The 144,179-nt window shown below is 35.9% G+C and overlaps 1 protein-coding gene across 2 annotated transcripts; it reads left to right on the top strand.

The window, feature by feature from the left end:
• Window positions 1–23,640: 23,640 nt before the first annotated feature.
• On the top strand, window positions 23,641–134,773 carry CABCOCO1 (ciliary associated calcium binding coiled-coil 1). 2 transcript variants are annotated; one of them, XM_040624344.1, is made up of 8 exons: window positions 23,641–23,892; window positions 36,847–36,950; window positions 41,963–42,132; window positions 53,174–53,318; window positions 57,546–57,618; window positions 128,556–128,678; window positions 129,084–129,224; window positions 134,382–134,773. In XM_040624344.1, exons 1-8 carry the CDS (start codon window positions 23,818–23,820, stop codon window positions 134,454–134,456), a joined length of 906 nt encoding a protein of 301 aa, XP_040480278.1. In that variant the 5' UTR covers window positions 23,641–23,817; the 3' UTR covers window positions 134,457–134,773. The 2 variants fall into 2 exon arrangements, with proteins under 2 accessions (XP_040480278.1, XP_040480276.1); XM_040624342.1 differs by lacking the exon at window positions 23,641–23,892 and adding an exon at window positions 29,242–29,316.
• Window positions 134,774–144,179: the final 9,406 nt, after the last annotated feature.

The raw sequence follows: 144,179 nt of genomic DNA, 5'->3' as shown, positions 1-144,179 counted from the left end.
CAGAAAAGAATTTCCAACTTGATTAGTATTTTGTTAAATAATATGTGTGAAAATAAGAAGGATTACATGTTGATAACATTATGAATTGCTAAAAGTGGAAATTATGATTGTGGTCAAAATGATTCAAATGAATTCATTCCAATCTCATTTCTATCTTGCTTAATAATACTTTTTTCTAAAGAAGAAAATTTGGTTATGTTATAACACAAAATAAGACAACCACTCTGTTTTTGAGTTCAAAGCTTTAAATACCACACTGCAGAGATTCTGCAGTGTCCTATAGTTAATATAATTGATCTAGACCTCTTGTCCAATGATAGTAAACTTTCCATATGCTACTGATTTGGGAGGAGATTGAGAAAATTTGAATAGAAGTAAGTAATTATTTAAATATCTTCATGATGACATGCTTGTGTCCATAATAATGACTAATCCGTGAAAAAGCAAAGAATTTGATGATAAATAAAATAAAGAACTGAGGTTACATCTAACATTTGATCTCAAACTTGGGATACGCCACTAGCTTTGGGGAGACATAGCAGACGTTTTGGTTTACTTGTTATCCATTGTCTTTTTCTCTTAGTAAGCATACTCTAATTTCCTTTTGAGCATCTTTTTCTCCCAAGAAAGCATGTTTAGTGATGGAAAGCTGACTTATCCCCAACACCAGAGATCGATTCAGACTGGCTGAAACAAGTCAGTAAATCCACTCTCCGACGTAATGACCAGAGCCCACTGAGGGTCAATGAAACACAAGATCTTTGCTGAGAGTTTCCTAAAAACTAAGCTTATACCCTCTTCTCTGAGAGCTACTACAGGAGATTGTCTCTCTTTTCCTGCTTAATGTGAATTAAGACGCATTTAGTTCCCCAAAACTGAGCCTTTCTTGGATGAACCAGATACTTTGCCGACAGAGAGGATAGTCAAAAGAAAATGCGATCTTTGACGATATGGTTTAATTTCTTTTTAAGATTTTTTTATTGAGGTATAATTGACATATAACATTATATTAACTTTAGGTGTACAACATAATGATTCCATATTTGTATATATTGAAAATGATCACTACAATGAATCTAATTAACATTCATCACCATACATAGTTGCAAAATTGTTTTTCTTGTGATGACAACTTTTAAGATCTACTATCAAATATACTATGCAGTATTATTAGCTGTAGTCACCGTGCTACACATTACATCTTGTGACTAATTTATTTTGCCTTTTTGTGTCTGACTTATTTCATTTAACATAATGCTCTAAAGGTCCATCCATATTTTTGCAAATGGTGAGATTTCCTTTTATATGGTTGAGTAATATTCCATTGCATATATAGTCCACATTTTCCTTATCTGTTCATTCACGATGGACATTTAGGTTGTTTCTGTATCTTGCCCATTGTCCATACGCTGGGATGAATATGGGCGTGTATGTATTCTTTGAGTTACTGTTCCCATTTTCTTTGGATAAATATACAGAAGTGGAACTGCTGGATCATATGGTAGTTCTATTTTTAATTTTTTGAGGAACCTCCATACTCCATCCTTCATTAATTTCTGAATCAAACCTTGCTTGAACTCTGACTTACCTTTGACTCACCAGCTGGTCAATAAGTTAATTTTGAGTTGTTTTTTCTGCATCATGTAGATGAGGTTGTAAAGTCTACAAATCTAGAAATACTAACAAATCTAGAAATATCAACAAGATGAACACATCTGCAAATTTTGTCTCTCAATACTATCACTATCACTTTTTTTATAACATGGAATGAGAAATATTTTTAGACATAGTAATGAAGCCTCAGAAATATTTCCTAGATTCAAGTGATGAATAAGCATTTATTGAATGATAATGAGAGCAATATTTACTGACTACATTCTATGTTCATAATAATAAACAAAAACCTTTTTTTTTAAAGATTTTATTTATTTATGTGACAGAGAGATAGCCAGCGAGAGAGGGAACACAGCAGGGAGTGGGAGAGGAAGAAGCAGGCTCTTAGTGGAGGAGCCTGATGTGGGACTTGATCCCTGAACGCCGGGATCACGCCCTGAGCCGAAGGCAGACGCTTAATGACTGCGCTACCCAGGCGCCCCCCCAAAAACTATTTTTTTTATGAGGAAACTGAAGCTTAGTTTAAGTAACTTGTCAAAAGTCACCAAGTAAGTGGCAGAGCCAGGACTTGAATCCATGTCTGTCAGCAAAGCTCATGCTCTGAACACCCACCATGTATCCAAACCTCAATAGACTAAACATAGTTATTGCTAAAAACTAGTCGGCATCCTCATGGAGATATGTGCTTTACTCACAAGAACAATACTCAAAAAGTCAAGTGATACAAAACACAACAAAATGATGGACCTGTAGAATCTTAGAGAATTTTCAGAACCCCATGCCCTCAAGCAAGTGGCAGAGGGGTACCAGAAAGAGGGGTACCACATCAAATGACCTACTTACAGGAAGTTGAGTAATGCAGGAATGTAATGAGGAAACCCACACTCTGGGTTTCAGGCTCCTCATCTTGCAAATGACCCAGTGAACGGAGTAAATTTTAAATTCCCTTCTAGTTCATACCATCATGTAAGCCTGGTCAGAAGAAGATTTAAGAGCAACCTCATGTGAAGTTTCAGTTTTAGTCTTTAAATATGGAGCTTACTTCATCTTTTGGGTGATATTAGATATTCCTTTTATAACCTCATTAAAAGGATTCTGAAACATGGCTAGACAATTTCAATCCCCGGATAAGTTAGTCCATGAAATAACACAACCAGGAAAAATAAGATTCTGTTCAAAGAAATATGGCTGATGTTCTTCCATGCATATAACCCTGTTTGGTCTAGCTTGGATTTTTCTGATCCATTGTTAGCTGATTCTGTTATATTACATTACATAGATCTTTAAAATATGTTACCTATAACACTAGGAGTTTTCCTGCCAATAACTTCATGATTTTGAATTTCCAACTGGAAAATCAGGAAGAAGATGAATATTTGTTGTTGAGTCTTGTGTTTCTCATCTTAACACAGTTTTCCAAGTTGGCTCAAGAGCTCGAGGTCAAATTCAGATGTTAAAGGAAAACTCTACTTTGATTGCCTTCCAAGGATCGGGGTTGGATAAATGTGTCATACTGTTCCTTTGACAATGATGTTTTAGATGAAAAGCTTGTATCAAGTCATTGAATTAAGACCTGATTCCATGTTTTCAATGGAATCTTTGTCAGACATCTACCAGTTTGCGTACAAACCAGGAAACCTGTCTGCACCATCCACCCCCAGAGCTCTAGCCCTCACCCCATCACTTCTTAAAATTACTAATGCATGTGTATTGCACAGAAGCTCCTTAGAGGAACACAGTCTTTCAGAAGAGGAAAAAAAATCAGAAATATTTTGCAACATTACACAGAATGACCCAATTTGACAAACTGGCATATAGTGTATCAGTATAATATTGCCACAGAGTAATAAATAAGCACAAGAAGTCTGTGGATGACTGGAAGCCACATGAACAATTTCAGGTCTCCTGGGTCCTAGCCAGCGCACAGAAGAAGTCATTTATTAAATGGACCTCCATCCATGTGAAATCTTTTTTTTTTCAGCCATGTAAAATCTTTTTTTTTTTTTTCCAGATTTTATTTATTTATTTGACAGAGAGAGAGACAGCCAGCGAGAGAGGGAACACAAGCCCCGGGAGTGGGGGAGGAAGAAGCAGGCTCCCAGTGGAGCAGGGAGCCCGATGTGGGGCTCGATCCCAGGACCCTGGGATCATGACCTGAGCTGAAGTCAGATGCTTAATAACTTAGCCACCCAGGTGCCCTGTAAAATCCTTATTTTTTTCTTTTCAGCCATGTAAAATCTTATATGGCCTTGAAGAGTAAGTTACATCCTGAGAAAGTTAGGCTAATTGAACCCCTTTATAAAGGGAGGTCTCATTCTTATCAATGAACTTTGTGGAATTTGAAAATCACCCCGGGCCTGTGCGATTGCTAGTAATTTATAAATTTGGTATAATTCCTCCCTAAATTTGCCCCATAGTGTACCATGTAACACAGAGATTTATTAAGGCGATTAATAGTAAAAATTCAGTTGACACAAATAACATTCAAATCTTTATTAAAATAACATCCAAGAGGCCCACAACACTCAGCATTCATTATTAACACATCAAATGGCAGGTGCACACATCAAATGATAGATCATTTAGGCCTGAAAGAGTTAATGCAATTGCCTCATTCACACTAAGGTAAGACTGAAGACTCTGAGAATCTGATTCTTCAACATTCATTCATTGATGAGAGGGCCAGTTGTCATTATTTCTAGAAGAACCAGGCACAGTAGTCCTTATGTCCTCCCCCTTTCCAGGAACATATTTGTCCAATGAAGTGCACATTGAGTAATATTTTTGCATTGACTTGCACTATTCTCCCATAAAAGTGTTCTTTCCTAGACAGATTGTTCCTCGCTATCTACCAAACACATTTTACCTTTTTCCACCACTAACCTGGTATTCTGCACCTGGAACTCTATCTCCTCAACCTTGCTACATTCCACCAAGCCTTTTGACCCCACACCAATGTTGCTACCAACACCCTTCCCCCATCACCACCCAACTAATGTCCTTTCTTTCATTCTGTGATCTTTCTATGCATGTGATCCTCTCTACAATGAGTTCATAGGCAGCTAGGAGATAGAAATCATGCCTTACCTCTCTGGGCATCCCCCACGTATATAAGACAATTTCTTTCTTACAGTCTAGGCTTACAGTGTAGATACTGGGAGGCTGACTTAGAAAGAGGCAGCATCTTCTTTCTCTGATTGACACTCAATTTGCGATTGATCCTGGAGATGCTGGACACACAACCATATCTTTGTATTCATTCCTCTATGCCCATCGTTGTTTTTCAAATTATGTGACATCAAGGAGATGGCTCTTTTAAGAAGTCTGGCTATGAAGGAAAGAATAAAATTAAGTCAATTGCATAAAGAAAACATGGGATCAGCGAAGGTATTGTTTTATGAACAGGGCTTGGAGGGAGACTGAGAGTGTCCATAGGTTGCAGGAAAGAGTATGGCAGAGCAAGAGAGCCTGAAGTGATGGCTGATGGTGCAACGTCTCAGAAATGGTGAGAGAGGATGGGGTCGGTTGGAAGAGTTCCACGTACTTAAAAGAAAAAAAATAGGGGTGCCTGGGTGGCTCAGTCAGTTAAGCATCTGACTCTTGATTTCAGTTCAGGTCATGATCTCAGGGTTGTAGGATTGAGCCCCACATTGAGCTCCATGCTGAGCGTGAAGCCTGCTCGAGATTCTCTTATTCTCCCTCTGATCCTCCCATCCCCACCCTGGCTCACTCTCTCTCTCTCTCTCTCTAAAAAATAAACAAATACATAAAATAAAATTTGAAAATACGCAGTGGTCTGTGATGGGAAATAAAGGAAGGCATATCCAAGTTTTCAAACATGACAGTTTAGGTGGATGCCCATTTGAAACTCAATACAAGATGTGAACACGGTCAATAGCCGGCATTCCTGCTGGATATTAGCACGTGCTGAGTGTTCATCACCTACCAGGCACAGTACCAAAGCTCTCGCATACGTTAGTCCATTCACTTGCCACCCTGGCAATTTAGCATGCTAACACCATGAAATTGTTAAATGCATTAGAAACTTCCACCAGGAAAGTTTATCAAAAGGGTCGTTTTGCTTTTTAACTGAGTGGTAGCAGAATGTCTTGGTGCCATTTACAGGAATCGAAGGAATATATTTGCATAGTGACTACTTCCAGAATAACTCCCTCCACGAAAGTTCCCACGAGGCAGTTACAGTGCTGTTCTGGAGTTGTAATAAAGCAAATGATTCAGTAAGTTGAATCCTTCCATTGTGTGATTAACAAAGACACAGAACATTACACATATCACCAAACTGCGGCGTGCTCAGAGTGAAACAGCCTTAGTCTGAGAGCCTTGACGACCGGATATGTACTGGATGGAAACCGTTGTCCAGAGGAAAACCAGCCTTATCTGTAAAAATGCTTAGTTAGAGCAAAGTCCAGAAACAGGGTTTTCTTATTGTTTGTTTGGTTTCATTTATTTACTTTTTTTTTTTAATTGCACAGGTAAACCAGACATCATTTTAAGACGATTTTTTAAAAAAACGAGGTGCACATTTTTCAGAAACCCTTTTATATTTTTCAACAATATTATGGAAGAATATTGCTGAGAAATACACAAAAATATGAACTACTTGGATATCATTCACTTGTGACTCTCAATCATCATAAGGACTTTTTATGTTCTGAAATCATGAGTTAATTTTTTTTTCCTAATCACTGGGATGAGTTAATATATGGAAATACAGCAAAGTGGAAAATGTTACTACTACTAATAAGGCTAGGGAAGCTACGGAATATTTCAGAGCACACAGAAAGTAGAAACAAATTAAATTAAAATTTAAAAGATAGCCTAAAGCCAAGAAAGCAGGCTTAAGAAGCACAGCGTCTCATCAAGATTGCTTCACTCATGACATCAATGTCCAAGCAAACTTTCCTATATTCCCCTAGATTCTCCCAGAGAGCCTGGAGTTACAAAGAACGAACCTTAAACTCAGGAGGACAGTCTCACCTCACCGCCAGCATACCACTTCTCTAATCAGTGCACAGGGATTCTTGAAACATCATCAAAACAGGGCAACTGAGACATTAAAACACAAGGAATGAGGGGCGCCTGGGTGGCACAGAGGTTAAGCGTCTGCCTCCGGCTCAGGGCGTGATCCCGGCGTTACAGGATCGAGCCCCACGTCAGGCTCCTCCGCTATGAGCCTGCTTCTTCCTCTCCCACTCCCCCTGCTTGCGTTCCCTCTCTCGCTGGCTGTCTCTATCTCTGTCAAATAAATAAAATAAAATCTTTAAAAAAAAAAAAACACAAGGAACGAAATAGGGATGAATAGTCTTGAAAATACTATGGCATTCCAAAATGCAAAAGAAAAAAAGATTACATTGTGATGGGACTGATGAAAAAAAGAATATATATACTTATTTGTTGCTTTAACTCATACAGGAGAAAGATTATATTACAGCCAGATTTTATTATTCTATTCAACACGCATAGATTTTTGAGGTACTATATCTACCTCATATCAATAAATAACATTAAATGAAGTAGGACTGATTCATGGCTAGCATAAATTTTTTCTGTATTACTACTTTTCGCGGACATTGCTGCTTTAGTGTTTGCTCTCTGATACCAGCAGACACACACCGCAATCATAACCATAAACTAAATGACTACATACTCAGAATAGATGGCTGTTAGAAAATACTCACACTAATTGATAATGACATCATGCTGGTATGCACATTACAATGTAAATGAGGCTTCCAGACTCATTTATGGCTCTTTTATTCAAAGTTTAGTACTTAGTACTTTTTTCTCATGGTTTAGAAGGTTCTTCTTAAGGCTGTGGGATTACTTATTCCTGCTGATTTTGCCCCTTGGAATTGGACCAAGAGTACCAATTTTTAACTGTATTTTAAAACAGATGCTTACCAGCAATGAAACAGAATTGAAATGTCTAATGGAAACCACATTACTGAAAGAAAACAAGCAAAGAGAAAAACTGATTAACAGATTTATCCAGGCAGCCATTTGGCTTTATTAAAAATTTGAGTTATTCTCTGCATCAAAATATAATAGCAGTTTCCATGCTTCTGTCTGAGTGCCTGTGAAGAGAAAGCGTCCAAATGAATACCCTTTGCTACTGAGACGTTTTGAAAGCTGGTTTAAAATTCATCTCAAACACATCCGTACGCTTACGTGACTTCTCAGGGTCATAGGAAAGATCAAGGAGCAAGATGCAGAACTCTAACCTTCCCCTGAAGTGTTTGTAAAACTTAGCCAGATTTAGCAAAACCTGGAAAGAAAACAATGCTGATATAAGGCCCAGCTTTCCTTTGGCTCTCATTTGTGATGATTCACAGTGAGACCACATGGTCTCCCTATGTCTCAAGTCCTTCTTTTTCGAAGAATTCTTGTTTTTAGAAGCCTCCCCTATCCTCAACACTAGGAAGTAGAAAGGAATATTGGAGGAACGCAGAGTTGGAGTCCTGATGGAAATGTAGAAAATATATTTTTTTTCTTTATGTTGTGGAAAGCAAATCAATCAGATCTTTTGGTAGTAAATTCTTAAGTGCGAGTAGGCTTATGTTTAATCCACTTATAAGAACATTCCTCGGTGTTTAAAATAATTGCACTTGACGTATATAAATCATAGCTTGTAACTCCTTGCCTAGATATTTTTTACCAATTACGTTCTTCATAACGAAGGTGGGAGAAAACTTCCTGTGTTCTCATTTTCAAAGAGCTGAATGAATTTTTGGTTTTTGTTTTAATTAAAATAAACTCTACCAAAGTGAAGGGGGATCAAACACTTCATTACCAAAAATAAATCACCGAGACGTAAATTGGGATCAGAGATGATGGAAACATTAAGAGAAGTAGATTGTGATGATCTCACCAAGTGATATCACTGCAGTCATTCTTCAGAGCAGTAGTCACTTGGCAGAGGGATGGTCTGACAGTAGCTCTGCATTTCGCTTAGCTGAGAGCTTCCCTTGTAGCATAATATATCACAGAATTGAAAGCATTCAGCTTTGTTTTGCAATTCACAATTCAGCCCAGGTGGGCCACTATTACACAATAACCGTGCAGCTGTTAGCATCATTGCCTAAATTGCCCTTCCTTTTTAAAATTTACAGTATAATCTGCTCAACCAATAGATACTAATGTCCAAAAACTCAGCTCTTATTTACCATTTACTCCCTATAAAGGTCCAAAATAACTAACAAATCATTCTCAAAGGAATTCCAATTATGCTGCTTGTTCCCTTAAAGAGTATAAAGGAGTAAAATGTCAGCATTGTGTGTAAGAAATAAAGTGCTCGCAGCACCTGCTAACAATACATACTGTATAAAGCACTTTGCCTGTAATGCGTTTCTGGAAATCATTTCAGAAATTTACAAACATAATTTTTGGCCTATCTTCCCACCATTGTAAAGACTCTACCATATGCTACGATTTTTATCTGAATTGCCTGATTCTCCATTCCTGATGTCAACATGGAGGGAGTGTTTTACAGATAGATAGGTTACGTCAAATACATAGATTTTTGTCAGTTAATGCTCATAAAAATTAATAGCTTCTGCCAAAACGTCCTGATCCCAATGAAGTTCATTTTTTAACTGATCGTATTTGTCTTCAGCCAAGAACTGTTGAGCACATCCAAAGAGCTTTGTTCAGTCTGACAAAATGATAAGTAGAGCATGTGTTTACTCATTTGTTTTCAAGGCTTTAAAAACATTTTTTTTTAATGTTCTAAGTGCCTTCCGAAAGGATAATAAATTAAACAAATTAGCAGGCTGAGGACTGAAGGGTCAAGCTCAGGTATAATCTGTAACATGTCAAGAGACGGTAGCTAGAATAACAGGCTAATAGTCTACATTTTACTAGTGATACTGACTACAGGCTAAAGAAGCTTTTAGACAGTTTGGGCAAATTTTGTGAGATTTATCAGAAGGGGAAGATTTTTTTCATCAATTTCTGCAACATCATGTTTAAAATGCAAACTTACTCAGCCTCTTGCCCTATATAAGCATCTGGCTTTATTGTTCACACAGTCCTTGTGGGCTTAGTATCTATTTTCTGGAGTAATGTTTCCCTCTGACATGGGTATTTCTACTCCAAAGTATTTTATTAACAAGCATGTGAATGAATACACTTGACACAGTTGATGACTACAATCTCCGCGAGCAATTTCTCAGTTTGTGTCGTTAGAAAGTTATCTGATCCTCATTCTGTTGTTTTCTGCTTCTCCAAAATAGCTTCTATTCATTAATTATTTATTTTATATATATGAAATGTTTTCAATGCCCAAGGACTTCTGGGCTTGTGCATAAAATTTAAACTGAATCCAGCAGCTAAAGTCCCTCTTAAACTATAATGAAATTACCAAGTTCATGGAGGGGTGTAATCAAACCAGAGTTAATAAATATGGTGTGGCCTTAATAGATGCCAGAAGAACAAATGTCAATAGATATTGACAATTTGCCATGTGAAGACATGACATTTATTATGTTTACACTCATGTTGTCACACATTTATTATTTTTATGGTCCAGTTATACTGACTGCATTGGAACCACAGTATTGGGACTTATGGAAATAAAAGAAACAATCTTCTACTATCCCAAAGTAAGTTATCCAGGATTTTTAAAAAATACTGCACATTAAAGTCCATCGAAATGCACATACTCCTGCTTACACACAGTGTGAAAAGGTGTCTTTAAAGCCTGGTACAAAATCAAGAGTCTGGAGAAAGGTTTTTAGTTGTAAACATATTGGATGGTGGTTGATGCACCTCTTTGTGTCTTTTACTCTTTGGTGGGGAAAATATTTCAACTCGTGGGAGTCTGTTTTTTGCATGTAAGCACATACTCCTTTGGAGCAAACATGCTCTTCGCTTCTCCTAGAAACCCTGGTAAACATCTGCTTGCACGGCACGTTCTGTATTTCAGCTTCTGAATTCAAGATCGAAAGTGAGCCCAAAACTGATTGCAGAGTATAGAGACTCTGACTTAAATGTGCTTTACCAAATTTTGCCTCATCCCTAACCTAGAAGAAGAAAGACACGGCAAGGACCACACACAATTGGCCACATCACCTCTCGAATCTCATTGTTCACGGGCTGCTTGTTTATATATTCAAAGCAGCAATGATTAACTGCCAGAAGACAGAGGTGTGTTTTTTATTTTGATTAAAAAAATAAGAAATTGCATTATCGATTTACTATTTTTGTTAACAACACTGAAATGCTTTTAGCTTTCCTTTACAAAAAAAAATTTGGAGACTAAGCCAATGTTTTGGAAACAGGATTTGGACTGTGGAAACAAGTTATTTTTCAAGGGACGATGTGAGAAATTCTTTATGAAGAATCATAATTAATAAGTAGCTCCAGAAGGTTTGAACACAATGGTTTGTGGGTAATTAAACTTAAAAAAATTGTTTTAAAAGGACTTTGGTTGATAGTTGTTGAAATGGAGTAACTAGATACATCTAGGTTCATTATACTACTCTTTCCACTCTTGTGTAAGTTTGAAATTTTCCATCAAAAAATGGAAAATGATATTGCTTATTTACTATAGAAAATTTACAAAGTACAAATAAGCAAAAAAAATCACCAAAAGACACTAAATATTTTAATGAGCATTTCTCCAGTTCTTGTACTAAATATATATGTATAGATTTTACATGATTATTATGCTGTATTTCTTACTTTGTACTATACTCTCTTTTAAATTACCATGAATAATTTCTGAAACATGATACTTCATAACCATATAAAATTTCATGTTATGGATTTAACTAGATTTATTTTATCTTTTCCCCATTATTAGACATTACATTATTTCTCCCCTCTACCCCCAGATTATAAACAACGTTACATCAAAAAGTACAGATGGGATTTGTAGCATTTATGTTTATGTCCTTAGAATACATTTATGGAAATGTAATTTACAAGTCAAGGAGTATGCAAACTCTTATATTTTTATGTATATTGTCATATGGACTTCCAGAAATTATATTAATTCACATGTCCATAAGAAGTATGGTATTTCTCCCCTTATCGATGAAGGATACGTTCCAAGACCTCCAGTGGATGCCTGAGAGCAGGGATAGTACCAAACCCTATATACACGATGTTTTCCCTATATGTACATACTTATGATAAAGTTTAATTTATAAATTAGGATCAGTAAGAGGTTAACAATAACATAAGAAAATAGAACAATTATAACAATATACTGTAATAAAAGTTATGTGAAGTGGTTTCTCTCTGTCTCTCTCAAAATAACCTTATACTGTACCCACCCTTCTTGTGATGATGTGAGATGATAAATGCCTGTGTGATAAGACGAAGTAAAGTGAGGGATGTAGGCATTGTGAGTGACATAACATCAAGCTACTAATGACCTTGTGATGATATGTCAGGAGGCGGATCATCTGCTTCCAGACCACGGTTGATGGAGGATAAATGAAACCACAGAAAATGAAACCATGGGTAAGGGAGGACCACTGCACCTGAGAGTGTGTGCTGCCCCACACATCTGTGAATCTTGATAAGCAATACATGCTACGATTGTTTTAATTGGGATTTCTCTCATCACTAGTGACGTTGAACACATTTCATGTGTTTCCTTTCATTAATATTTCTTCTTTTGAGATGTGCCTGTATACACCCTTATCTAGTTTTCTCCTGGGGGTGGGGGGAGGTGCATTTTTCTTTTTCTTACTATTTCACATCCATTTCAATGATTCCACTAGTTCAAAACAAAAGAAGTTTGGGGTTCATATTGTATGTCTTGATTTTTCCACATTAAAGCATGGTTTCCACATTAATGAAGCCATCTTCAACTTATTAATCAACCACTGAAGTCAATTCACTCTAGCGACCAAAGTAATAATTATGAAAATGACATTATTAATGCCTACATCTCATGTTACTGGCAATAAACAGCTTACATTCCACCTAGATAAGAAGGTGAACTTTAGGTGTAAGTCTGCAAGTGAGTTGAGGGGTTATGAGGTGAAATTATAGGGGTCTGTTGACATAGCAGTGGCAATCCTAAATTCAAGTGAATTATCTCTTTGTCCCCAACATCCCAACAGTGATGTCCCTCCAAGTTCCATCACCTAATGTCAATGACCGAGTAATGAAATTATGAAGGTATTTACACTATTCTATTTCCTTAATGCTATAATTATATAGATTAATAGGTGAGAGAGAATAAAACTGTTTTGATCATTGAACTATTTATATTCACAAAAGGAGCAATATTTCCTAGTTCCATTTGGGCAACTATGGGAACAATCTGTGCTATATCCTAATCTCTTAGGTAGCTGCCATTTTAGAATAATTTCCATGTTTACATCAATGGATTTCGACCTATATATGCTCCTTCCCCTTATATTTTTAAAATTATGCTTCAAAACATAAATAGATGAAAGTGTTATATTGTTTATATAAATATACTGCCTATAGTCTATTTTAATATATGATTATAACTATAAACATTTATTTGCTGATTATAACATGTATTTGTTTATAACTATAAAAAATTAGCATAATGAGACTATTCAAGCCGTGTCAGCCTCAATATTAAATTTATTCCAATATTCTGACTTGGTTTCATAGTGTTAAAAACAAAACCTTGATCTACATAAGTAATTTTAAATGGCAGGTTTAGAAAGCAAACAAACAGAAACCAAACTTCCCCATCGTCTCAGGATATTCCTCAATTAAGTAATTCAGAACCTAAGATAAAATCAAGGTTTAGTCACTAATTATATCTCAGCTTTTCTCAAATATAAGTCAGGCAAAAAGCATCTAAACCTAACAAAGAGTACTAAATTACCTTTCGCATCGCATAATATAAACATGTTATGGGTTCCCTTGTTAATGAATTGTCAACAATTCCATAATGGTGAGAACACGTACCCAGCAGACATTTCTGGTCCTACCCTGTGCTGCACATGAGCTTCTTTACAGTTTTATGGTGAACAGACTTGCCAAGACCTGATTTTTTTAAAGATCATACAAAATTTAAACATGCCTAACCAATGAAACATTTATATGGCATTCAAATGTATGCACAGAGGTCGAAAAAAGTTTGCATGCAGGCAGGCAAGAAGTTCCTAACTCAGTGTTAAGAGGTCAAGGATCCTCCAATACGTTAACATGTGGATTACAATATTGCGAATACACGTTTTAAAACACAGTTTTAAAGATGTGGCTAGTAATAGATGTTTTGAAAAACTAATGTCACATCAAGTTTCGGTGCAAGCTCCAAACACAGTTTGTGAACCACTGCCTGGAGACACAACACTGCGCTGTGTCACTTGGGCTCTTAATAGAGAGCCCTGAGTTTAAATTCTACCACCTTTACTAAATAGCTGTGTAATCTGGAGTAAATAATTAACTTCTTTAAGCTTCAGTGACCCCATCTGTGGTGAGATTTAAATAAGATAATGTGCAGAATGCAGTTAGCCGGAACACTAGTTATGTTAACGGTGATGAAAAGCTTTGCTCAGGGGTGTCTTTTCTGTACGGCTCATCCTGACCGTCCTACGTCAAACTGCAACATGCCCAAATTCTTCCAGCCCCACCCTTTGGATCCCCCTTCACTCTGCTCTGTTTTTTCTCACAGCACTTACCACTTTCTAACAAACCATTAACCATCAACCAGTAGGATATGATTTCCAGTTCAAGAAACATCACCTGTATCAGGCTCTTTGAAGATCTTAACTTCTCAGACTCACATAGACAAAAAGCCTTCCAAAATACTAAGTAGTGGGTTCTTAATATTTGAAATAGAATCTAGATTATTAACTCGCTAGAGTGGAACTTGAGAGGAAAGAAGGCTTTTGTTCACCAAATGCTTATAATAGTGCCTGCCCCTAGTCTGTAGTCAATAAACATCTGTTGAACAAATGGATGAATGAATGGAAAGAAAATGCCTCAGGCCACATTATCAGCAGTTTAAAACTATCTTAAATTGTGGAGAAAATTCCTTTTACTCTATTTTCAGTTCTTACAACTCAGTATAATCATATAATTAAGCACTAATACTAGATGTGGAGTTAGAAGCAGGACTGTAGCATTGTGTTTGTCTTTCCATGAATGGATACAACCCAAGCCAGTTTCATGGGCACCCCCATCGAGGTTTCGGTAGGGAAGAAAGGGAAGCTTCCCTAGACAAAGAGGTAAGTTAAAGTTTATGTGGCTCACCACTCCAGGAAGAGCCTAGCACCTGATGCTGGAGAGGAGTAGATAGTATTTTTCCAGTAGCTTATTGAAAAACAGGACCTCTTCTGTCAAGAGAGAACTGTAATTCTGCCAATGGGTTCCAGAGGACACAACAACAACAAGAAACTAGAAGCATGTCCTGCCCTGTTGTCTTAGGGTGTTTTTACACCCCGGACCTATGACCATTGGACACTACCACTTATGAAACCAGGGAGTAGTCCAGCTCTTCTTGAGTGTGGCCAGGCTTCAGTGAGAAGGCTGTCTCATAGAGGATGGCTAGGCATTCAGGACCTGGTTGCTTAGGCAAGAGTAGCCCACTGGCCCTTTCAAAATCTACATTTCAAACATACTTCTAATACTTGAGCTGCTGAACTTTAACCAAATACTTAGTATCTATGTCCATGGTGGCAACTATTTTAAGAGAGGGTCTAATGATAGAAAGAAAAAAAACTGTCTCATTTGCTTAGAGGATCTAGGTCCCAAAGAGGGGATTGTCCTAGCAACACTTCTATCAGGGGAGGGTAATTCCAGAGAAAGCAGAACCTATCAGAAGACTCTGGCTAAATCTCCTATGAGCTTACTCTTTAAAACAGTGTGGTTCCATGTTGTTGTGGTTTCAAATAAAAACATTTTTTTTTTTTAATTTGACTTCACTTTCTCTCTCCAAAGTCTGAAGATTACTCTACCATCCACCTTGAGTTTGGGAACTACCACATATAGTCTTCTCATACTCCTTACAGAACAAGCTTCCCAGCACATATAGACAATCAGCTCTTTCAAAAAAAGTTAATAACTTCTGTTATAAAATAAAATAGAAAATGGCATAGAAAATTCTGTCATATCATGAATGCCTCTAGTGTAAATGTGTAACCCATCTTTGAGGCACACAAAAATGCATTTCATCTGAAAGGACACACGAGCTTTTTGGTGAAATAGAAAAATAATGTTTAAAATTATACCATTTACTGTATTAGAATCAAGCATAACCATAGCTACAAGAATATTTTTTATTGATTTGTTTACATTTTCACCATCCTGCTCTACCTATTAATTGGATGCTTGCCAGAGCACTGTGATAGCCGCTGTGGAGTATAGAAGAAATCACGGTATCTTATGACTCTAGTAAATGGAATTAAGCTATCTCTAGGTGAGGTCTAAGAAGACACCAGAGGAGACCTTCTGTTTCCAAAATATAAACTTCACAATTCGGCAATCCTTTATTAAAACCTCATGCATTTGAGCTACAAAAGAATTTTCCATCTTTAAGGAGTCTCCCAGTAAAATACAAATATACTTTAATAGGTGCTAAGTCATATCACCTCACACTTTAGTTATGACTGTATACGTTGGTTAATAACCTGCCAAGAGTAAAACACTAAATGAATGGTGAGGGCACGGGGAAGCGGGGCAGGGATGAGAGGAGAACATGGAAGGGAGTGGAAAGTTTCCAGTGAGGAACCTCATCAAATCACCCAGGCTTTTGAGTGCACAGCACAGCTGAGGAAGTGTGATGCAGGGAGCAGAGTGGGCCATGCGATCACAGGAGCTAGTTCATACTTAGGCCTGCCTGCTGTATACTTAGCTACAGACATTAGGTCAGTTGGCTCTCTGAGCTTCCATGTCCTCATCTGTAAAACAAAATACCATTGTATTAGGGTTCTCCAGAGAAAGAGGACTGGTGGGCTATGTATACATACACTAAGAGAGAGGAAGAGATTTGTTATAAAGAATCAGCTCACATGACTATGAAGACCAAGCTGTCTGTCTTCTGCAAGCTGAAGGCCTAGGAAAGCCATGGTGGAGTCCAAGTTCAAAGGCCTGACAACCAGGGAAGCCAATGGCATAACTCCTACTCTGAGTCCAAGGTCAAAAGAAGACTGCTTCAGCTCAACAGCCAGGCAGAGAAAGCACATTCTTTCCTATTCAGGCCCTCATGGGATTGGATGATGCCACCCACGTTAGGGACAGCAATCCACTTTCGTTTCAGTCTACTGACTGAAATGCTAATCTTATTCAGAAACACCCTCACAGACACACTCAGAAATAATGTTCAGCCGAATATCTGGGTACCCTGTGGCCTTGTCAAGCTGTCACATAAAATTAACCTGCGGCGCCTGGGTGGCTTTGTTGGTTGTGTCCAATTCTTGGTTTTGGCTCAGGTTATGATCTCAGGGTTGTGAGAAGAATCTCTCTCTTCCTCTCCCACTGCTCCTCCTTCCCGCCCCACACTCATGTTCACTCTCTCTCTCTCTCAAGTAAATAAATAAATAAATAAGTAAATAAATAAGTAAATAAATAAATAAATAAAAATTAGGTGTCAAAAGTCTATACCTTGTCAGCTTGGCACCTGTGTGCATCTCCTTAAACCATACTTAATCTCCAAATAAAGAAAATAACATGGTTGTAATTCTGCTTAACATGATACAAGTAACCTCTGTATGACTGAAAATGCACCAACCTATTCCCCAGAAAAGAAGGTAAAGTCCTAGAGTGAGGTTTAGTCTTCTCCTCAATTTCCTGTAACTTGAATACCATGATGTAAAATTAATAATACATAAATACTACGATGTAAAGTCAATACATCTCATGTTACATGAGAGAGAAAGAGAGGAAAGAAAACATATATACACAAACATATTCATAACAAATATGGAGAAAATACCCATAACATTTACAGTCTTTGTTTCTCTAACTGAACTTTAGTCATACCTAGCATTTATAACTACCTTCTTCAACTAACTCATTACATATACCCTTTGCCTTCAGCAAGTAACTTAGCTGGGTCATGGTTCTTTACCTGGTGGGATGACCTGAACCTTCATTCCTGAAAAGCCTTGACCATTAGTAGTCCTGCCTGGATAGGGTGGTTGTAGTTTTCCACTGACCTTAATCATGGGGCATGGTAATACTAAGAGAGGACTTAGGGGTCTCCTGTATCCTGTATACCTGGTATACTCTTCTTTACCTCCACTATTGGGGAGAAGCCCAATTTCCCCTTGGTGTTAAGGATCAGTCACCCCAGCCAACACTGTAACTCCCTTCTTTGCCTGTTGACTCAGGGACATGAGAAACCCAAAATGGTCAGGTGGCAGTTTTAACTTCCAGTTCAATGGGCTCATTGCTCTGTCTCCTGGTAGAAGCATTCCTCCCTTTGGAGCTAATACCTCTAGGCCAGCAGGGGGAAGGTCATGGGAACAAGAAGGTCATGGGAACAGGGAGCAAAAATTTTGCCAGTGGCTTACTAGGGTAGTAAGAGTGAATGTTGCCCCTACCACTTCCATGCCTTGATTCCCAAACCCATGAATCCTAGCTATGGAAGAAGTAACACCATATATTGGATGCTTATTCAGAGCCTAGACAGCCTTTTGGAGAAACTTGCCTTAGCCCTGCCAGGCAAGTTCCACTGTTCCATTACATGCTTCTCTTCAGGATGAGGGGGAACATTGTTAAGACCAACAAGCGTGGGCCCATTGCCATGCTTCTTTTGCTGTGAAATAATTTCCTTGATCAAAAGCAATGCTATGTGGAATACTTTTAACAGTGGATTCAGATGATTAAATGACATAATGTATGTTATTTTACTTTCTTAGAATCATAAGCATGCATATACACCAGAAGTGTTTAATAACAGTAATATTGTCTATTTGCCAAAGTGAACATTCTAGACAATGAATGCTTTGGGAAATTATGTTGTAATAGCATTTCCAGAGATGAAGATTCCTTAGAGATTATCTAGTAGCTTTCAAACTTTTCAAGCTCACAATCCTTCCTTCTAACAAAATTTATAAGAAAGCTATTATGTAAAACAGGTAAAATTAGACTTGCTATATTTAAAAGTAGAATGGGGTGGGAGGTAGTGCAGAGAAGGAGGCAACGCTCACCCATCCAGTCAAGGCACTTCCCAGAATCCCCCAGGATAAGCTTTCTCAAAAATACATTGAGAGAGTAATGGAGTCTCTGCCATTAATGAAGTGGCACCCAGTCGCTTGTGGGCAGTTTCAGAAGGGGAACACATCAATGCAACTATTTGGATCATACATATTTCACAAATGTAAAATATGGGATGAATTTTGATTTTTACAAACATTCTTTACGCCTAACTCAAATCGTGTGTTTAAAGATTCTGCTTGCACTTTAGGAATTTGGGTCAGGCTGCCTTGGCTAATATTCTGGAAACAGAGTCCAGTTTTCATCAGCTGAAGCATTTCACCTAATATGTATGCCATTGCCTAGGTTTAACTTGGTTTTTGGCATTAAATTACCAGTCCACAAATATGAATCAACGATTCAAAAGTAGTTCACTGAAGCATAAAAGGAATGATGAAACTATTAACATAAATACTTCAATAAGGAACAATTTGTAAATGAAAATAATTAGTAGGACTTGTGTGCAAATACAGATTATAAATCTAAATGTGCTGGGACAAGTGAAGCTGTGAACCACATGCATTCTCACAAGCCACTCCCCTGCCGTTGTGACCCTCCTGGTTTCCAGATTCCATACCACATGGCATGGGAGGTTTTACTGGGAAAGGTCAAACCTTCAGGGCCAGGATAGGCATGAAGAGAAGGCATTGCTCCTCCCCCACACTTCCCATCATTCATGGAGAGAGCAGGATCTGGGCCGAGGCCCAGGTGATCTGTTATTTTGTGTTTTTATAGGACATATTTTAAAGAAGTTTTGTCAACAAGGGGACTGTATAGGCTGCTAGGCGTACAAAGGTTAGAATGTGGGGAGCCAGGAGTTTATATGAGCTGTGTGAGACAGGCAGCTGCTTAGGACATGGATGACACAGGTCCCAAGAGTAGTTACAGTACTCCCCTGCTTGCCGTCAATCCTGAGGGTAGCGGAACTTGGGCGCAGCTCCTCCAGGTAGAGAATGAGGGAGGGTGGGATGCGGTCCTACCTACATAATTGTTCAAGATTTCTTCTGGACGATATTGCTCATTGCAAAACAGCTAAATGGTGGACAAAAATGGTGTTGAGCAAGCAGGCTTAGTCTTTTGTGTTAAATGTTCTGGAGTTAATTTTTGCTGATATCAGTCAAGATACCAGCAGGAAACAGATGGCAAAAGGTGGGAACTGAGGAAAATATAGTAGAGGAGTTATTTATAAACATGTGGGAAGACATAAGGGAAACCAGCAAGGGATGGGGAACCATCCTGGGGCTAGCAGCAGGAGGGAAGCATTACCGCTCCTAGGTCTGAAGGGGAAAGGGGAGAGGGTTACCAAAACCCCGAGAGCTATAGCTCTGGAGAAGCTCAGGGATGGGCTGTGGCCTTGAAGGCCTCTGGTGTAGAAACCCAGTACTTCCAGCCTACTATCCTGCAGGGAGGAAACAAGGGAGAATAAATGACCCTCACCTCACTCTTCCCCCTTCCGAACTCCTGCTGGTGTTTCCATTGGCCAAAATGAACCACAAGTCAGAAGGCAAGAAATGTAGTAAACCCAGCTGTTGGAGTCCATATGGTCAAACTTCCAGGTCACGAGGCTGAGTGGAGAAGGAAAGGAGTGGATAGGAAGGGCAAACAGAGAATGTCCACACACCAAGGAAAACAGAGCCTAGTGGCAGCTCTTGAGGGGGGATGGCTTGAGGAGAGCAAAGGAAGTAAGGGCATAGAGTGGTTTAAAGAGAGATGAGGAGTAAGATCCCACTTTTTCAATAAATTGATCAGGAAGAAAAAGAACAAGTTATAAAACTATCTTAATGTGGTCTCTGGATTAGGAAAATATTTTCTGATTGGGAAAGAGACTTGGAGTTTTCATTTGAAGAGCATAAGGATCCACTGTGAAGGGAGTAACTGGAGAAAGAGAGAATAACAGATAAACCCACGATGGAGAGTAAAGAGTTCTGAAGACCAGCTGCAAGTAACGAACAATGTCAAAATTGCACCAACTATTTACTGAAAATCTATTTTCAGTAAAAGCCTCCATAGTCAGTCTTAGAATTACTTAAAACTACTACAATAGGTTTACTATGCCATCTCCTAAACATGTTTTATTAGGCTTTAAAATGTGCTCACATATGACTTGAACAGATTAAGGCACTTGACTGAAATAAGGTGGCCAGATTTGAGGATTAGGTAAAGGCTAAGAAAACGGAATAGATTTCAGAATTGATTAGCTATTGGAATACTTTCTTGGCTAAAATTAAATATGTAACAGAGAATGAAGGCAATTACTCACAAATTAAATGCTTTTTATATTTTTTTTTCTTTCTACATCTAACAATTTTAACGCATTTCAAGGCTAAGGTACAACGTGTTATCTGCATTCCATCTTCAGAACGTTGTCGTGTCTCAGAATCGCTTAAAGACCAAATTGGAATATTTCCAGCTTGATCCACTCAAGATCATCATGAGCGTTAAAAGTTTGATGACCTCAGGAATCACATTGTTTGAACTACTAGTATGTCATTAATCGCATTAGCGACATTATGTCATTTGTTGTTAAGGAACTTCATTCATACTTAAAAGGAGCCAGGAACACAGGCACCAGGAAATGTTTCCCTCCCCTAAGGAGTGAGCTGACATCTCGCTGTCTGAGCTCATTGCCATCTATTGCCGTACTACACCGACAACATCCATCATAGCATTGTCTAGCTCTTTCCTAAATGTTTCTCAGGTATTTACAAGTCGGGTTTACTTTAAACATCCAATCCTTGAACTGGCAGAATTGTGAAAAGGCCTCTTTTCCAGAAAATCTGATTCTATTTGTAAAAAGCATAGGTGTACAGGTATATGGATGGAAGTACTTTCATGAGCACAGGGGCCAATCCGATGGATCAAAATAACAGTACCGAGCTATCCCATATTTCTCTGTGATGTGGTAAAAGTCAAAGGTCTTTTCAAACAATAATTGTAAACTACAAGACCCATGTTTCCTTTTCTCTTCCATCCTACAACAATAAGATAAAAAATGGAATGTTACAGCCTTTGGTTAGAAGCCTTTATCTTCAAAAGAGACCTGAGAAGGAAGACTTAACTGACCTTTCCATGTAAGAAAGCACATCACCTACTGAGATTTGTCTTCCTTGTTGGCACCTCCCTACAAAAGAAGTGGGAGGCTAAAATCAGCTTCAACTTGTGCAAATTAAAAGTAACCTTCAGGCTAATGGGCTTTCAACACCACTCCTTACTGGGCAAAAAATTTTGTGTCCCATAAAATTAAATTACCTCCTCGAAAATGACTTCTCCAATAAATGACACCATTAAATACAGTAAAACTGGAATTCCTACAAAACAATTCTCCCCTCTCTGAGGCAACTCTCCCATCACTGTGAAAATTGATTCCATCTTTAATGGAGTATCCTTCTAGTCCAAAAAAGGGGCGCAGAAAACCTAAAAACTGTTAAAGAAATAGCAGGACAATTAAAGGCCAGAAAAATACATCAGAACTTTGAGGAAGCTAGAACTGCAGTTTAGAGAGATCAATGCTTGAGCACTTTACCAAATGCTAAATTTAAAGAATGAGGAGAGCTGTCACCTAGCAGAAGGTGACTTGTTATTTTCAATTTCTTTGAAGTAGCTATCAGAAGGAAACAATCAAATCATTAAGCATTGTAATGAGTTTGTGAGGTGGTAGCTCTTGTCTTAACTTTGGCATTCACTATAAATCGACTATATTTTCACTAATTGAGGAAGTTCTAATGCAGTTCTTTTTAAATGGGGTTGGAAGTCATAAACACATTGTTGAATGACTGCTCTGTATTAGGAACTAAACCAGTTTCTTTAAGAGTGAAGGTATCAAGGAAAGGATACTACAATCCACTTGAAACATTGATCAAACATACACAAAATAGGAGAATGCATGAACATAAGTTGACAGTAGAAATTGTGTGCATAATTGAACTGCGAAGCAATCGGGCACAATTATCACGAGGTTATGTAAAGCTAAAGTGTTCAATTTGACCTGAAAGGCTTTGGGCAAAAGAAGAGGTCCACGATGAAATGTTATCCTGGCAGCTATGTACAGGGTGGATTAACGTCAGGAGAAGCATAATACAAACTAATACTAATTCTAATAACATCTAACACTTATACGGGCCACACACTGTTCTATACATTCTCATATACTAACATGTTAAATCCTCACATGTAAAATCCTCCTATATTCACATGTTAAATCCTCGATGCTATGACGCAGGCGCTGTTACCATCCCATTTCACAGATGAGGAAACCGAAGCACTTACATAAAGTCTGATTTTTACAGTAAACTTTCTGCACAGCAACCCCCACGCAGGTAAATACAGGTGAATTTTCAAAGCGGGTGTTGTCATCCAGAGAAGAATACTAATACAGCCACTAGATATATTATTTTTAAATGCTTTATTATGGAAAATTTCAAACATAGCTAAAATAGAGTGTAATGACCCTGCTCCCTCCACGTACCCAATCTTGATTCACCTACCCTAACTCCACTCAATGATCCAAGCCCCTCCCCTCATTATTTTGGAGTAAATGCAAACATTCTATCACTTCATCATCATTAAATCTTTCATAGGTATCTCGAAGGGGACACTTTTTTCTTCTAAACATGACAATAATATCATATCGCTTTAAAATTACAGTAACTCCTTAATATTAAAAGTCAATCAGTGATCAAGTTCCAAGAATATCTCACTTTAATATTTACTGAGAACTTGCTGTGTTAGCATTAGACACTTCCCCACATACTAATTCATTTAAATTGCTGTTATTTAAATTGCCTTTTTTCCCTTTTTGCTTTCATTCTTACTAAAAGGAACAAGTCTGTTTCTACCGGATGATTCAAAGCCCCGCGGCGGGGGTCTTGCCCGCGGAGCAGCCCCGCAGCGGCCCGGGTCCCGCCCCTGCCCTCTCCCGGAGGGGCCCAAGTTCCGACCCGGAAGCTTCTTCGCGGAGGGATCCGTTCCCCAGACTCGCGCCCCCGGCCCCGCCCCGGTTGCCTAGGCGACGAAGGGCCGCACCTCCGGGGCGAGATCCTGACGATGTCCGTGGGGACCACTCCCGGGGGAACGACCCCCGCGGCGACGACCCCGGCGGGAACCACGCCCGAGTCGGAGGTATGCGGCCCCTTCCCGGCACCCGACACTCTCGAGCGCCCGCCCCAGGCCCACGGTGCCCGCGGCTGAAGCCCGTCCCCAGGGAGGCGCCCCGCGCCCGCGTTGGGAGCGCGGCCCGGAGAGACGTCGGGGTCCGGGAGGCGGGCGGGGGTCGCTGAGGCAGCGCCCGGCGCTCCCCGAGCCCTGTCGCCGGCCGCGTCCCCGCCCCGGCGCGCCGCGCGAGGTGCCCTGGAGTAGAAACTAGAAATTCCCTCTTGGTCGGTTCCAGGTCCCAGCGACCTCACAACGTCCGTGCTTCTCTCGGATTCTCTGCACTCGAAAGGGGGTCTTGGAATCGGAAATGGGCCAGCTAATTTTTTGCAGTGATCATAGTTCCTATATTACTCAAAGGTGTCGTGGAATAATAACTCTTCATTGTTAGTAGATTGATCAATATTTGAAGGCCAGGGCTTGGTGTCACCCTGATTCTTTTACCGCTTCTCTAAATAAAGAGATACATGATAGGACAAAGGAGGGGCCCTGGAAAATCGGCCTTATGGTTATGGCTTAGTTGCTCATTGTCACCTTGTCTTTAGGAAAGTTATTTAACTTCCTTGGGCCCCAGTGGTTTCCTGTATGTGGGGGGGAAAAAAAGAAAGAAGGATTTATCTTTAGGCTCTACCCAACACCAGCTCTCAATAATAAATGGGTTTTAGGTAACTTTAATTACTCAGAAGCTTAGTATCCTGAGATTTTAATTAAGAACATATCTGCTATTCCAGATATTGCTAAAAGAAAATGTTTAAATCTTCACAGAGTCCATCATGTTGTTCTATGAAGTTTTGTCTTCAGTTTTTTTTAAGACCGGAGGTGAATAATGATGTTATAATTAACATTTCTTTGCTCAACTCCTTTATTAGTCTAAATAACATTTTTTTTTTTTGGTGCAGAATCTAAGTATTAGCTGCTATTTTCTAAATGTAGAAACACACAGCCAATTATCTAGTGCCTTGCCGCAGAGATGTATATACAAGTCGTTCCCAATCGAGATTCTTCCCAATACTGCAGACCGCTAAAGCATGCTGACTGTCCTATGAGCCTTTTGAAATTAGCATACATTAAAAATACATTTTAATGTGATAAGCTGGTTACTAAGCTAGTTACTCCCTTGTGATCTCTAATGTAAGTAATACAAATTTCAAAAGTGGCAGAGAAAATTTCCCAATTAAGTCATGTTATTTAAAAATATACAAAAACATACTTACGAAAATGCTCAATTGTCAGTGTACATTTGCATATACTTACTTATCCATGTAGATATAGATATGTCCTTTCCAAGATGACTCTGATAATTTGGGGCTAGTGAATCTGCACTTCAAAAAAAAAAAAAAAAACCAAAAAAACAAACAAGGAAGAAAAGAAAAAGAAATACCCTCATAATTTTTTTTTTTTTTTTTGAAGATGCAAAGAAGTGCCATGTCCCAGGGGAAAAGAAAATCACTTCTGTATTTCGGATGGGTCAGATGAATTGAGTTAGTTACAGACCTTAGGTGATTATCTGCCATCTTGGCACTGTCAGTGGGCACATTTGTTAACTTCTTGGAGGAGCAGGTATTCCCTGTGACGAGCAATTCAGAAAATGCTCAGTCTTTTAGTTAGTAACAAACAAGAAATCGAGATGGAATTTGGACTCAGTGAGCCGTACTCACTTAGCTTGTATTGAGATGAACAGGCTGCTACACCGTGGGAAAAACACCGTTTTCCATTCTAATGAAAGCAGAGTTCCTGTAGGTCACAGAGAAGCCAGTGGATCTCTAGAGCCTGCATTCGTTAGAGTGATCAGGCCTGCCGGCTGCCCGTTGGTGCCCACAATGTGTTTTAGGGGTTACATGGAAAAGATGGCAAAGACCCCTCTCTCAGAATCTACGTTCCCAAGGCTACTGATTTTCAGTTAGATACTGAAATGTTCTTCTCAGGTCAGATTCTTTCCAGAGTTGATCCCCCAAGACCTAGTCCCTTATGGTGTCATTTCTAATAAATTCTGTTTCCAAATTGACTTAGCCAGTAGACCATCTAGTCATCCTAGCCAAGCAGTAGTGAAATATTTTTTTTTCTTGCCAAGTCAATCAGAAATAAAGCATAAGCTTCCAGTAGTCTGAGGTTTCCAGACTTATTTGTTGCCAGTACCTAGAACAAAAACAACCAACTATTCCAATCACTTAGTAGGCACTCAATAAAATATAACTAGTTAAAATCACAGGTGGTCTGATGTATGCCAGGAAAGATCGTTATCATAGACCAAAATCTATTGAGAAACTGTAAACAAGCAGACATGAGATGCAGGTCCAGGAAGATTTTTTTTCTGTAGCCTTGCAGAAACTCTTTTTGCCAACTTTCTGAATTTAACATTCCAGTTTCTTTAGTAACATGGGAGTTAATGCCTCCCTCTAAGAGGTAATACTCAATGTTTGGGAGATATCTGTATAAGAATGCATAAGACCAGGTTCGCCTGGGTGGGTCAGTCCTTAAGCGTCTGCTTTCAGCTCAGGCTCAGAGTGTGATCTCAGGGTCCTGGAATCGAGCCCCACATCGGGCTCCCTGCTCCACTGAGAGCCTGCTTCTTCCTCTCCCACTCTCCCAGCTTGTGTTCCCTCTCCCTCTGGCTGTCTCTCTCGCTGACAAATAAATGAATAAAATCTTTAAAAACAAAATGCATAAGACCAGACAAAAACGACAAAAATCTGAAACTATTTGCTATGTATAGATCTGTAAATGAAAGGAATTTATAAATGTTTATAAATTAAATCGTAAATGAATTTATAAATGAATACTTAGAATTTAGGCATCAGTCTTTTATCAGTAGTTGGTTCTTAAACTGACTTCCTTAGTGTCTTAAAAAATATTATTTGGGAAATATCATTTAAGTAGCATACATGAAAGGACTATACTTCAACTCACATCAGAGACCTAAAAGAAAATGTAAATGATTGTTGCCCATTTGCTTATTCTGAATAATGTCTCCAAGTGTTACTATATTCCATAATAGACAATATTTAAAAAGTCACCATGTCTCAGTACCTTTGAGACTTTATCAGGATAAGAGGACACTTACATAATCTTGAGTGGAAGGATGGTGTCTTGCCTTGGAGATCTTCAACATGTCTAGGAGGAGTTCACAGACAATTCTCTCTACGTTAGGTGATCTCCCTACAGACCTTGAAAACAGCTTCCACCCCATCATCAGCTGGTTGGAGAGAAACACTTGGGGCTCAACTTGAGCAGCAAGCTGATCAGGGTCCTGCAATTTCTATGTCACTCAAGAGATTTATTGAAGCCATTTTCAGCACATACTGTAGGAAAACCTGAGTAGGACCGCGGGGAGGATGCCAAAAGTGTTAATTAAAATATTGTTGAGAAGACAGTACTAATATTCCTCGAAATGTTAATATACAGTAGTATTATTTATAAAACATTTAGAACCTCTGAAAGTAGTGGCTGTGGGTGTGGAGAATTTGACAAAAATTTAGGCTTGTCTTTCTTTTTACTAGTGGTCTTAGGGTTTCCTGTCTTACTTTAAAAGTCCTGCTTCTCCTCTCTTCAGCCTCCCTTTCAGATTATGCAAGTAATCTTTACTCTTTTTCTAATATTTAAAGTATTATTACTAAAATTAGGTCTTTAACATGGCTAAAATTAATTTTGATAGATATATTTGGTATATTTGAAATGATTTAATTTTATTTTCTTCTAGACATGAACCATCAGTTATGACAGCTTCATTTACTAAATAAACTGTCCTCTCTCTTCCCATTGAGAATGGACTGACTGCCACTATCACATTATGTGTATATACATGTGAATGAACACAAGGATGGGCAGAATAGTGGAACAGAAGAGAGACTACAAACATTTATATACACACACACATACACACACACACATATATATATATACACACACATATAAATTTGTATACATGTATATGTATTTTTGAATTTCCGAAAATTTATATATATTATTACAAATATATTTTTGGGGGCGCCTGGGTGGCACAGCAGTTAAGCGTCTGCCTTCGGCTCAGGGCGTGATCCCGGCGTTATGGGATCAAGCCCCACATCAGGCTCCTCCGCTATGAGCCTGCTTCTTCCTCTCCCACTCCCCCTGCTTGTGTTCCCTCTCTCGCTGGCTGTCTCTATCTCTGTCAAATAAATAAATAAAATCTTTAAAAAAAAAAAACAAATATATTTTTGAATATCCTGTTCTTTTCACTGACCAGTTTGCCTATTCTTATGTCAATGCCATACTATTTTATATTTAGCTTTAATATCTAATTTGGAAAGGTTCCTTTCGCTATTTTTCTTTTAGAAAATATATGTATTCTTCCATAAGAATTTTTAAAAATTATTTTACAAAGTGCCAGAATGATACAGTTGAGATTTAAAATTGTCATCACATTACATTTATAACGTGGGAAGGATTTAATTTTTTTAATTTGAAGGTTTCCAATAAATCTCCTTTATTAAGTTTTTGATTAAACTTTTGATAAAGTTTTTAATTTCTGTAGGCCCTATACCTTTCTTATTATATTTATAACCAAGTATAGTTTAATCAAGTTTCTGCCATTTCCATTTCTAATTTGTTTCTAATATAGAGAAAAGCAGTTAGCCTTCATATATTTGTGTTATGTAACCATCTTATCAAATTTCTTATTAACTGAAACCATGTTAGTACAATGTCAGGTGTCTTAGGTATGCAACCATGTAATCTTCAAATAAAGATTTCTTTATTTCTTCATTTTTAATATTTAAGCCACATATTTCGTTTTCTTATTATATTAGTTGGAATCTCTATAGAGTGTTGAATTACAATAATGTTACTAGCCAGAATCCGTTTTTAGTTTCTGGTTTCATGAGAATGACTTCAGTTCTTCACCATTCAATCTGATGTTTTGGCAAATAATCTTTTTTGTGTTTAAGCTATTTTTTTTCTATTCATATTTTACTAAGAGTTTTGCTGCTGAATTCTAGCAAATGCCTGCTTATTATGTCATTATTGTATCATTTTTTTTTACCATTTAATTTGACATAAAAAGTATGTTGTTGTTAATGATGATCCATCCTTGCATTTCTGAAATTAACCTTATTTGGTCATAATGATAGCTTCTTTTTCTTTTAGTACACTGTTGGATTCAACTTTCTAAGATAATATTTTAATTCAAATTTTTACATCTGAATTCATGAATGACTTGGTTTATAATTTCCATTTTGTGCTAGTTTAGGTTTTTGTGTGTAGACTCTGCCGGCTTCTTAAAAATGAATTGTTTACAGTCTGTAATTATTACACTAACAGAATTTATGTGTTCTTCATTGTTAGGTAGAACTTCAAGTGTACAACTGTCTGGGCATGGTGACTTTTTAAAAAGTAGACTTCCAGTTTGGTTTATGTTTGGTCAGTCCCGTTCTCTTTCTTACCCCTGTTCAAATTTGATGATTTTTACGTTGTCTTGTAATTTTCAAATGTATCTCTACAGAATGTGGCTTATGTTTATTTTTTCTTTTAATTGCATTTGCCGAATATTTTTGCCTGTTTCATTCATTACTTTAAAGAACTAGTTCTCGTTTTCACATATCCTTCTTTAATCTGTTACTTTTTTAAAAAATATTTTTCTTTTTCTTAAATTGGCTCTTTAGCATGGCCCAGACTGTAGTGAGGCAAGTAAGGAAGTCTCCTTGGGCATAAAATTTAAGGGATGCCAGAAGTTCGGTTGTCAAGATAAACGGCAGTTGAAGGCATTTTTTTTTTAATTGAAAGTTAATACAAAAAGCTCATAATGTATCAAAATTTGAAATAAAGACAGAATCAGTAGTCCTGATTTTTCCTTTTGCCTCAGGCTCTGACATGGCTCAACACAGTCCTGCTCCTTAACATTTATTTTCATGCTTGAAGAGACCCTTTCTAAGTGTGGAAATTGTAGACTGGTCTATGTTCTCTGTGACTGTGAAACCCCTCTTAGTCATCTTTGATGAACTGTGTTATCTTTCTTTTAAAGAACATTTATTAAGAATCTTTTGAGATACTACCAGGGATGGATAGAATGATAACCCAAAAGCTTAAATTCTAGAAGGAAGACATACACAATGTGGAAAGCTTAGGTGAATAAGAGAAAAAATTTCAGAGAAAAGATTATCTGGCAAATAATATTAGGCTTACAATTTTATTGCTTCTGGAATAATTGCTAAAATCTACCAGGTGGTGGAGTAAAATGAGTTACAGTGAAGTTTAGCTTACATATTTTTCTAGTCAGAGATGGAATTTTACAGAGAAAACCAAATTACGTATCACATTTTTAGTGGCCTTTTCATGAATTTTGTATTGTATCTTTAATTTTTATAAGTCAGAATATATGTGTTGAAAGATTAAAGACTTTTTACCACCTTATGTCCTTTCAAGTGCAAGGCAGTATATAAACAAACAAAAGAGCACTAGTTCAAAATAGGTTCAGGAATTCAATTTAAGACAAAAGAAAACAAACAAAAGAGGCAAACCCTCTTACAAGATGATTATCTTAAACTATCAAGTTTTAGTAAAAAAATGAGGCACTAATATTAGGCATCTTAACTAGAATTACTGTTGTACAAAAGGTTTAAGATTATTGTGTTCCCTTTCATACGGTTCTTGTGTGACCTATTTTCTTCTATCCAGAAAATGTTCACATCAAATAAAATTGATCTGAATGTCTGTGCAATGTACTTTCCATGCATATTTTTGTTAATAATGACAGCAATCTCGTGTATGAAAACATTTCAAAATGATTTTTTAACATGAATTCAACTTAGGTTCAAATGACTTGCTAGTAGTCAAACCCTCTGAGCCCTGCAAATCCAAGTCCAACTATTCATCATTCTCCATCATCTAATAATGTCATCAGATGATAGAGATGAATCCAGACAGTCGATTAACAACCTATGTTGACATAACTAGGATCTGCAGAATTCTAAAAAGAAGGAAAAGATTGAGTGACTGTTCCTGAGGAATTTACAGTCTAATGGAGTTGACAGTACAGGAATAATTTTACTTTACTGCTAATAATAAAAAACATCACCAACAAACATTTAACAAATATATAGTCATATGTTATGGACTAAAATACCATCTTGTATAAAAACTGAGTGCTTATAATTCAATTTACAAGTATTTGGGTGCCTAGTATGTGCAAGGTATTCTATTAGGTACTAAAACATTTTTTTCTTATTGAGTTTATAAACTAATTGAATGACCTAGGTTAGGTTACTTTGCTAACCCTAGGTTACAAAAAGATAGCTAATAACGTAGCACATTTTATGTCTAAATTCGATTTTTAAAAATAAAAATATAATAACCTAATATTAAATACAAACATTAAGTTGATTACTATTACCAATAACTGTTAGCTTTGAGAATTTTCTAGTCTTGGAAAAAAAAATAAGGAAAACGTGGAACGTGATCTTGTTAGCTATAGCAAAACATTTTGTTGCTCTTCTTATTCACTGGAACCCATTCACATGGAAGGATAAATAACTATTTGTTGAATTGAAAACATTTGTCCCCTCCCTCCCCCAAAATCTCACAGTTCTTGATTTTTGTGGAAATGCTGCTGCTTACCTCTGCTTCTGAATCTCCTCTTCCATCCCCCATTCACAGCTATTCTCCCCATGTGCTGGCTCTGGGCATTTTCATCCATTCTCACACTTGGAGGGACTCCTAAACAACATTTTTAAACTGGACCTTTCTGAGTCTAGCATTTCTAATTACCTTCTAAACACTTCTTCCTTGATATGCATATTCCACCTTAAACTCAACCACTGAAATCGAACTTGTTATGTTTTCTTAAAATGAGCATCGTCTTCCAATGCTTCTGTTTTTATTGTCCTAACGAGAGTGCCACATATGATTTATTAAGAACAAACTCTTAAGCCTATTTTCTTTGACCAGCCAAGGGTCTGAAATATGTGTGATCTCTTGTGCAGTATCTTGCATTTAGTAATCACTCAGTAAATATTTGTTCAATTCTTAAATTTGAGATCTCCCACAACATGTTCCCAATGCCCACTTCCCACTTAGGTCCAACTAGTCCCTGACTTGTACCCAAGGCACCACTGTGTGAATTACTTGATATTTACAGAACCACTCCCCACGTGTCCTGTTGCTGATTCATTCCATGATTCTTGCCCAATCTCACCAGGTCCACTTCTGGACCTCCTCTCTATAGACTTACTTTCTCCTATCTCTATTCTTGTCCCTTTATTATGACTCACTTATCATTTTATTTTCTTGTTTTAAAGTCACCCTTGGTTTGTTCCTTCCACTAGATGTTAAGTTATTGAGGCTAACGAGTTTTTTTTTCTTGTCTTTGCCTCCTCTTGAGCACCAAGCTCAATGAGGAATAGGTAGGGTTTTTTTTTAAAGTTCGTAAATTGACTCATTCTTGTTTGATCAGTTCCTGGATACCTAAGAGGACACATACAACCAGACCACTGTCCTCCATAAAAATTCCAGATGCCCAAACAAAGATGAGACTCATGCTCTTTTCCTTTCTGAGTCTTCAGATGCTTCGTCTGTATCCACTCTTTTTACATCTTCTGATAAACTCTGCTCTTACTTCATCTTGGCTTGCATTTGATTTCCATCCTGTATGAAGCCAAGGACCCACTTGTCTGGTCCTGTGGGACCCACTCTGCGTCCTCAGATGTGGGCTGCCTGCATCATCTTGGTGATTATGAAGTGACCCTCAGAGGAACAATGGTACCCCAAAATTAAGTCTGCACAGCACAATTTGACATTTGGGGATTGATAAGTTCCTCCTCTGTGAAACAGAGTTGGTTTAATGCTGATGTAATTTCTGTCTCTGTGCTCCTCTGTGTAACTGGTCTATTCTCTGGGGAAAAGGAAAACCGGGAGAACTGATGTGGGATCTGTTCTCATTCCCTATTCTTACTCCCTATTCATTCCGTTAGCTCTGAAGTGCTTTAGCTGGCTCTGAAACTTTACTCTCACTTTAACTGTAAGACTCTCTGGTTCAGTTCTTAGACAGTTTTTCTTAAGGCTATTAGCTGGCATAACAGACTGAATCACTCAGCTCCAGAGAAAAGGGACACTTGTTCCTTCCCATCAGAAAGTGTTTTTAGGGGCGCCTGGGTAGCGCAGTCGTTAAAGCGTCTGCCTTCGGCTCAGGGCGTGATCCTGGCGATCCGGGATCGAGTCCCACATCAGGCTCTTCCGCTATGAGCCTGCTTCTTCCTCTCCCACTCCCCCTGCTGTGTTCCCTCTCTCGCTGGCTGTCTCTCTGTCACATAAATAAATAAAATCTTTAAAAAAAAAAAAAAAAAAAAAGAAAGTGTTTTTAGGTGACTAAGAACCCAGGGAAATGTCAGAGGTTATTCCTCATGTAGGAGTCCCCATAGAGAAAATATTCCCCATGATAATTTATTTGTGGCTTGCTGGGAACACACACATAAGACTGATCATCCCGTTCTCCAAGCCCCCACAGTGGTTTTAGACTGTTGCTGGGAGAAACCAAGACACATTTGGAGAATATCATCACATTGGTGACTCCCTGGGAAGCTCTCTGTGTAAGCAGCACATTTGATCTACCACATGCTTTCCCTAGAATAGAGTCCAGACTTCTAAATCTTTCTTTCTTTTTCATTGCTGGGTGGATGTCTCCTCATCGTAATTATGGGATGCTGGTATTGCGTTGAGGATTGGTGGCCAATCCTGTTGAGGACCCAAACTCTTAGGATAAAAAAGTGGTCCTGCTATACCCCCAGTTGCACTGGGTTTTTAGCTTCTAGTGGTGAGACATGTCGCAGGGTGGTCACTGCTAGGTGCATGTTGCCTCCTTGAATGAGACACAGTGGATGTCTCAGTGAGACAGGCAGCAGGCTGGTCACTGCTGAATGGTTGTCTCAGTGAGACACAGGGCAGACTGGTCACTGCTGTGTGGATGTCTCCTTGTTGGATTTCCTAGAGACATGTAACCTCCAAAACTAAAGCAGGAAAAAAAAAAAGAAAAGAAAATTTGAACAAACCAGTTACTAGCAATGAAATTTACACGGTAACCAAAAAACTCCCAAAAAACAAAAGTCCAGGACCAGATGGCTTCACAGGCAAATTTTAGCAAATATTTAAAGAAGTGTTAATACCTATTCTCAAACTATACCAAAAAAATACAAGAGGAAGGAAAACTTTCAAATTCATTCCATGAGACTAGTACCACCTTGATACCAAAACCAGATAAAAAAGAGAACTACAAACCAGTCTCTCTCATGAATAAAGATGCAAAAATCCTTAACAAAATATTAGCAAACCGAATCCAACGATACAGTAAAAAAATCACACACCACAATCAAGTAGGATATATTCCCAGGACACAAGGATAGTTCAGTATTCAGAACACAATCAATGTGATACAACACATCAATAAGAGAAAGGATTAAAAACCATATGATCACTTCAATAGACATAGAAAAAGCATTTGACAAAGTACAGCATCTATTCAAGATAAAAACTTTCAACAAAGTAGGTCTAGAGGGAGGATTTCTAACATAATAAAGGCCTTATACGAAAAACCAACAGCCAACATCATACTTAATGGTGAAACACTGAGAGCTTTTTCCCTAAGGGCAGGAACAAGACAAGGATGTCCACTCACCACTTTTATTCAACATAGTACTAGAAGTCTTAGTCACAGCAATTAGACAACATAAAGAAATAAAAGGCATCCAAATTAGTAAGGAAGAAGTAAAATTCACTGTTTGCAGATGACATGATGCTATATATAGAAAACCCAAAAGACCACCAAAAAACTACAATGACTCACAAATGAATTCAGTAAAGTTGCAAGATACAAAATCCATGTACAGAAATCTGTTGCATTCCAATACACGAATAATGAAGGAGTGGAAAGTGAAATAAAGAAAATGGTCTCATATACAATTGTACCAAAAACAATAAAATATCTAGGAATAAACTTTACAAAAGAGGCGAAAGACCTGTACTCTGAAAACTATAAAACACTGATGAAAGATGACAGAAAGAAACGGAGATATTCCATGCTCATGGATTGGAAGAACAAATACTGTTAAAACATCTACACTACCCAAAGCAATCTGCACATTTAATGCAATCCCTATCAAAGTACCAACAGCATTTTTCATGGAACTAGAACAAACAATCCTAAAATTTGTATGGAACCACAAAAGACCTTGCATAGCCAAAGCAATTTTGAAAGCAAAGCAAAACTGGAGGTATCACAATTCCAGATTTCAAATTATATTGCAAAGCAGTAGTAATTAAAACAGTATAGTACTGGTGTACCATAGACACATAGACCAATGGAATAGAACAGAAAATCCAGAAATAAACCCACAATTATACGGTCAATTAATCTCTGACAAAGGAGGAATGAATGCATAATGGGAGAAATTCTCTTCAACGGATGGTGTTGGAAAAACTGGACAGCCACATACAAAAAAATAAAACTGGACCACTTTCTTTCACCACACACAGAAATAAATTCAAAATGAATTAAAGATGTAAATATGAGACCTGAAACTATAACAATCCTTGAAGAGAGCACAGGCAGTCATCTCTCTGACATCAGCCATAGCAACGTTTTTCTAGATATGTGTGTTGAGGCAAGAGAAATAAAAGCAAAAATAAACTATTGGGACTACATCAAAATAAAAAGTTTCTGCACAGTGAAGGAAACAATCAACAAAACTAAAAGGCAACCTACTGAATGGGAGATATTTGCAAATGACATACCTGATAAAGGGTTAGTATCTAAGATAGATAAAAAAACTGATACAACTCAATATCCAAAAAACAAATAAAAAATGGACAGATGAGATGAACAGACATTTCTCCAAAGAAGACATCCAGATGGCCCACAGACACATGAAAGGATGCGCAACATCACTCATCATCAGGGAAATGCAAATCAAAACTACAATGAGCTATCACCTCACACCTGGCAGAATGGGTAAAATAAAAAACACAAGAAACAATAAGTGGTGGTGAGGATATAGAGAAAAAGGAAACCTCGTGCACTGTCTGTGGGAATGCAAACTGGTGCAGCCACTGTGGAAAACAGTATGGAAGTTCCTCAAAAAATTAGAATTACCCTATGATCCATAATCGCACTACTGGGTATTTACCTAAAAAATACAAAAAAAAAACCCAAAAAACAAAAAACAACCCACGAATTCAAAAGGATACACGCACTCCTATGCTTATTGCAGCATTATTTACAATAGCCTAACTATGGGAGCAGCCCAAGCGTCCATTGATAGATGAATGGATAAAGAAGGTGTGGGATATATATGTATCTATAATATCTGTATCTATAGCTATATATATATGTAAATATTTATATATAAATATATAAATATTATTCAGCCATGAAAAGAATAAAATTTTGCCATTCACAACAACATGGATAGAGCTAGATAATACCAAGTGAAATAAATCAATAGAGAAAGACAAATACCAGATGATTTCACTTGTATGGGTAATTTAAGAAACAAAGCAAATGAACAAAGGTTAAAAAAGAGAGACAAACTAAGGCACAGACTCCTAACTACAGAGAATAAACTGATAGTTACTGGAGGGGAGGTGGGGGGGAGGGGATTAAAGAGTACACTATCATGATGAAAAAAATAAAGACCAAAAAAGAGTTTGTTAATTGAAAGCTATCACCCAGTTTTAAGTATGCATAACAGACAGATTAACTAGACATTCAACTTTTGAGAGGTACCATTACTTGAAAACAGAAGAGAAAAATGATTATCTAGAAGACGGTTGTGTTTAAAATTTATTTCTAATAGCAACTAGAACACAGTAAACAAATTTTGATATCATTGGATTAACATGTAAATCATGACTGAGATAACTCATTCGGTTGTTGTTTTGTTTTTGTTTTTGTTTTTGTTTTGGTAGAGAGATGCTGAATTCCAGGAGCATGAAAAGATTCTGTCTCCAGATTTTCTTTCGGTTGCTCAAATTACTGAAATGCTAGCAGAGGACGTAGATGGAGTTCAACAGTAAGCACTTCAATATTACAACCAAATATAGAACAGTTCTAGTTCTGCATCTATAAATGATCATGATATGCTATTATATAATTTAAATTTTTTCCCAATGAATTGTTATATCATGCAAATACATATATATCCAAATACATATAATATGCAGAGTCTGGAACACCAAAATTCTCAAACAACTGACTTTTACACTGCTCAGCTGTCTTCTTTATGGGAGAAATGCATTTCATACCAACATGCAAATGTTAACAGAGAATAGGAATTTATTGTTAAAAGCAGTCTTTAACATATGCTGTCTTCTACTTCTTTTTTCTTTCATTCATAAAACTGTCAACTATGCAAAATAACCTTTAGGTCATCTGTCTCATCATGACAAGAATAAGTTGTATATTCTGTAATATTAAGAATTAATACATTTTAATATTTTGGAAATCCTGAATATTAGCCATCCACCTGTGATTTTTATTGGATATGAAGCTATACTAAATATTCTGATTTCATGTATTTTGCCTAAAAATGTGAATATAACTGAATTTATGGGAACAATTCTAATATATGTACATCTCATTCTTAAGGCCATTGATTTCTACAGCAAACCATTTACTTAGAACTCTAGTCAGATATATCTAACACAAATTCCTAAAATGTGTTTTGAGTAATCAGTCATCTTAAAAGTTATCTTGCTCTAATAATGGAAGCCTGATTGACTATAATGTGTAGAGAGCCCACTCTGCACATGATGTGATGCTCTGAACTGTAATGTCTCTTCTGCCGGCCAGTCATCCGTATGTTAGGAGGATATTGTGGACCATAATGGACAAATAGAAAATGACTCTGTCAGTGGCTATCATTTGCAAATCTTTCAAATATTGTAGAATAGAGGTGATTTACTACTGAGAAGGAAATATGACAGATGTACTGGCTGGAAGAGAAATCTGAGAAGGGAAGACATATTTAGAGCAGGCAAGTAACACTGACAGGCCTTTTCCCAGGATGCTCTTCACTTTCAGGGCCTGCAAATCTTGCTAGAAATCCTGGTGATCGGTGATTTGGCCATACTGCTTACCATCTATATAAGTATTAGTCAGTCAATTAAAAACTTCACAGGTTTTTAAACAAGTATATCATGGTAATTTTAACATTTTTATAGAAATTAATGCCCATTGGAAATTCCAATTTTTAGTATCAGAATTGATTAGTAAAATGCATTCATTGTATTAGTATCACTCATTATTTATGCTTTAAGTAAAATATTTTGCATTTCTAGATAATCCCAAATATTGTTGATCATTAAAGTGCAAAAAATAGGTATTTCATGCTAGGCAAAATAATATGATGCAAAGGACAGATATTTAATATAGTTTACAATTTATTTGTAATAAATATCAAAGATGTTATATTACATGCAATTAATATTAAATAAAAGGTATTGCAAGCATAATTTTTTTTAGACTTCTTTATTTCTTACCACATCTTAAGTTGTACTGTATACCAAAGCTTGTGTGGCAATCTTTTTTTCTTCCCCACTTATTGGCTCTCTTTGTTGTCAAATATTTAAATTCTCAAAGTATTTTTAATCTTTAAAGATTAAAGTAGTTACTATAGAGAATACCATATACTGAATGCCTAGGTGACATCTAGGATAAAGGAAAGGGTACAGAGGGTGATACAGAAGTTAACTGTATAGAAACAACCAGGTTCAATGTAGGATGACCTATTAGACTGTCTCATTAATAGAATTTACCTGAAGTAATCTCAGATTTTAGGGTATCAATTTTGGATAAATGACAGTATTATGTCAGGAGCCATTTCTTTGCAAAGTAATTTTCTTGAGGTTCTGTATATGATTTTTGTAACAGTAATCCTGAAATATTTGCAATCAATCATTCGCTTTCCATTTAAAATAGTATTATTATAAATGGGGATTATATACTTCTCAAATGACAGAAATATAATTTAGGTATCCTGTCACCAAGTGACAGAAGTATGCCAAAATCATGTAGTCTACAAAGCTATAAACCTATTTAAATAAATTATAGGAAATCAGCACATTTCCCTACCTTTTAAAATTAAAAATTGTGTTTCATGAAAGCAGCCAACCAAATGAAACATTATAGTATCATTAAAACATATTTCGAGAGTACACTTTGAGTAAAGTTAAATGTCTGAGTACATTTCTCATGATCTCCTATTATCAATCATTCATGCTTTTAATGTAACCCTGATTTTTTACAGATACACCCAAATCCTTTTTGAAAAAAGGTTAAGGACTAAATTGAAAAGAACTATTTAAACACAGAAATAACCCTAAGAGATCTTTTAATAGCCTTCCATAACTGGGCCTCCATGAGCTGTTCAGCTCTTGCCTTAAGGCTTATTTCTGAATGTCATCATATTTAAAAAATAAGATGCCTCCAATTTCAAGAGCAAGTAGGAATAATGTGGTACCTTTACTGGAATTCTTGGTGAGACAAAATAGATAGTTACATCACCTATCACTATAACACAACTCCCTAAATCCCTGTTAAGCATCTTTCTCTTTCCCCGTGGTCTCTAATGCCACAGCTGTAGCCATCTCTCCTCTCCCCTGTCCCATCTTCCCTTTTCCCCAGAGGAAATACTTACAAATTTGCCAATAAAATGCATGGAAACTTTGCATTCAAATTGCAGCAGCATCTTGCTCCAAATGCTTCCCTGCATAACCTCCTTTGGGGTGAAATATCTGAACAAAGAATAGAAATGGTAAATACTTAGCCCTGCAATTCTAGTTGAAGGTTAAGATTCAAATGGTATTAGGGGAAGTGGTGGAGGAAGGATGGGGGAGAGCAAAAATAGAGGGATGTCAAAGAAGTTTCACTAAAATACTCTTAGACAAATAGTTCATTTACGTATAATCAGACTCTGGAAAAAAAAGAAAATAAAAAGCAAAGAACACATGCAACTATTTAGGTCAAATATTTAATTTTTTAAAAGAACAGCATGGAGATGGCAGATGAAGAGTACAGTTAGAAGGAAGACTAACTGCTGGGAACAGAACGTTCAGGTAGGTTGACTCCAGAGTTGATTGACTCAAGGCCTCAATAGTATCATCAAGAAATGATTATAATTTTAAGGGGTGCCTGGGTGGCACAGCGGTTAAGCGTCTGCCTTCAGCTCAGGGTGTGATCCTGGTGTTATGGGATCGAGCCCCACATCAGGCTCCTCTGCTATGAGCCTGCTTCTTCCTCTCCCACTCCCCCTGCTTGTGTTCCCTCTCTTGCTGGCTGTCTCTATCTCTGTCAAATAAATAAATAAAATCTTTAAAAAAAATGATTATAATTTTAGAACTGATTTTTTTTATAATTATAAGATGGCTGCCAGTAGCAATCAAGTCTACTTATTTACTCTTCTGTATTTTTCTTCCACAGAAGAAAATAAACCTCACCCTTAGTTAGGAATTAGAACAGTTTAAGAGAGTGCCCACCATAGACCAGTAGTTACTATAGAGAATACCATATACTGAATGCCATTATATGGCTTTATGGGAAGAGCAGGAGATTATCATAATTGGTTTAGAGGAATCAGTACTTTCTTTTGGGGTTGAGGTGTCTACCTTGATGCCATTGTAGATGAGATGGAAGTTAGAGAGTTAAATACAACATCAGCTTTATTTGTTCCCAAACTTGTTTAATCTTGCTGTATTTATTATTCTGATTATAGAATCTATTTCAATATTATGAATAATAAGGACTTCCTTTTTTGAAAATGGCAGTATGAAGTTGTCACACACCCACACATAGTCCCTCAGAAATCACATATAAGCAATAAGGAAATACCGATAACTTCTTTATCCAAACAAGGAGAATGCTGTAAGCCCAAACCACAAAATAGAGGATGACTGCCAGAAGCATTATAGACCAAGCAGAAGTGGAGGAGAAAGAACAAGAAAGATACACATAGTTGAAGATCTTAGAGTGAGCTAAAAAATATAATTATTCTCCTAGGTGAGAAGAAAACCCTGAAGTGTCATTTTAAGAACCCTTCTTTGCAACAGTAGGACCAAAGAGTTACAGGCTTGGAACAGATAATTCCCGTATTTACAAGAAATAGATTATTTGTGTGATGGTAATGAGAACATATCCTACTTTTTTTTTCTTTTTCCCCACTAATTGAAAAAAAGTAAAATACTGGAATATATTACATGAACTTATTCAAGCCAAGTCTGAGTACAAAACACAGAATATGCATACAAAGCCATCTTAAGGAAAAAAAAAAATTGAAGAATTGGGGGGGGGAAACCTGGCAGGCAAAGAAAACAACCAAATGAATATAGCCATGAGCATAAAAATATACTGTCAGACATTTATCGTGAATTAAAAAAAAAACTTAGGAAGCAATCACAACAAGAGCATAAAACAGATATAAAAACTCAAGGAAGAGATAACGAGAAATAAAAGGTGATAAAACATGTAAAAAAGCAAAGAGTAGAAAAGATCTTACAGCGGTGAGCTCTGTAAGCAACCCAAGGGAGAATTAACACTGCTGAAAACACTAAGGGACCTAGAAGACAGTATTGAGAAAAGCATATAAAATGAAAAGGAAATTTTTTGAAAAAAAATTTGAAAGTTAGTAGAAAATTATAGCTATATACAAAATGAGTAAAATATACATAATTTGAATGCTTTGAAAAAGAAAACAGAACAAATATTTAACAATATAGTTCCAGAACATAGTGCTGGAAGAAGGAAGAAGAGGAGCGAGGTGAGGAAGAGAATTATAAGAATAGAAGAAGTGAGGAAGAAGACCAACAAGAGTGCTCACGCTTGCTCTCTTTATCTTTTCCTCCTCTTCCCTTTCTCTGTTTCCCTTTTGAAGGTCATTTTGGACTTAGGATTTTGATATAACTATGGGTATTTTTAGATTAAGGGCATTATAGAATTTTCATCCAAGAAAAATATCTGCAATTTCAAAACTTAGAAAAAGAACTGTTCACTAATATGATCTTAATGTCTGGATTTTTCTTTTTGTTACAGAAAACTGAAAAAGTTTTTGAATTTCAAAAACCTTCACACCTGTTTAAAGGAAGACATTCTACTAGATTTTTACGTATCTGGATTTTTGTGGGCTAGAGGAATGGACTTTTCTGTTATTCAATATTCAAAATTTATGACCTTACTAGATATGTTACTTCATAATCTTAGAAGTAAGTACGTTTTTTTCTTTTTTTTTTAAGAAAAGAAAATTTAGTCCACTGTTGAAATTAGTGTTCTTAAGCAAAAGTTCCTAATTTTAGTGTAATTCCTTCAATGAAAATTATGGGATTTTTTCTGGATAGAGCAAAGATATATAGTTCATACCTTCATTAAGTTGTAAAATTTCAAACAGTACTTAACAGGCTAAAGTTCTCTTAATTAACTTCCCTAAGATGTTAACTTCATTTAAAAATCTTATCCATCCCCAAAATGTCATGTAGTTCACATTTATTTAGGTATTTTTTTATTGTATGAACTGTTTCATTTCATCTTACCTGCAAGTTTTACTGGGATATCTCAGAAATGACTAATGAGAGGAGGTACTTTAGTCAATTTCTAAACCCCATTAAATAGACATTACTCCCATACACTTAGATTTTGTGACTTTTTTCTTCTATAACATCAGAATGAGTTACTATAGGAAATTTGGAAATTCTTCCTTAGAGCAATTTTCAGTGTGATAAATTTTGTTTGAGAATAAATACAATTGCTTCTTGGAAAAAAGAAAAGAAAGAAATCTATCACGGATATATTGCCAGTTCTGTGTGCTAGGCACTGTGTTTGGTTCTAATCTTCAACATGCATTATTGAACCTCGGAGCAACTCCCACATGGGAGGTATTATAACCACTATCTCAGAGCTGAGCAAGGAGTCCAGAGAACAAGACTGCAAGCTGGAAACCCGCACAACTAGAACTTGAATCTCAAAGTATATAATCAAAAGGCCAGAAGGGAGGGGAGGTGGGGGGATGGGGTAACTGGGTGATGGGTATTAAGGAGGGCATGTGTTGTGGTGAGCACTAATGAATCGTTGAACACTACATCAAAAACTTACGATATACTATATGCTGGCTAACTAAACATAATAAAAAAAAATAAAATTCCAACCCCCCCACATAAAAATAAATAATAAAAAATAAAGCTCCATGAAAATTTTTTTAAAAAGGCCATGAGCACTATAAACACAAAGGTATTTGTGTCTCAATTGAAAGATATACTTATGTCAGTTGAGAGCTCCTTCTTTCCTTCCTTCCTTCCTTCCTTCCTTCCTTCCTTCCTTCCTTCCTTCCTTCTTCCCCCTCCCCACTCCCTCCCTTCCTTCCTTCTTTCCTTTTCTTCATTCCTTACTTTTTTAAAACTATTCTTTGCTTTTGGGTCATTTGCTTGTTTTTAGTTTCTTTTCTTCTTTTTTTTTTGAATGAGCAGGTAGAAGACCTTGCTCCCCCTAAAGAATTGACACCAGAATTGTCAGAATATGTGGGTGCCTATTTGCAGCCACACAAAGCCTATTCTGTTCTGTGTATCAGTTTCTAGCAGGAGAAATTTAAAGTGAACTAGCAAAACTAATAGAGAAGCCACTCAGGCCTTATGCACCCTTCCTACTCCTAGTCATCCTTACAAGGGACAAATTCGTAGTTCTTGTATGAGAGGAGAAGAAAGCATTATTTTCCTTCTTTGCAAGTGGGAGAATTTTATCTTTGCTTATATGTAAGTATGTAGTGCCATGTTAAAGATAAATAATGGGGCGCTTGGGTATTACAAAAGTGCTTAAATGAACAATTGTGAACATCCTTGAAATAAATGTTAAAAAGAATCATGAAAAAAAAAAGGAAGGTATAGAGAAGAAACAAATGGAAATTTTAAAACAAAATTATACAATAACCAAAATTAAAATCTTATTAGATAGAAATTATAGCAAAATGGAGAGGAGACAAAGGAAAAATCAGTGAACTTGAACATGTAGTGATAGCAATGATCCAATCTGAACAACACAGAGAAAAAGACTGGCAAACAAATGAACAAAACCTCAGGGACTTGTGGGACAATCAAAGTTCTAATATGCATATTGTTAGAGTCTCAGAAAGACAAGAAAAAAGGTATGGTGCTAAACAAACATTTGAAGAAATAATGGCTGAAAACTTCCCAAATTTGGTAAAAGGTATAAATTTATAAATTCAGGAGGCTGACTGGACTACAAACAGACTAAACCAAAAGAAAAACACCATCAACCACCTGGGTCTAATTGACATTTACACAACAGTCCACCCCAAACAGAATAGACATTGTTTACAAATGCACATAGAATATTCATCAAGGTGGGCCATCTTCTGGGTCATAAAACAACCTTAAATTTAAAATAATTGAAATCATACAAATATATTCTCTGATCATATAGGTATTGAACAAGAAATTAATAACAGAAATATGTCAGGAAAATCTTCAAACACATATTAAACAACACAGTTCTAAATAGTATGTGGGTCATATATCTCAATAGATATTAGAAAAGATTTTTAAGTAAGTGAAAATAAAACATGAAAATTTCAATATTTGAAAATCTCATCAATGTAAATAATCTGAAGAAGAAAAGCCATATGATCATATAAATAGATGCAGAGAAGCATTTGACTAATAGAACACCCATTCGTTGTTTTAGAAAAGTCAGAAAAAAACGAAGAAAAAAAGTGATATTCCTCAATGTCATAAAAGGCATCTACAAAAAACGTAAATCTATTGTTATAATTAGTGGTGAAAGACCAGGTGCTTTCCCCATAAGATCAGGGTCAAGGCAAGAAGATCTACTCTCAGAACTCCTATTAGACATAGGACTGAAAGAAAGTCTTAGCAATAAGTGCAATAGAGTAAGAAAAAGAAAAAAAGGGGAAGGAGGAAATAAAACAGTTCCTGTTCTCAGATGAATTAAAAAAAAAATTCTAGAACTTGTAAGTTAAGCAACATTGCAGTAATAAGGTCAAAACACAAAAGTCAATTGTATTTCAATGTACTAACAATATACATTGTATCCCAAAATTTTAATAAATACCATTGTTTACAATAGCTCAAAAAATAAAAGAAATGCTTAAGTATATTTCAATGTACTAACAATATACATTGTATCCCAAAATTTTAATAAATACCATTGTTTACAATAGCTCAAAAAATAAAAGAAATGCTTAAGTATATTTCAATGTACTAACAATATACATTGTATCCCAAAATTTTAATAAATACCATTGTTTACAATAGCTCAAAAAATAAAAGAAATGCTTAAGTATAAATCTAACAAAAAATCTAACAAGATCTGTATGCTAAAAACTACAAAATGATGACAAAAGAAATGAAAGAAAACTTAATAAATGAAAAACATACTGTGTTGTTGTATTAGAAGATTCCACATGGTAAAGATGTCAATTCTTCCCAAATTGATCTGTAGATTTAATACAATATCAATCTAAATCCTAGCAGGATTTTTTTCTAGACATACCCAAGCTGATTTTTAAATTTATATGGAATGGCTAAGGAATTAGAATAGCTAAAATAACTTTGAAAAATAAGAATATAGCTGCAAAAATCATACACTCAAATTTAAGACATACTATAAGTTACAATAATAAAGGCAATGTTATGTTAGTGAGGGAATAAATGCATAGATCAATGGAACAGAAGCAGGAATTCAAAAATACACTGATGCAAAATGGTCATCTGAATTTTTGATAAATATGCAAAAGCAATTCAACAGAACAATGTAGCCTTTTCAACAAATGTTGGAACAACTTCTACCTATATTGAAAAAAATGTACCTCAGCCTAAATCTTTTATTTGATATAATTAGCTCTAATTAGATCATAGATATAAAATTAGAATGTAAAATTATAAATTTTTTAGAAGAAAACTGGAACAAAAATCTTCATGACCTGGGGTTTTACAAGAAGTTCTTAGACATGACCCCCAAAACATAATGCATATAGGGAAAAAATGATAAATTAGACATCATAAAATTGTAAAACTTTTGTTTTATGAAAAGTCACTGTTAGAAGAATGAAGCGATAAGCTACAGACAAGGAAAAAATATCTGTAAATCACATATTTGACCAAAGACTTGTCTCTATAACATATAAAGAGCTCTCAAAACAATAAGAAAACAGACAATCCCATTAAAAATAGGCAAAGCTATCAAAACCCATAATTCCTGTCAACCATGAGGAAAACATTAGACAAACCCAAATTAAGGTACATTGTACAAACTATCTGACTGATACCTCCCAAAGTGACCAGGTTATCAAAAACGAGAAAAGATTGAGAAATGATCACTCTAGGGGAACCTCAGGAGACAGGACTACTAAATATAATGTAGCATATAAATGGGAGCCTTGAACAGAAAAAGAATATTAGGGGCACCTGGGTGGCACAGCGGTTAAGAATCTGCCTTTGGCTCAGGGTATGATCCCAGCATTATCGGATTGAGCCCCACATCAGGCTCCTCCGCTATGAGCCTGCTTCTTCTTCTCCCACTCCCCCTGCTTGTGTTCCCTCTCTCGTTGGCTGTCTCTCTGTCAAATAAATAAATAAAATCTTAAAAAAAAAAAAGAAAAAAAGAGTATTAAGTAAAAATTGAAGAAATCTAATAATACTTTTAAAATATATATTTATGTAGAAAAACAAAGGGATTTAATGAAAGAAAAAAATATATGCTCTAACAAAACAACAACAACAACAACAAAAAACTAAGAATAAACCTTAAAAAGAAATGTACAAGTTATGAAAAAAAACTTCAGAGCACTTTTAAAGGTTACAAGGAAGTTTTCAACATTTGGAAAAATCCTACAACATTCTTGGAAACACTCCACATCATAAAGATGCTAAATCTCTTTAAGTTAATGTATAATATTAGTATTGCAAAGAAATACCAAGAGCTTTTTTTTGTTGTTGGTGGTGCTTTTGCCTAGGGGTGACTTACTAGGCAAGGTGATTCTAACAAAAATATGGAAAATAAGCAAATACAAATTGTCTTTAAAAAGTGTAATAAGCTATAGCATATCTTGTTATTAGCAGTAGTAGTACTAGTAGTGTTATAAAATCCCAAATATTTGAACACAGTGGTTAATGACTAAACAGACCAAAAGAACAGAAGGGAAAGTTTAGAAATAGACCCAAGCATTGGAATTCAGTATTTGATAAAATGACATCTCAAATCTATGATGAAACTATGTACTATTCAATAAATAATATTGTGTCCATCTAGAAAAAATAGGATCCAACCCTCTTTCTGTCCATAAACCCGAATATATTCCAAGTGGATCACTTTTTTATTTAAATGTAAAATAATTGAAACTATAAAAATGTTGTAGGAAAACATAACAGCCTTGAATGGGGAAGACCTTTATAACTATGCCTCAATTCCAAAGCCATAAAGACAAAGATAATTAAAGTTGGTATATAAAAGTCAAAAGTCGACAAAGAAAAAATACCAAAAAAAAAAAATATCAAAAGAAGAGTAAGAACTGGGAAAATTATTCCATCTCAGACACCAGCAAGCTGTTAAGTTCTATAATATAAAAAGAGTATGCAGAAGCAAGAAGAAAAAGAGCAGTAATTCAATAGAAGAGTAAGCCAAGGATATGGCTAAATAAATACAGGTGATTCTTTTTTTCAAGATTTGATTTATTTGTTTGAGAGAGGGAGAGCACAAGCACGAGGGGGGAGGGGCACAGGGAGAGGGAGAAAGAATCTGAAGCAGACTCCCCACTGAGTGCAAAGCCTGATCTCACAACCCTGAGACCTGAGCTCATGACCTGAGCTGAAACTAAGAGTCTGACGCTTAACCGACCAAGCCGCCCAGGTGCCCCAGTATAAGTGTTTCTTAAACAAATGAAAAGTTTAGTATTAAAGATAATAAGGAAAATGCTAATTAAAACTACACAGAAATATCATTTGTTATATATCAGATTGACAAAACTATAAAATTTTGGTAGCATTTTGAGTTGTCAAAGCTATAAGAAAATAGGTACTATCCTGTATTTCTAATGGAAGAATATATTCAAAACGCCTCTGTGAAGTTTAGGTTAGCAAATTTACAAAGGTACTGTCCCCTTTGACCCAGCACTTCCACATTTGGGAATTTATCCTGCATATCCACTTATAGACATGTACCTAAAGTCATCAGTTGCAGTAATGTTTGTAAAAGCAAAAAAATAGATATATCACCTGGCGACATTAGCATGAACTCATGTTTAACTTAATGTACATGTTTAGTGTATGTCAGGTTTACACACATATACTTCTCAGCTCTGTCCACAGAGAGGGCCTAGAAGCAATGACATCCAGTATTAGTGAGCATACCCAGGAACCAGGTCTTGGTTTATAATTTAATTCTCCAATAAAAGGAACCAGGGCTCCTTAGAGAAATGGCTGATTGTAGACCTGGAGCAGGGAACATAGAAATGAACCTGGGGCATATTGTAGTGGCTAAGAGTAAGTACTCAAAAAATCAAAATGATGGTGGTATGTCAATGGAATAGAGAAGCCAAATGAAAAGTTTCCAATGTCCAGAGTTGGAACAATTTGAACAAAATAACATAGTAGTATTGAATTATAGTCCAAAGTATAAAATTAACATCCACAAATCCATACTGATACAAATTAATGATTTATATAAATAATCAACTGGGTAAATTACAAATCTCCCATACAGAATTCCTAATAATTTATGTAGATGATTCACTCTCAAGAAGCTAAAGCACAACTCTTCACCCCTTGAATATGGGCTACACAGTGACTTCTTTCCAAAGAGGACAGTATGGGAAGGGGGGAAAACTGGAGCTTTACAGTAGAGAAGGCAAATAAACACTGTCTCAGCCAGGTGACTAAGGCTGGCACCATTAACAACGCACCACATTGAATATCGTATGCCTTTGATATAATGTGATAAGAATTGTCACTGTGGTCTTCCTCCCCAAAATCCTTAACCCCTGTCTAATCATGAGAAAAATATTAGACAAACCAAAATTGAAGGACTTATCACAAAATGCCCAAATCGTACCTCTCAAAACTGTCAAGGCTATCAAAACCAGGGCAAGTCTGAGAAACTGTAGAGTCTAAAGGGACATGATGACTGAATGTAATGTGGTATCCTGGATGGGATCTTAGGACAGTAAAAAAGACTTTAATAAAAACTAAAAACTAAAGAAATCCAAAGAAAGTATGAATTTAGACAATAATGAAGTATCAATATTTGTTCATTAGTTGTGCCAAATGTACCACAGTAATGTTAGCAATATGGGAAACTGTATGGGGTATATGGGAACTCTCTGTGATACTACTGAAACTTTTCTGTTTTAGCTAAACCCATTGCAGCAATCATTTCACAATAAATCATGCTGCGTGCCTTAAACTTACACAGTGACATATGTCAATTATTTCTCAATAACACTGGGGAAAAATTTTCCATAGGGAAGGCTGTAGGAACTGGGCATGTGTACAACAAAGGTTGAGGAAGCCTTTTCACAATATATGTTCACATATGGTTTTTGAACCATGTGATTATATCACCTATGCAAAAATTAAATTGTAAAAAAGAATACATGACATGAACAGTCCTATGCTTTGCAACCTTTTAGCTGAGTGTTCACAACTAGAAACAGAATAAAGAAAAGTAAAACATTTTCATAAATCTCACATTCCAAATTTGACAAGATATTTCCATTTTAATTTTTTCCATAACTTACAACTGACTCGAAAATATTTTTTATGTGAAATTTTATATCATTGATATCAGTTCAAAAATGAATTTTAAAAACTTGAGCAGGATCCATCCAGCTACTCATAAACTAGGAGACAGTGAAAGTACATATGTAAAACCTAACCAGAAAAAAAATCTAGGGATCTAGTTTTTCCTTTTGGCAGGAAAAAAAAAAAATCTCAAACCTTTAAACCTAACAAGGTTATAACTATCATCAGGAAATAATATAATTTTAGCCAAACATGCCAGAAAAGGAGGTAAAGTCTGTTTATACTTAAACGAGGAGGTGGTAGAGTCCTGAGCCCACAGTGAACATTCCCATCCAACAACATTTTAACAGAAAAAGCACTGAAGAACATAGGTGGGGCTGTTAGCTGAAGCATGGTTGCCCGTTAATAAAACTCTAGTGAGGGAACTGCATTTTCTACTGACTCAATTTCTGATCTGTTCTTTGTCTCAAACTTGTGCTACAGGGCATACTGAAGACAACCCACCAGGAATCAGAGTGGATTCAAACTAAAATATTATGCAACATAGGATTTGTACAGTTCTCTTAATAATACGCATTTTGGGGAGTCTGCATGGCACAGTTGGTCGAGCAACTGACTCTTGGTTTCCGCTTAGGTCCTGATCTCAGTATCCTGAGATCAAGCCCCCGGTCAGCCTCCGAGCTCAGCATGGAGTCTGCTTGAAAATTCTTCTCTCCCACTCCCTCTGACCTTCCTGCTCCCGTTCTCTCTCTATCTCGCTTTCACTCTCAAATAAATAAATAAATCTTCAAACAAACAAACAGTATACATTTTTGGGTCTAGTTTTTCCAGAGCCTGACCAAGGACAAGCTGTCAAGTATTAGACTGGGTATTTGACTTCTGTCCGGGTCTATGGGCCTAGATTTATTCGCCTGTATATAGCATGAATATTAGCAAATAACCATAGAATACTTTTTAGTTCTATGAAATTGAACTATTTTCCACTAAATAGGAATGATAATAATAGGTAACATTTGGGTAGGATTAACTTGTGCCAGTCAGTGCATTTGCTTTCCAAATTCTGTCTCATTTAATTCACACATAATCTTGAAATAGTTCTATTATTCTCCCCATTTTAAAAATGAGGAAAATAAATGAGATTTAGAAAGATTAAATAACTCCTTAAAGTCACAAGCATTAGCCCCAGTGAGTGAGAACACACCCTCCCTACTACTATATCAAACGTTGCCAGCTTTAGGCTGATTCTAGAAAGCGCTCTACATATGTAATATACTAGTGTACATATCATTTCAGTTTCCCAAGTATTTGGCATGCATATCTTATTTGATCCTCACAACAACAGTATAATCTTGAAAATTGGTCTTATTCTCATTTATAGATCTAGAAAATGAAACTCAGATCACCTAGCTAGTAAGTAGCAGTTATATGGTGCCATCTTAAGTCTTCCAACTAGCGTGTTCTTTCATTACCCTAAATTTTCAAAGATAAATTTTATTTCTAACAGCTCTTACTATTTAAATGGTTTAATCTTTCATATTTTAATCACATCACTAAATGCGATTTTTAAAAGAGCAAATATTTCAGTTAGATAAGTGAAATGATAACTTTCCTAATTTTTAAAGCCATTATCTATAGAAAGACATTAGACATAGAAAAACAGTTTTAAAGTGTCAATTATATTTCAACATAAGGAAATAGTCATATAAATGTGTTTTTGTGCTTGATAAGTGTAATTACATCTAGAATTATAATCAATTATCTAAGAATTTCTTTTTTCTCTGCATCTCTAATTAATACCATTTTAGTAATAAAATGATTCAGATTTTCAATCCATTCATTTTGAATTGCTTTTATCCAACAGATATTTCATTTCTGAAGTTATCCCAAGAAAGTTTCAAAAGAAGTTTATCATAGGAAAGAAATGTACAATAATAATTGAGCTCCCCTTAGAATGATATAGGAAAGCCCAGTTAACCAGCAATAATTCATGTATCTGACATTTATAAAAGACGATCTGGAGGAAGGCTATGAGAAAGGGACCAATTACCATTCATTAAACCAGTTTTTAATTGTTACATAGTTTGCTTCATTCTAATTCCTACAGGTAGAAAACAATCTAAATGAAACAAATTGCAAGTTAGTGTTTATAGTGTCTTCCTAAAATTTTTAATTGCTTTACTGTTATTTTATCAGTAATCTGGGGTCATAACACATCCCAGAGTGAAAGAGTAGCTGTGTAACCTAAGTGGCTGTGTCCAACAATCAGCTTATGTTCTCATAAATCCTGTGCATTACCCCCTCTTGCTGCCCTGAAAAACTCACTCCATTAGCAAGAAGTGGAAAGTTAACTGATGGATTCCTGAGAGAGACAGAGGTTTGGCTGGGACTGACTGGGAGGGTGGGGCTCACATGGAACAGCACAGTGCTCCCCAGAGCCTTCCTCCTGGCCCCCAGCTAACATGGCCCCCAAGAAGCTGGTCCAACCTCGTCTTTGCTAGAGACTTTCAGCTCTCCACCTCCAGACTCTTCAGTTTTACATCTATGCTCATCACTTGTCAGCGTGTGTCTGTGTATGTGTGTGTGATGTAACAATATTTTGTCTGTCACAGTAAAAATGAGCATAATTAAACAGGGAAAGATAATGGAAGTTCCTATTTGTATTTTAAACACTATAAATGTTAAGTCTAAGGCTTTTGACATTTATCTGCTTTTTTTTTTTTCAACTGGACACATGCCATAGAAGATACTTTTGCTTTTTTGTTTGTTTTCAGTTGCAAGAGACCACAATCATTGACTTGTTTATTTTTGGTAATGGTGGCAAAGTGGTGTCAGCGTCACTCGGCGCTGTCATCTGGCTCTCACCACCACCACCAGGCATACATTTGAGAAACAGCTTACATAAGTTATAAGTCTGTAGCTTGGAAAAGAAAAAAAATCTCTTAATGTTTTGTATAAAAATACATATTTCTGGCATCCTATTGAAAATCTTCAGTCCCAAATTCCCACATGTTAACAATCAGCCAAAGCCAAGTGTTGGTTGACTCTGTTCATTTACATTTTCAGTTCTGAGTTCAGCTCTCCTGTCTACAGTAACTGAATCTACCATGTAGGTCTTCCTCACCAGCTAATCCAAAAAACTTTTGTGTCATTTCCATATATGCTCTTATTCTAAGATCATTAAAAAGTATATTTTCCATTTTAAAGTAATTTTTAGGTAGATTTTAAATTATCTTTGCATCTTAAAATGGAAGCAAAATCTTTAAACAATTGTGTAGTGTTACAGTACACAGCAATTATTGGGTGTGTCAGCTGCTCTTCTTTTATACAAAATGTAATTATTAACTTATTAAAAAACACTGTTATTACAATTGGCCTCACAAATATTGAAAAAGTAAATATTTGCACGTTAAGGACATCTTGGATTATTTTGTTCCCAAAACATCTATCAAAATAATGCTTAAGACTTCTCTGGGTCTTATTTTAGCACTGCATATGTCCTTGGAAGACAGCATAAAATGGCTTGGAGAAGTTATGGCTGAAATAGGACCATCCCATTCACAGAAAAATGAGGAATGGAATGTCTTTAATATAAAACAAGCCAATGCTGTCATCGATTACTTAAAAATCAGGTATGGATTTTTTTTTTCAGTAGCATTTATTTTTTCATTTCATTATCTTTTACAAAATGTCTATTAAATAGAAATGAATTTGATTTTTAGACATTTACAGAATTTATGCTGTAATTAACCCAGTCAATGATGAGAGAATATTAAAATCTTCCATCCAATAAATAAAATTCAGGACATTAAGTTTTTGGCTAACCTTCCATTCTTAAAAAGGTTTGTGTTTATAGGTATAATTTCATCTAGAATTATAATAAATTATCCAAAAATTTCTTTTTTTCTCTGAATCTCTAATTAATATTTTATTAACAAAATTATTATTTTAGATTAATCAGACTTGATTACAACAGACTCTATATTTTAGTAGTTGGCCTTGACATCAAAATTTCATATTTTAGAATAACATTCATTTCCATTTAAACATTTATTTTAATGTTTTATATTAGAAATTAAAGAGATTTATGTGCAAGCTTCCTCAAGTTTATTATGTGCCCTGAAATATTCTATAGTATTGACCAATTAAACTCATTAAGTTTTTCTTTATGCTTAGAAAATGATGGTGAATGGAGAGAAGGTATTTTTATTACAGTGATTCTTCATTGGTGAACTAAGAAATCTGTCTTTTTATATAATTGTCACAAGGTCTGCCTTAGAGGCATGCATCTCTCCCAAGGGACATTTTTAGAGTTTGCAAATATTTAAACAAGAGTTGGTAAAAATCTTTCTTTCGCCTAACTAAAAGCTTCTGCAGAATATCTTTTTTTCCTCCATTACTATATACTGCAGTGTTTTCCAATTTTAAATTTTAAAATTTCAAAATAAAGGTTGCTGCATGATGTCCTAGACATGCTCGTGGTTTGCTTGGCAAGGATCCTAGCTGTAGTCTGGAAGCTTTTTAAATATTAATATGTTTAATTTGATAATGCTTATATACTGTTTTCTGTCATGAATTAATAACAGTATATGATATAATATGTTTTTATATGATAGCATTTGATATATTTGATTTCTTAATATAAAACATATACCTCCTAATGTGTGTCTCTCACTAAAAGCTACAGTACTCTTCAAATCAATTAAAGTAAAGCAAGGTCCTTGGGTGGGAGGAAGGAAGGGTGTTGAAATCCAGAATTGGAGAACCTGTTCCCCGAGGTCTTTCAGTCCATCAGCATCGCTGGGTGAGGGGAATTCTCTGCACATTTGTATAGCATCCTTCTTTCCTTTTTTTATTTATTTTTTATTTATTTTTTTAATCTATTTGATACCACCAGGTCTCTCTTTGAAGAACACATTATTACATCTGAGCTCTAAGCCCTGGAAGTTTATAATGGGCACCGGGACTGGTAGTTAACCGTAACAGCTAAACTCATGCAGGCGTTCTAAGGACACCTTCTAGGTTGTGAAAGATGGCACCTCTTTTCTCTTTCATCTTGTCTCTCTGGACAGACACTCATCAGTGAACTTCTTGACATTTCATTTCAGAAAATGGTTACGTTAGGAAGGGATGTCAGTATTAGTCACTATTAAATGTTTACCAGGGTAACTTTACTTACCAAAAATTTCTACTCTTATTTCTAAAAACAACAACAAAAAAGTAATATTTGAGAGATTAGTCATGTAAAGTAAATCAGAACTATTTTTGATGCTATTAAATCTTCATATTGTGATTTCAAAGAAATTGTACATTTTAAATGCATCCGTTACAGAAAATAAAATATCAGTTAGTATAATATCTAGAATTGATTCTGATGTTGTGTAAAAAGAAATGTCCTTTTCTACAATTCCTATTTAGAATGACTTATAGGTCCACAAATATAAATTTAATGGCAATTAAACCATGTAATATTTTTCATTTTAATGACTACAAAGAAGTTTTATAAATATGAAGCTAACTCAATTATTGAAAGTATAAGCATGTTTCAATTTAATCTGATATTAAATTTACTCAACCAGTGAAAGCTCTCATCAATTTAGGGAGAGTAGTTTTTAGAACATGACCTATAACACGTGAAACTTAACTGGCAATAAAATTGAAATTTTATTTGATACTGTTAATAGAATCTAAATTGTATATTCTATCATGTGTCTGTGACTTGAAAAAAACTAATACCAAAATTCTCTAACATTAAGTACTGACCGATCTACTCATGCAATATATACATTGATATATTTTATGTAATATATACAAATATAAATGCTACTGCAGCTTTTCAATATAAGGCATCATTTAGATATATCTAGTCCAAGTATCCATCTGTCATTGTGTATTCTACCTATTCCTTGGGAATTAGGTGAAGGTAATGTGCCCAGGCATTTACTCAATATAAGAAAATCAACACTGCCCCTCTGTGCACAACAGGGTATCCTACTTCCTGGCATGGAGCCCAGATGTCTTGACCCATTTTATTCCTCCCTTTGATTTAGGACTAAGACAAGATGTTTGACAAAATAGTCTAGGGGCTTGAGTCAGCTGGAAGTCTTCCTTCTAAAGGAAGAAGGAGGAAATGTATTCCCATAGCAGAGGTGTCACTTTGGACCAGAGTGAGGCAATGGAGGCAACTTGACCTGGCTCTGAAAAGTGCCTCCTCCCTAGGTGACCCCCTCCCCTCATCTGTCTTACCCTAGTCCTGGCCTTGCCCCAACTTGCATCTTTGACCACTGCATCCAAGTCATGAATTTTATTTTCATTGTAAGAACTGAACTTCCCTTTTGGCATAAGACAATCTAATTCCTATACACAATGAGGAGAATAAGGCTGAAAGATTATAAAATTGCAGGAAGGAAGATTTATGAATTAACTTCTTTGTGTAATATGAGATGGAAGGAAAATTTTACACTAATTCACTGACAGGAAGCCAAGTTATTTCCAAATACTCTACAGTCTTTAATTTTTCTGCTCAAAATCAGTTATTGCCAGTGTAATATTTTTAACCTTAAAGCTTTCTCTAGCTAAGCAATGTAAGGGAAGGAGAATTTGAATTTATTTTGCTTCATTGAATCATCAAACTTCACTAATCTTGATGTATTTTCTAGCCAACAAATCAAAGTAATGTCAAAAGCTAAGTTAGTTTTCTGAGTGTTGATGACTAATTTGAACATACGAGGGTTTTTTAAAAAAAAAAATGACTGAGTTTGCATACCCATCATTTTTTAATGGTTTGTGTTAGTAGTGAAATCAACTGCTGATATAACTCAGAGAGACCCAGCTGCCTGAGGATTTCTTCATTGATTTCAAATGAATTGAAACTTTGATCCATTACAGCATTCAGGAGAAGCCATTATTATACATGCTCTGTAGCTACATTTTGCAAATGTTAATTTCTCAGTTATATTAAAATCAATTTTCTTAAATAGCAAAAGGCACCAGAGTGAAAGAGAAACCACTAAGACAATTTTTTTTGTTCTTGGGCATTTTGCTGTATTATGAGTCTATTAATTTTCCCAACCAGCAGGAAGAGAATTAGAAAAATTCAAATATTATCATAAACAGGATATTAGAAATCAGCCCTTCAGTAAATTTTTAACTCTCAATAATACATTGCTGAGATTTTTTAAACTTACTAGAAAAACTTGTTTTAAGACTCCTATCTTTTAGCTCTTCACAGTTTTTATACACTGACCACCTAGTCTTTGGGTAGAAACTGAAGAAGTTATCTTTCTTAAATTAATTCCTCATTTTGACGTGTGATCAAATATTCTACAAGAAAACCAGACAACTTCTAAATGGATTTCAGTTCATGTTGCCTCATTTTCAGGTGTTATCAGAGATTAATTTAATCTTGAAACAGTTTGAGAATATGAGAATTGATACAGAGGTAGATTATAGAATTCAGTGCCATTCAGTCCCGAGGAAATTGACTCTAGTCTGAAGCAGAACATAAAAAATAATGTGAAATTTGGTGTTATTTAAGGACAGTGCATTATTTGGTTGTCAACCAAGAAAAGTCAAGATGCAATCTAATTGCTCCCTTATCCCAAATCTATCCATTCATCACAGATTAATTTACTGATCTTATATTAGGTACTGCGTTATACTGTCAAGGTCTCAAAAAAGTAAATCATTGGTTTCTCACCATTTCTGGACAATTCATTTGGAATAAAAGATGTAGCTAACTCCATATTAGTGTTTAATGCCTTTTGCTTGGTCACTATGAACAACCTTCCTTTAATAAATACTCTCACATATTTATTTTCTTTCCTAAAATAAACTTGCAAATTTATTTTGTATTTCAGCTTATTTCAACACTACAAGCTATATGAGTTTCTATTCTATTCTACCAGGGAAGAAATTGTGATAGGAACTGAGGTAAGTAATTTATCTAGATGGAACCAATTAAGCTGAATCACTTAATGCATGCTGATCAGCATCTGGATCTTTAACTGCTTAAAGCAACTTCTTGTCAGGATTACTCAAGTGTTAATATCACCAACTAGTAGTTTGCAAAAAGAATAATTACATAAAGTGAGCTTTGGATTAAGAAAATAAGCTGTCTTGCGGCATTAAAAGCATTGTTAATCACATATACTTTATGTATTTATGGATTATTTGACAAAGCAAAATTGAATGGGTTATGTATGTCTTCATACAAAGAAAATTGGGAAAAGTGAGATAAATTAATTCAGTTAAATCTCTTCTAATTTCACATTTTTTTTCAATCTACTCATTTTTTAAGGTCTAATTCAAATCCCACTTCCTCACTGGAGCAAATCTTCCTTAATTGCATTGCATCTCAAAGGAAGGGTTTAGACAAAGTCTTTAATCACATTCTATTATTTTATTCTAGTTGATCTCTTTCTGCTGAATACTGGTTACTCTTACTACACCAATAAGCACATAAATATGCACTATGCTATATGGTTTTCTAATTATTTTTCGTGGATTAATATAGTCAACACAATTCAACTGTAATTTCCTTGACGGCAAGGATGAGGCGCTGTTTTTCTACCAAAGCACAGAGTATAATGCCCCAGAGTGGCCCTCAATTAATACATAAGTGATTCCGTGACATTGAATACAATAGCATTTCTATGAAAAATGATGTACTTGAAGATACTTTAGAACAGCTTTACGTATTCATAATTGCAATAAATTAATCCTGGGCAAGAAAACATCTTAAGGAGGGTAAAGATTCCATAAAAAGTGCTCCTTAAGTTCTCAACTACTGGAGGAGGCTACGTTGCCCAGAAGTATCAGACGTAGGAGTGGCCATGGTCACAAATAAACAGTACATAAGTGATATTTATGTGATCTTTATAATTTTCTTGATATTAAGCACCAGGTGGAATGTGCCAACCGTTCTGTCTGCCAGAGTGTTGTTATTCTGGAGTTTATAAAGCACTTACTTCATAAACACCTCAGTCACTGTTACTCATCCTCCATGTGGGTACTTGTTCTAATGCTGGCCTTTTAAGTGAATTGAAGGAAAACAAGGAGCCCTTTTTGCCTTTGACTTTCCTTAAAATTTCTTCTTTGTGATCTCATCATACTATGTCTTAAATTAGGTGTCTCTTGACAAAGTTTTACTGAAAACATTTCCATTGGAGAATTACATCATGTAGGGCACAGTGTTGCAATAATGATCGGTTTGGAATACAACCCTATCTCATCTATTCAGCAAAACTTTGGGGAAATGATAATGGCTTCAACAGCATAAGCAGATATTTAGAATCATCAAGAAAAAATTTCATAAAGAACTCCCTTTTCCCTTTGTTAGTGGCACAATCATGCCTTTCTTCTTTGGTGTAAGGATATATTTAGGTGACATTTATGCTTATGGAAAGATAAAATGGAGAAAGTAGACTGGGATTGGCGCCTTTATTTTCCTTTGTCTTTTGTATTTTCTCCAAGCTGACCAGAGCTATAAAAAAATCTTTAATGAAGGGATATTGGGTCTTCAAGAATTAGACCACTCATGGTATTTTAAAGGATTAACCAAAGCAAGTATTATACTACAATATTTAATGGCATTGTGGAAGTGTGTGATAACCCTTGGTGCAAATATGTTTTTTAATTAACAACCTTTATAGAGGAGGCAGAGGTCTGCCCCGCTAATGTGATTATTCATGCTGACCTCAGTTCTCTGGAACCAAGTAAGGTCCACACAACAATTGCATAAATGTTCCAAATTTAACTCTCAGGCTAGCATGCAAATTAAAGAACACTGACAAAATTTAGTTTCTTTCCTAATTGTGGATCGGCGATTATAACAAAGCACATAAATTCCCTCCAAGGATAATTACTAAATGTTAACTTCTGTTAAGAAAAGAACATAAATAAACCATACTCATACTTCTCTTGGGTTTTAACATGCAGTTCATTCAGTGGTTCACAGATTGTATATGTTGAAAGGCAGTAAACAACCAGAATAAGCTAGGAGAATGACAGAATGAAAGCAGCAAATTTCCATAGTTGTAGCCACTAGAGAGGATGAAGTATATGAGTTTCACTCACGATTTAAAGAGATGAGTCACTGAATTCTACTCCTGAAACCAACATTGCACTGTGTTAACTAAAATTTAAATATACATAAATAAATAAATAAATAAAATGGAAACTAACTAAATAAATACAGAGATGAAGACTCCTTTTTAGTCACTTAAGCCAGGAACTCTCCATGTCTTGTTTTGACAATGCAATTAGCCCACAGATCCTCTAACACAAGAATTGTAAGGGAATCAGATTCTCCTTTGGGGATATGTATCTTCCTTGGCCTAAGGCCGCACCCAGAAAGAAACCTGGAAACTGCTATGTTCTTTGTTTTTGTTACCTAAAAACTACACGAAACACTTAATAATTGCACACAAAGAACACCATAAGATATTAGCAATGGTGATGATCAAACTCATAGCAGATACCCGAAGTCATGGCTCTAGTCAGGTGTCTACCACCAGGCATCTATTAAAGTGAGATGATATAGCTATAAAATTACTTATTTATTCATTCAACATATGTTACCAGGTCCCTATTACCTTGAAGGGTTTGTTAATTTCCAGGGACACACAATGATAAGCAACAATTCTTTTCCTCAAGGAGTTAACTGTCTAATGAGAGGAGAAAGTTGATTAAATAATTAATTATAGTGGGTCACCTGGGTGGCTCCGTCGTTAAGCATCTGCCTTCAGCTCAGGGTGTGATCCTGGATCCCTGGGATCCAGCACCCATCAGGCTCTTCTGCTGGGAGCTTGCTTCTTCTCCTCCCACTACCCCTGCTTGTGTTCCCTCTCTCATTGGCTTGCTTTCTCTCTGTCAAATAAATAAATAAAATCTTTTTAAAAAAATTAATTATAGTGAAGGACCCAAAATGTTGTGATCCTATGAGAACAAATAGAAGACAAAGAGGAATATCTAACCTGTAGAGTTAAGGATTATAGAGGTTTCTAAGAACAAGTGAAATCTAAGCGGAAATCCAAAGGTTGTGAATGAGTTAGGCAGTGTACTGTAATTTTTTTTTTTTTTAGTGTCATGAAAGAAATCCTACTCAAAATAGTTCAAGCAATTAAAAAAAAAAAAAAAAGGAAGGGTATATTACTTGATCACCAACTGGTAAATAGAAAGTGAGCTGGACTAAGGTTAACTGGCTCTAACTAGTCAAACAATGTGAACATGTGAATGTGCATATGCAAGGATATATCCAATTCTCATCTCTCTTAGACCTTTTTAATCTCTTTCCTCTGATTCCTTTTGTTTTGGTCTCATTGCCTTCTGCTGCACAGTCCTTCCTCCCGCTGGTGGGAGACATGACAGAGGGAGCTGCAGTTTAGTAACTCCAGGAGAAAGGGACATTCCTCCTCACATTGTTAACATTATTGGCTAGGCTTGTGCTACGTGTCCACTCTCTATTAATCACCATGGCCAGAGGAGTGGAGTAATGCTACTAGAAGATCCAAGTAAGCCATTTTGAATGGGTGACAGTGGATGAATAGATCCCCCAAAGAAACAGAAAGAGCCTTTGCAAAAGGGAAGAATGACTTTACCAAAAGAGTGAACTAAGCGGGCATGTATGACTCTTCCATCCCAAATTCCACGAGAGGCCAAAAATTTCAAAAGTCTATAATGCTATGGATAAAAGATTTTATAACATGTAAAATTATAGATTGCTGTTTAGATGAAACCACAGCCTCATACATACAAAGAAGATGCAACCGAGTTAATGAACTTTCTGTAGACATCCGTGACTGATAAGGAAAGGGGAGAAAGTTTTAGAAGGAAAAAAGCATGTAGGGGACTGCTTACAGAGCAACTACACTATTCAGCCCCTTCACCCTCTGCTGCTTGTGCAGAGCACAGGGACTCCATAGTATTTGCTCCTAAACTAAAGAAGCTAGTATGGACATTGACACCAAAGAGGAGAGCAGTTCTGAAGTTTCCAGGAGAAATGACGAATATACCCTGAGTATAAGGTACTGGCACATCTAACTGCCACTATTATTTGCCCCTCTCCTATAGTCTCTGGCGACAAACTTCAGCAAACAAACATCTCCAGGCAAGTAAAACAAGACCATCTAATGTAAAGATAAGCTGGCAGTCCAAAAACACCAAGCAGTTGAGTAAAATAAAATCACAGATAGACATGAAACTCTATTAACAAATCAAAGAAGAGCTGAGGAACAGAGTTGATAGAGCAAATGGTAGAAGATTTAAGTATGATTAATATTCTCAACAAAGTTTGAAAGTTTAGTGTATTCTTGAAAAAGGAACTAATAGAGATCCTGGAAATTTAAAATAAGATTTGAAAACTTTCAATAAAGTATCAGGTATAATTTTATGTTGATAGGTTTGAAAATCTAGAAAAAACCATAGTTGGAACTGTAAATTACCAATATTTACTTGAGGGGATTTAGAAAATCTTAACAGAATGATAATTACATAAGACATTGAAAAGTCCAAACGTAAAAATGGCTTCAGACCTAGAAGATTTTACAGGCTAGTTTCACCAACATTTCTAAAGTAGATAATTCCCTTTTATATAAAAATTATGATAGAGGATAGAAGGAGTTCGTGAGCTTTCAACTCATTCTTTGAAGTTAGTATAATTCTGAGAATGCTTTCAACTTATTCTATGAATTGATAATGAATTATAACCAAAAGTGAAAAAGAATAACACAAAGTTATGGGCAATCTCAGGTATGAAAATAGATGCAACAATCTTAAATAAAATATTAGGAAGTGAAATATAGCAGAAGATTGAATGTTCAAATAGGATTTATTCCATATGTGGAAGGTTGGTTTAACTGTGGGATATCTGTTAATGCAACTCAGTACATTATCAGCTTATGGGGAGAAAAACCAAGTGACCATCTCAATAGATACAATATAAAGTATTTGATAAAATTAGACACCCATTTTTCACTTGAAAAAAACTTCAGTTTATCAGTAATATATAACTATATTCCTAACTGACAATATACCAACATAAGAAACTCTCTAAAAATATCTTAATGAAAACATTAAAATAACCATAAGGAATACAACAAAGCTGATTATTATTACCAACATTGCTTTTTAGTTCCTAGCCAATGGAATAAAGCAAAAAAGAAGTCAAAAGTAGAAGAAAAAGAAAAATATTGAAAATAAGACACAAAGCTTTCATTGTTTGCAGATGGTATTATATGAAACCATCAATTAGAATATAATATTTTCTTATTTATTAGTAACAACCCAATAGAAAAGGATCACTCCGATAATAATAAAAACTATAACATTTTTACAAATGACCAAAACATGCAAGGGTAATACAAAAAAATTAAGTCGTTTTAGTAAAGATAATTGTTTTTAATTCTGAGTAAATGGAAAGTAAAAGATGCTCCCAGTTGAGAAGACTCAATTTATGAAGATATCATGTCATTCCAAATTAACCTGTAAACTCAGCATAATCACAAAGTGCCATGATTATTGTGGCAATTTACCAAGTAATTTTTTTAAAATTTTTATTGTCGAACATTTCAATCAAATACAAAGTAGAAGGAATAGGATATTAACCCTCATTTACCGACTAACTATTCAACAGTTATGATCTTATGGCCATAATGGTTAAGCATTTTAATATGTGATTCTAAAATATAATGAATTTAAAGTAACTCTTCAATATCATCACATACACAGCTATTGTTTAAAAGCCCCTGATTATCTTATAAGTTGCCTGTATTTGTGTTTTATTTATGTATCCATGTGTTTGTATGTTTGTTTGAAGTAGCACCCAAATAAAATATCCATGTTGCAATTAAATTCTTATGTCATTTTAAATTTATAGGTTCACTATTTGTATTTTTTTATTTCCTTATAATTTCTTTGTTGAAAAATCCACATCTTCTGTCCTATAGAATTCTCCACAGCCTAGTTTGCCAATTGCGTTCCTGTGCTATTCTTAACATTTCTCTATCTTCCATATTTCTAGTGAATGGGTAGTTAAATGTTGGAAGACTGACTGGATTTCAGTTCAAATGCTTTGAAAGAAGAATTTATAGGTGGTTCTGTACAATTATATTAGGAGGCAAATAGGTCTGGTTTTCTTTTTTGTGATGTTAGCAACCTCTGATCACCATTACTTAGATCTATTATTCCATTAAGGGTTAAAAATGATGATATTCTACTTCGTCATTCTTTTTTCATTTATGAGCTGGATACTTCTATAAAAAGAAACTTCCACCCTTTAATTATTTGGTTAAACTGAGGTACAGTTTATATAGAAAAGACAGGATAATTGCTAGATTCTTCTTCTTTCTTTAATAGTTTTCAAAACAATAAGTTGGATTTTTAGTATCCTCCAAAAGTGACTGTGATAGACTGAATGATTCCCCCCACCCAGCTCAAGATGCTTGAATACTAATTCCTGGAACCTCTGAATGTGTAGTCTTACATGGCAAAAGGGGCTTTGCAGATGTGACTAAATTAAAGGATTTGAAATGGGGAGATTATCATGGATTATCTAAGTGGGCTCAATGTAATCATAAGGTTCCTTATAAAAGAAAAAGGAAGAAAGGAGAGTCAGAGTCAGAGACAGGGAGAGAAATTTAAAGATGCTGTTACTAGCCTTAAAAATGGAGGAAGAAACCAGGAGCGAAGGAATTAAGGTAGCCTCTAGGGGGATAGATAAGGCAAGAAACAGATTCTCCTAGACAGGCTCTAGGATGGATGCAGCCCTGTCAACATGTTAAGTTGAGAACTTCTGACATCCATAACTGTAAGATAAATCTGTGTTGTTTTAAGCCACTCAGTTTGTGGTAATTTGCTATAGCATGAATAGGAAACTAATATAGACTTTGATTTAATAGCACACATTTGTTGCATTTTGATCTATTTTAATTACTATTCTTATTAATGCTCAAGTTGTCTCCTCTTTGACCAATGACCCCACTAGTCTGTTTGTCAATCCCTGTCTGAATACCATATTGTTTTAACTACCGTAGCTTTACAGACTGTTTTGGTATCTGATATGGCAATGCCTTTTCCTCTTCCTCCTCTTCCATTACTCTTCCTCCCATCTCCTCTTCCTCCTCCTCCTTTGTCATTATCATCATCATCATCATCATCATCATCATCACCATCATCACCATTATCAGTATACAGTTGATTATATAGTTCAGATATGATAGTTTATTTTTCCTTCAATATAAAATTTAGAATTAAATTCATGTGTGTGTTTCTAGTATGTAACATATACAAGTATTCAGAAAAGTGGCATTTAAAACCAGTCAGGATAATGTGCTATGTGTTTGATTTAAAAAGTTAGATTTCTACCTCACCCCAAACTTGAAAATGAGCCTAACCTATTAAGAGATCTATTTCCTATAACAGCAGACATATCCCATAATGAGAAATTATAATTTGGCCCCACACTTCTCCTAAAAACAACTAGAAAATCTGGACAAGTCTTTTTTTTAAAGACTTAAATGTTTGAAAGTATTGGAACTAGAAAAGTTAAAAAAAAAAAATGGAGGCCAAAGAAGTGAGTCTGCATTTGGAAATGGTTTGGTAGACACATGGTACTAGGAGAACAAAAACTAGAGGAGAAGGAAACAGTAAATCTGACAAGTTGCATGTTGGGACTCCAAAGGACCATACATGAAGAAATGAGCCCTGTCATAAACTGAACTTCAGCTTCAAATTATCTCAGATTTTTGTAGATTTAAGAGTATCCATGTGTAGTTCCATTAACCTCCTCTGTAGAGTAAAACAAACTCAACAGTTTTTTTTTATAACCAGTGTCTGTCACTCACTAAAATTGTGAGGCACACAAAAAATAGAAATAGACCCATAAGTATTTCAGATGCTGGAGTTATTAGTCATGCACTATAAAATAATTATGCTTAAGAAATAAGAAATATTCTGGAAAGTCAAATACAAGATAGTGAATTTCAGCAGAAAATTAGAAACTATTAAAAATACTAAATGGATATTCTGGAATTAGAAAATATAATAATTGAAATTAATAACCAAATGGATGTGTTTAACAACAGGTAGCAATGACTACAGAGAAAATTGGTAAATTGGAAGGTAAATCAAAAGAAAATACCAAAGATGAAGCATGGCTATGCAAAAGCATAATAAACACAGTAAAATGTATAGGAGAATACTGATAGAGTGAAAAAGGCATGCCATAGAGCAACTGAAGTCAATTCCACAATGAAAAGGTAGACACAACATTTGAAGAATTAATTTTCTAGAAATAATAAACTTCACACCACTTTAGCTTTGATTTACCTCTAAACATACCATATAGTAAAATTCACATCTAAGCATACAATAGTAAAATCTCTAAAAACCTTAGTACTGGTTTCCAGATCTGCACGTACGGAGTTTGAATTCTCCACTTGATCCTAACAAAGACTAAAAAGCTGAAGAGACTGAAAATCAACAACTCTTCTTGGATATATATGAGAGGGAGGGACACAGGGCAAATGGTTGCCCCCAAGATTGGGGAGATGGACAGGCAAATTCAGGTCACTGTGGCTTCTTGTAACAGACTTATGAGTAGAAACTGCCATGGGAACCAGTGCCAGGGTAAGAAAACCTGAAATGCAGTTGATGAATTGCTGGAGGCTCAGTGCTAACAACTCTTGAGAGTTAAAAACTCCAAATGGGCCCAGTCATGAGGGGCCCCACTACATTGTGAGATTTACCTCCCAGAGCTTGATCAGAAGTCCACAGTAAATATTGAGAAAAATGCCATTGTATTTCTGGCAGGGAGAGAGGAAAAAGAACCACTTTGAAATATGCCAGACCACTTAGTTATTCTTAACAAGACCTGCACTCAAGGGAAATGAGTTAACCAGAGCCTAACCTGCTGAGGTATTATCACAATCTGATCAAGCTGCGTAAATGGAAACACCCAACTCCAGCCCACTCTAGCCATCCTGTCCCATCTAAGAAGGGAGAAAAAAGCAGAAACTCTTGTGAAGTTTGCAGTCCAGAGGCACAGGCTCCCCAAAGACCAATATGTTTTCATAGAACCATAGAGCATGTTCTCTACCCTCATGCCTTACCACTGCATTACTAAAGGCCTACATCCAGTAGTTTCTTTTGCCACTTTACCATTTACATTAGCTCCAAAACCTGAAATACTTAGGTATAAGTTTAAATAAATAAGTACAACATTTGTATGAGGAGAACTTCAAAACTCTGATGAATAAAATCAAGAACTAAATAAATGGAGAGATACAGTCCATGATCATGGATAGGAAGACTCAATATTGTTATGCTGTCAGTTCTTCCCAATGTGATGTATAGATTAAATGCATTCACAATCAAAGTCCCAAAAAATTATCTTATGAAAATCAAAAAACTCATTTTAAAGTTTATATGGAGAGGCAAAAGGCCCAGAATAGCCAATACAATGTTGAAGAAGAACAAAGTTGGAGAACTGACACTACCTGACTTCAAGACTTACATAAAGCTAAAGTAATCAAGACAGTGTGGTACTGGTAAAGAATGGACAAATAGATTAATAGAATAGAATAGAGAACACAGAAATAGACCTTTATAAATATATTCAATTGATCTTTGACAAAGGAGAAAAGCAATACAATGGAACAAAGATAACTTTTTGAACAAATGGTGCTGGAAGAACTTGATATCCACACGCAAAGAAATGAATCTAGACACAGAACTTATACCTTCTACAAAAATTAACTCAAATGGATCACAGATCTAAATGTAAAACACAACTATAAAACTCCTAGAAGATGATGTAGGAGAAAACCTAGATGATCTTGGGTATGGCGATGACGTTAAAATACAACATTAAGGCACAATTCATGAAAGAAATAATTGATTTAGCTGGACTTCATTAAAATAAAAAACTTCTGCTCTGGGGAAGTCAGTATCATGAGAATGTGAAGATAAGCCACGGACTGGAGTAAATATTCGCAAAAAAATACATTTGATCCAGAATATACAAAGAACTCTTAAAACTCAACAATAAGAGAACAAACAATCTGATTATAAAATGGTCCAAAGATCTTAACAGACCACACCAAAGAAGATATACAGATGGCAAATAAGCATATGAAAAGATGCTCCACATCATATTTCATCAGGGAAATGCAAATTAAAACAACGATGGGGTACCACTACACACCTATTAGAATGGCCAACTGGAACGCTGACAACAGCCAATGCTAATATGGTTGTAGAGCTCCCTAGTGCATTCCCAAGAAATATTGAGGCACATTTTGTAAATTAAGTGCAGGCATAAAAACATGTTTCCATACTAATATATTGACAGAGAGAGATCATCTGGGTGTTTACAAAATAAAAGACTGAATAGGAAAAATAGGTGAACTCTCAATCCATAAAATTAAATACTTTGCAAGTGTGTTGCTGCCACATTTTAAGTATAAATTAGGTTTAGCTGAAAAGTCATTTATAGAGTAAAAATCTGGTGTTGTGCTATAGCATCCCAAATTTTTCCTAAGAAAATAAAATTGATATCATGAATTATGTATGCATAGTACATTTTAAAAATATTTATTCATTTTAATTTTACCAAAGTGACAACACATCAAATCTTGGATCATTTGTACTTTCAAAGGTTATATATATATATATACACACACACACACGCACACACACACACACACACGCACATATATTTAAACACATACATACGTATTTGTGTTTGAATATAAAAACCTCATAAGATTGCTTTGATAGTTCTCTAATTTACAAAATGTAATAAATAGATATAGTTTTATTTTTGGCTGCTTAAGCTAGCATACTTGATATATTTCAGAATTGTACTTTATAACGTGGACATCTTCACATAGACCCCCTCTGTCCAACTCCAGGAGGCACCTTTCACATTGTCGTCTATGTGATCAATGGACTGGTGCATTGTACAACTACAGCTGCTAGTGGAGGCCCTGTTTTCACAAGTGGTACTGTAGTAGAATCTGATTATTATAAATATGGTATACTTAGAAAGATATTTAAAGAGAATGATAAATATACCTAAGTGGTTACCTTGCCTAGAGTCATGTTTTGGCAGCCTTTCATAACCTAAGATAATACCACTTAACGTCAGCAAATGTAGAAAATTCAGACCTCTCTAAAATCAGTGAATGTCAATTGTATATAATTTCATGTTCTGAGCACTTATTCCTAAAGCAAAAACAAAATAAACACTTTTTTCTTCCGTATTTCAAAACCCACACAGACTATGGGTGTTAATGACACTGTACTTAAAAATTGTTAGCTTTGTGGGAAAAAATAACCAGATAGGAACATAAATTTTATTTTCTTTGTTTGAACTATAAAGTTACGGTGTCCTGAATAAACAAAATATGAGACTTATGTAAACACTCACCCTTTTAAGGAAAAAAAAAAAGGCAGCAAAAACAACATTGCCTGTCTGATCATATTTTGAAAAGGGGAAAGGCAACTGAAGCGTAGCTGTAAAGATATCTTTTTTCTATTCAGTTTACCCTTGAGATGTACCTATCAAAATAATCTAAACTTAACCAGATGATATTTTTAATCTTGAAAAAGCCTTTTTTTTTTTTTTCTTGTTGGATGATCCTATTAGCAAACTGCTGGAAGGGAAAATCATACAAGACATAATTTGTAGTTTGACCTACTCACATTGGGTGTTGCTAAAGAAAATCAATCAGAAATTGTTGTGTTAAAATAACTCTATCTGCTCTACCTGGCATGTGTGACTGACTTTAGAATCTATCATTTAAAGAAAATGGTTGACGTTTGGGTATACAATTTATCAAACTTCACTCCAGTCCTTTTTCTCCGAAGCACAGAAAAATAATCATCCCTCCCTAAATATAAATCTTTTAAGAGAAATTCAGGGATCTGTCTTCAGTAAAATAATTGATAAATGGCAGAGCATAATTTAAAGATGGTTTCCATCACAGATCACATGGCGCCTAAACTCTTGAACCTGTCACTCAAGTCTTTTCATCAGTTGGCCCTCTAGCATTAATCTCAGCTCCTCTGTGACCAGTTTTCTGATTGGTCTTTTCATAATTACAGGTTTCCTACTTACTGCTGCCATGAAGTAAACTCTTCCTACCACCTGAAATGCTCCCCAACCTCTCTTCTGCTAATCCAAAGCTATTATTCCCTTACAGCTCAGTTTGAGGACACTTTTCTTAAGGAATCAAAGATAGAAAAAGAAAGGAAGAAAAGAGAAAGAGAGGGAGGGAAAGTAGAATGGGCAGAAGGAAGGGAAGGAGGGAAGAGTACTCTCTTTAACATTACTTTCGTATTTCCTCATTAAATGCCTTCCATAGGTAGTGCTACATCTTGGGAACTCATTACATATCTCTGTAGATCAGGGCAACTGACATTATTTTCTCTCTTGTTTTTCTCAGTATAGGAACTATATACATTCACCTAGTGTGTGATAATTGTTTACTGAATCAATTAATGTAAAAGAAGGAATATTTTATTTCATTGACTAAACCCAAAACATTTGGAGAATATTATTTTAGTGTGTAATTTAAAAAATCTGAATCAACCCTTTTAAATATCAGTCATTAAACCCATTACCAGAAATTTAAAAGTCGATATAGAAGAAATATGCTTACAATACTCATTTTTAATTATGAAGATTCTGCTTTATATGGATCACCTTGGGATTGTTTGTTGTATAATAGGAATGCTCATTATAAATTGAGACTCTAAGACACCAAAAGCCATTAATATATTGACCACATCAAAATGTATAGCTTCTATTTTAGGGGAGGGGAATACCACAAACAGAAATCGAACAAACTCTAAAAAAATAAAATTTACACTACGAATGACAGAAAGATATAATACTCTTAATATTACATGTAATTTCTTATAAATCAATGACAAAAAGGTGACCACACTAATGGAAAAATTAACAAAGCATATTTAGAAGAGAAGATATATAAAAAGCCAATGAACATATATAAAGATTTTCACACTAGTACTCAAAGAAATACAAATTGAACTAAAATGATCAGTTTTCAAAAATCTACAATGGTAACAAACTGTCTTGTGAGAGTGTGGTGAGCTCTGACACTCTCATATACTGACAGGAGGAGTGTAAAATGGTAAACTCTCCAGAGAGCAGTTTGGCAAGATACATCCAACTTTAAAATGTGTTTACCTTTGAGCCAACAATTTGAGATTGAGTTTATCCCAAAGAGGTAATCAGACGATGGGCAGAACTATGGATGCATTTATTTGTATACAGTAGAAAAAAGATATAAAACCCAAACTGTGAAGTACCTAAATGTCTATCATTAGAAAGCAGTTTTTAAAATGTGTGGTGCCTCCATATACTAGAATGCTGTCATTACTAAGAGTACTCACATAGCATTGTGTTTGTAATGGAAAATTATTCACAGTATGTTAAGTAAAAAAAAAAAAAACCAGACTACTAAATGTGTTTATTGTGATTGCAGTTTATAATTTTATATCCATATATATGCATACAGTCATAGAGAATAGGCCCTGAAGGACAGACATCAAATCATTAGCTATAGTCATTTGATGTTGACAGTATACCACATAATCTCTGCTTTCCCTTTATACTTGTCTGTATGTCCTGAGATTTTTTTCAGTCAGCATGTATTACAGCATATAGCTGTTTTTCCAGAGTAAAGACTGAAACTATATAAGTTTTATCTCATTTCCTTTTGTTTTCCTTATTCAGCATTATTTCTTTTTTTCTTGCTTATTTAACTTTAAAAGATTGCATAACATTATGAAAATGTCTGCTTTATTTTGCAGAGATGCATTTCATGTTTATGTGATTAGGCAGTGTTCTTTTTCCCTAAAGCAAAAGGTTCTATTGCAAATGAAGATTTAATTGTTACTCGAGGATGAGCATCTTATTATTCATGAGTTATATAAATCACCAAAACGTCCACAGCGATCACAACAAGACCTGGAAAACAAGGACACTAGCTACAGGGGTTTACTCTATTCTTTAAGATACTATCTGGCCAACAGATGGCAAGAAGTGGCAGGATGAACGGAGTCTAAGGAAAATCAATATGTCTCTATTCTGTGATTACATACTCAGCAGAATCCATTAGTAGTCCTAGCTTCTGGTTTAAAGAAAAAGTGATCTTCTCATTCTTCTCTAAGGTGTCCAGACATGTCTAAAATAGATTATATAATGTTCAGAGCCCACATGTGAAAAGGAGCATACAAATCACAATGTGTTCAGAGAAAAATAACCTGGATTTTCCACGACCAGAGGACTGACTCTGAAGAAGAGAAAGTTCAGAGAAGATATAATAACTACCTTCAGATCTAAAGTTCTGGCAAGATCAAAAAGAGATTTGTCTTGTCTGTATAACTCCCAGATGGCAGACCAAAGACAAGTGACTGGCTATTCTGAAAGAAGATTTTGACTAGGTAGATGCAATCACTCTCTAAATAATAGACAGATCCAAAAATGGAAGGGATAAGATGTGGGAAGGCAGGGGCTTATGCCTTCCACATTTTGATAATAGCAACACTTAGCACAGGTCCTGGCAAACAAAAGCCACATACTAACTTTTATTGAGTGAATTGAGAGACAAAAATTATATCTTCATTGAGTATATTCTGACTCAGCTACATGATTTTGGTGGAAAGGTATTTTGTAAACTAGTATAAAGCTTCAGATGGGAGATTAAGTCAGATCATCTATAAGTGTGTGGGCCATCCATCCCAGATTTTTCTAGGATTTTCTAGTACAGCTCCAATTTAAACGATTTTGCCCTGTTCTTCCCTTGAGTATACTTCCAAATGTTGTTCTCGTTAGTCAAGTCCAAAATTTATGATGAGCCAGTCTCACTCTAGGTAGCATAACTAATAGAATGACAAAACATATTCCTTTCTACAGGCTGGAAATCACGCTGGACTGCTGTAGTTGGTGTGGATAGAGAACTACAGTTGTTTATAACTAGGAAGTCATTTGTTATAAATGGATAGCTAGCTCTATCTTGGTGAATGCAGACTTAACTGTTATAAATTTCTGTAATCAAATGAAGTCAACCAAGGTTGTATGTAAAATAACATATTTTTATTGATTATTTTCTTTAAGAGAGAGATTTTGGTCACAGTTCTATACTATTGGGCCCTACATATACCAGAGTTTCCATAGCATTCAAGTTTGATTACGAGGCCAGACTTAAGTCTTGGTAAGTGTTTGACAGATGGCTGGGAATATGCAAGTAAGTGTGCATTGTGCAGAAAAGCATGCAAGTGAAGAGTCAATCAAGAGAGAATAAACATGCTTAGAAAGAGACCACCTTATTGGTATTCTGACTGCAGAATCAAGCAACTTTCTATGCAAATTATGCAGCTGCATCAGCACCATTGACACTATAGGAGTAAAGAGGATAAAAACCCCAAAGTTTTCTGTGGCAAACTAGCTCTGTGCTTAATCAAGGAAATAATATAAGGGTAGGTGAGGTAGAGTGTTTTTTGTTGGTTGGTGGTGGCTTGTTTTTTTTTTTTTTTAATTTCTTATTTCTTTTGTTTGCTTGAAACACTAATGACCATAGCAAACGTGGCAAGTTTAACTGATGAATATAGAGTTTCATAGCTCCCAAAGCATGGCTTTTGGACTAATAAGAATTTAGATGGGAACAGCAACCTACTTTCCCTTATTTCAGGATTTGCATGCCTGCTGGTACACACAGAATCCTGCCAATGTTTGTGGGTGGAGTCTCTCTCTCTCTCTCTCTCTTTCTGTCTGTCTGTCTTTCTTTTTCTGTCTCTCTCAAAAGAAGAACGAAATTATCATTATTCGGAGAATGTTTTTCAGTCCTTATTCAATACTCAGTAACTTAAAGAATTAGGGCCTTTCAACTAAAGAGATTAAGAATTTTAGATGGGAAAAGACACATACAACTAACAAATGAACAGATATTTTTGCTCCATTTAAACAGCAAGAAATCTAACTTGTATTATCTTTTCTTCAATAAAAAGCAAAATATGTAAACATCTATCACATATTAATATTTACAATTTGAAGCTACTCATGTGTCTTCTATGAAGCCATTCCTGACTTCCATAAGCCATGCTGAATCCTCCCTTCCTACTGACAGCTGTTGGGATTTAAGGCATTGAGCCTCACAGTGTTAGTTTGTATGTCACCTGACTATAGGGGGGTTCCTCTCAGGCCTGCCCCTGCCTTTTGAAACACACACATACACACACACCCATATACACATGTACAGATACACAAACACAGTTGATTCCTAGGAGCTGGAGGGAAATAGTTAATCTTACTTTATATTGTAAGCTTTCATTAAAAAAGGTCAGCCCAAACATTATGTATAAGGTACCGCATCTGGATATTTCCCTGTCCCTTCTTGTTTCCTCTGTCATTCTTAAATATATGTGCACAAGTTCCTTAACTCTTCTCCATTCAGGAGGTGGAGCTTAATTTCTCTTTCTTTAATGCAGGCCGGATTTAGTGACTTTCTTTTAGAGAATAGAATATGGCAGAACTGATGGGATGTCACTTCTAAAATTAGGCTAAAAAACCTGTGGCTTCCATCTTGTGATTACCATAACGTTTGCTTGCACTTTCTTGCTATTTGTCTCTTGAATCATTTGCGCTGGTATAAGCCAATTGCTGTGTCATAAGGACACTCAGGAAGCTTCGGGAGAGGCCCACTTGGCAAGGACCTAAGGCCTGCCAATAGCCATATGAGTGACATAGGAAGAAGATCCTTCCCAAGGTGAGATGATTACAGCCTTTATCAACAGTCTGATTGGTGAGAGCCCCTGAGCCAGAACCATCCAGCTGAGTCAGCAGCAGATCCTGACCCACAGAATGGTTGACTTTAAATATTTTTTTGAGCCACACATTTGGGGAATTTACATAGCAACAGATAAGTAATATATTTCCCATTTATAGCAATAGCTGAAATCTCTCTCTTTTACCCCCTATTTCTTACTCCCTATTTCAGTCACCCTGCAGTGCTCACTTCATCTTCTTTTCTTTTTCTCCTCCCCTCTGTCAGGCTGCTCTTGCACAACTTGCTCGGCCTACCCTGATGGCTCTTCACTCTCAGAAGGCCTCCTAGAATTGTAACAAATCAAATTCTCCACCATGAATGGCTCATATCCCAAACTGGATTGCACATAATAGGTGCTTAATAAATATCTCTTCATAGTATGAAGCAAATTTCAATTTCTCCTGATTTGTGCAAACAAAAATCATTCATTTGAAAAATAATATAAGAAAATTGGTTCAGACAAAAATTATAGAAAGAAGTGTTTAAGTGTTTGAAACTAAGCCTTTCATAAGCCAGGCTTACTACTGGTAACTATACAAGCTCACCCGGTACCTGAGCCAAGCAGGTATTGGACTCAGTACACTCTTTGGCTTCAGGAACCAGGGATAGTGCGCGTTTAAGTTCCACATACGCAAAGCTCAATGTGTACTTTACCCTGAGGAACAATTGTAGGTTCAAGATCACTGTCTTGTAAATGCATTTCCAGTTCTAGAAATTTTCAGATTTGTGTCTATTGCCACCTGTAATAATCGAGATAATTATTAAACACTTGTGGTATGCCTGCCATACTAAGTTCTCTTAGTTTGTTTCCAGATACTTTTTTCACTATCAGTTTGTGACATGGGTTAGCAAAACAAACATAGTTATTCATAATGCTATATAGTCAGGCAAGAGAAATGGACAGTGATTTAATGAACCCACAGGCATGTAATTATAAGCCAAATACTGTGAAGGAAAAATACAGATTACCGTAAAGACCTGTATTAGAAAGCTTTCTCTAATCTGGGGCATAGCGAATCACAGAAAGCTCCTCCGAGCTAATTAACTTTGGGTGGAGATGTAGGATAACAGGATGCCAGGAACGTTCTAAGCACTTCAGGTATCAACATAGGTAATCTTCACCATAGGAGATGGGTTCCAACTTAACCACATTTTAAAGATATGAAACCTGAGGACTAATGTCCACAGGCTCATTGCTGTTCCAGACTTTCTCTGCAAAGGCTTTGATTTAATCTCTAGGGGCACCAAGTAAAACCATGAATGAAAGAGATTGTTCAGACCAGTTTCAAGCTAAGTAGCATGTCATAATATTGATTACCTATAAAAGTTTAAAACAATTGAAATACTAACAAATAGGACATAGTTTAACTTTACTACCTTTCAAATATGTACTCTAAAAAAATAAGATATAAATAATAATACAAAAATTTTGTTTTAAATTATTAATCACTTTTATAGTTTTCTTGATTTCTTTATGCTTTCTACAAAACATCCCCATGATATTCTTTTTGATATAATAAATACTGCTAACCAAATATATATACTCAGCTTATAAATAGTTTATAAAAATGGACACTGTTACTGTATATTTAGTTACAACCAACATTGAGAAAAGAGAAGGGAAAGTACTTAATTATTTTTTGTTAAGTAATGAATGTTTTGGAGTAATGTGATCATTAAATGCAAATGAGCCTACTCTGATATAAATGTAAATTTTTTGAAATGTTCCTTAAGATAAACTCTTTGACTGAAGTTCTGAATATGGAATTGTTTCATTTTCACAAAATGAGTGCAGTCACCTATTCAACATAATTAGATACTAGGTAAAAACAATTATAACTGAACGTAGCTGTTTCCTAAATACATTTTAAATAACATAGATAAGCCTACATTAAATATTTGGCTTATTTTTTGGATAGATTTTTTTTGCCCCTCCAAGAGCCACTCTCCCTTTTTCTACCCTATCCTGTGCTTCAGAAGGCCAACATTTCTGGAAATTATCAGTAGGCTCCTTTAGCCTTTGACTTCTAGCTGGGCCAGTGGGGGAGGCGGGCCCTAAGTGGGAGGAGAGAGGCTGAACTGGTTTTCCTCTCAGCTCCCCCCCAATTGGGTCACTGCATATTGGGTATGTCCTCTACAGAAGGATAAGGTTCCTTCTGTAGGTCATGTCTATACAGCCCTTCTGTCTGTATTCTGGAAACTGTTCCATCCCCTTCCCCATTAGGCCCAAGGACAAGAACAGATAGAGTGCTGAAACATCCTTGTTAGTTTCTCCCAAACCAGTCTGCATCTTTGTCAATAGTCCCGTTATTAAGCCCTCCTCAGGGCCAGTGACCTGTTTATTTGTAGAAGCCTGACCGTATAGTAATTGACAATAGGATTGGCCTCAGAAATTAGCCTTCATGGAATTCTGAACTGGGTTGATCACGTATGTATGTGGTATCCAGATAATTTACTGGACAGGAGTAGGGAGAAGTGGGAAGGCAACACCAAAGAACAAAAGATGAGAAAATAGACGTTGAGGAGAATGAATGTATTGATGAGGGTGCACTTACTCAGGATTCAGGACTTGACAGTGTAGCTCGAGTACCCAGAAGTGGCTTTATTAGTCTGCTAGGCTGGCTAACTAAAGATGGAACTCAGTGGTGGCCTACAGTCAATTGGATGATGTGCCAGAGTTGCCCTTGCTGTAATGTAAAGGGAGGACTTAGATAGCTCAGGAAGAGGAAATAATGTATAACCTGTTTAGCCACTTGCTAACCATCATCCCTGGGTGGGTCCACAAGACACACTCCTTTCATCAAGGCATTAAGAAACACGTTGGTGAGGAAGTCAGTACCATCACTAGTCACCCCGTGGTGGCTGTTCTCTGTCGGCTGACTTTGAGCAGGAGAGTGAGATGCTGGGAACCATGTGTGGAATGTAGATCACATTTACCATTCCTGTGACACATTTATACTTTCTTAACGACTAAATGAATTTTTAATAATATTAGTGAGAGAAGAATGCTACAGTGAAATTCCGTTTTAAAAAAATCTCCCATAAAATCTACACTGGTCACTAACACTTTAATGAATGTACTCTGCATAATTGATACAAAAAAACTCACTGAGTCCTATTTCAGGTTTGGCAGAAGGTGAAAACAAAAGGTGATACATGAGCTTGGTCCAAAGTAAGTCACTTAGTAGTTGGGTTGTCATTGACAATACTCTTAATCTCTATGAAGCTCAATTTCTTCATCCACAAAATGAGGGGAATAACAGCTGCGTCTCGTAGTTGTGAGGATAAGCAAAATAGAGAGCAGCAACTCAATTAATTAAGTTTGCCATCTTCTGGGCTCCAACACCTTGGGCATTTCCTTCTCATAGCACTTGCAACCTAGTACCACCTGCTATAGTGCAAACCCCTTAAGTTTGGGATCCATGTCTCTTATATCATTTTGTAACCCCAGAGTCAACACCTAGACACAACATCAAAGGCCAACTGTGTGAGCAATTGAATGAACGAATAAATGTATTATTTTGATAATGAAATGGAAGTGGTCAGCTTATGATTTACGTTCCTTTCCGTTCCTCTGTTTCTTTAAATTCCATTTCCATCTGCTGCCTTTATAATCATGAACAAACTACTTAACCTTACTGAGCCTTAGTTTCCTCATCTTTGAAATTGGGAAAGCTTTGTACCCTTATGGAAGTGCTATACAAAATAAATTATAGGGGCACCTGGGTGGTTCAGTTGGTTGAGTGTCTGACTCTTGATTTCAGCTCAGGTCATGATCTCAGGGTCATGAGACAGAGCCCTGCATCTAGCTCCATGCTCAGCAGGGAGTCTGCTTGAGATTCTCTTTCCCTCTGCCTGTCCCCACCCCATGCTTGCTCACTCTCTCTCAAATTAATAAGTCTAAAAATAAAATAAATTATATAACCATTAAAGTATCTGGAAAATAGGGAATACTTCATAAATTTTATTTCCCTTTCTCTTCCTCCTTTGTATCTCAAGTGCCTGGCACATTATAAGCACTGAAATAATACTGTCTATGATGGATCACACATGAAGTTCTAATTTTAAAGCTTATACACCATTCATTCCTTTAAAGAAAAATCCTAAATATCAGATTACTGCCCATGGGATAGCAAAATATTTTTAAGCCTTTTATGGTTCAAATGCTCTAAGAATTTGGAAGAGGCCCCACTTCTGAAACTTATTTCAGTAAGTCCAAAATGGATAGATGTGGAAAACATTTAACATTCAACAATTAATTTTGAATAGAAAGGATATATAGTTAATTTTTTCCCTTTTATTTACACAAATCATAAGAAGAGACAGTTTAGATAGGTTACTCAAAAGAAGCTTCCCAAATCATTTCTAATGGGATACATCAACTCAAGTGTTGCCCAAAGATTATTCCTAACAAATGTACATATTGTTTGACTTTACTTGGAATAAACAAAAAGCTTAAAATTAAATTATTGCTTAGACATAGAACCATTAAGTTAAAATAAGTCCAGACATTTGGAATTAAGTCAGTTTAAGATAGTCACCTTTGATTAAAATATGGCTACAATGTTTGGATTATTTTATTAACTTTCTGCCATAGCCATAAAAACTCAGTTAAATTTTAACAGTAAATTCATAGTGTCTTTACACAAATTCACAAACACAAAAAATCAGTGCCTTTACACAAATTCATTTTACATACTACAAGGGACTCCAAGAATTACTAAACCACTAAAAACAAAAGACAAAAAGAGAAAGGACTTTAAAAAAAAAAAAGTCATTTAAATCACTACTGACCTGCCTTTCTTCCCTTCAAATAGAAAACAAAAAATAAAAAACCATACATAATTGACAAAACTCAGTGCTATTTCACTCATTTTTCTGTAGGGCTCTCGCACGGCATCACTATCTAAAATATAAGTAATTTAAACTGATTTAGAAAAGGAAGCTTTACTTAGAGCCTTATTTGTGTTGAGTGGCTTTTCAGAAATCACATTTTTCAGATTAAAGGGAATGTTTGTGGTAACATAAGCTGCACTTGCCATTTCAAAATTATAAAATGAATTAAAGGATGAAGGACATGTTAAAGCATGAGTGACTTCATAAAATAAGCATTTTACATAACTTGTAAATTTAAATTTTGTTAACTTGAAGACAGAATGATTTAAAAATATAATGCATTAATTTGCCAAAGAAAAAGAAGAAACTTACCTACTTACTATTTTAAAAGAAATTTCCAGTGAGATTTTTGTATGTAGTCAATGGAAAACTTTTGTTCTATGCCATAGATTTCCAGTTCCTGATACATCATTGTGACTGGAGGCTTTAGATACTGAATCTGTGTGTGTGTGTGTGTGTGTGCGGGTGTTTGTATGTGTGTAGACATAGATAGAGAGAGATAGTGATAAAGATTTCATTATGATAGCCTTTTTAAGGAGCTCTTAGAGTTAATTAGAGAAATCCTAAGTTTCTGTTGAATAGTTTGGATCCTAAAAGCAGTTGTGATGCTGCTAATACTCCCTGAAAATACAGTAAACTGAGATTCTCTCCTTAGGGACAGTGACAGTTCTTAGCACATACATCCTCAACTACTGGGAAATATTAGAAATATAATAGGTTGCTTGGACAAGCACAAAGGTTTGAGACACAGCAAAGAACTAAGGCAGAGTTGAGTGATAAGGATCATCTCCCACATATGGGCACTTCTTCAAGACTGGGAAACCTGGTTATTTCATGCAGAAGCCAAAAGAGTCAAGCAAAAGGAAGAAACAGAGGAGTATGTTTCAAATGAAAGAACAGCATAAACCTTTAGGAAAAAACCTTAGTGAAATAGAGATAAGAAATTTACCTGATAAAGAGTTCAAAAATAATGGCCATAAAGATGCTCACTGAAGTGGGGGAAAGAATGAATGAGCACAATGAGAACATCAACAAAGAGATGGAAAATATAAGAAAGTACCAAGTAGAAGTCACAGAGCTGAAAAGCACGATAGCCAACCCACCAACGAAACAAACAAAAAATACACTAGAGGAATTCAACTTCAGACTAGATAAAGCAGAAGAAAAGATCAGTCAAATGGAAGAGAAGGCAGTGGAACTCAGCCAGAGCAGCAAAACAATGAAAAAAAAGTAAAGATCACTTAAGGGACTTATAGAACATCAGAAGACTAACCTTAGCTTCATAGAGTTCCCAGGAGGAAAAGATAGAGAGAAAGGAGCAGAAATATCATTTGAAGAAATAATGGCTGAAAACTTTCCTAACCTAGAGAAGGAAACAGATATCCAATCCAGGAAGCCCAGAAAGTTCCAAATAAGATGAACCTAAAAAGACCAACACCAAGACATGTGATAATTAAACTGTTAAAGACAAGAAGAGAATAAAATAACTTGCTACCTACAAGGCAACCCCTTTAAGATAATGAGCAGATTTTTGACCAGAAACTTTGTAGGCCAGAAGAGAGTGGCATGATATATTCAGCCTGCTGAAAGAAAAAACTTCCAATCAAGAATATTTCATGTGACAAACTTATCATTCAGAATTGAAAGAGAGATAAAGAATATTCCAGACAAGCAAAAGCTAAGAAGTTCATCACCACTAAACTGGCTTAAAAGAAATGTTAAAGGGACTTCTATGAGCTGAAAGGAAAAGACACTAATTGGTAATAAGAAAACATAGAAAAGAATATATCTCACTGGAAAGGTAGCTATATAGTAAATGTAGACAGGGAATTATATATAGAAAATCCTAAATAGTCCATCAAAAAATTGTAAGACCTAAAAAACTCAACAAAGTTGCAAGATAGAATGTCAAATATACAAAAACCTATTGTTTCTACACACTAATAACACAGAGAGAAATTAACAAAACACTCCAATTTATAATTGCATGAAAAAGAATAAAATGACTAGGAATAAATTTAACTAAGAAGGCAAAAGACCTATATATTGAAAACCACAGGATATTAATGAAAAAAATTTAAAAAGACAGATAATTAGAAAGATAGTCCTTGCTCATGATTTGAAATTATCAATGTTGTTAAAATGTCCATACTACCCAAAGCAATCTTACAGATTCAATGCAATCCCTATCAAAATTCCAAAGGCATTTTTCATAGAAATAGAACAAATGCTCCTAAAAGTTTTATGGAACCACAAAAGACCCCAAATAGCCAAAGAAATACTGAGAAAGAACAAAGCTGGTAGCATCACATGCCCTGATTTCAAAATATATTACAAACTATAGTAATTAAAACATTATGCTATTGACATAAAAACAAGCATATAGATCAGAGGAACAGAATAGAGAGCTCAGAAATAAACCCACACATATATGGTCAATTAATTTATGACAAAGCCAAGAATATACAATGGGGAATATTCTCTTCAATGAATGGTGTTGGGAAAATGGAGCAGCCACATACAAAAGAATGAAACTCAACCACTATCTTACAGCATACACAAAGATAAACTCAAAATAGATTAAAGATTTGAAGGTAAGACCTGAAACCATAAAACTCCTAGAAAAAGCATAAACAGTAGTGTCTTGAGATATATCTTGGTGATGATTTTTTTACTCTGACACCAAAAACAAAAGCAACACAAGCAAAAATAAACAAGTGGGACCAAACCAAACTAAAAAGCTCCTGAACAGCAAAGAAAACCGTAAAATGAAAAGGCAAGCTACTAAATGGGAGAAAATATTTGCAAATCATGGATCAGACAAGGAGCTCATATTCAAAATATATAAGAACTCATACAACTCAATAGCAAATAAAAACACAAATATTCTGATAGAAAAATGGGTAGAAGATCTGAATAGATATTTTTCCAAAGACCTACAGATGGTTAACAGGTACATGAAATATTCTCAACACCATTAATCATCCGAGAAATACAAAACAAAACCACAATAAGATATAACTTCATGTATGTTAGAATGGTTATTATCAAAAACAAGAGATAAGAAGTATTGGCAAAGATGTGGAGAAACGGGAACACTTGTGCGCTGTTGGTGGGAATGTAAATTGGAGCAGCCACTATGGAAAATAGTATGGAAGTTCCTCAAAAACTTAAAAATAGAACAAGCACATGATCCTGCAATTCAACCTTTTGGGTATCTGTCCAAACATAGAAAATACTAACTTATATAGATATTTATTGCAGCATTATTTACAGTAGCCAATATATGGAAACAATCTAAGTGTCTATCAATGAATGGATTAAGATGATGTGGGGTGTGTGTGTGTATGTGTGTGAATGTTATTCAACTGTAAAAAAGAACAAAATCAAGATTTTGCAACAACATGGATGGACCTCAAGGGCATTATGCTAAGTGAAACAAGGCAAAGAAAGACAAATACTGTATGATGTCTCTTATATATGGAATCTAAAAAAACCCCAAAAAACAGAAAACAGAAAACTAAAAACCCAGCTCATAGATAGAACTAATTGGTGATTGCCAGCAAGGTATGGTGAACAGCAGGAGAATTGGGTGAAGAGCATCAAAAGATAAAAAGAAAGATATTCTCACTTTTCAAAGTAGCTGAAATATGTTCTTTTGGGACATTAAACAATAAAGCATAAATTTTACAGAATATCGCAGATCTGTCCAATGTGAAAAGTAGTTCATTCAAATAATAATTATTCTGGCACATATGCTTCCAGCTCTGATTGATTATCTTGTAATAGATCATGCCCTAATCAAGAACAAAAGAAAAGTGGATACATTTTTAGAAATCCATTTGAAAGCTTTGGAGATCTCACAAGGAAGTTAGGACTTAAGAGACCACAATCCCAGAAAGAAGTGAACCTAATATTTGTGTGTTGTTTTTCCCCGAGGGACATTTGTTTTAGGAAGTTCAAAGCAAGTAGAAGGCAGCCTTTAAGAAGGAGAAAAGCCAATAGAACTTTCGGCAATTTTGTAAGATTAGAGTATGCGTATGCCAAGGCTGTCAGGATTAAGGGGTAGCAATCACGGGTAGAAGATAGGTGCAGAGCAGTGAACCTGATGCTCTATGGCAGCTATCCACTCCAGGCATGTGCTGATTCTTAAGCTTTGACAGGCAAACGACTCAAATGCTATGCACATAGTATCTGTATAGCAAAGCAGATCTTTTAGCAGTCTTATGGTATGAGGGGCATAAAAAAAAATAAAGTTCAAATATTCGCTGGTCAGTTGAGAACCTGGAGTGATATATCCTAAGAATGGAGGTGAATTGAAGCATACCTAGCCTTATAATGTTTGGAAACCAGCTCCATTATTTTCTAGTCCATAACTGGATTGAAATTACTCTACTCCTACTTTGTGCCTGTCTGGAGGAAGATAAAACAAGTCAGTGAGCTTAGGGAAAACTTCCACTGGCCAAATATATGTGTAATGGTCTCTTAGAAAGAGAAAGGGAGAAGGAGAAAAAATATTTGAAGAAACAGTAACAAAGTTTTGTCTGAATTTCACAAAAACTATAAACTCACAGATCCAAGAAAGAAGCTCAAGAAACCTCAACATGAGACACAAACTAAACTATGAAATATCATAACCTAATTGCCATAGAACAGTGGTAAAGAGAAGTCTTAAAAGCAACCAGAGAATAAAAATACATCATCTTTTTTTTTTCTTTCACCTGGAGGAAGAAAGATAAGAATGAGAACACAGTTCTTATTGGATGAGAGCAAAGTTCTCCTTGGCAACATGCAAGCCAGAAGATGGTGAAGCACTAAAAGAAAATAAACTGTCAACCTAGAATTCTATATCCAGTGAAGATATCTCTCAAAACTCTAGGCGAAATAAATACCTTTTCAGAAATACAAAAGCTTAAAAATACATCATCAGCAGACCTGCAGGTGAGTCCTTCAGGCAGAATAAAATGATACTAGAGGGGACTCTGGATCTATACGAAGGCATGAAAGCACTGGAAATGGTTAACATATGCGCCAATATAAAATAATGAAAAATTTTTAAACATTTAACTATTTGAATCAGAAATAAAAACTATATTATTGGATTTATAACATATAAAGAAACTAAAATGTATGACAACAGTAGTACAAAGGGCAAGAGGAGAGAAATAGGAGTATATTGTCATAAGTTTCTGTACATGAAATGATACAGAATATTACTTAGGGTACACTGGATTAAAGGCATGCACTATAAACTCTAAATCAATCACTAAAAATACATCAAGAAATACTGTTAATAAGCAGAATTGAAATGAAATAAAAATATGCTCAATTAATCCAAAAAAAGACAGAAAAAGAGAACAAAGGACATATGGGACAAATAGAAACAAATGGCAAGGTGGTAGATTTAAACTCAACTATATCAATTATCATATTCAATGGAAATGTAAACGTAACCACATCAATTATCACATTAAATGTAATAACTCAAATAAAAGGAGATCATCAAATTGCCAGTTGTGTGTCCCAGCTCTATGATGCCTATGATAAACACACTTTGAATAGAAGGGCACAAATTAGATAAAAGTAAAAAGATGGACAGTATATACATCATGTTAGTAGTCATAGAAAGAAGGGAGGAATAACTTTATAAATATCAGAGAAAGTAGACATCAGAGCAAAGGATTGGCTAGTAAAAAGATGGTAATTTCATAATGATAAAGGGGTCAATTCAAGAAGACAATTCTAAACATTTATATGCCTAATAACAGAGATTCAAAATATGTGAAACAGAAACTGATAGAACTACAAAGAGAAATAGATAAATCCATAATTACAGTGGGAGATTTCAACCCCTTTCAATAATTGATAGAAAAAGAAAACTAAATTAATAAAAATATAGAAGACTTGAACAATACTATTAAATAACTTGACATAATTGACATTTATAGAACAAAACCAGGAAACATTTCTTTAAAGTGAACAAAGAATATTTACAAACTTGTCCATATTTTGGACCATAAAACAAGTCTGAATTAATTTCAAAGAATTAAAATCATGCAAGATATGTTTTTTATTACAATTAAATTAAATTAGGAATCAGTAACAGAAAACTCTATGTTTGTATAAGCTAAATAATACAGTTCTCAATAATCCATGGACCAAATAAGAAATCAAAAAGGAATTTTAAAACTATTTTGAATGAGGTGAAAATTAAAACAAAAAATATCAAAATATATGGGATAAAGCTAAAGCAGTATTTACTGGGAAATTTATACCATTAAAGAAAATGTCTTTATCTCTGACCTCAACTTCCACCTTAAGAAATAAGCAAAGAAGAGAAGATGAAATACAAAATAAATAGAAGAAAAGAAGTAATTAGGAACAGAAACCAATAAAACACAAAAGCAGAGCTATTTCTTAGAAGATTGATAAAATTGATATCTCTGTGAAGCTTGAGCAGGGAAAAAAAGAGAGAAGACAAAATTACTAATATCATCAACAAAAGAAGTGACATTACTAAAATTTCTACAAATGTTGAAAAGATAATAAGGGAATATTACTGTCAAGAACTGTGAAGGGTCTGAGATTTTACATACTTTACAGTTTAGCTCTCAGTTTCATGGATGCTGGCAGAAGACCCCAGATTCCTGAGCCAGAGACAAGTTAGAGAAATAAACGTAAAAATATCAAATTACACTGAAAGAAAGAATAAGGAAAGGAATTAAAAAGCTAAGAGCAGAAATTAACAAAATGAAAGATAACCAGTAGAGAACATTAACTTTGAAGTTATTCTTTAGAAAGGCTAATAAAATCAATAACGTCCTAGCAAGACTATTTAAGAAAAAAGAGAAGATGGCATAAAAAACAATGTTAGTAATAAGTTGGATATCTTTTAAAATCATACAAACATTAAAAAGATAGTAAGATAATATATACAACATTGTATCTAAATGTTTATACTATATAAAAATTATAAAATTTGTAAAATTCAAATAACTCTATATCAAAGAAATTGAATTTAATTAAAGTATTTTTTAAATTAACTTAAAATATTTTCCATAAAGAAATTTCCAAGGCCAGATATCTTCATATTTAAGAAAGAAATTAAACTAATCTTATATAAACTATCCAAGTTTAGAAAAATATTAACAAAACCTTAATTTCAAAATCTGACAAGGACATTACAAAAAAAGGCAAATTCTTGACATATCTCTTATGAACATACATGCAAAAATTCTAAACAAGATGTTAACAAATCAAATGCAATGGCATTTGAAAAGATGGTCCACCATGAACAAGTTAAGTTTATTTCAGGAATGCAAGGTTTATTTAATATTGAGAATATACCAATGCCATTTATCACCTTAGAATAAAGGAGGGCAATCATATGATCTTTTCATTAGGAGCAGAACAATCATTTCATAGATCTGACACCCAGTCATTATAACATCTGCTAGAAAATGTGGAATACGTATCATACTTAATGGCCAAATATTGAAAAACTTACCCTGAAAATGAGAATAAGGATATCTGCTCTCACTACTTCTATTCAGTATACACTGGCAATCTTAGCCAGTGCAATAAAGCAGGGAAAAATTGGAGGTATAGAAATGGGAAAGATTGAAAACTACCATTTTTCACATTTGACCTGATTGTATATGTACAATGCAAAAGAATCCACAGAAAAATTACTGGAACTTATAAAAGAATTTTGTAAATCAATGAACAAATAACAAATATACAAAAATATTTTTTTCTATATACTAGCAAGAAACAATTAGGAAATAAATTTAATAAAATGACAACATTTATAATAACATCAAAAAAGCATGAGATCTAACTGGAAGTGCATAAAGCATATATACGTAAAAGACAACAAAATGTTACCGAATAAAATTAAAGAACCTCTAAACAAATGAAAGAATACACAGTGGCCATGTGTTGGAGGACTCAATATAATAAAGATTGACAGTTTTCTCCAAATTGATCTACATATTCAACATAATCTGATTAAAAATCTGGGCTATTGTGCATGAATTGACAACCGGATTCTATAATGTATAAAAAACAGCAAAAGACAAAAACAGGCTAAAACACTCTTGAAGAAAAAACTAAAGTGTTTATACTATCATATTTCAAGATTTGTAAATCTACAGTAATTAAGACAACATGCTTAATTTTGGACATAAAGACTACTGGAAGAGAATAGAAGACTGCAGAAAGAGTCCCACAATTACATGATCGGGTAGTTTAATGACAAAGGGGGCAAAGTAGTGCAGAGAGGAAAACATGGTCTCTTCAGTAAGTGATGCTGGATCAAGTGCATAATTCCATAAGGAAAATAATGAATCTGGACTCTTAGCTCACAATATAAACAAAGAGTAATTTCAAATGAGGTGTAGATCTCAGTACGAAGGTTAGGGACACCTGGGTGGCTCAGTTGGTTGAGCATCCAACTCTTGATTTCGTCTAAGGTCATGATCTCAGGGCTGTGAGATCAAACCCCGCATAGGGCTCCCTGCTGGGCACGGAGCCTGCTTAAGATTCTCTCCCTCCCTCTCACTCTGCCCCTCCCCACTCTTACATACATACATACATACCTACATACATACATAAATAACTATAAAGATTAAGCATTTAAGCTTATAGAAGAAAACCTAGAAAAATATCACAATAGCCTTAAAAAGTATTAACCTTAAAAGAAAAAACTTGATAAACTGTACTATATTAACATTACAGACTTCTTTCTGACAGAAGACACAGTTAAAAGGACACAACTTCAAGTAGATTGGGAGAAAGTATTTGCCATAATTATATGTATGGGAGAAAAAGACTTAACTGCAATAAATACACAGCTACAAAGCAATAAGATATGAGACCCATAAACTAATAGGAAAAAACGGGCATACTTGAACATACACTTCACAAAAGATATCCAAATGAAAAGATGTGTCCAACTTTGTTAGTCATCAAGAAAATGCAAACTGTTGGAAGCCGACCTCTTTTTATATGCTCTCTCAACATAGTCTCTCCATGTGGCTAGTTGGGCTCATTATATGGTGCTCATCATGGATCCCACAAGTGAAGCTTGCAAGAGGGAGGAAGGGGAAGTTGCCAGTCCTCTTTGACGTTAGGCTTAGAACTGGTACAGTGTCACTTTGACCATGTTGCATTGGTAAAAGTAGTCATAGAACCAGCTCGGATTCCAGAGGAGGGGAAATGAATTCAACCTCTCAATTCAGGAAGTGACAGAATTTGCAGCCATCCATAATCTATCACATCTTCCCACCTCCCTCAAATTTATGCTTTTCCCAAACTAACTCTATCATCAAAGTTCATTCAAATCTTCTCTCTTTTATGAATTATTAACCCCCTAAACTGAAAATAGCTCTTCCATTTCCCCCTGTGAACTCTCATTTTATCTGTACCTTTCTTGGGGCACTTTTAACTCTCAACCTTGAATTATTTATATAAGTCTTATCTCCACTACATTTCAAATAACATTATTTCTAGTTGCTGAAATAAGAAATTCATATTGTAGAAAATTATCAGGATATATGTCTAAATTATATGTTCCTCTCCCACACTGCTTTACAAATATGAGGTGATTAATAAACATTTATTGAGGAACACTGGAATAAAATCCGAACTTTCTAATAGGCCAATACTAGGGGCTTCTGAGAGTATTTGACTTGCTACTTTCTTCTTCATCCTTAATCATATTTTTTAGATACAAATAGATAAAATAATACTAAATAATATTTGTGTATATTTTACCAGGCTCATATGGCGGCGGGGGCAGGGGAATGTCATAATAAAGAAACAAAAGAAAATAACAGTGTCTAGCACTGAGCTCTTAGCTATGTGCCAGGCGCAGCTCCGAGAACTTCATCCTAACAGCCCTGCAAAACTTTTAAAGAAAAGGAAGAAATAACCAAAGAATGAAGAACAAGGGAAACAAAAGAGTCAGGAGAAATTGTATCCTATAGAACCCTGAACAGTTCCAAGACTTCTGAAATTGTGACATAAGTTGGCTTACTTGATGAGGGAAACCAGACTCTAAAAACATACTCAGGAAATGACTTTGGGGGAAAAAAAGGCATCTTTCCTCTGAATTAGATTCTACATTTCCCATATTTATATGGAATACAGTCTATCTTATGAATGCTTATTTTTGAAAACAAAATTATCAATTTCTGCCTTTCTGGAATTTCAAAGGCTTCAAATTACCTTAGTGTAGTTTTTAATATAATATTAAATCCTTTAATCATCCATACAGGAAAAGCAAAGACTAAGAACGACTTAGTTTTAAAAAATTGTGCTCTACCTAGAGGTAATAGTCCACTATTATAATTGGAGAAAATTAAACATATTTCTGATACTTATGTTTAACAATCACAAAGTATTATGTGCTCAGTGCTATGCTTTATGACTGTTGAAAAATTTTAGAAGAGTGTAATATGGTACCCGACATCAGAGAATATGCAATCTATTTGACAAGATAAAATTAAATAATTAGGGACTTAACAGGAAAGCTTTAGTTAAAAAAAAAATAAGGTAAAAGGTCAGGAAAGGGAGTAATCACTGTGGAATATAACACACAAAAAAAATTCTGTTGGAGGAGTTGGGAATTGAGGTGGGCCTACAAAGAAGTGCAGAATTTGAAAAGGTTAGCAAAGAACATTCCAGATTTGAGAATGTGAAAATTAGTAACAATATGAGCAAAGCCATGGAGGCAAGTATGTTACATTTTAACCAGATAACAGGGAAGAGACTACTCCTCTTGAGCAGGACTATGTATTGGAGATTATTGGAAAATATAATAAAGCAGGCTAGATTATTATAAATGGATGCTAGTCAGTGTGTGTGGTTCAGGCTTAGTACAATAAACAACTCAAAGGCGTTTTCATATTTCACTGTGAGAGCATTTAATGAACTAAAGGGAACTTTACTGAATTTTAACATAGGAAAATTCTTCCTGAAGTACAGTTGAAATGAAAGCTTTCTACTTGTTTGCCATGAGTTCAGCACAATTTTCCATAAAGAGATTATTATTTTTGACATGAAGCAAAGGTCAGAGTTTGGGTGTGTATTTGTGTCCATGAACACGATGATGTGTGTAGGTGTTTTAATTTACAAAGTCAGGGTCAGGAGGCAGGTTAGGGCTACACAGTGTCATGGCAAGCTGCTCATTTCAGTCCAGAAAGTAGTCAATTTACTGGAAAATACTTAATCAGCTGAGTTTAAATTAAAGTATTTACAAATTATTTGTGAAAAGCAATCCCAACTTATTTAAAGAAAGTTATAAAAAAACATTTTTCTCCATAAAGAGATTGTTATTTAAACATGAAGCAAAGGTCAGAATTTGGGTGTGTTTGTGTGTGTCTGTATGTATGTTTTAATTTCCAAAGTGTGGGTCAGAAGACAGATTAGTACTACACTGAGTCAATCCAGCCAATCAAGTTGGTCATCTCACTCCACGAATAGACAATTTACCGGAAAAAGTCCAAAAAAACTAACTTTAAAACAATATATTTACTAATTCACCATGAAAAACCACTGTAGGTTTTTCTAATGAAAGTATTAGTAAAGCTCTTATTTGTTGAGATCTAAAAGCTTCTCATTCTGTCAATAGAAGTAAAATTGATTAATCTGATGGGATACAATTCTCACAAAAAAATGGTTGATTTCTACCCAATGCCTATATCTTCTAGGTGTTCAGAATATGATGTTCAATTCATTATAAAAAGTCCAGCAAAATTGCCAAATGGAAAACTTTCATCAATTACTTTTTATTTCATAAATATGCTTTGAAAACACAGTTAATTTTACAGAAAGTCATTAGGTTAAATAAATTACCACTTGGATACACTTACTAATGGAGTAAAATAATTCCAATATATAATTTACTTCTAAATGCCTCAGTTTTAGAAAGTATTAATAAAACCCTGTCTTCCTGTATCTTAAACCAAACATTAAGTCTGATCATTGCTTTCCTGGGTCTTACTAAAACAAATTATGAAAATTATAATGGGCTTCTTGGAAAGGTAATGACATGGGCATGTTTACAAAACTCTGTTCTTTGATTTCCAACTGAAACTAAGAGAAGTTAGGCTGCTGCTATAAATACTACAGAGCAGGTATTAGGTACAATACTACTTAGATCAAATTGAGAGAGGATACAGAGAGACAAGCTTAAGATCTCCAGTTTATGACATAGTACAGAGTTGCAGGTGACATGTGATAGAAAATCTAAAGATTCCTATTTTTTTTTGTTATTGTCAGCTTCAGAAAGCAGAAAATATTCAGTATGGGGTCTACTCTTCTACTGCAAATGAGCAAGATTGCCAAACAGATGGGAAGGGGTTTCTCTAAGCAGCACGCTGTTATCTCTGACCTGTTCTTTTAACCAGAAGTGGTGCCATCTTGGGGCAAACATTAAGTAGTAGGGTATGAAAGTCTTCCTTCTGTGTTTTTCTCCAGATTTTTTGATGCTTCTAAACTGAAGGATGCTTCTCTCTATTAGGAGTTTGTTCTATTTTGTGGTTTGCTCCCTTAGTTTTCAATTACTGATTTGGGGTGATGTTAATGGGCACCAGAAAGAGGGTCCCTCGATCAAAAATAAGCAAGCAGTTTTTAAAAAATATATCTATAAGTAATAACAACAAAAATCAGAAAGAAGGAAAAGAAGGAGGAAGAGGAGGGAAGAAAGAAAAAAAAGAAAAAGGAGAAGAGGACGAGGAAGGGAGAGAGAAGAAAATGAATGAAAAATATACATAGGCCTATTAAAAATAGATGAAGAAGACTAACATTAGAGAAAAGATTTTAACTATAAATGTTTCATACCCCCAAAGAAATTAAGGAAACATGTATAACACATAAAGATATAAAACAGAGTAAAATGAAAAAAGAACTGATCCCCTAAAGAGAGAAAATGATGACATCAAAGAACTTAAAATATTTAAAAATATTGAAGAGTAGAAACGACACTAGAAAAACCAACCTATAACATAGAGAACCAGCTTTAGAAAATCACACAAGAAATATGTGGGAAAGGACAGAGACAAGGATTGCAAGAGATCCATTGGAATCCCAAAATATGGAGGACTGTTGCCTCTGAAGAAAGCAGCAAAATTAACAGAATAAAAAAATCAAAGACTTAATTGAAGTAACGTTTCTGAGGTGAAGGAAGAGAGGATATGAAGAACAAAAAGAATCACTGTTCTAGAAGAAAAAGGTAAAGAATGACAAATTTGAAGACATATCCAGGTGAAGTTATTGAACTTCATGGCTAAAGCATTCAAGCAATAAAAATAAGTCACCTGGGGTTACAGTCAGTTGAGTGTCCCACGCTTGGTTTCGGCTCAGTTGTGGTATCAGGGTTGTGGAAAGCAGAAATGGCCATAGATCTCTACAGAGAAATGTGGTTGAAGGGGAAGAAAAATTACCAAAATAGTCACAAGATAATTTTGAAAGCCTAAACCAACCAATAGCTGTACCATGGAAACTAAAAACAAAAAAGCCTTCAGAGGTGAATTTTTTAACCTTCAAATGATAGATAGTTAACATGTATTTAAACTCTTCCAGGGCTTCAGGAAGAAGAAAGGCTGCTTATGTTTTTATGAAGCCAAAATAATGATTCTAAGTCTTATCAAAAGTAATCTAAAAGAGAAAACTATAGAGCAATTCACTAATGAATTTTGGTGCAAATAACCCAAATACAATTTTAACAGTATAATTCACTGATACTTTAAAAGATCAACATGCTGTGATTGAGTAGTTATTGCAGGAATGCAAGGATGGTCCTCTTACATAAGTCATTTCTTAATAGACAAGAAGAAAAAATTATGTTATTTCCTTGATAAATATTTGAAAAGCATTTGATAAAATTTAATAGTCACACACATTGGTGATAGGAGCTCCTATTAAAAAAGTAATAGAAGGATACTTAACATTTTTAAAGTATGCATTTCCCAAACTTAAAGCTGAAGTACAAATATTACAAGCATTCCCTTTAAAAATAGTACCCTAGAGTTCCTGCTCTTATTTAACATTTTTAATGACTTATATCCTGTATAATAAGAGAATTAAATAAGTACATTCATCTCCTTTGGCCGCCATAACAAAGTACCACTGACTGGGTGGCTTAATTAATAAAATTTATTTTCTCATGGCTCTGGAAGCTAGAAGTCTGAAGTCAGTGCCACCATGTCAGTTTTGATGAGAGCTCTCTTCCTGTTTTGGAGATGGCCACCTTCCCCCTGTTCTCACATGATCAACAGATCATTGCAGCACAATAAAGGATTTAGAAGGAACTGTGAACATATATGGGATTTTAATATACAATAGAGATGGCATTCAAATCAAAGATTGAAATATGGAAAATGGAAAAATGCCCATTACCAGCTCACTCCTAACATCAAAGAAAATAGCAGATAAATAAAATACATAGTTAAGAAATTAAATCATAGTAGAGCTAGATGAAAATATGAGTGAATTCATTTCTAATTTCTTTGTAATTCTGGATGGGGAGGGCCTCTCTGAGCATGTAGGAAAAAGAGTGATAATCGTAAAAAAAAATAATTACATTTTTAATAGAAAGAGACAACAAAAACAATTTGAAAATTTTTTTTAAAAGAGAAATATTATTTGTAATACATGTTAAACAAAGAATTAATATTCCTAGCATCTTATAAATAAACAAGAGAAAGAAAACACCCCTACAGTAATATAAACAAACAACATGAATGGCATTTCATAAAAGAAGAAACAAATAGGTCAACTAGATATATGAAAAAGATATTCAGGCTCACTAACAATCACAGAAATGCAAACAAGATAATATGATACCACTTCCTTTATTAGACTGGCAATCCTGAGTGTTAGCCCATGTGTGAAAAACTCTCCTGCCCTGTTTGTGGAAATTTAAATCGGTACTCTGCTAGAGTACAATTTATTAAAATGTATCAAAATTTTAAAAAGTCATATCTTTGACCTGGCAATTCCAATTTCAGGGCTTTAGTCCAAGAAGATAATTCAACATGTGCAGGGATATATCTATGAGGATTTTTATCCTAGTGTTGCTTTTTACAGTCATGAAAATTTGGAAAATAATTTTCCTCAACAAGAAATTGATTAAACACATATGGATACATCTATCCAATGTAAGACCACATAATTCCCATTAAAAATAATGAGCTCATGAATTTTCACACAAGATTGACAATGAAAGATTACAAAATACCTAAATCTTATCACCCGATATCTTAAAATAAATATATATCATGTGCAATATTAAATGTAGCAATATAAAAGATATGGATTTATTTTTATGTCTTATTTGATTACATAGGATAATATCTGGGAAATGTCTACATGTTAAAGATTTATGGGATTTGAATGATTTTTTCGTTATTTTTCTTTTACATTTTACTATTTTGTATTGCTTGACTTCCTTCACAATGATTCTGTTCATTTTTATGATTAAAAAGCAATAAAATCATTTTCATTGGTGAGGAAAATATGATTGGGGATATGTTATTCATTCTGATAGTTAGAAAATACTATTATTAGTGGAATCATATATGATCACCCAGAATTGGATGACTTCCTTTGAACTCCCACATCACTTCATTTATGACACTTGCATAAATTATAATAATGAAAGACAAAATGTGATTTTTTAAACTATCATCTTCCATCAGATTATAAATTCTTGAAGTTAGGACTATTTCTTATTTAATTGAGTCTCCTACAGATTTTAAAATAAGGATGTATTCAGTAAACATTTATTGAGTTAAACCAATTACACTTATGCAACCATTAAAAAAATCATGATCTTTATACCTATTACACTAATAAAACTGGAATTTTCAAATCATTCTAGTGTCAAAAAGCAGACTCTGCATACTGAATAAAACTAAGTGGAAAGATGAATTTATCACAAGGCTTTTGACCTGCAAGCCAGGAGATCCAAGGTTACAGGAACAAAGAGTTACAAGTTGCTCAAAGACTAAGAGATTTTTATGGGATAAATTCAAAAGTCACTTGGCTTTTTTGGCAGATCGTTTGCCTAGTTGTCTTCTTTCTGATTTGGATCAGGATAGCTGAGTCAAGGGAACCAGGAAGTGCAGGGATGGCACGAAGGAAGAGATCGGGCATTTGGGTATTGGCTAGTGTCTTCTGCTGGTTCTGAAAAAAGCTGTAGATGCCTTAAAGTTTAGGTTAAGTTTCCTTTATGTGCCTGCATTGACTGTCTCCATCCCGTCCTTGACATAAGTGACTTCACTTTAGTTTATTTCTACATTAGTTACAAACTAGAAAGACTTAAGAATTAGCCATTGCATAAATCTCAAGAATAATTTTTACAATGGTATGATTTTTACTGTGTTCTCAGAATATTGAAGAAAGAGATTTAAACTGTTTCAAGTTAATTAGAATGCATCTAAAAGAGCTCTAGAGTTCAAAGAATGTACAATCAAGCCCCTTACACATAGCATTTCTCTCCAGTAAAAAAATAACTAGAAATGTCTGTTTTCATCTATAACTCTGCAAATAGCACAGGCTCAGTTTTAAGAAATGATTTTTGAATGTATCTAGGATAAAAGAAAAGCAGAAATGTTTTTCTGATAATTGCCTGTCATTCTGTTCCTTTTCTGTATTTTCTGTAATGTGCATCTATAATGATCAAGAACATTTTCTAATTTTGTAAATGATCAGCATGACTCAATAAAAAATAAACCAAAATAATTTTGAACACCTAACTGGTAATATTTTTAAATATTCCTTGAGCTGGAACAATTAGATGTTTGAATTACTTACTCTGAATGCTAATGTATGAATACTTTTCTCCTGTTCCACATTCATCTCTCTATATATAAACTATTTAAATCACAGTATAATTATGGAGTATGTTAGTAGAGGGAAGGCACAGTGTTTTATCAATGCCTGTAAGCATCATTTACATTAACATCTGTTACAGAATTGGTTTTATATTTTTTTCTAGAGCCTTAAAATCTGTGGGTCACACACATTCAGTGTTTTTAAACTGTAATGTCATAGGACTAAAACCATTTTTTCAACCTTCCTTTCTTTTAACATACTTTTGAAGACACCTGAAGGTATGGGTATTTTATCTTTCTATCTAATTTCTTTTAATCCTTTTACCTCTGTAAGTCTTCTTATGTGTTATTGAGTTTTCTATTTTTGTTGTTTGTTTTTCTTTTAAATACACAAAGTTAGTTCTTACTCATGTTTATATCAGGGCTTTTAACACTTGGCATATCAATTTTCAGATGCTGGCAATAAAAGTATCTTTCTTGAAATATGGAAGTATGAGACAGATCTGCCAGTATTGCAGTTGGCCTATCAGTATTTGCAAAGCAGCACCAAATGTCACCACGTGATAGTGGATCTCTGGGCAAAAACATATCAATGGGGAACTACCCTCATAACTAAATTCATTAGATATCCCCTTATCAATTCAAAAGAAAGATAAACTATAATATTTCTATGCATTTTATATCTTACCTCAAAGATGAAAAATATATTGAACCCTTGAGATTATAAGGAAAAGAGAGTATAACAGTGTTAGTTCCATCTATAAACTTAGATAGCTAACATGATTGTTTCAATTAATATTGAATAGATTCCAAAAGATTACTTCAGGATTTGGAGTTTCAAAAATTTTGAGCAAGCTAAGCTTCTGCCAGTACACGCAGCAGGAGGCTGAGGAAGTACAGCTTATCCATCCAGAGTCCAGAGTTTAGTCACTACAACTAGTGGCAGGATGGGAGACTGATGTGTCCAGAACCAAGATTCTTTTTTTTTTAATAATATTTTTTTATTATATTATGTTAGTCACCATATAGTACATCCTTAGTTTTTGATGTAAAGTTCCAAGATTCATTTCTTGCGTATAACACCCAGTGCACCATGCAATACGTGTCCTCCTTAATACCCATCACCAGCCTATCCCATTCCCCCACCCCCTCCCCTCTGAACCAAGATTCTTAAGCCTTTCCTCCTTCTTCCTCTCTTCATCCATTTCCCTTTCCCCTCTTGGAACCTGGCTGGGGCCAATGGGGAGAAAGAGAGGATAGGGGGGCATTGAGCAAATAAGTATGTCAAGAAAAATGGGTTTTGTCACTCTAGGAGAAGGAAATTATATATGTGGTAAGAGGAAGACTACAACAAACCACATGGTGTTAGAATTATCAATGTGAACTAATGGGTTTTAATATAGATATATGATAGAGTATAATATAACGATAATTTTTTTCTAATATTTTCTGCTGAGAGAACCTAGCATAATGATACCTTGGTAACAATGAGCACACTAAGGGCCCAGTTCTTGACTTCCAAAAACCATTGTCCAGTAAAAGAAATGGCTGACTTTGGGTTTGGGGAAAAAACATTGGATGGGTCTAGAATATGTTGACATACTAGAAAGCAAAGGAGTATACAGAATGATGGGATCTTGTCCAAAGGACACAGGATTCAGCTTGAAGGGTCTCCTATTAGCCAATTTGGACATCAAAATAAATTATGATAGTAACAAACCGTAACCATTTGAGTAAAATACATATCCATGAAGAATGACTGGTATAAATACATGAATTTTAAAAAAATAGATATACAGGGGGAAATAGGATGCATCAGCAGAATGACAACTAATAAATCCAAAAAGAATAATGAAATTAGAATATTACTATTTGGTAATCATCACAATAATAATTGATTTCAGCATGAATGATCAAAGAATGCTAAAACCAAAGGTGTAAGTTTGATAAGGAAATGAATATTTACATAGTCTCAATGTATCTCCCCATAAAAATTGTTATTGTTTATTAAATAATAAGTATACTATGCTGAATAATTGACTTCATAGCAGAGAAACTTAGCCAATACCATTTTATCCAAGTAATATACATTAATATTATAAGAAATTATGCAAATTAGCATTGTTGTTTACTGATAAACTGCAATGAGAAGAATATAACATCATGGGGTATTCCTGTCAAAATGCATAAATCATGAGGAACATCAAATAAACCCCAAAAGAACAATATCTTAAAAACTGTTTTAGGCCCTTCAAAAATGTTAAGGTCAAGAAAAATAAGGAAAGACTGAGGAACTCTTATAAATTGAAACAGACTGCAGAAACATTTAAATACCAAACATGCTTCTTTGGGATTGGATCCTGGACCTATAAATGACATTATAAGGATACTTGGCAAAATTCTATTGGAGTCTGGGGATTACATGGCAATATTAGATCAAACTTAATTTTAATAGCTCTTCTGTGATTATATAGGAGAATGCCATTGTACTTAAAGGTACACTGAAGTCTGATAAGAAATCCAGCATTAGTCTGCAATTTAATCTCAATGGTTATACAGGAACTCTATGTATTATTTCCATAATTTATGTGTAAATTAGAAGTTACTTTAAAAGAAAAATGTAACACAAACAAAAATGATTTTGACCAAAGCCCCATGTAGTATTTTTTAAATCTTAAGTTATGAATTATGGGAGCACTGGGAATTTATATGGGCCCTTCAAAGAAGCTGCTTCCTCATGTTATGGCTCCTGTTTCTATTGGATTTTGTTACATAATCTTGCCCAAGGAAGCACAGGATATCATTTCATTTACCTAAAGATGAAACCCATCTAAAATCCAGGGTTGTAAACTTCCCATTATCTTCCTCTTTTTAACTATTGTGGTGTGAAGGTTTCTAGTACTCACCTAATGTCATATTTCACCTTCTGATTGTTCTTGTCTTTAAAATTGAAATGACAATCATTCCTTAAAATACTGATTTTTTTTTAGTGGAGTCGAATTTGGAAATTAAATAAATTTTGCAGCAAAATTTTGCTTAGTGCTTAAGAAATGGAGCATTTTGTTTAATCAAAAACTTGCTTTTGTTTTGACATATTAAATTTTGTGAAAAATCTATCTGTATCTCTTACTGACTTTGGTAAAAATAATAAATGTAAAAGGAAGGAAGGAAGGAGGGAAAGGGAAGGAGAGGGAGAAAGAAAGGAGGAAAGAGAGAAAGAAGAAAGAAAAGAAGAAAAATAGTTTCCTTAATAAAACTCTTTGTAAGGAAGACACTTTAGTATCCAAGAGTGATATAAAATTCAGTGGAAACTTGCCCCATCCCTAATATAGATCCCAGAAGTTGCATTTTTTGAATTACTAACATCAAGTAATTTGTCTACAAATAAAGAATCTTCGACAAGGGTGCCAGGAATACACAATGGGGAAAGGATAGTCTTCAAGAATTGGTGTTGGGAAAACTGGACACCCACATGCAAAAGGATGAAACTGGAACTCTATCTTACACCACACAAAAATCAATTCAAAATGGATTAAAGACTTAAACATAATACCTGGAACTGTAAAAATCCTAGAAGAAAGCATAGGGGAAAAGCTTCATGACATTGGTCTTGACAATATGGCTAGAACACCAAAACCATAGGTGACAAAAACAAAAATAGACAAGTGGCAGTACATCAAAGTAAAGGCTTCTGCACAACAAAGGAAACAAAACAGAGTGAAAAGGCAACCTACAGAATGGGAGAAAATACTTGAAAATTATTAATCTGATAAAGGGTTAATTTCCAAAATATACAAGTAAGTCCTACAATTCAATAGCAAAACAAAACAAAACAAAACTGATTTTAAAATGAGCAAAAGACTTAAAGAGACATTTCTCCAAAGAAGTCATACAAATCAACAATAGGTATAGTAAAGGTGCTTAATATCACTAATCATTAGAGAACTGTAAATAAAAAACACAATGAGATATCACATCACACCTATTAGGATGGTTATTATTTAAAAGAAAAAAGGTAATATGAAGATATGGAGACATTGCAACTCTTGTGCACTGTTGGTAGGAATGTTAAATGGAGCAGCCACTATGGAAAATAGTAAAGATGTTTCTCAAAAAAAAAAAAATTAAAATAGAACTACCATATGATCCGGCAATCCCACTTCTGGGTATGTAGCCAAAAAAATTGAAATCAGCACATTGAAAAGATATTAGCACTCCTGTGTTCATTGCAACACTACTCACAATAGCCAAGATGTGGAAGCAACATAAATGCCCATCAATGGATGAACGGATAGAGAAAATGTGGTATATATGTATACATATACATATATAATGGAATATTAGTCAGCATGAAAAAAGAAGGAAATCCTACCATTTGCAACAACATATGGATGGATCTGGAAGACATTCTACTAAGTGAAATAAGCCAGTCACAGAAGGACAAATTTTGCATGATTCCACTTACATGGGGTATATAAAATAGTCAAACTCATAGAGGCAAAGAATAGAATAGCTATTGCCAGAGGATGAAGGGGGAGCTAGATGGGGAGCTATTCAGTGGGTGTGAAGTTTCAGATAAGTTCTGGAGCTCTGCTGTACAACATAGTGCCTATGGTTAACAATATGGTATTGCACATTTAGAAACTCCTTAAGAGGATAGATCTCATGCTAAGTGATGTTACCACAAAAAAATAGATAAATAAAAGAAGCAAGGAGATACAAGAAATCTTTTGGAGGTAACGAATATGTTTGTTACCCTTATTGTAGTGATAGTATTATGAGTGTATGCATATGTCCAAATTCATCAAAATGTATACATTAAATATGTAAAATTTTAAAATATATAACAGTATACTTCAGTAAAGCTGGAAAAAAAAATTTTTTTAAGAAAGATGCTCTAAAAAACAAAAAAATCCAGTAAATGGAATGTTCTGGTTAGATAGATTCCAGATTAAAAAGCAAAAAAACCCTTAATGGTATATGATTCTATTATTTATGATAAGTATCTGATTATGTAACTTGCCAATTTTATATAAGAATGATACTTAAAAGTCATTTTTTTATTGTATGGAAACAGTTTATCCAAGTCTTGCTTTATTTTTTATTACTTTTGAATCTACTTCTCGAGTTCTTTATTAGCTAAAGAATCTGTAACTATGACCTAAAAGAAAAGATATTTAAATTAAAACAGGCTGTCTTGAATCCCCAGGGGAGTGATGAACTAGCATTTTAATTACCAACAAATTTAATTATTCAACCCAGGTGTGAACCATCAAAAGTTTTAGAGAACTTCTCTGTTTTAAGTAAGTGCTTTGCATTTGTATGAAAATATGATGCCATCAATTTCTAATATAGAATGCAGATTCAGAAAGTTATGAGGTTTATAGGGCAGTTATAATATTTTGCTTCAACTATAAATTCCCAGGACATTAAAGCTATCTGTATTTGACCACAAAGAGGAATATATACCACCCGAATTTTAAGCCAGGTTGATACAGGGATTTTTTTACCACTTTAACTTCCTACCAGTCTTTCCCTCCATGTTTAGATTTACCCAATTGCCTGCCATTTTTTGGCAAAACTATAATGAAATGACTAATTTCCTTAATGGAAATAGATTTGTTACGTACAGCTATAGAGCCATGTAACTTTATCTGTAACTATTGATCTTGTTACTCTTCAAATTTTATGAAACTGCCTATTCAATATAGCTGTTTTGGACTTGTACGCCATTCTGTTAGTCCTAAAAATAATAAAGCAAGGCCCACAGAAGGCACATGGTAACTGCCAAGAGCACGATTGTTTTCATATCAGTTTAACTCTGGTAAAATATCAAAATATTTTATCTCCTGGAGAACAACTTGAACATACAGTTGTGGAATTGAAAGTTAGGACCAGGAGCACTTAAAACATTTAAAACATCTTAATTTGGACCAAATCCCCACTTTTATCATTATAGCGAAGGTTTTTAAAGTCTTATTGGAAGGAGGTGAACAGGTTTGGAAATGCTTTGCTATTTATATTTTGATTCTATTTCTATATTCACTGAGATTGATTTACCTACCTACTGGCTAGTTAGCTAGGCATACCATTATTTGTAATAACATTTACATATAACATTTACATATGCTACTTATAAAAACGTGCCACTTACAAGTAATAATGCACTTATCCGTTGACTGTCTTTTGGTTTTGATTGCTTAGCCTGATAGTTCTAAAATATTCCTGTTATTTGATAAAATATTGTATAATTTTAACCTATATAGATTTTTGCTTCATCTAGACTACACATCTTGCCAAGTTTGCTGTATTTTGTGGTAAGATTTTATGTTGAGTATGTGCCACAGAAGAAAGATTAAATTACCTATATTCCTTTTTTACCAAAGAAAAAATATTTACCACATGCGAAATCTACCTATCTTGAGTTTTGAAAAGTAGAATTTTCTAATTAAGGAGAAGGACTCACTATTTTAGATGTTTAATCAAGGACCAGCTAATAACGGAATGGGTTACTGTTGTTGCAATTTATACCAGAGTCACACTATAGTGCCCTCCTGTGGAGGTTTGGTTAAAACTTCACTTTATGCCCATGAGAATGATTTTCAAACTAAGTGACAAAATCATTACATTTAAATTACTGAAGTTTGATATAATTTGGTCATTTTCTTCATTTGTACCTAGATGTTAAATTACTTTTAAAATATAAAAGCATTCACAGTTAGGAAGATTTGCAGTTGAAAATACAAATTGAAGCCTGGCAGCTTTTTATATTTCTTAATTATTTTATTGAAATAGATTTCTTTCCTTGATTTTTTCTTAAATAATTAAATAATGAAGAAGAAAGAGCATACTCAAATCTTTAACTAGAAAGATAAATTCTTTGTCTAAGACATTTTCAGAATTATGTAATAAAAAACAGTTTTATTGTTAGAAACATAAAGACTACAATATTTTTAAACTACAAAAGAAAAAAATGACAATAAAAGTTTAATCTAGAGTATATACTTACTTATTATTGCCCAAAAATATGTAAAAGGTGACGTTTTTCAAACTCAAGGTTTCTTTTTGTCCACTTCAAGATTTAAACTTTTTTTCTGAAGATAAGTTACTGTTACATATTAGATATTTATTTCAAAATAATTTGGTTTGTTTGTTTTTCCACTCAGCCCCAAACTTTCTTTTACTCTTAGTTCCCAGGGTTTGGAACTGTTGTTAATTACCACGGTGGCATGCACACACATGCACACACATGCACTCATATGTATACATATCCCAAGCCCTTTTTACTCTCGGCACATATTAATAATAATGTTCAATGTGTACAAAATCCTCAGATCTGTGGATTTAGGTGTCTCATTATTCCTATCATATTTAGTCCTTTCCTCCAGTAGCCTACTGCTTTACCACCCAGCCTTTTCCATTTGCTAATGCTAAGCTACCTAACTACTCAGAGCCTAAAGCCCACCTTCCTTCTTAAATGGGAAATTAGACAGGTGTTAAGAACCACTAGAACCTAATTAAGACTTCCTTGAAGAAGTAGGAGGGGGAGAAAAAACATTAAAAAGAGTTGAGACAAAAACCAGAAAGCTATCGGCGGCACTTTGTGTCAACAACAAATACAATGGATTTTTGTCTTTTCACATAAATCTCTTTAAATCTGTCTCCTGCAAATGGGAAGGAAAAACACTGGTTTTTCAAAGTTTAAACGTCTGTAATTACAGACTATTAGGTAACTGGCAACATTCATGACTAGAGAAGTAAGTGGAGCTCTTTCTGAAGCAATAGCCATGATCAAAGAGATTATAAGTAAGCTCATCCAAACTAGAAGTGTTGGATAAAATCTTAAAATAAAAATAGGATGAGATAATGTGGAACAGAGTGGAGGACGGCATTCATTTTCTTTGGTAAAATGAGATTAGAACCATAGTTGAGAAACTCAACCTAACTTAAAAGGAACCTTAAAATTTTAGATGAAGCATGCTTAGTACTGCATATTCTTGCTCTTCTATGTCCTAAAGAGAATCTAGGAGAAAAATGGGATTTTCCAAAGCCAGAAATATAGGAAATTCCATTGACAAGGAATGATGTAATCTGAAGTATCTTTGCAGAAGAGTAAAATCAGTGGAATAAAATTGGGGCCCAGGCAGAAAATTTCCTGCAGAGGGATCAGGATAAACCCCCAAAACTGTTTACAACACGAACATCACGTGGTCCTCAGTCAAAAAAGCACACATGGGTCTCCAAAGACCACCTCAGAAAGTTAATTCAGCACAGTAAGAACTTCATCTCTCTTTCTAGGCTCCAGGCAGTTTCTGTCAATCGAATCAGATAAAGCCAGCCCGCTGAAACATCTGAGACTGGGTGATGGTAATCCTTAAATACTGGGTCTTAGGTTCCCACCAAAAACCCGTGAAGCAGCTACACTATGCTAAACCAGTCTGGTACCAATACAGTCTAGTATTCCCTCACCCCAACATTTTTTGAGCTTCTACCATGTCATAGGCCCTGGAGGTCCTCCTGGAAAAGATGAAGGCCTTACCTTCAAGTTGTTTGTTTTATAGCTGTAGATGTCATTATCTGTCACTTCCGTTCCTTAGAGGAAAGGTTTTTTTTAAATCCTAGATTCCTTTTTTTTTTTTTTTCCTACTTCCTCTGTCATGTGAGCTGTAGCAAAATTGCTCTGAGGGCTTGATGACAGGTGGGGAACAGAAGAATGAATAACCAGGTCAGATAAATGAGGGAAGAAAGAAACATTTAAAGAGACGCTCCCAAGTGGTGCCTGGGTGGGTCAGTCTGTTGATTGACTCTTGATTTCAGCTCAGGTCATGATCATACTAGTCATAAGATCGAGCCCTATATGGGGCTCTGGAACCTGCTTAAGATTCTCTCTCCCTCTGCGCCTCTGAACGTGCTCACGCTACCTCTAAAAAATAAACAAACAAACAAACAAATAAATAAATAATAAAATAAATAAAGAGATGCTAGTAATTCTAATCCAATGTTTCCTATAATCCCTTCCCTTATTAGTTCTTAAATAATATCCCACCAAGGGATCTGTGCTGCTATCTAAGCCTGACCATGTACCTGGATCATTTGTAGTATTTTCAAAAATTAACTCTTGACATCTCCCACCAAAATTCCAGTTCAACAGGTCTAGGTTAGGGCTTGGCATCTCTACTTCTTAAAAGCTCCATGGTGATTTTGATGTACAAGCATGGTTGAAAACTGGCAGATTAAACTTTCCCTGCTACAACTAGGTATAATTTGCTGGCATAGTTCCTACCATCTCCTAAGTATGTATGGTTTATTATTAGACAATTGAGGACAATATGATCTGTGGCAGAATCTCTGAATTGTCTCCCAAAATCCATTCTCTCATTTTTCCCTTAATAGATTTTCAAGGGAGGCCTGGGTGGCTCAGTCGTTTAAGCATCTGCCTTCAGCTCAGGTCATGATCCCAGTGTCCTGAAATCGAGCCCCACATTGGGCTCCCTGCTCAGTGGGGAGCCTGCTTCTCCCTCTTCCTCTGCTGCTTCGCCTGCTTGTGCTGTGTGTGTGTGTGTGTGTGTGTGTGCCAAATAAATAAATAAACTCTTTTTTAAAAATGGAAAATTTTCAGCTGGGCAAATCATTGACTGGAATAAACTTCATTTTCCAGCTTTTTGAGTAAGTAAATAAGTAAACTTAGCCAAAACAGTTCTGGTTGATGGGATGTAAGCAGAAGTAAAGTGTGGAACTTAATGGAAGTGCCCTTAAAGGGAAGGAGCATATCCTTCTTTTTGCCTTTCTCCTATTTTTCTGGCTTGAGTATGAAAGGGATGGGGGCACCTGGGTGGCTCAGTCAGTTAAGTGTCAGACTCTTGATTTCAGATCTGGTCATGATCTCAGGGTTGTGAGATTAAGCCCCATGTCAAGCTCTGGGCTGGGCATGGAGCCTGCTTAAGATTCTCTCTCTCTTCCTCTCCCTCTGCCTCTAACCCCCCCCCCCAACTCTCTTTCTTTCTCTCTCTCAAATAAATAAATAAATAAATAAAGCAGAGCATGGGAGAAGCAGAGGGAGAGGGAGACTCAGACTCCCCACTGAGCAGGGAGCCTGACGCAGGGATCAGTCCAGGGACTCCAGGATCATGACCTGAGCCAATGTCAGGCACTTAACCGACTGAGCCACCCAGGTGAGCCAATAAATGAATCTTAAAAAAAGGAGGGGGATGGGTTCAGGTGGAGCAATTATTTTGGACCATAATGGGGTAATCTTGTAAATGGAAGCCAACATGGAGGAGCAGCAAGATAGAAGGAACCTAGACCCTAAAATAATAACCTTCTATTGCTAAACTCTGGATTTTTATGTGAAGGCAAGGTAAAATAGTATCTTGTTAAAACTGTTGAATTTTGGATTTTCTGTCACTTTAATAGCATAACTCTATCCAAATACACCAATATCACTATTTTATATTATTAACAAATGTTACCCAGCTTTAATTTTAAAAATTAAATAAAAGCATTTTTAATGATAGCCCCAGAGTCAAAATGTTATATTTTATCTTCTCAAAGTATTTGTATTTTTCATATAATTCTAACATAGACATTTTAGTGTACCTTGTATTACATGCTAATAATTATATTGGATGATATATATTGTAGCAGTTTGAATCTTTTTGTAAATTGTAAACAGTAAAAACCTCATTAATTCAAACCTAAATAACTTAAAATTTCAGAATGTCAACCTGGTCTACGCTAATATTAGTAAAATTTTAGTCTATAAAAGAACAGAGACACATAATGTAGACAAGATTACATGGAGGCTGTTTATAAACAGCCTCTTGTTTTCTTAAGTAGGACAGGATTTTAATTTGGCAGTATTCACTGTTTATATACAAATAGACACTTATAATTGAAGTGGCTTTTTTTTTTTTTAAGATTTTGTTCATTTATTTGAGAAAGAGAGACAGAGACAGAGAGAGAATGAGCGGGGCAGTGGGGCAGAGGGAGAAGAAGAGGCAGATTCCCCTCTGAGCAGGAGTCTGATGAGGAGCTCGCAGGGCTTAATGCGATGTGGGTCTTGGGGCCGGGCTTGATGTGGGGGTCCGTGTGGGGTTCGATCCCAGGACCCTGAGATCATGACCTGAGCTGCAGTCAGACACTTCATGACTGAGCCACCCAGGTGCCCCTAAAGTGGGGTTTTTTAAAGTCATTAAGGTAGTTAGGGAATCTCTACTTGTGGTATTTTATAAGCAGTTTATTTCGGTTACTACACTAATCTTTTTAATAGGTGTTCTGCAAGAGACTAAGTCCTACAGAAAGTTGTTTAGGTGACTATTTTCTTGATTTTTCTCAAGAATGATACATAGTAAGATTCTATATGCATAGGAGAGAAGTTAATCTATTATAAACAGTGGATGCCTTAGGCACAAAGGCTGACTTCTCTGGGAATCCTGGTTGAGAAGTTGAGAATGCTACCACTTAAAAGTAAAGTTCTATTTAGAAAATATTCTATAATGTGATTCTATAATGTGACTGCTGTCAAATTGAGACTGACTTTTCACTCAAGTCACCCAAATTAATAATATTATTGAATTCTTCAGAAATTTGAACTCATTTTTTATTCCATTTTGACAAGAACGCTTATCTAAATGTTTAAAAAAAAACAATTCTAGATTACAGTTTTTAAGCATGAGACCGGTATGATAGAAGCAATATTTTGATCAAAATAACGTGGCAATGTTATATGTATATAACATTGTGTATAATATGTATATAATACATATATAAATGTTGCGTACAACATTTGAAATGAAAATGCATTAGAGACAAAAAGCTAAATGAGGAAATTAGGAAATTGAGAAATAATAAAAAATAGGCCTAGGATATACCAATGGAAATGGAAAAGAATGAGCATATGTAAGAAATATTATAAAGAAAAGTTAACACGGAAGTTGATGTCCATTTAGATACTGAAAGACTAAGAAGTTAAGGTGAACCAAATCTTGTACAGATTTGAGCAAGAAGACCTGAAAGTAATTGTGCCATTGACATAATTAGAAAGGACATTTTCATAATGATAGTGAGGGTTGTGATGATGACTTTCGTGTTAAATACATTAAGTTTAATGTGATAATGGAATGACAAAATATAAACTTCCTACTGACAGTTGGAGATATATAGCTAGATACATTAGAAAGGTCATTGAGTCAGGAGAGAGAACTCCTTCTTGTATAATAATCTATATCTAACCATCTTGTGCAGATATGGCTTCTACCACCCACTATGACATCTTGACAAAAAGCGCAGGGCCCAAAGTCATATTGCCATGTGAGTGTGTCCTTTAGGACCAGTCCCCGGACATGTGTTAAGTAGTGGAAGAGAAACCAGGTTTGAAATGTATTGAGTTAGAAGCTAGTCTATGGAAAATTCTAATAATTATCAGCAGTGTAAAAAGTTATTCAAGTCTTGCAATAAGAGTTAAATGACATTTTAAGAACTCTAAAATATATTTTTGAAGACTTGGAAGAAAAACCCAAGTGCAAATGAAATGCAAACATTTTATTCAATAAATTTTGAATATACCATTTTAACTGCAATTTGGGCAGACTTTTGGAATGTTTTAGTTCAACAAGTGAGAAATTACAGCTTGTGATTTGGACTTACATTCAGAGTACCTTCTTTTGTCATCTTTAAATTGATTTATTAAAGAACTGAGAAAAATTTAAAGTATAGTGGAATATGAAACAAGGGCACTACAGATGAGCAATTAAATCAGTAGAAATTATTCTGACATCAATGAGCAATTGTAAGCCCCCAAAATTCAGATCAGAACAAAAGTAGTAATCCAATAAGAAGAAGAAATACATTTTAAATCGAAGCAATGAATAGGCTTCTAGATTGCTTGATAGTCCAATTAGTGAAGAGGATTGAATCATAGGAACACATTGTAAAAAGATTTCAATGTCTTTCATTTTTATAAAAAATACTAACATCAATGAAGATAACATCAAACGTATAATATGCCTCTACAACGAAGATATCGACACAAATTGATTAATGACTGCCATCCATTCAACGAGTAAAGATTGTTTGAAATTGTTCACTGCAGAAGAGAACCTGAAAAGCATCTTAAATTCTGCAAGTGATATACGAAAGGAAACTTAGATACAGGTTTTCTGAAATTTGACATCAATCCTCAAATGTACATGATACTACCGATAATGAGTTGCAAGGCTGAAATTCCATTAACAAGCTAGAGGAAAGACCCGCTAATCTTGACATTCTTTCTAGGGAAGATAGTATTACAAAATCGTCGTCATGTGAACAGCCGATTAGAGTACGAAACCCAAAAAAGTAAAATATATTACAGATGTGGGGTCAAGCAGTTAATAATCTTTAACTTCTTTTTCTGTTTTGTGATATTTGTAGAATTTGTCAGATTTTTAAAAGATTTTATTTACTTGAGAGAAAGGGTGAGCAAGAGAGAGAGTGTGCGCACCTGTGCGAGCGCGGGGGGGGGGGGGGGGGGGGGGGGGGGGGGGGGGAAGGGTGAGGGAGAAGCAGATTCCCCGCTGAGCAGATACCCACCCCCCTTGGGTTCTATCCTGGGACTCCAGGATCATGACCTGAGAGGAAGGCAGACGCTTAACTGACAGCCACCCAGGCACCCCTGTCAGCTTTTTAATATACGAAATTTCTCGTTTCTACTGCTATCATTCTATGTATTCATTTTTGTAAGTAATTTTGTATCATAACTTAGCTTCAGGCTTCCCCAAACCTACTCTGGCTGCCCGTTGTACATGGTTCTTACTGGGTAGGGGGAGCAGGGACACGTATTTCCACAGCTAGAAGGCGATGGCGCCCGGGAGCTTGGAGAGAGTGGGGGCAGGGAAGGTAGACGGAAGTGGATGTAGGTGGCCGTTATATTTCAGAGCAGATCTGACAGGACTTGCTGAAGAGCTGGATACAAAGGGTGAAGGAGAGGGAGGAAGCAGGGATGGCCCCAGGCTTGTGATTTGAATAGCCAGATGCTTATTAGCACCATTTCCTGGAAGACTGGGGAAGGAACAGGTTAAGGGAAGAGTTCCTTTGGACATGGGGAGTTTGTCATGATCTCCCCCCCATACCACACGGCCTTTCATGCTGCTTGTCATACTGAACTTCATCCTACAGTCACACCCACATCAGACGATAAACTCAAGTAAAGTAGAGGACTCACTGCTCTTTGCCCTCAGGAGCTTAAAAGTTCCATTCAAATGAATTTAATATGTATCACACCAAACACATACAAGACGCTCTACCAGAACTAGTTTTAAATCCTTTGAATCAAACTTGTCCTACAAAAAAATGCAAATGGATGAGAACCCAGGTTTAGAATGAAGTAGACCAGATTTAGCACCTTACTTCAGTCTCCTGCCAATTGTGGCATCTTAGAAAAATACCATAACCTCTCAGAGCCTCTTGTTTCTCATCTAGAAATGCGAATGATTATCCTTACCTGGTAGGATTATCACAAGTAAAAATAAAACAACGTATGCCAAATGCTTCTCACGGTGCCCAGCGTCCACGAGCACTGAATAAATGGTAGGACGCACTCGCGTTGGGTTTTCTTGCTAATACGGGTAATACCTATAGCACAGACATCACAATCAGTGTGCTAGAAAGTGTGGAGAGAGAAAAGTTACACTTTCAGCATAAGAACATATCTTAAATTATTTCAGGAAAAGATAATAGGCTTCTGCACTCTTTCAGTCCCGAAAAGGGGGAGGGGAACGAAAAGGCGCTGTGAGCAAAAATAGAATGAATTTACCCAGTTCTTTACTGCACTGTTTAACCTCTGCTTTCTTAATCATATGCACAGCAGGGGAAGGGATGTGCTAAAACAATTCCTGTGTCATGAACAAAGCAGCCGCAGATTTTAGCTCAAAAATCACACTAGGAAAACCACCAGTTGGAAGTAAAGTAATAAGGCCAAATTTATTTTTTTAATTGAGTCTTGAGTTACAAGCAACCCTTTAATTACATTAATCAAGCAGGCTTCCTCTCAGCAAAGGATGAGGGAACTGTATTGTTCTAACTTTTACTAAACTTGTTTTAAAAATTGCTGGATACTATTTGGACATATGGAAAATAAATCCCTTGATTTCTTTTTAATTTTTTCCCATCGTTTCTATGTAGCTCGAGCAAAAGACAAAGACACACTTCCCTCTTAGACATGACTTACTCTAAAAGACTGTACATCACATTTTAAATTTAAAACATTTAAATATTTAAAACATTAGCACTCCTCAAACAAAATTTCATTTTGTTGTTAGACTTTTACATCATAATTTTTTAAAAGATTTTATTTATTTATTTGACAGAGATAGAGACAGCCAGCGAGAGAGGGAACACAAGCAGGGGGAGTGGGAGAGGAAGAAGCAGGCTCATAGCGGAGGAACCTGATGTGGGGCTCGATCCCATAACGCTGGGATCACGCCCTGAGCCGAAGGCAGATGCTTAACCGCTGTGCCACCCAGGCGCCCCTACATCATAATTTTTATTCCCATTGCTCTGTGCTTTGAATTTTTTATATATGTTCCCACAAAATCGCCAAGAAAATGGGTTCTACCTATTAAATGTCAGTCAGCAGGTTACTTGCCCCATGTGACAGGGGGCAAATCTAAAGCCTATGCGAAATTAAATGACTGGTCCAAAGGTTATGTAGTTAACAAACACCCGCCCCTCGTGACCCCAGCTCTTCACCAATACTGAGTGCATCTCTTTTCGGAACACTCTTCTTGCTCTCTCTGTTTTTGTAAATGCCACTTTCCCTGCCTGTCTTTCTGTCTGGGATTTTCCCTCTCTGTCTGACCCTGTCTGCTTGCCAGCCCTATTTCTTCTTCAAGATTGAATTCAGGCACCATCTCCCTTTTACATTTTCCCTGACTCTCTCCCCTCCTCCCTTTCACCACAATGAAGTGGCTCTTTCCTCTAAGTTTCTAGGACACCCTACATATTCTTCTAATAATTATTTCACACTGCCAATTACTGTGTATGTTATCTCTACCAAGCCACCAGCCACGCACTAGGTTGTGACCTCCTTGAAAGGGGGATGTATGTTGGTCGTGTCTGAATTCCCAGGGTCTAGACAGTGCTTGGCTTGTTAGTACACACTCAGTGAAGGTATGCTAAAAATTATTGTGTATATGAGAGTTTTAGAAACATAAAGTGCCTTGTTTTCAGAAAAAAAAAAATGATGAAGTCTTTAAGGAGGAGCGGGGAGTTTTGTTGAACTTTTGAAGACATAGAGGATTTATATTAACATCTTTACAGGAAATGTAAAGAAACAAATTATATTTCTGTCACTGCCAGTCATACTTTGAGAATGCAATAAGATAATTAACATTTTACAGTAAGAGCCCTAAAAGTATACATTAAACATTCTATGTTCTCTCATCTTTAAAAATTATTATTGCCACGCAATTTACACTTTGTTCAAGTAAGTATGACACACACGGCATATTTTTGATCGGTGTCACCAAGCAGCCCAGCAACAATTCATTTGATCTAATATTTCGTAAATGACACTTGTTTGAGACAGGTGGTTTCTTTCAGATGATCTTGGTTCCTAATCAACCAAAACCAGTCCTTCAGCCGTACTCTCGTGTTGCACCGGTCTAGCAGCCCTAGGAGGCGCTACAGAGCCAGAGCCGGCATGCTCACAAAGGAGATGCCATCAGCCCTGGTCCTTGCTTACTCCACGCAGCAATCATAAAGCAGCTCAATCTCCATGTAAGAAAAATAAAATACAAACACCATCTGTGTCTTAGTAAAAAAAAATGGAGTTAAATAAAACCACTAATTCAATAAGGTTGAAATAAAACATGACAAATGCTTTGGGAGAAAGGTGCTGTGGTGTGAGTTTTCATTTCCAAATGCACACCTATCTTCTGCAGACCTATATTTAAGTAGATCAGCCAGTTGCTGCTTTTCTCTTGAATCAACATCTTGTCCTTTGAAAGAGTAGCAGCATTTCAGTGCTATTCCTGTATGTGTATAGTCAGTAATGTTTGTCAAGAGCTTTGGGAGAAAAGGACTACACAAATGTCAGTAGTTATTAATATTTGGATTTTTAAAATATATTTAACTATCAATGCATTTTCCATAATCTATGACCAGAGGCCTATTTGTATCCCACCAACTATAAACATTTTAAGTAAAAATAACCATTAACCAACAATAGTTTTCTTCTGTTCTTCTTATAATCAAAGTAATATTTATCGGCAATTAACAATTACGCTCAACTTCCTCAAGAGCCAAGTTTATTTTAAAATGTTTTTATAGTCAAGTGGTTTAATGCCACTTATTCCTCTGGCTTTGGATAATTATTATGAAGAAGAGCTAGCTGACAGTGGAAATACCCACATACTCCACCGTGCCCTTCCCTTCCTTGCTAATGTCTTCGTTTGGCTGATTCCCTAACCGGTACATCATTCAGTCATCAGCTAAATAAGGTATGACTGACCCAGTAGGCCCTTATCTAGCCCAGCTGTAGCCATTTCCACATATTGTTATAATTGATTTTGTATCTCCTTCCTTCTAACTTCACCTCCAGACTGTAACCCCTGTGAGCGCAGAAATCCTACCCGGATGGCATGCATCCAGCTCAATTGAACTGAATTGAAATCTAAATCTTACGCAAGAGGCAAAACTCTTCTTTTAAATATGGGATCGGATACAGCATATAGCTTACTAGGAAAAAAGTCATAGCAAAGCCAGCAAAATGGTTTTTTACTTTTCTGTTAAATGGTATATCTAGTCTGTTTTCTTTGAAAGATCCAATGTATTAAAAAGGGGGACAGAGGATAATGGAACAGTTGGGTTACCCTACAGTTGGCTCTCAAGTTCTCTAGTCCAAAGTCTAGTTTAGTTTAAAAAACAAAATTGATTTGAGGACCTCTCATCATGTGCCCCATCCATTCATGCATTTTTAAGAATTATACAAATTCCCATGTCTGACATTGACTCAATAAGACAAGAATAGGTCAAAATGTAATGACAATGCTGTGTAAAGCAGTCTACAAACACGGACCTATCCTCTTTCTGGCTCCAGCCGGCAATATTAGCCCTTCACTTTTATGGGCACTAAATTTCACTCTAGTTTTAATAATAATAACAATAAATATAACAATAAAACCTTGTTTATATAAGAGGTTCATCTAGTTAAAAATGCAGTGAGACTCATGGTACTTTATACGACCCAATTTATATTCCCTTTGATGATTTGAAGGTGATAACTTCGTGTGATTCATTGCCACCTAGTTCTGAATTTTAATAACATAATGACTCATCATGATTTTTACATTTCTTAGAGAACCAGCTTGGCCAAACCATTGCAGTTGTTTTTACTGGGGTCATCTGAACTACGGTTCCCAGAATGCTCATGAAAAGGATATGCTTATGTGCTCTGAACAGCCATAATCTATCATGGCTGGTGCCAGGTCGACACATTATGAGTTTACAGTGTCAGCCCAGTGAATTAAAGCTTTGTTGTAGCCCAGCTTGCTATGCAATTATTTCCAGCTCATATCCTATAAATATCACTCTTCACATGACAATCGGCAATTTCCATCTAATATTCTAAACATCCATGTTTTGTGTTAATTGTGCTGTCTGCTTCTGCACCTAGAACAATGTGACATGACTGGTACCGATAGCTTAGAAAATAAATTTCACTATCACTAGCACCTATTTAAGGAATATTCTACCTTCTCACATTTTTGTGGAGCTGTTTGGTATTTATGTTGAAATAATAGGAAATGAATTTAAATAGAAACACTTCTCGTGTCTTATCTCCGCAAACAAAAAACATAATTTACAATAAATTAGCACTGCAGTTGTTAGTGTAGCTCGGCTCTGTTTTGCAATTCTCACACCGAAGCTCACAAGTTGACACTTTTTCTGATAAGGTAATCTTTATAAGGTAGTTTTGTAGGTGATTAAATCTGACAGATGCTAGTGAGATGGTGAAGTTCAGAGATGTAGCAGCAAACGCTTTAAAAAATTCTTGCTAAAATAATAAAATGTCTTATGATCTACCAGCAGGAAAATCGATCTAATAAAAGAATAAATCAGGTATAAGGCTGTACTTCTGTGTCTACAACCAAAAATAAAATTACTTGCCAATGAGCAGGTAAGCAAACCAATTATAACAAAATAAGCTGTAAGGAAAATGGTATTTTTTTAGAATAAAGAATGACTGTAAAATATTATCTTCCCTGGTGTTTCTTAGTATTTACAATCATTGCTGAGATGAACAGAATAAAATGTTTCAAATACAACTAGAAGCTAAAGAGATAAAATGTGCCTTTTCATAACATTTTGATATTCGATCTGTTCTTCAAAACATGCCTTGAACACCAGATCCCTCAAAGATAAAATCTCCGTCTTCTCTGAGGGCAATGATGGTAATCAGGTGGCTGATGTTCACAATGATACTCCAGTCCGAAATCTGTTAAGGCTCAGTTGTAGATCGTATAATTAGATTAACCCAATTAATACTATGGCTTCGTTTTGCAATTCACCTTTATTATTTGAATGGTTTTAGTCCTTGTTTCTTATTTCTCGTAGGAATTCGAAACAGTACCTTATTGTCCTTGCTTGTTTTTGATTACTTAAATGATGTTAGCTTTGCTGGAATCGATTGATACTACAATCTGCTGAAGCACTATATTACAGCATGGGCTGTTTTCTGATTTTCTTATCTAAATATCAGTTGCCTAATGTATGGAGTTCATTTATAAATACCAGGAAGTTCCCTGCATCAAGTAAATTAACATGCTGGGCCACATTCTCTGGCTTCATTAGCAACCCTTCATGCCAGGGCTGTGTTCATACAAGTGTGAAAACCAGAACGATCCTTCAAGGCTTTTCCTGGCCTGAATAATTTCTTCATCAGGGAAGAGGCTACACTCATCCTAATATTCCAGTCTTACCACCACAATCTATTCATTTGGCATAACTCCATCTCACATGGATGCCTTTCGGAAGAATCGAACCATTAATAGGAGAAGAACATGTCAAGTCAGGGAGCCAAGCTGGACACCTGGATGAGGAGCGGTCTGAGTTATAGGTCATAGTAGATGGCCGAAGTTGGGACACGGGCTGGTGGCAGGGAGGAGAGACAGAAAAAGAATCACAAAATTTGGCACCCTGTATGCCAGTAGACTTCTACATAAGAGGGAAATGGTAATAGAATGATCTATTGACCACAGTGATTTCCTACATTTAATTATTCAATGAATATTTATTATTTTCCCATTATTTATCTGCCACCTGCAGGAAGTGAAGTGGGGAACAAAACACCAAGTCCCTACCCTCGAGAGATCTTTGTTTATCATTATTGTCAACATAAATAAGTGACATGAAAATATATATTAAAAAAAAAAACAAGCTTCACACTTTTAAGCTGTCTCTACATTCCTGGCACTGTGTAAGTGCTTTACACATATTGATTTAATCTTTACAAAACCCATGTGGTGGGTAACTACTATTATCCCCATTTTCTAGACAAGGACAGTGGCCTTTGTTGTAAGACCACATATGAATAAGCATCTTCAGAGAGCTACAGTTATGCCTTTTACTTGTGACACTGACTGTGTTTTAATATAGCAGGTGATATTTTGGTGCAAAGAATTTTAAAATAAAATTTGTGCATTCTGTTTCTCACTCAAAAGAAATGAATGATTCAAACTATGAAAACAGGTGTCTAAAATCTGTAAGACAGAACAAACACTATAGTCCCTATAGGACAGCTGTTGAGATCAAGCCAAAGCACCACTGGGTCTCTGCTAGAAGAGTAACTTGGTACAGCTGTCTAATTCCTTTTATGAAATGGATGGGACTGATCAGAAATTAGAGCCACAGGATGGACAATGAAACTCGTCCACAACAGAACGAATATCTCATTCACCCAGGTTTGACTTTAAAATTATATCAGCCATGAAAATTATTTCACTGTCTTCTGTCACGAGTAATCGGGCTATACTTAATTTTAATCATTAAAATGTAAAAATAATAAAAGCCACCAAAATAGTCTATAGTCAATTTTCTGATAAAGCAAATTTGTTTTTTCCTCCATTTGTGATTTAAATAGCCTCCAGAAAGTTTTTTGGAACTAAGTGTTAATTAAAAATATGGAAATGGATTTAAAGCACATTACAGCACACAGTGGAAGAATAATCACAAGAGATTTGTTCACACAACCATACTCATTTCTCAATGTGTTTTTTAACTGTCTGGGTTATTGGTTGCTTTTCTGCATGTGCCTGTTCCTAGAAAAAACTGTGATTCCAGAGAAAACAGTAATTACAATTACAACAAATGAGACAAAATGCTATTTGAGCGGGAACATGCAGTTTTAGTCACCAACAGCAAACCGATGCTCCTACACCTTCCTGCTTACACAAATGAATTACGCATGTTCTCCAATTTGCTCATAAACCAAATGCCTTTTACATCTCGCCATCTTAAAAAAAATTACAACCTCCATGCCTTACTTTTGTGGAGTTAATTTGGAATTATGCACTATAGGACTGTGAGGAACCGGTGAACAAATTCTTTCTGAAATTCCCTGAGAACTTATGCTTTCAGATCCCTAGTGTTCATATATCATTTTACTTTTCTGATCCTGTATTTTTTCACCTATAAACCAAAGAGAAACATTTTTGGAACTCCACAAAAAACAAATCAAAACAGTGGGGTTGCTCTTGCTGCCAAGGATTAGGTGCATGGGCTTTGTAGTCAAACAGATCCAGGTTCAAGTTCTACCGGAATTTTCCATTCTCTAGTTAGTTGTGTGACCTTGACCGAGTTACTAAACCTCTAGGAGCTTTAGGTTCTTCATCCAAAAAATGAGGTCAATAAAACCTCTCTTCACAAGGTAGTATGAATTGAAGGACCTAATATTTATAATGTGCTTTCTAACCAGCTCATTGCTGGGCTCAGGGTAGATTCTCAATAAGCGAGAGTTTCTTTTCTTCATCAGCAATGTTCATTTTCCTGGCTGGTGGTCAGTGCTGCCACAACTCCAATGGATACCATTCACATTCGTTTTGAGGACTGGGGATGCTGATGGGAGGCCTGTGGAGAGCAATGTGAATCATGGACCCCAGAATTGGGCAACTCAGAAAATCTAGAGATTTTCTGATGTTAATGTTACTTCCATCAGGAGCTGTGGGGTGTAGAGGTGGGGAGCAGTATCCCTGAGGAATTCTTTAGAATTTTAAACAACTCTTAGTCGGAGAAACAACTCCTAGTTTAAGCAATGCAGTCAAGTCAGTGAGAGGTGGTTTTGTTGTTGGTATTATGGTAAACAAGCGAATACTCTAGGACTCATTCATAACTGAGAAATACAGGTATTGCACTGACGCAACAATAAACCATTAGATTTGCTTCTCCAAGTGGTACAATTTTTCATGTTAAACTTTTAAAACTGAATCATAGCAGATCAAACAAATCGGCAGCCCTGAAAATTTTTAAATGACTCGTTACCCTAATGGAGTATTTAACACCTAATGAATACCGCCTTTGTACAAAGACCTGAACTAGGGTCCCAAGATGAATGACATAGTCTCTGCCCTCAAGTCATTTCCACAGAGCGGTGGGAGATCACTCCTGCAGGGCTATAACTGAAAGTACAATGGAACAAATACTCTGCCAGGGCAACAAGCATAACGCTCTGAAGCACAAGGGAGATCAAGGAAAACTTCACCGAGGTGAATGAGCTAGCGTGGAAGGGCAGATGGAATACTGATTGGCCAGGATGAGGAAGAAGTGCCCTCCCAGCAAAGAGGACCACACAGGCAAGACTCACGGCTGGGAAGCACCTCCATCACGCTTGCTGGCTGGCTAGGCTGGCTTTCTGTTTTCCCATAGCAAATGTTTATTGAGCACCCACTATGTTGTGGGCACTGTGCATGGTATGACTGGAATTGAAGATCTCTGAAGGCAAGATCTTGGCTCTGGAGGCTACACGGTGAGCATGGTTAAGAAAAAGAAGGGGGCAGGTGTGACATCACAGAGGTGTCCCCAACTCCTGATTTAATGTTAGGGTCAAGGGAGAGGGAACAACTGAAGACAACCTCAACGTTTTGAGTCCAGAAACCAAGAAGCTGGTGATGTCACTGAGAGATAAAGAAAATGAAGGAGGAACAGGTTTGCAGAAGATAATTAAGTAGAAATAATGGACAAGCTGCAGCCTGTCTAAGATTCCATTAAGTACTGAGACTGTCATCCAAATAGTTTTCCATATCATGACAGGAAAATACTGAATCTGAGGATCTGCGCAGGCTGGTGACTTTGAGGCTTGGATAAATAGAGAAAAGGCCATTTGAAATTTAGGAACATAGGCTATAACATCTGTAACTGAACTAGAGATGACCTAGCTTAGCCCTCCCTCTATTTCTTTCTTTTTTTTTTTTTTTTAAATCACTGGAGGACACTAAATATCAGGTTTCCAGTTTTCTTTTTTTTTTTTTTAAGATTATTTATTTATTTATTTGACAGAGATAGACAGCCAGTGAGAGAGGGAACACAAGCAGGGGGAGTGGGAGAGGAAGAAGCAAGCTCCCAGCGGAGGAGCCCGATGTGGGACTTGATCCTGGAACGCCGGGATCATGCCCTGAGCCGAAGGCAGACGCCTAATGACTGCGCTACCCAGGCGCCCCCTTCCCTCTATTTCTTTACAAATAAAATAAACAAGTTCCAGAGATACTCTCTACTGGGTAGCAGAGCCAATCCAGGACTCCGACTACACATTTAAGGGGAGAAAAAAAAAAAATCCAGATTTCTTAAACATTCAAATCTGGAAGACAGATACCACCTAAATTTTTCAGAGTTGCCATGATTTCAGTTTGTTTTTAACTGATTCTAGGTGAAAGGTCTTTTTTGCAAAAATCTATTGCCGTATGTGCCATTGTCCACAAAACCTGTTTTGTGATTAATTTCCAAGAATTCAGATTCCATGAAAAGCCTCGGAAACTTAGAGAACCTAGAGCTGTTCCTGGGAAGGAAAGACAAGATTCTTTTTAGGTTACTGAAATAATGACACCCCCATCTATATAATAATGGGCTGCCCGGGCATGGAAGGCCTGGGTGCTCCCTGAAAGAGCCCTGTTTCCAGAACGTCAGGCACACAAGAGTAATCAACAGCAGTTTTCTCTGAAGCACGAAAATCCTGCCCTGCTGATCAAAGAAGAATGACTATTGCACTTAAAGAACCAGTTAGTGGAGTTTTTAAAAGGAGGGCTGGGGGAGGGATGGTGGAGGGAGCTAGGCTGAGAGGGAAATATTTATAACTGTGACAACATGTTTCCTTGTAATAATTTATGAGCCCACTGGAGAAAAAGGAAACACACAAACTATGAATAAAATATCCAAAATGTAAACATCATGCCTTCTGCGAATTTTCTTTAGTTAAAAATTAAAGTTGAGGTTGACTAAAGTAAATGACTACATTTTCGTGGTCTCTTATTTCCTTGATGCTAAGGGTTACCAACTGATTTACAACTTCCTGTGTTGTTTTTTAATCTATATTTGTCAGCACATTTTTAATGTCAGATTACTTAAAATAGACATCTTGGGTCTAAGAGGTCAGGAATAATAATATTATGTTGACTTCTCTAAAGACTTCATAGCACTCTACAAACATTCTACTTTAGCCTAAAAAACAGCTTTACTATTTCTAAGTGAAATTAATTTCAATATAGTTTTAAGAAATTTTTTTTGTTTTGTTTTGGAGGTTTTTTTTTTTTTTTTTTTTTTTTTTTTTTTTGCTTCCAAAGTATGATAACTTCAGGACTGAAGTGCAAGTCAATTGGTATGCTTTGAAGTTAAGTAAATTACATGGATAGCTTTATCCAGATAGTTTCAGCCTCTTCTTACTCAGGTAATTTAAGCTGTGAAGATAGCAGGAAGTCCATGAAAAGAGAAAGACTAGAACCAAAGACTTAGGGTTCCTTCATTTATCATAGTTTCTCTTCTAATCATTATGACTTATTGTCTTGAATGATTTCTGCAAATTCCAGGTACTTGTTCAAAAAGAGTATTTGCAAATATAAAGGCCATGAAATAATTTCGTCTTCATAGAAGCTATCATAAGATATAATTAGAATGCAACATATATAAAATCAATTTTTTAAAATTTATATTTGAAAATTCAAAACCGGCTTTCTGCAAAGATAATTCGGTAACTCATCTTTATCATGCCGACTAATTTACAGTTACTGATACTTAATTCTTGAAATAGGAGGTAATTTAGAGTATTTCCTCAATTTTAAATATTCAAAACCATCAAGCTTTAAATAGAACGCCAAGATGAAGTCAAAACACATTTATCCATGATCAGAACTGTTTGAAATACTTTACACTGAGTTCAAGGATATGCCTTTTAGAGTGTAACTTAGTAATCTAAACAAATATACTCTGAGTGGCTTTTTAAAAATATCTTTGAAAAGCATTAGTTATTTTCCAATTATTTATAATAGAACCAACCATACTTTCCTCTCTCAACCTGAGAAAGTTGCAAGATAAGGTCAATCTAAGAACCAAAAATACAATGTTGAACTTAGCAGTCTCAAGAGCTCCAGTGTTTCAGTTTTCATAAGAAGGACATGTTAAAAAATGTGTCCTGTAGGCCCTAACTCCTTACCTTTGATGACATCTGTTAAAGGAAATCTTTTGGAAGTGAACTCAGTCTGGACAACCACAGGCCACACTGGATGCTGAAAAATGAAAGGTGGAAAGAGTGATAACTTGGGTAGGGAAGGGTGGAGAGGAAGGTTTTCTAATTTTGAAAGTTAGATGTAAACATTCTCCTTTACTAAATAGGTGGTTTGCCTTAGTCCTGATCACGCCACAGAACAACTATGCCACAAGTCTCCAGAGAGAAGTTATTTGGGTCCAAGGAATTCTTCAAATAAGATGACATTGGATACATATTTGGTAATTTAAAGGCTGTGACCATATGGAAACAGGGTGATGGTGTGTCCTTATTAACAAACTCTTCTGCATTAGCTGGACTCTTAGGGCAATGTTAACAACTTCACATAGAAACGGCATGAACCAGTATTCTCGATATGGCTACTCTACTCTGTCTTGCAGGGCTGGCGTTAGAAAGATGATCCTTTCAATAATAATAGTAATTATAAGTAATAATAATAATACACCTTTGGGTTTAATAATACTTTCCCTTTGAAGAACTCCCAGAATTTTCATCCACATTATCTAATTTGTGCTTGAAACAATTCAATGAAGTAGCCAGGTAGCAATTATCATTATCCTACTTTTACAGATAAACAAACTGAGGCCTAGGGATTTTCTTAGCATCACACAATTAGGAATAGAGCCAAGTCTAAAGCCTATAATTCAGTGGTCTATCTTCCAGATTATTGCCATCTTTAGAAAATATCTGGGTATCTGAAGAACTGTTCTATCCCTCAGGAAATGTTTACCCCAAAGCCAGATCAAAACATCTTTTCCTTTTAAATTGCATTTACACTACAAGAAGATACTTTTTTTTTTTTTTCAAATTCATTAGAGAGGATTTTGTTGTCTGAGGTCATTAAGATAGGAGTACTCAGATTTCTTTTCGAATTGTAATGTTGGCCTTAAGCAGAACTAGCTTGGAAATACTAAAGATGTCTAAAATACTCTGGAATCAGTTTCTTTCATTATTTCACTTTTTAAAAAAAAATTTCAAGCCCGAGTTAAACAAGATCAAATCAAGAGATATAAATAAAAATGGGCACAAGGTGTTAACTCGACTGTCCTAGCCAGACTGCAATTTGGTTTACTGTGGCCCGGCCAACTTAAACTCTTCCTTGGCACTTCAGCTGGAATGAGTAGTCTTCGTTTCCTGTCCTAACTTGTCCTGTGTCACCGGTCACTGCTGAGGTGATCAGCATGTGGCCCTGGTGGTCTCAAAGCTCTGTTAAGTCATATATGTTCAAACCGCCAGTACGTTGTGGATAAAAATAGATGTTGCTATTAGATGTCTATTCATACCCTGCAGAAGCCTGGCAACATTTTGAACCTTTTCAAAATGTAAATACTGCATATTAAGCACAGGAAAGAAAATTAATGTGCTGCATTTGCAAATTTATTTCCAAGTCAAAAATGCAAAGGGGGAGGACTCTTGTAGCAGAATTGATATTCTACATTTATGGGGTATATTAAGAAGTTTGTAACGGCCCGAACACAAAAGAAAACACTTTAGAAATGGATTAATTGAAGTTTCTCTGATAATCTGAGCTTTTGAATTTCCTCTCTTTTGATTTTAAATTTATGGACTCAGTATGACATTACCAGGGTTTATTGCATTTTGCAGGTGGCACTCATATGTTGTTACTTTTTGTGTAGTATATGGTGGGCAATGGGTTACAATTTTTGTTAAAAATTTCCAGAACCACACATGTACCTCTTCATTAGACTTGCAAATGAGTAATGCCTTTTTTCAAGGGCAGAAAATAGTTAAAACGTTACAGGAATTTTTGTGCCTTTTTTCCTTAGTTAGTATTGGGAAATGTTTGCAATAAAGTTTGCTTTTTGAAACTTTGACATTTTGTAGTAAGTTTTGATTTACATATGAAGTCATCATCTGACAATTTGAAACAAATGTCTTTTTAAAGCATACCAGTTTTTTGTATGTATTTCTATCGCTCCAAAAAGGTTTAACAGATTTATCTTGCTTTCTGCTGTTCAAAACAGTGGAAAGTTGTCATTTCAATGGCATTTTTTAATATCTTGACTATTTTAATAATTGGATGTAATAAGTTAGTAATTGCCACCTTGACCATAGATTTCATCAGTACCACCACTCCCCACAAATCCCCACACTTTTCCCCAAAGAAAACAATACAAAATAAGTAACAATAAACAAAAACATTAGAAAAACAACACAATAACAAAAACAGTAAGCCGGAGTTGATACTATCAATAATACTAACACATCAAATAGAAAAAGAAAACATGAAGTAACACAATTTTCAGATAAAATTTTTATACTTCTTCTCAGACAGTAAGATCTGAAGCAGATTCTAATTCCTATCAGCAGTCTTTAAACCTACCCTGACCCTGCACTAGTTCCAGGAGGACTCAAAATTCCTATCACTTCTTCCCGTGATAGTTGTCCATTTCATATTGAGTATGTAAAACCTTAGAAGTATTCTACTGATTTCATTTGGCTTGTAAAATAAAGATCTTGGATTTTTTAAAACCTACGTAATGTTTCAGTGATGAAATTTTGTACTTACGAGTATTAAATTATGCCAAAAAGCCATTTACTTGATATTCTTTAAATACCATAGCACAATTCAACTAAAGCTCAGATTGTAAACCATCTTAAATAACACTAATGCAGTGTGCACGTAATGAACAATATAGCTAACTTAAGTTAATTTTCATGTAACAGATAACATCTGGGGGAAATGTATATTGGTAAGTTATGCAAAACTAATTTTCTAGCGACCACATCTGTAGATGTTATTTATTGTATGTTCACTTAACAGTCCATTATTCTGTTTAGAAATCTATTCTCTTCTTTATTAGAGCTTTTAATGTACTCACCTTGGTTCAAATGGTCTGCTCATTATCAGAAAAAATATAAATGGCATTCACATGGAACAACATGATTGTTTTTATTATATCCATTTGTGTGCAAGCATTCAAAAATGGCAAGAGAAACACATTTATTGCTTTACATTCAAAGTAATATTTAGGGGGTATTTGAAAGTCAAGCAAAACCAATCATTTGGCCAAATGGATGTATGTGTATAATCAGAAACTCCTGATTTTTAATCTCAGCATTAGGCCTCAGGCAAGTCACTTAAAGTCTTTTCCTTTGTTTCCTGATCTGAAGATTATGGGTGCTATTCTCTCGGAGAAGAAGAAAGGGTGCTTGCTAAGTCCGGGTACCAAATAGGAGAGTTTTTTTAATAAACATACTTGATCCTTTTTCTGTTTTTATTTTTCTAGGTTTAAGAGGTAACATATTAGACTTTTGAGGAAAAAAATATGAGACAATTACAATGCTACAGGAATGTATAAAAATAGTTATAAAACTAGCTTTATTTAATTTGCTTCAACTATTCATAGACTTGAGGAAATTATAACGTTCTTTCAGAAAATCTAACTTAATAAAGCTGACCATGTCTTTCTGTTTTAAATAGATTTTATTACAGAACCAGTGATGTTGTAAAACATGAGGTTTTGTTAAAAAAAAAATACAAAGGACTAATTGTATTTTTTTAAGAAAGTATTGCATCAGACGGTTTCATTTAAACATATTTGCTGGCTCTGTGCTCTCACCACAATTATTGATTCTAATTTTCCTTAAACTTGTTTTCTAAAAAGACTACTTAATGGGGGGAAAAATCACTATGATGCTTCTGGCACTAGGTTTATTTCAAGCTATATATTTGACAGTATGCCTTCTTATTATTAATGAGATGACTTTATATTTACCCCCATCTGAAATTGGGGCATTTCTTTCCTTTGTAGTATCTTAGTAACAAAGCCCAATGCAACTTTGTGCAAGAGGAAAATGTAGCTATGATTTGGTTCACTGATAGTATGCAAAACACTCTGAAGCAATTCTCACCACGAGTTTTTGTGCAGGAATTAAATCAAATGTATACCTGTATGAGCTGTGAGATATATTCATAAAAATCAAGCAAAAGCAGTTCTTGAGATAAACAGGAGTTTCACTCCACCAAAAAAAATAATAATGCGGGGCTGGGAGTGGTCCAAGTTCCCAAGTATGTGCCCAGTATACACATACACACACACACACACACACACACACACACACACACTGCCAAAGACCAGGAAAAGTGGGTAGTTGGCAAGTAGTTCAGATGAGCCTTGTAAAGAAATGCGGACCACAGAGGTGTAAGGAATGAAACTTGAACACAAATATCTACTTGGAGCGGGGGGGATCTGATACCACCAGGATGCAGGGGCAGTCTGCTGAGACCCTCCACCAAGGGGCCAGAAAAAATTAGCACAACATCCTAGCCTGTGTGTAGAAAAGCAGAGCTGCAACACAATGTTGGCAAGAGCAACAAAATAAAATTCTGCTTCATTAAAAGAAATATTTACCTTGCAGATTCGCTCATGCTTTCTTTCTCAGGGTCTACGGTAAACACAGTAAGCTCTATTGGGTTCCCTTCTCTCCGCTTTCCAATGTCTAACTCAGCACCACTTCCCCCAAATTCCCATTCCTCACCCTCTGTAAAAGTCTATACCACTCAGTAAATGCCTCATCATCTGCCTTTGTCTCTGGATTCCCATGTGCAGCTTATTTATTTTACTGATAATGTTGCAAAGGGCACTAAATTATATTTAGCTGTTTCATTTTCCTAGCTTGGTAAAATAAAGAGCAATATAAGGTGTGGGAGGATGAAACACAAGCATGATGAAAAAAGGTACAAATAATTTTGTGGGAAGAAGAAAATGTTTGCATGTCTCATTTAGGGGAAAAAATGACTTATGAACATGGTAAGAGAAAAGAATTGTTCTGATATATATATATACTTTACATTCTATTTTGATTAACATTTAGTCAACTTAAGAAGAACAATCTGGAATGATATCACCTAACAGAATAGAGATTAAGTGATTAATAACAATCAATAATTTCCAAGTATGGCAACATGATGACATGGATACTGAAAACTGCACGGGCCGAGAAGTCGGCACAGCAGGGTTTAACTCCCAGCCCGGACACTAAGTGATGATTTCACCTTTAGCCAGCCATTTAATCACTTGGTTTCCAAATTGCCTTGACTATAAAGTTCTAACACTTCAGTCCTCCTCCATATTTATACTAAGCAGCAACTTCCTATGAAATAAAATGAAAGTTAGTAATATGATTTCAATGCAAAATATATTGGGATGACCAGGCAATAGCTTGAGCTTTCAGGATATTCTCAAACCCATCTAAATAAAAGATATTATTGATGTTCAAATGATGAGACATTACAACCTGTAAGTTATACCTAATCACACGTTTAACATGTAAGTTAACTTGAAATACTGTGGAGAAGTTAGAAATGAATGGATGATGATTTCAGGTTTTTCCAAGTCCCATAGGATGGTAATTATCTGGTGATTTTATGCATTTCTAGAGTTTTGTCTTTCAACATGTATGTTCAGGGTCTGACTTTGTCGGCACATGGTGGTGGCTTCACCTCTGGGCCTCGAAAGCAAGCTCACTGTATAAATGAGAACATCAACATACCGAGTTACAGTGAGGAATGTAACAGGCATGAAGATCAAGCACTGAGCTGGGCACGTCTTTACAGATCAATGGAGATGGGAAGTCAAATTATGATCAAAATGTTAAATGTTAAATGATTCAGATGTTTGCTGTCATCAGTACCCTCCTCTCTTTCTCACCTCCAAGTCACGGTGGGATGACTTCTTTGAGTCCTGTTTCTTCATTTCCAGTGTTGACCAACCATCGCCTTCCCTCAGATTTGCACACTTGCTACACAATTCTGAAGTGCTCACGGTGAGGTCTTGCCTTGCCCTCTGTGTTTTTGGTTGGTTTTGCAGATCTCCTCTCTGATTCATAGGGTACTGGCTTTATGCATTAACCTTCAGAGTCTTTATTGTCCTCATCACCAAGTTCTCGGTGGCCACTTTGCCATTGCCACCAAGAACGGCCACACTCCGCTGAGTAACATCGGTCACCATTAGGCTGTTGGTGAATGTTTCAAGCACCCAACCTCTGCCAGAACTGGAGAAAATATACAGAGGATCTAAAGCATGGTCTCTACCTACAGAGAGCTCGTAGGCAACAGAAAGGGGACACCAACACGTAAACAATTAAAGATCAAGGCAGTATAAAATGAAGACTTATGCCACATAGTATAGACAGAGAATAAAGACAGTAGAAAGAATAAGACGCTAATTATCAGATACAGAGTTACTGAGAGCAAAAAGCAATAAGGACCTCAGAGGGCCGTGGTGTCAAGAATTCAGAGGAGATAGCACTTAAAAGATAATAGATTTGGAACTATATATATACATATGCACACCTATATAAAAATTATGTTATATTATATATAATTATATATTATCATATAATTTTAATTTAATTGATAATAGGTTATATGATATATGTTAGATAATATGTGCTATGCATTATATATTATATTCATTACAGTGCGGAGAAAGAAATGAATGAATTGGCTGAAACTGTGGTTAGTCACCAAAGGCTCTGTCACGATACAGCTCTTTTCTTCCCTTCCAGCAAGTGTTAGAGGTCGTCAAGCCTTCAGGTGGTCTCTTCCCGGATCCTTTAGAAGAAGGAATCTCATTTGATATTTATTCTACATTCATAGAGCCACCCCTAACATTGGATACAGAAATGAAGGTAAGTTTCCTTCTGTCTCTTAATTCACCTTGGCTCAACATTCTATTCACTACTGGCAGGAGGAAAAAAACCAAATGCTCTTCCATTTTCTTTCCCTCTGATGTTTCCCAGCTCAATATAGATATTTCTTTAGGGTGGACTCTCTGGGGGGCCAGCTGAGGATGGCCCAGCAATTTTCATCTCTCCACCTTCACTTTCCTCAAAGTAAGCACCGATTAGCAGCACCATGACTTGATCTGTCCTGCCGCTCATGAATAACACAAAAGCAGGATAGCATCCAATCAAAATCCTCTTCCAGATCGACATCATTCCTTGTAGAAAGTACCCAGGAGAAGTTTGAGGTTACATATAAATCACCGAATGTTCCAGAAGTCACTTGAGTGTTCTTTTCTTTTAATATTCCAGGGATTGGATCAAGAACAAGGCCCTGAGGAATCCCAGTCAGAAGCCAACACTTCCGACGTGGATCCTTTAGTGGGTTTCACCACCAAAGATATAAAAGCAGTGCTGGGTCAAGTTACAGATGATATTTTAATCGGCATTCAGGTACTCAGCCTTCATAGTGTGCCCACTTACTTCATTAATACTGGTTAATTAGCCAACCTGAGGCTTCATGTCTGTAAACACTACCCACACTCTGCCAGCAAGAGTGTTTACGATGGAGGACTTCAATTTCACCCTCCCCGTAATTCCCAGTTGAGTCATCCGAGACTCAAATAGATCACAAAACAGATTCACCTGCAGCCCCTAGTGTGGGGTGTGTTGCCAGTTTCCAACATCACCCATCATCAAAACCCAAAAAGTAACATGATAAAGACTTCATGACTGTCACACTGTAAACAGGGCTCACGCAAGAGTAAATGGAGTACGTTTCTAACAGCAAACACGGAAGATCAACCATAACCCTTAGGTAAGTCTTCTCACCGAATTTCTAAAGAGAGGCCTTCAAATCCTTGAACTCCGTCTCAGATAGTTTGTTCCTTTTTACATATCGCTACTAGCTAAGCAATGTACACCGGAGACTGCAAGGACATGGTGGGGACAGCCATCCCGGTAGCAGCTGGATCAGTCAGCTGAACTTTATGTTTAAGCTTTTTTTCCTGTCGAAACAAAACAAACACCCATCTCTACCTCGACACAAAGGCTTGCATCATTTCTCAGGCAAAATGGTTAAATAAGTGAATTGCATATTTTGAGAAGATTTATGATTTCTTGTGGAAATGACCATGAATCAATAGAAAACATACTACATGTTTAAAATATGAATGCGTTGCAGGGAAAGATTTAATTGTTATCTGAACATGAGATGATCTATCGAAAGCTCATTATATTAATAACTAATTTAGAAAGAGCAAAAGATTAGCTTGGCATCAGCATACCTTGTAACTTGTTTAAACATCAAACGTTCATGCACTATTTACACGAAGATTTAATGATTTGATACCAACAGAATCAGCCAAAGTCCTCAGCTTAATAAGGGGTGTTTAGTGTTTACCAGAAATAGTGGTAGAACACGTTTTACACAAAGCCTTATTGTTAACAATCCCATGAATGTAATAACTGGTTACTGTGTGGAAGGGCAGAGTGCAGCTGAATTAAACTGAGTTCAGAACATATCTCCTTTTTAGATTTGATAACATTTCATCTAAATATAGTTTATGTATAATCATGGCCCTGGGCTCCTTTGCCATCCTGCAGCTCTGAAATTATTGCTGAGGAACTACGAGACAGTAATAGAATTGTTTGCAGGCCCCCAAAATTGAAAACATCTTTACCAAGGCCATGTTCCATGGAGTGAGCAGTATATTTTTAACTGTTCATTGAGTTTTTTTTTTTTTTTACTGTTAGAGTTTGCAACATTGAGGCCACTACTCCATAACAGAAAGAATATGATTGCTGTATGTGTGTGTTATTGTCCCTTTGGCCCGAAGCCAACCTTGCTGGGCCTGGAAGTTCATTAGCTGGTTCATCTAAATGCAATTAGGCATAGAAAGGACTTGGACCAGAGGTGGGGGATGCAGATCCTTTAGGTGCCACAGTCATTTCCATTTTAAGCGGATTCATGGACATATGTCTGGGCCAAATTCCTGCCGATTTTTCAATAAAATGGCTTGATGATGTGTATTTACACAATGTCTCAAGCTATAGCAACCCCTTTATGTATTTTCTCTCAACAATCCTGGTAAACTAATGAGAACGAGCCAGGCACTTCCCTGATAAATAAATTGGAAAATGATAGACACGGAAAGACTAAATCATTTATCCAGTGTTTCCAGGGTCGGAAACTGTTGAAAGGCCCTGAACGGGAGCTATGACCTGGATTCTAGTTCTAATCCCAGTGTTATCCACAGAAACCACACAACCTCTAATATCACGACCAGACTACTTTGGACTTTAATACTCCGATGGCGTGGCACGATTTCAGTGTTTACCCTTGTGTCTTGGTCAAGTCCCAAGTTTAATTACTCTCTGCCTACCTAAATTTTTTCCCGTGTTTTAGATAGGTAAGTCATTTTCCCCTTCTAAGCCCTGTCTTCCAATGTTGCTGGCTCTTAAAACTACAGCACCCCTGTTCAAAAGCAGCCACATGTCAGTGGTCAGGTAGGAACACGCCGACTTGCTGTAGGAACATTTAGTGAATTAGTATTTGTAAGATGTTTTCAATTTTCCAAGTTTTTTTTTTCTCCTTTATTTAAGAGCCATGATGTTATTACAATTTTTGGAGGAATAGGCAGGAGAGAATTCATGTTTTGAATACAGTTTTTTTAGAGTTCCTTCTCCAGTGTGGTTTCAGGCATTTTTCACTTTCTATAATTCAGAAATTTCAGAGAATGTAGTGTGAATCTTTAAATTTTTTATGTTAATCCACTTACTTTCCCATTGACGCACTTTATGGTTCTAGAGATTTATTAAGAATGAAGTTATCTTGGCTCTGAGATGTTAATTAAAATTATACTGAATAGAGCAAACATTTTAAGCTTATATAGTTTAGGTATTTTAATTTTAAAGATACATTCGAAATGAAATTATTTTGGCCCTGAGTTGTGTAATAAAAATTATACCCAATGGAGCAAACTTTAATATATTTAAAGAATTACGTTTCAGAGAAATATGAATCCTAACACTAAATTCTTAACATTAAATGTTGGCTGTTGGCCCTGTCTAAGCAACAGGGTAAAATAATGTAAAAACCTTGAGGGAAGTTTGCCATCTTGGGACCATAGGTATTTTTTGGTCAACTTGAATTTCCAGGTTAGAAAAGCTGAGTGGGAGAATGCCTCAAGGTAGTGGTCAGTGAGAGGCTATTGAGCCCAGGTCATAGGTTTTCCATTCATCCCTTAAAGGCAATAGAAATTTTCTCTGTGCTAGTGGTTGTGGGACAGCTGATCTGCTCAGCCATGTTCCGGGGAATAACAAGGAGACATGGTAGACTGATGACAAACTTGTTCTTGACCAGAGCAGGAGCCTTTTCATCCAGGCCCTACTGGTCGTGCCTGAACCGAAGGACCGATCACCATAGTCTAGAGATCTGAAATGTAGCTCTCCTCTGTCAGCACACGACGCTATTTGGCATGTGTCTTACCCTCACGAACCTTCTCCCCCAAGCCCACACCTGTGTCAGTGAATTTTGTTTCAGTGAAATACCAGAAAGGTCTCCAGGTTAATGTGCAAATAGTGGTGACACAGTGAAACAGAAGCTGGTAGATGATAGCACCTGTCTCCTTAGTTGAAAGAAATGAAATTATTAGTGGACATAGAACACATTAATTGCAAGTGGGAAGAGTTAACTGTTTAGGTAGAGTGGTGCTTCTCAATCCTTTGGAATTGTGACAAGGTTATTTCTTCAAACCATGTCAATTCCTATATGGTCTAATAGGTTGCACGCCAGAAAGAAGCTGGAGTACCATATTTTAAAAATATTTCACAAGGCCATACTACTGAAATATAACATTGGTGAATATACCAGAAAATTAAGAGTTGGAATTATGAATTTAAAAGTTAGCATGTAATGTTAACATACTTAATTTTTAACTACTTAATTTTTCAGATAAGAACTAATACCTAAGGTGGCTAAGTGCCTTGTCCAAGGCTACATAACTAAATTAATCCCTAGGTCTCCATCTCCTAGACCAATGTTCTTTCCACCTCTACTAAAAACATGACCAAGGGGATTAGTGATTCCTGAAAAATGACAGAGTTCCCTTATAACCTGGAGGACCATGTTCATTCTTCCTTGCCTCCTCCACCCAACCACCAAGAAAGGAAAATGGAAAAAATGAGGAACCAGAGGCAGAGCTTCATCTAGGGCTTGATGAAACTTGAGCCAGGGGCCCCTGGGTGATGCAGTCGGTTAAGGATTGGACTCTTGATTTCAGGTGCTGATCTCAGGGGCTGAGATGGAGCCCCACGTCATGTGCTGCTCTCAGTAGGGAGTCTGCTTGAGATTCTCTCCCTCTGCTCCCACTTCACACGTGCACACACACACTCTCTCTCTCTCTCTAAAATAAATCTTTAAAAAACAACAACAACAAAAAAAACTTGAATCAAAAAGACAGATACTCACATAAGGATCCAGAATTGACTCCAGTGTGATCTTTCCAGAAATATTGATTCTTACCATGAAGGTGCAACAAAATCTCATCAGATAAGGTAACCAGGGTATATACTTCAAAACTATCTATTACAGTCACACTCATAAATAAATGACTAAGAATGTAAATTTATATGTAGCCCAAAGCAGTATTTGATTTTTTAAAAATGTATTCTGTATAAATTGAAATAACAGAAGTTTCTCAACATACAGTTACCCCGAAGGCATCAAATTATGTTATAAACATTAGAATTCTAAACTTCAAGTTGCTTGTTCATAGTTATGTGTATAAACTCCTCCTCATACGCTCGTAAACGTTTTTTAAATCACCTAAACAAAACACCGGTTTTGCCACATCGCTCACCACTGGCTTCTCTATACATAATCTTATTATCTATCATGAAAAAGGGAAGACATTTCCGGGCTGCTCATGTTCAGATAATGTGGGAGGATTTCTGGAATTGTGCAGGTAGCAATGTCAGCCCACAGAATATCACTGCCAGAGGCTAAATGCTATCACAGCTGCGGCAAACACGAAAACCTGTCAGCAATCACGTACTTTTTTCTACGCAAACTATACCACAAAGTGGCATAATTCCAAGAGTTATAACGTATGATGAATATTCTTAATTATAAGAATTGTTCTAATTGTGAGATTATTTGTGTTGTGATTTCACAACAGAAGCTTTCTGAGATCCCATTTAGGATGTATCACACAGGAGACAAAAACATCATTGCAAAGGGGTGGGGGGACCCACAACACCGTACTAACTGAGCCCAGAGCAGTTATTCTGATTCGGTGCTTATTGGTAAAGTCTGTCTGAAAATACAGATAAATTACCCTATCTTCCAACACAAGGCTATGTGAAAAATGGCTGTCCAAATACCACTTCCTGTTCATAGCAGCCATGCTATACATCGGGAATGTGCAGAGAAATATGATAAAGTGTTATCACATCACTACAGGCTGAAACACGGCTCTGTCTGCAAAACAGGAAGGTGTGTGAGGGATAATGTCTGTCTTTGGGCACTCTAGTATGTCAAAACCACAAAGACAATGTGCAGCAAAAGATAGCTCCATCATAACCACTTTTTTATGATTGTCTTCACAGACCGAGATAAACGAAAAGCTGCAAATACAGGAAGAGGCCTTTAATGCACGAATAGAAAAATTGAAAAAGGCCTGAGGACTCAGTACAAGGAGAGTGCTGCTGAACTTCACAGAAACAAACACAACCAGCCGCAACAGTAGACTCTAGAGCAGCGTATCTCCTTCATTTCGTTGGGAGAGGAAAACCAAGCCCTACGTTTTATTATCCTGAGTAATTAGAAAAGTATTGGCCCCCATTTTGCTATCTCCTGTCCCATAAGAGCCTCCGAATTTATGGCACTAAGTGCAATAAGAACATTTTGTATACAAGAGTTTGGAGAATTATATATGAAAATACAATTACTTTTACGGTACTCCTTTGACATTTTGACTAATAAATGCTATTCATCTTCAGGGGAATGAAGCCAACTTTTTTAAATAAGGAGAAATAATAATAATTTTATCCATATTGACCTAGTGAGCTGCCACATTGCTGGAGTCCTGTGAACAGACACCACACTGCCACAGACAAAACTTGCCAAACAATAGCAATTAAAATGCATATACTGTGGGGTATTTTTTTCCCCCTTAAATTACTTGGTTTCTTATTTAAACGTTTCAGTGTGAAACCAATTTTCTGAAATTATATAATGCAGTTTGAAGCACTTTAATTTATTCTGTACTGTATTTGTTATTTCTAATCTTGTTACTCTCCCAGGAGAATACATGACCTATATAAAAAGAAGCAACGTATAAATGGTTATTAAAGACCAACCTATATATAGATGGTAAAAATCTTAAATACAAATCAAACTCACAGAGCTCTTAAAATTAACCATTGTATTGCAGTAGAATGATTGGAAACATCTCATGCCTTTAAATACCTTTATTAAAATATGATTTTAGAATAAAAATATTCATTTGCCAACTGATTCTTTCGGGTTGGATAAACTAAATTAATTACTAGCTAGGTCCCTTCCAAATTTCTTAAACTTCAGAGTATTTGAGAATGGAGAGCATTACTAGGAAGGGGAGACTTCCTTCCAGAAGTTTCCAGTTTAGGGGTGCCTGGGTGGTTCAGTTGGTTAACCGTCTGCCTTGGCTCAGTTCATGATCTCAGGGTCCTGATATCGAGTCCCACACCAGGCTCCCGGCTTGGCCTGCTTCTGCCTCACCCTCTCCCTGCTACTCCCCCTGTTGCGCTCTCTCTCTCTTTCAATCTCTGTCAAATAAATAAATAAATTAATTAATTAATAAAATCTTTTTTAAAAAAGTAATTTTGAGTTGATAAAAGAATATACACACTTAGTTAAAGGCACCACAACAAAGTGGTAGACAATGAAACATAAATTTCACCCAAGCTAGGTACCCCCAATTCTCTCCCCATAAGGCAACTGTGGCTTCCGGTAAATTCTTTTTTTTTTTTTTAAGATTTTATTTATTTATTTGACAGAGAGAGAGAGAGAGCACAAACAGAGAGCAGGAGAGGGAGAAGCAGCCTTCCCACAGAGCAGGGAGGCTGATGCAGAGCTTGATCTCAGGACCCTGGGATCATGACCTGAGCCAAAGGCAGCCATTCAACCAACTGAGCCACTCCCCCCCCCCCAGTAAATTCTTGGAGAAGTATTTTTTATCCATTTAAATAACTGGATACTTGTATAGAGTGATTTTTTTAACATAATTTGCATTGTTCTTTACATTGCTCCTTTCTTCAAATAATATATTTTGGAGATAATTCCCTATCAATACATTTTAAGGACTGTACAGTATTTCATTTTATCAATTCCATAACTTTTTAAAATAGTCCTATTGATGAACTTTTTATTGCTTCCAGTAATTTATTATCACAGTGCTACATTGCCATTTTTATGAACATAAATGATTGTACTTGTAGGATGAACTCCTAGGAAAGGAAATTTCTAGGTCAAATTTAGTGCCTTTCAAAGATATTTCACCAACAGTGAAATGAGAATACGTACCTCTCTCTACATTGTTACCAAAAACAAGCATTGGCCAATTTGTTATCTTTGGTATTCTGATAAGTAGAACATAATGTCACACTGTTAATTTGCTTTTATCTTCTTACTCCACACAGTTTGAGCAACGTTCATATGTTTATAAGGAAATGTGTGTGTGTGTGTGTGTGTGTGTGTGTGTGTGTGTGTGTGGTTAATCCTCTTAATAACCCTAAAAAGGAGAAAGATAGGTATTTAGCCTCATGTATGATTGTACCTGTTATGGAGCCTGAAGCTTAGAGAAATTATCAACTTGAACCAAGTTGCACAATTAGTAATTGATAGATCTGGGCTTTTAACCCAGGTCTGACCTATTTTATAGACGAGGAAACTGGAACCCAGAAAAATTTTAGGTACTTTTCCCATGATTGCACAGCCAGTAAGTGGTAGAAACAGGTTTTGAACTTAGGTCTCTATGATCACAAAACCCACGTTCTTCACCTTTATCTTCGTTGAACTATCTCATTGTCGATATGAAACAAAAGTGAAAACTGACCTTTCTTTTTTGGAATCGGTTATAATAAAGGAAACACCCATTTTATTGTTAGCATATTAAGTATTTTGAAAAGTTATGCAAGAAAGGAAAGTGTAACTCAGCTTCATTCATTCATTCATTCATTTATTCATTCGTTTGTTATCCAGTATATAGCATTGAGTACCTACTATGTACCAGGGCATTTAGTAGTAAGCCAGACAGACATGGTCTCTGTCCGAATAATCTAGTAGGGGAAACAGTTAATACTAACTGTGATAAGGACAAGCTTTGGGGAATTATGAGAGTATTGAACAAAGGAGTCTGGGAGATCATGCCATGTCCCACTGGTTTTGACATTTGGGCTGGGAACTGAGGGGTACCTAGAATTAACTAGACAGAAGAAAGTGAAGGAAGAGGAATTTCAGACACAGTGCAAAGTCCCTGGGACACAAGGAGAGGCCGAACAACTTAGACACAGTCAAAGCTCTTGCAGGGTCCCATAGACCATATTACAGAATTTCATTTTTAAGCTAATAGCAGTGGAAACTTGTTGATAAATTTTAAATAGCAATTGACATCAGATTCGTATTTTTTAAAAGGTCATCTCCCTGGTGCTAGGACTTCTATCCATGGAGACAAGGAAAATAGTATTTTCATAAAAGGATTCCTACTGCTAATGATGCTAAGCTCCACTTCTTAGCAATTCGTACGAGTGAGAGAAATAAAGAAAAATTTTGACTTTTTGAAGTCACAGCGTTCACCTACTTGAAGCAGTCTTTGGCACAGAGGCAGCCTTCTGAAGAGCCAATTAAAAACCAATACCAACCTATTACTTAGACAAGCAGCAATCTTTCTCTTAGCATCCAGGGTAAGATATCTTTCTTCCATCTGCAGGAATAATTTGGGGCATTTTTTTCCTCACCTCCATGATAAGTTTCAAAGAGCAAATATATTCATTATGTTACGAACAAGCCACAGACTGCCACAATTTCAGGTCTTTGCAGGCACTGTTGCACCTAAATATAGCTGTGGAGTCATTTTTCCAAAATCCGAATATAAAGCCCCTATTTCTATCCTCCATTTGATTGGAACCATTCAACCATCCTGGTAGATAATAAGTTTGCATGTTCTTAGATTGCATTTCATTATGCTTCAGTTCCCCTAGAGAATAAACGTGCTCCTTTTCCCAACAATTGGAGAGGAGAAATACTTCTGACATCTCAAATTTCAGAAAGCCTCAGGAAGACGTCCCTCTTCTGGACATCAAAGTCTTTTTTTTTTTTTTCCTGGACATTGATTTGTTAAATAAGAGAAGTCAGTACTCCTTCGCGGCAGCCAAAATACCTATTAATTTAAGTTTTCTAAGCAAAAGGGAATCTAAATCAAAATAATACCATCTTGCTGGAATTCAAATTCCAAAACAAAAAAAAATACCAAAAATCTCTTTTGTTTTCAGGATCCCTCCCTTTTTCACGGAAGTACCAGCAGTGGAGATTGGCTTATCTTTTTCCTTGGTTAGCGCCACCAAAAAGTTTTGTGTTATTTTACTTAATTTTTAGTTTCAGAGAATGCTCAGTGCAAATGTCTCCGATGGTCATTTGATGTTTGTCTCTTCTTTTGAATATATTCAGGGCACTTTCTAGCTAGGACAAGTGACATAAGACAGATAAGATCCTTGACTTGCTGGAGTCTGTGGAAATGATAAATTTTATACTCTAGAACCAGATGATAAACAAGGGAAGAAATAAGAGGATCTTAGATAACAATAAATGATGCTAATAATTAATTCAAAGCCACAGGATAGAAGGTTCTGGGATGTGGGAAACCTAGTTTACCGGGGGTGCTCCGAGAATTCTGCTTGGAAGGGTTGGCTTTCGAGCTGAGAGCAGGATAGAAGAAGCCAGCCATGGGCCACATCACGGCTCATTTGTTCCAGGCAGCGAGGACAGCAAGTACAGTGCCGTTGCCACGTAGAACCTCCCATCACACAGAGCAGCTCTCAGGCGAGGCAGGTGGACCCAGGTCTCACGTGCGGGAAGTCACCTGGCTGCTGTGTGACCTCAGACCCTCGTGTTCTTAAGCTAATACCTTTTCCACTCTGTCATGTTTCCACGGTCATATTGTCTTGTCTAAAAATACCTACATATGGGGCGCTTGGGTGGCACAGTCCTTAAGCGTCTGCCTTTGGCTCAGGGCGTGATCCTGGTATTCTGGGATCGAGCCCCACATCAGGCTCCTCCGCTGGGAGCCTGCTTCTTCCTCTCCCACTCCCCCTGCTTGTGTCCCCTCTCTCGCTGGCTGTCTGTCTCTGTCAAATAAATAAAATCTTTTTTAAAAATACCTACATAATTATCACCACAAAATGCTTATTGGGATAGCCTGAAACCCAAATAAGCCCTACTTAAAAGACTCTTGGCCCGAATCTCTCTTGCAGAAGAATTTCAAATAACTTATGTAGATATTCGACTCCAGAAGAGGAGCATAACTGCCATCATCATGTGTGGGCTGCACATAGTGACTTCTTTCCGAAGAAGACAGTATGGAGAGAGTACCTTACAGTTAAGAAACCTGACAAATGCTACCTCCTTCATATCAATGTCAACATCAGTAGTCAAACATCATGTTGATATGAGTTGATGAAAATAGTACCTTCCTCCCCAAACCCATAACCCTAGACTAATCACGAGGAAAACATCAGGCAAATTCCAGTAGAAGAGCACCCTACAACATATCCGCTCAGTAGTCCTCAAAACCATCAAGGTCGGGGCTCCTGGGCGGCTCGGTCTGTTAAGCGTCTACCTTCTGCTCAGGTCATGATCTCAGGGTCCTGGGATCAAACCCCACATTGCGTCAGGCTCCCTGCTCAGAGGGGAGTCTGATTCTCCCTCTCCCTCCACCTCTCCCCCTCCATTCGTCCTCTGTCTCTCGCTTTCTCTCGCAAATAAATTAATACAACCTTTTTAAAAAAAACCTTCAAGGTCATCAAAAATGAGGAAAGTGTGAGAAAATGTCATAGCCAGAGGGAGCTTAAGGACACATGACAACTAATAAAATGTGGAATCCTGGATGTGATTTTGGAACAGAAAAAAGATATCTAAAGAAATACGAATATGAACTTTACCTAATAAAAATATATCAATATTGGTTCATTAATTGTACCAAATGTACCACACTAATGCAAGACTAATAATAACAGTCATAATCAGTAATAATTAGAGAAACTGTGGGGAGGGAGGGAAACTGTATACCAGAAGTCTCTGTACTATCTACTCAATTTTTCTGTATATCTAAAACTTGTAAAAAGTTGTTTATTAATTTAAAATAATTTCAATCAAAACAAAATTAGTTAGAAGGAAAGACGCCCCTAGTCAGATTTCACCACTGTTGTGGTGACATCCCTTTCTTAGTGACACATGAAAAATCAGATAATAGCCATCTTGCAAACTAGCAGGAAAAAGAAATCCTCATAAAAAGGTCAAAGTAATACAGCCCATTTTTAAGAGAAACTGCAAACATCCTCAGTCTTGGGCTTCACTTTATCTCCTCAGTTCCATGGTAGATTTTGATACTTTCTAAAAACATGCATTACTCATAAAAGCAGAGGGTATATGGGCTCCTTTTAAGTACCCAACTCTGCAGTATAACATGATAATATGGTCTATCAGCTAACCTTCAATAGAGACATCAACCATTTGTAGGATGGTCCCAGTCTCTCAAGCTGTTCTCAGAGAGGTAAATTTCCTCTAGATCCTACTAAGACTTCCCTCAATGGGCATTCCTTGCTTTATGTAATATGAGCATAATATGGAAAATGTTTTTAAATAGAGAGAGGATGGGTGATAGGTAGATGATACATAAGTGATATCTAACAACTTGAAATACGGCTTGGCCGTGATCTCCTGCCGTTATATCACACACAGCAAAAGGTTAAAATAGCCTGGATATTAATCTTTTTTATTGAATGTCAATCTCAAAATCAAAAAAAGGGGAAAAAAAGCCCCTGTTCATATGCCGATGAAATTTTATATGAATGCCTTGTCAATACATGACCCTCCTAAAACCGAGTTTTAAATTCAACCAGAAGAAAAGTAACACAGTGCTCATCTTCCGACCCCAGACAGAAGCGAATCTTACCGTGATCAACAAAATGTTTGTGCCTTTTATTTCCTTATTTTTTTCTGTATAATAACTGATGCTATTATTTGTCGTTAACCCTATCCAATCCTCTTTTCAGTTGTTACTGGACTTCATGGGTTAGGATACAGTTAATGTTTGCACTGAAATTCAAAAAGAAACAAGAAGTGTTCTCACTCTACCTTGCCAGATCCAGAACTTGTTGCATCTGCTTAAGAAATGTAACTGAATGCCTGAACAAAAGTAATGACCCGCAGGATTCAGTTTTCAAATAGTAGGACCACAGGACCATGGGGCCGAAGGTCTTGATCATCATCTAATTCAACCCGGTCATAATGAAGAAACTGAGCCTGGACGAGTGAAGACTTTGTAATCATAGTCAATTTCTGGCAGACATAAACTAGAGTACAGATCATCCATCCATTCATTCAAACATCCTTACGTTCAACACATGTTTAGTAAGCATCTCCTGGTGGTAAGAAGTGACCCTGAGCACATATAAGCTAAGACAGACATGACCGCTGACCTCATGGAGTTTATAGTCTACTGGGAAAGGTAGATTCTAATCAGTCACACCAGCAATTATAATAGCATAACTTTAATGGGTGCTATTTAAAAAAAAAGATACACTCCTGCTATGAGAGCTTATTCAGAGGATCTTGAGCAAATCAAAGGTTTCACTGGGAGAGTCACATTTAAAAGATCAATAGGCACTAATGAGGCAAAGAGGGGAGAAAAGAGTTTTCAAGACCAAGGGAATGCAATGCAAAGTGTCTGTGAAAAGAGAACACAGGAAGTAGAGAATGTGTGGCCGGGGCCTCGAAAGTGAGCGGGAGTATTTTCCAAAATTGAAAATGCTTAGGTAAGTGGAAATTGTATTATGCAGAGCCTTGTATGTCAGGATAAAGAGTTGTGTCTTTGTCCAAAATACAGTGAAGAGTTATTGAAAGGTTTTAAGAGATTTGGAGGTGGTGGGTGAAGGACAGGCCCATTTACCCTATGCCAAGATGATTCTGATTGCAGTGAGGAGAATGGATAAGAGGCCAGGGAGACTGGGGTCACCCCCGAGGAGACTTTTCCAGCCTGGTGCTCCGTTACACTACATATGTGTCAGAAGCCGTCCACCAGAATCCTCTCTCCCAGAATGGTGGGACTCCATTTCCCAGGTCACGTGCAGTCAGGTATGACCGTGTAACTAAGCTCCAGCCAGTGAAATGTGAACAGAAGTGAAATGGGCTTCTTGGAGGGTGTTTCCCTAGACCAGACAACAGCCTCCTTGTTCTCTCTTCCGCCTTTCTGCTGAATAGCGATGAGGACAGTGACATTTTGAAGGTAATAGAGCCACCGTCTGCCTAGGTTCCTAAATGCCCCCACAGTAGGAGACACTTCCCAACCTAGATCATGTGTCCAGATTGTCTTATGAGGGAGAAATGAGCTACCACTTCTTAGGGTGACTTCATTCCGGGGTCTATCTGCTACAGCAATTTAGCGTGCCCTAATTAACTCAGTGAATATGTCTGTCTGTGTGTGTGCATATGCACTATGTCTCATATGGGTCAATGTCTATAAACTGGGAAAACAACTAGCAAATTCATTAACTAGGGACCTGCTTTAGTTTTATTACATAAGGTAATTACTTCTTAGTTTATTTAAGCCCAACAGCCCCTCCTAGACTGACATTCTATGAAATAATTGACTGAGCCTCACAAGTGTGATGAATTGCACACTCAGGAATTTCCCGTGAGAGGACACACCTTAAATAGTTTCTAGTTTAAGCAAGGCCAGTAAATTTTTAAATGTCTATGGTTAGTTAGGGATTACTCTAATAGAATAAGAAAAGTATAAATAAAACTCTAAATTACTAATTTGCTAATAGTTTTTCCTTTTGGCCAAGGTTATTTCCTGAGCTAAAATACTTTTTAATTCACTAAAAATTATTTACTAAATACTCCTACAGGAACCTCACTAAGGCCCACATTAGAGCAAATATTGATATGTTGGGTGCTATCGATAGTAACTATATTTACTTCTAAAGACCAGCATGTGTTTCTGAAGTATTATTCTGGTTTGGATATTCAACAAGTTAAAGTAAAAGACGTGCTGGGATCATAGCGTTGGGAATAGAAAATTGAGACTCAGTCAGAAAAAAAAGAATGGCCGTTAGGCGGGAGACGCCATGGCTACTCCATCTCCAACAACACCTCATACTTCAGGAGGTCCTACCATGCTCGGCATTTTCCAAATCCAAATTTAGGGAGACTAAGAGAGAGATGAGAGAGGGAGAGAGAGCTCTTTTCCTCCTTTTCAAGGATTAGGCTACCGGTGCTGATTATTATCTCTGTGGGTGGGTGTGGTTTTTAAAATGTTTGCCACAGAAGAAGCTAAACGCATTCCAACATGTCTATGAAAAATAGCTAGAAATTGTTGAAACCAAGCCTTTTCGGCTCTTAAGGTGCTGGATTCATATTGAATTATTATTACCATTTCCTTTCTGCTGAAATTTTGATGACATGGTCATCATTCATTCAACCAAGTGTGGCCATTTCAGATTCAGTTAAGTGTCTTTATTCAAGGTGTCCTCATAGGCTCCTTTATTTGTTAGAACTATTTCAAAATGAATAGCCAGATGAATCACCAGAGCATTGCTAAGCAAAACTCGTGTCAGGGCTAAACTGAGGAAACAGAACAAACACAAAGACGAGGCAATTACAGAACTGGGAAATTGTTCGTGATAGAATATTGAATGAAAAAAAAGGAAAAAAGCTATCATTTAATATGAAATGTGTGTTGTGGAGAAAATCTGATAGGCAAAGAAAAAGCATTCAAACAAAATGGGTGTTATCTCGTGGCAGTAAGATGACAGGTGATTCTTAAATTTTTTGCTGTATTTTCCATACATTTTATATTAAAATTTTAAAACTAATAAGAGATAAGCACTGCTTCTAATAAGTTTAAGCTATCCCCTAGACTCACTGTGCCCTTTTCCAGCTTCTGGGCCAAACCCCTAGAAGAGGGCAGGGTTGGGACATGCATGAAGTCTCTAGAGCAGCAACCATTAGAAGGCCGCAGATACCGTATGGACCAGGGCAAGCACAGAGAGCTGCCCCAAATGGCTACTGTTCCAAAAAAGCTCCCAGTCGTAACATTAGCGGGCCCATGGCATTGGGTAAACGGACACGTTACCCATGTAGTACTG

Source organism: Ursus maritimus, unplaced genomic scaffold (genome assembly GCF_017311325.1).
Source record: "Ursus maritimus isolate PB19 unplaced genomic scaffold, ASM1731132v1 scaffold_7, whole genome shotgun sequence".
Taxonomy (NCBI): Eukaryota; Metazoa; Chordata; class Mammalia; order Carnivora; family Ursidae; genus Ursus; species Ursus maritimus.
Note: the sequence above shows the minus strand (reverse complement) of the source record. Positions and strands in the feature narration are given on the sequence as shown.

Excerpts from the sequence above, each read along its gene's own strand:
- CABCOCO1 (XM_040624344.1), top strand. The coding sequence starts at position 23,818 with ATGTCCGTGGGGACCACTCCCGGGGGAACGACCCCCGCGGCGACGACC. Across the intron at positions 36,951-41,962 it reads GACGTAGATGGAGTTCAACA|AAAACTGAAAAAGTTTTTGA; the intron begins GTAAGCACTTCA and ends TTTTTGTTACAG. Across the intron at positions 128,679-129,083 it reads CATTGGATACAGAAATGAAG|GGATTGGATCAAGAACAAGG; the intron begins GTAAGTTTCCTT and ends TTAATATTCCAG.